General features: G+C 42.2%; 3 protein-coding genes across 8 annotated transcripts; 1 reads left to right on the top strand and 2 right to left on the bottom strand.

The window, feature by feature from the left end:
- Positions 1 to 4857: 4857 nt before the first annotated feature.
- Positions 4858 to 44136, bottom strand: SLC31A1 (solute carrier family 31 member 1). Its single transcript, NM_001132191.1, is given in 5 exon segments — positions 4858 to 6155; positions 7562 to 7730; positions 9250 to 9322; positions 10150 to 10314; positions 44025 to 44136. Coding segments are annotated over 4 exon segments (573 nt in total). The 5' UTR covers positions 10279 to 10314; positions 44025 to 44136; the 3' UTR covers positions 4858 to 5953.
- On the top strand, positions 29803 to 99696 carry FKBP15 (FKBP prolyl isomerase family member 15). Of its 6 annotated transcripts, XM_009244766.4 has the most exons (30): positions 29803 to 29917; positions 42367 to 42473; positions 44307 to 44512; positions 54129 to 54244; positions 58434 to 58518; positions 59150 to 59219; positions 62725 to 62799; positions 63135 to 63233; positions 65804 to 65953; positions 66845 to 66913; positions 68687 to 68833; positions 71301 to 71443; positions 71918 to 71975; positions 74884 to 74991; positions 76979 to 77081; positions 77570 to 77676; positions 79106 to 79220; positions 80666 to 80775; positions 81065 to 81172; positions 81619 to 81713; positions 82595 to 82697; positions 86695 to 86866; positions 88828 to 88964; positions 90626 to 90781; positions 91604 to 91756; positions 93499 to 93624; positions 94576 to 94683; positions 95260 to 95981; positions 96667 to 96763; positions 99061 to 99696. In XM_009244766.4, exons 2-30 carry the CDS (start codon positions 42435 to 42437, stop codon positions 99136 to 99138), a joined length of 3855 nt encoding a protein of 1284 aa, XP_009243041.2. In that variant the 5' UTR covers positions 29803 to 29917; positions 42367 to 42434; the 3' UTR covers positions 99139 to 99696.
- A 2702-nt stretch (positions 99697 to 102398) lies between these two features.
- SLC31A2 (solute carrier family 31 member 2) lies at positions 102399 to 115496 on the bottom strand. The gene is made up of 4 exons (XM_002820117.5): positions 115371 to 115496; positions 108671 to 108737; positions 104832 to 105021; positions 102399 to 103782 (listed from the first exon to the last, which is right to left on the bottom strand). The coding sequence occupies exons 1-4, from the start codon at positions 115374 to 115376 to the stop codon at positions 103614 to 103616; spliced, it is 432 nt and encodes a 143-aa protein (XP_002820163.1). The 5' UTR covers positions 115377 to 115496; the 3' UTR covers positions 102399 to 103613.
- Positions 115497 to 122035: the final 6539 nt, after the last annotated feature.

Genomic DNA, 122035 nt, shown 5'->3' with positions numbered 1-122035 from the left:
GGCCTGTTTTCACTAATTCAACACAGGGAATCACCAGCTGTGATGATAAGAGCCTCTTGAATCATCAGTTCTACAGAGACTCTTAGCAGGACTTTAGCCTTTTTGGGGTAGTTTAAGTCTGAGTAATACGAGTGGGAGAGGGCCAGGTGTGGTGGCTCATGCCTGTAATCCCAGCACTTCGGGAGGCTGAGGCAGGAGGTTTGCTTGAGTCCAGGAGTTAGACCAGCCTGGACAATACAGGGAAACCCTGACTCTATAAAATTTAAAAAAAAAAGAAAAAAAAAAGAAGGGCCGGGCATGGTGGCTCGTGCCTGTAATCCCAGCACTTTGGGAGGCTGAGGTGGGTGGATAACTTGAGGTCCGGAGTTTGAGACCAGCCTGACCAACATGGAGAAACCCTGTCTCTACTAAAAATACAAAATTAGCCGGGCATGGTGGCACATCCCTGCAATCCCAGCTACTCGGGAGGCTGAGGTGGAGGTGCTTGAACCCGGGAGGCAGAGGTTGCAGTGAGCTGAGATTGCACCATTGCACTCGAGTCTGGGCAACAAGGGCAAAACTCCGTCTCAAAAACACAAACAAAAAAACAATACTAACCTATTAACCTTATCAAGAAGAGTATTACTTTTCATTCTCCTGAAAGCTGAAGTAACAACAATTGTAGATAATAAAAAAATATACTAAGGCTTGAATGCCTATTTTGTGCTAGGTGCCTAATTCAAACAGGTATTATGGCCGGGCACAGTGGCTCACACCTTTCCCAATCCCAGCACTTTGGGAGGCGGAGGTGGGCGGATCAGTTGAGCTCAGGAGTTCAAGACCAGCCTGGCCAACATGGCAAAAACTCATCTCTACTAAAAATACAAAAATTAGCCAGACACGATGGTGTGTGCCTGTAGCCTCAGCTACTTGGGAGACTGAGGCAGGAGACTCACTTGAACCCGGGAGATGGAGGTGGCAGTGAGCTGAGACTGCACCATTGCACTCCAGCCTAGGTGACGGAGTGAGACTCCATCTCAATAAGAAAACTAAGGCTTAGGGATCATTAGACTTACTTCCTAAGGTCATACTGCTAGTAAGTGGTGGAACCAGAATCCAAACTCATTGACTCCTCTAAGTCCATGTTCATGACACTACACTAAGAGACTAGGAATGGTGGTGATGGCAAGATGCCCACTGGGGGCCAGTGGGAAGAGCAAGTAATGTCAGCATTTTGGCATTACCAAAGGGACTGGCAGGGTCACTGTGCATCTCAAGGTTTGGCGGTGAACTTCCTATGGGCCCAGCTCAGAGCCTCTTGCCTCACAGCAGAAACAGGGAAGGGATTATGATGTGACAAAAGTTGGCTTTTAAACTGAGGAATCCTCAGTACACTGAAATACTTGTGGGTTCATGAAGACCCTGTCTCCTGTGCAGAAGGTCACGTGGATCTTCTGGCATGTACTAGGCATGTCATTTTAAGTAGAGTAGGAGGAGAGTGAGATGAAAACCTAAAAGGATCATACCACCTAAAATACGGACATCTTTTTTTTTTTTTTTTTTGAGACGGAGTCTTGTTCTGTTGCCCAGGCACAATCTTGGCTCACTGCAACCTCTGACTTCAGGGTTCACACCATTCTCCTGCCTCAGCCTCCCAAGTAGCTGGGACTACAGGTGCCCACCACCAGGCCTGGCTAATTTTTTATATATTTTTTAGTAGAGACGGGGTTTCACCGTGTAAGCCAGGACGGTCTTGATCTCCTGACCTCATGATCCACCCGCCTCGGCCTCCCAAAGTGCTGGGATTACAGACATGAGCCACTGCGCCCGGCCACAATACGGACATCTTAAAAACTGATGGTAATGGCCAGACTCTATGCAGACTATGAAGAGATTAGCTTATTGCATTATCACTCTGGGCAGAAAGACTTGCATAGAATCACAAAATCAAAATATTTATTTTGTTCTTTTTCATATGACACTGTTAAAACATTCCTACTACAGCAATACTGCTCTCCAGGAGCTTACAATCTAAAACAGACAACATTAATTGTAGACCCAGTAATTAAGGCATTATATCAAATGCAGACTTTGTATCTTTTTTTTTTTTGAGACGGAGTTTTGCTTTTGTTGCCCAGGTTGGAGTGCAATGGCGCCATCTTGGCTCACTGCAACCTCCGCCTCCTGGGTTCAAGCGATTCTCCTGCCTCAGCCTCCAGAGTAGCTGGGATTACAGGCATGCACCACCACGCCCGGCTAATTTTTGTATTTTTAGTAGAGATGGGGTTTCACCACATTGGCCAGGCTGGTTTCAAACTCCTGACCTCAGGTGATCCGCGCCCCCCCTTGGCCTCCCAAAGTGTGTGAGCCACTGTGCCCAGCCCAGAGTTTGTATCTTTTGATGTATCTTTTAAAGGAGCAGCTGGAGAGGGCAGGATCAAAATTAAATGACATGAAAGTGTACTCCCCTCCGCCTGCTCCTTATAAGGAACCCCTTATGACTAGAACCCAAGACCAGTACCCACAGCCTGAAAGGGAATTTCAGACAACCCTACCATAGAAGTAGTGAAGAAACCTTAATTTCTAATCTCCTAGTGGATACAGTGAGGATTCCATTTGTGGGCAATGGGGATGCTGGGAGTTCCTCCCTCACAGACTAGAGACAGCACCTAAGATTCTGTAACTCTGGGAAGGGTACCAGCCTTATAGAAATTCCAGTGGGTCAACTGCCTGTTGAAGCATGGTTAAAGTCTCTTAACAAGTTTATAAATGCCAATTTCTGGTTGGTATTATATCCACAGCATAGCACTGTCTACTGCATCTGGAGGGCTATGGAGACAATATACTAGACATGAGATAAAAAAAAAAAAACTGAAAGAAAAGGGAAAGGACAACAGAGTAAGGGGGCCAAAGAAATGGTGATGCAGTCTTCTAACAGATGTGAATGGGGAAGGAAGAAAGGAGAAGTTTAGATCCAAAATGAACAAAGAAGTCAAGCATTAAATTCCAAATGAACAGGTATACAGAAATGAAAAGTTAATGAAATCATTGTATTATCACAATCCAAGAGCTCAAGATGGAATTTAAGCTTTTTCTCCTTCACTAGCTTCATCCTTTGGCAGCCAGTCTAAGAATCTCTGAAATTCAGGTTTTTCAGGAGATTATCTCTATCCTGAATACCTGAAGACCTAATCTAAACTGTTATTTCTTTCTGTGAATTTCAAAGTCATAGCATTTTGTCTTAACTGGCCTTGAATTTTCTTTCTTTTTCTTTTTTTTTTTTTTCTGAGACAGGGTCTTGCTTTGTCACCCGGGCTGAGTGCAGTGGCGCAATCATGGCTCACTGCAGCCTCAACCTCCAGGGCTAAAGCAATCCTCCTGCCTCAGCCTCCCAAGTAGCCAGGACTATAGGTATGCACCACCATGCCTGGCTAATTTTTGATTTTTTATAGAGATAGGATCTCACTATGTTGTCCAGGCTGGTCTCAAACTTCTGGACACAAGCCATCCTCCCACCTTGGCCTCCCAAAGTGTTGGGATTACAGGCGTGGGCTATTGGGTCTAGCTGGCCTTACTGATAAGGTTTTGTTGCTGGGAGGGTATTCTATAGCAGCTCATGCTGAGATTTCTAGAGAGCACCAGTGTCACTACTATTGATTCCTATTTATTTCTCATGGTTTTATGATTCCTTGGCTTGAGACAACAGGCTGTATTATACCTTTGTGTTGGACTTTGTCAGTACCTGTCATTCACCCTGCTCATGTTAAGTATCATCATTACAAGGTGATGGAATGAGAGAAAAGCACAAAGCTCTAAATGTTGGTTCTTGGATTTTAACCTCAATCCAGTAGGCCCATAACCCTCTCTTGGTTCAAAGCCATACAAGTCCACATTCCTTGCTCTCCAATATTTAACTGGCACCCACGGAGAAAGTACAAACTTCAAAACCACAACACAGGCCAACAGGATAGCTGTGTTTTGTTTCCTCTGCCCTGAGGCACAACTGGATCTAGCACCAAGGAGGGCAGGATTTAACAGACCAGCACAAGACAAATCAATTTAAAGAGGTAGTTTGAACCAGGAATAAGACTGCAGTGTAGACTACAACTGAACAGAATAAAAATCCAATGTGGTTCTTCACTGAGAACAGGGGTTTTGGCCACTTGTAATGTAATTAAACCCCCACGAATAACAAAGATGATTATATGGAGGATGAGGATCTGCTTGGTATAAGCACAGTTGTTGGAGCCTGAGGAATACCTGGCCATCAACAAACCACAGCCTGAGTCTTTCCAAAGAGAAAGCTGGGCTTTTGCCCTTCTGGCCCATGACTGGTAGATTTACACTGCAGATCAAAGGTCTCTCTCAACAATCAAACTACTTCCAAGAAACCATAGACCTTTAAAAATAAGGACTAGTGATTTCATACAGGCTAGTAAAAATACTTTGGCTATAGCCCTTCACATATGTGTGCTTGGGTACACATACACACAGGTGGAGCTCAATAAATGTGGAATGATCGGCAGTATTTACTACGTGAGTTAAGTCCAGACACACCATCTACCAATCAGCAATTCAAATTTCCATGCCCAATACCAGGCAGCCAACCCACCAGGCAATATTTCCTTAGCTTAAAGCAGAGATTCTCAAAGTGTGGTCCCTTGTAACATCAGCAGGAACTCAGAAGTGCCACTTTGGGGGCTTTTGGGTTGAGGCCTAGCAATTAGTGTTTTAATCAGCCCTACAGGTGATTCTGATGCACGCTAAACCTTGAAAATCACAGTTTTAGAGGCAGACATGCGAAAACAATAATGGGAAAAATAATTCAAACTCTCTTGCTTCACTTCAGCTGGGACAAACCAAGGTATCAAGCCAAAGTAAACTGCGAATGGTTTTATTTAAAAATATCTATTTCTATTTTCTCAAATTGATTGTCATTTTTTGATTGGCAAGTTCATGCTAATCAAAGTGTTAAGTGGGAATGCAAGTTGATGAGTCAGCCATCCAAAAATACACACTCTGCAAGCTCTAAGCCTGTATTTAGTCTCAAATCACCCCTCTGCACACTACAAAGATTTTGGTATAACGTATCACATATAGAGAAAGGCACAATGTATTTCCCACTCATTGAATCCAAAAGCTGGACCTTCTTTTCTTTTTTTTTGAGATGGAGTTTCACTCTTGTCACCCAGGCTGGAGTGCAATGGCGCCATCTTGGCTCACTGCAACCTCCACCTCCTAGGTTCAAGTGATTCTCCTGCCTCAGCCTTCTGAGTAGCTGGGATTACAGGCGCCCACCACCACGCCCGGCTAATTTTTGTATTTTCAGTAGAGACGGGGTTTCACCATGTTGGCCAGGCTGGTCTCGAACTCCTGTCCTCAGGTGATCCAGCCTGCCTTGGCCCCACCAAAGTGCTAGGATTACAGGCATGGGCCACTGTGTCCAGCCCTGGACCTTATTTTCTAATGTTAAGTTTGAGTTCTGGGTTTAGTTGGGCAAGAATTTCCCTCAGCTGCCATCAATCCTGGCTGAAGTTAACCCCTTTCCATCACTGACCCAGGGAAAAAAACCACCAAATTTACTTACTATCTGTTAAAAATTCAAAAAGGAAGCAGATGATCAAGTCATTGAACAAAAAGCTACATGGATTAGACAAGAACATATAACTTGGCTCTAAGATGATGGAGAAGGAAAAGACATCTCATGGGTGGCTTCTCCTTAAGAGAAATGGGAATCTCAGCTTATTAGAAAAAACAATTTGGGAGGTTACTACTTTAGCTCAGAGACTGTAAACTAAACCTCTGTTGAGCAGGGGTGTGTGTGTGTGTGTGTGTGTGTGTGTGTGTGTGTGTGTGTGTGTGTGTGTACGTGCACAAAGAGGAGCAAGAAGGGATGATTGGAGCAGGAATCACGTCTTCAAGTCTTCAACAACTTCCCACTGCAATCGATAAGGCCACGCCATAGAGTTTGATGTCAATGGCAATGCTCTGTGATGTCCACTACCACTGCCTTCTTCCAGCTGAAAAGGAAGTATCCTGTACCGGCCCCTGCTGCTACTGCAATGCAGAGGTACCCGTTGTAGGTCATGAAGATGAGCATGAGGAAGTAGCTTATGACCACCTGGATGATGTGCAGCACTGTTTGCAGGAGGTGAGGAAAGCTCAGCATCTGCTGCCTGGAGAGTAAACAGGGACACAACAATCAGGGACTCCTAGGAGTTCTGCAGATCAGGAGAAAGAGGGAAGAGTTTTTGCCATGAGCTCAGCTGGAACTGGACAGCCACTCTGGCAACTCATGGGTACTTGAATGTTCTTTGATTGGTCCGTGGAAATGAAACAGCACAGGGCTGTCAGGCTTATAAACATTGGCCAGATATGGCTGTGGTTCCTCCAGTAGAAGGAACCCTTTTCCGGAGGAGGAGAAAAGGACGAGGAGTAATCCCGACTTACCTCCACCTTAGATCCTGAAAGGGAAGCCGTAAACCCTCTCACGCTCATCTGCCCGAATATTTTCAGGCTTCCCACCTTTGCAAAGTTTACATTCTACAAAAATGGAAACAGAGGCTGGGGGTGGTGGCTAATGCCTTTAATCCCAGCACTTTGGGAGGCCGAGGTGGGCGGATTGCTTGAGCTCAGGAGTTTCAGACCAGCCTGGGCAACATGGCGAAACCTTGTCTCTACAAAAAATAAAAAAAATTAGCTGGGTGCAGTGGCTCACGCCTGTAGTTCCAGCTACTTGGGAGGCTGAGGTGGGAGGATCACTTGAGTCTGGAAGGCAGAGGTTGCAGTGAGCCAAGATCGTGCCATGGCATTTCAGCCTGGGCAATAGAGGGAGACCCTGTCTCCAGAAAAAAAAAAGAAGAAAGAAAAAAAGAAAAAAAAATAGAATTGAGGGTTGGGTAGTATAGAAGAAATTACTTAATTAGGGATAAGGAGACCTGGCTACTCATCCCCTGTGCCACCTTAGGTAGGTCACGATCCTTCTGGTCCTCAGTAAGCTCATCAGTACAATAAATAACACTGCTTGTTTGAAAGCAGGATGTCAGTCTATAGGATTTCTTAAGGTCCAATTTGGTTTTAAGACTTATATTTTTATTAAAACAATCTCAAAAAACGTTTGCCAATCTATGGGAAAAACCAAGAATCATCCAAATACTTTCTTAGACAGAACACAGAAATCAAGACAGTCTTATATTGTAAACAAAAAGAGGACAGAGCTGACTAGGTGTAACTCTATAGAATTAACCGCAATCTGCCATTCTTTTATATCTTGATCTGAATTTCTTAACTCTTTCATTATTATTTTGGTAAATATTTTAAAATATGGATTCCTCACTTCCCTTCTTCCAAAGTGGCCAATCCATACAACTCAGAACAAACATTCATATTTGCAGAAGACTTCCTCTCATTCCTCCTTTGGCCTGCTCACGACCTACAAACCCAAACCTCCAAGGACAGTTTTGATCAAGGTCATACAGAACTCCTAACTCAAGAAGAGGACTGCTGCTGATCACATAGCTGCGCTTTGCTGCTTAACTGATCGAGCTCTTTAGGACTTCATCTGGATCTGTTCAGTTCTTACCCAACAGTTTTGTGTGTCTCCATAAGGATGGTTCCATTTGGTCCTGGGACAGGCATGGAATTGTAGCGAATGCTGACTTGTGACTTACGCAGCAGGCTCTCTCGGGCTATCTTGAGTCCTTCATAGAACATTGCTAGTAAAAACACTGCCACAAAAGCTCCAGCCATTTCTAAGTATGGAAGGAAAATATGGTGGTACTGTCAAACATGTGCAAAATCATTAGCTACTGTGCTGTCCAGCTAGAAAGACACATAGAAAAAATGCTACTCTCAGTTTTTGAAGACATTATATTATTACCTCTTCTCTTGCTCAGATAGGAGAATAGCTAAGATGGTGTAACTGAAAACTATTGCCTCTGCCAAGAACATATTTACTTTCTGATTAAGATAAGAAAAATGATCAGAACAACAATAACCTTTTGGTCAGACTGCTTCATGTCATTAAATTAGGTTTGTTACACTGAAACACACAATGTAGAATGTGGAAACAGGGAATAAAACAATTTAGTTTCGTAAGTGGCTGACTACATTTCCTGAATAGGCATTTCAATTCTAAGTCTTTCACACTGTGAAGTGTTGGTAACGATATAAATGTATTCAAACTGCTAATTTAACACATTACCTGAACTAAATGCTCTCCTTCTTCCCAAAACAAATTGATTTTATGGCTCCAAAGAGACATCTGGTACCTAAGGCAGACTAACTGACTACTGAGTTTGCGCAAGTTAAATTTAAAGTATACCATACAACATAATAGACACAAAGAGATGGGTAATCATCTACCTCAAAACTAGGTGTGACTAAGATGGGCCATGCCAAGAATCAGGAAGGATGTGGGCCACAGTTTGGTAGACTAAAAAAAAAAAAAAAAAAAAACACCAGTCTAGGTAGCTCTAGAAGGTCTGGGTCCTTGTCCTAGCTCTGACATATTAACTCTATGATTGAGGGCAAGTCATTTCACAATTTGTGGCACTTAATTTATCGTAAAATTGAAGTATTAGAGCAATAGTTTTAAACTTAGAGTTATTTTGTGGTATTTAACTTGACTTAGTCTTATGTCCAGGACTAATAACTTATCAAATAAGTAAACACTCTGAGGCCGGGCATGGTGGCTCACGCCTGTAATCCCAGCACTTTGGGAGGCCGAGGTGGGTGGATCACTTGAGGTCAGGAGTTCGAGACCAGCCTGGCAAACATGGCGAAACCCCATCTCTACTAAAAATACTAAAATTAGCCGGGCATGGTGGTAGGTGCCTGTAACTCCAGCTACTCAGGAAGCTGAGGCAAGAGAATCACTTGAACCTGGGAGGCAGAGATTGCAGTGAGCCAACATAGCTGCCATTGCATTCCAGCCTGGGTGACAAGAGTGAAACTCTGTCTCAAAAAAAAAAAAAAAAAAAAACTCTGGAAAAGAATGGAAGAAAATGGATTGCAAAAGACTTCTATCTGGTATCTAAATTATTTTTTAGAGCTCCAAAACATACAAGTTAGTTAACAGAGGTTTACCAGAGGACCAAAAAAGTACTGTGTTTCCTACCTTCTAGGTAGGAAATAGGAACCAAGATGGTTATGCATCATTACCATGTTGACTTAGTAATTAGGACAGAAAGAGGTGCTGGACTTCCAAATTATTTGTCACTGTCTCTCATGTGACTATCACCTTCCAACACTACGTAATGCCTTACTCACCTCCAGCTGTATTGATCACCAAACCAGAAAACAGTAGTTCCACATTCTTAAAGCCAAAGTAGAAGGTCATAGGCTGCCAGAAAACCAAAACAAGTCAGTTAGAGATGAATGAAAATTCTAAATGAGAATTTGGGGCAAAGAAGCTTAGAACATTTAAAAGTAGAAGATCTGGATAATAAGAGACATTCACGTGAGTGGGCGGCTTTTGCCCTCATGTTAGCGTTACTACCACAGGCACCGAGCATGAGTACTCTACTAGGCCCCCACCATCAATTTTTCTCCTGGGCCCCCACCATCAACTTTTATCTTTTTTTTTTTTGACACGGATTCTCACTCTGTTGCCCAGGCTAGAATGCAGTGGCGAGATCTTGGCTCACTACAACCTCCACCTCCTGGGTTCAAGCAATTCTCCTGCCTCAGCCTCCCAAGCAGCTGGGACTACAGGCGAATGCCATCATGCCCAGCTAATTTTTTGTAGTAGAGATGGGGTTTCACCGTGTTAGCCAGGATGGTCTCCATCTCCTGACCTTGTGATCCACCTGCCTCGGCCTCCCAAAGTGTTGGGATTATAGGGATATAGCCACTGTGCCCGGCCAACTTTTGTCTTTTTCTCTTTTCCACCCAAGGCATAAAGACCAGAACCCCTAATTCAGAAAAGAGTCGATTTTAGAAGAAGGGACTACCAAAGAAAGAAGCCTAAAATCTTGGTTCTGGTGTGACTCTGTAAGTAGCTTGCCACGTAATCTTGAGCAAATGACTTGACTTGCTTGGGTCTGCTTTAGTTATCCTCACTGGTAAACTGACCTTTAAAGATAATAAGCTTCCAGTACTAAAATTCCATTATTTCTATTACCCAAGTGGGTGGGAAACGGCCTGCATTACCCCTCCTATGGCACTCACCATCATCATCATGCTGCTGTCTCCTCCACCATGGGAGTGTGAGGCTGAAGTGGTTGGGTGATGGTGAGAAGGTTGCATGGTACTGTTGGAGTCCATATAGCTCATCCCCATATGGTGGGAATGATCCATTTTTTTCCAGGAAAAGTTGAGAGTCAGCAGAAGATTCTTTTAAGAGAAAGAATTATATATAATAATTTAAGGATATAAAAATCTTGTTTCTTTTTTTTTTTTTTTTTATTTTTACAGATGGAATCTTGCTATGTTGCCCAGGCTGGAATGCAATAGCTATTCACAGGCATGATCCCACTACTGATCAGTACAGGAGTTTTGACCTACTCCATTTCTGACCTAGTGGTTCACCAGGCAACCTGGTGGTTCCCTGCTCCTGGGCTTGTTTCTTGGTAAATACTTTGTCTATATGGAATTCATCTAATAAATGAATGCTCTCCTAGCATCTTTACTCAGAATTATTTTTCATAATCTACAGATGGAGAGAGAGAGAAGGAACTCGTGCTAATAGGGATCACTTTTGGAGACTGTAGCAGAAAGGGTTTACACGTAGGGCTACAGATGCCTAACCCTTCCTTATTCTGCAGAATTGTTCCTTTTTTTTTTTGAGACAGGGTCTTGCTCCATTACCCAGGCCGGAGTGCAACTCACTGCAGCCTCAACCTCAGCCTCCTGAGTAGGTGGAATCACAGGCCTGCACCACTACCACGTTCAGCTAATTTTTTGTTTTATCATACAGATGAGGTCTCATGTTGCCCAGGCAGGTCTCGAACTCCTGAGCTCAAGCAATCCTCTTGCCTTGGCCTCCCAAAATGTTGAGATTACAGGTGTAAGCCACCGTGCCCCGCCAGTATAGTTCCTTCAATAGGTATGCTTAATATATGTTCAAACTTAAATATTAGATAAGGAGAAGAAAAGCAGCTTCTTTGGGTTGCAGGAAACAGACAATCTGTAATAAGATACAAATGAATGCCATTAATGAAATTTAACTGCTTTAAGGCTTTCTAATCATAAATGTCAGCAGATAAAAAGCAAGGACTTCAGATAATTCACCTAATTGGGATGGCGTGTGCCTAATCAGGATATTTGGATTACATTTTCACATACAGGACAGCCAGCCTTCAGCTAATTTAAATTTGAAGAAAGGTCTACTGTGGCCCTAGGCAAGCAGTGTGCTCAGACTTTAGATACAATTTCAATCCTACCAGGACATTAGAGTGAAGAACATGAAAAACAAGGTATAAATTGGATACTCTATATTAAATTAAGTCTAGACAACTGCAAATTTAGCCCTGTATCTTTACTACCACATCACTGTATTGCTGCAAAAGTCCATCTGGGACATAAACCAAGGAGCAATAATTCCTTTCATTTATTTTTGAGACAGAGTTTTGCATTGTTGCCCAGGCTGGAGTGCAGGGGCGTGATCTCAGCTCACTGCAACCTCTGCCTCCTGGATTCAAGCAATTCTTGTGCCTCAGCTTCTCGAGTAGCTGGGATTACAGGTGCGTGCCACCACACCTGGCTAATTTTTTAATTTTTAGTAGAGATGGGGTTTCACCATGTTGGCCACGCTGGTCTCAAACTCTTGAGCTCAAGTGATCTGCCCGCCTCGGCCTCCCAAAGTGCTGGGATTACAGGCTTGAGCTACCGTGCCCGGCCCAGGAACAATAACTCCTATAGCTAGAGTTGGAGTGGGAGAATGGGAAGCTGGTGTATGTGCAGGGGGAGGTGTTGGTGGATTCTCTTTATGTGTCCCTCAACTCCAGTCTGTGGAAGAAAAAGTGGTTTTAAAAATTCCAAGTAGGTATTCATGTTCATGAAACCAAGTATGCTTTTCATTATTCATTCACTCAATAAATATTTATCAAGCTCCTATTACATACCAAACTCTGAGCTAGGTGCTAATAATTCAACAATGAATAAGACAAACAAGGTTCCCGATAGGGAGAGAAAGAATAAACACAATTTCATGCTGTGAAGGAAATAAGCTGAGAAATAAGACACAACTACTAAGAGGTAAAGAAGAAATTGGCCAGGAGTGGTGGCTCATACCTGTTTTCCCAGCACTTTGGGAGGCTGAGGCAGGCAGATCACTTGAGGCCAGGAGTTTGAGACCAGCCTGGCCAACATGATGAAACCCCATCTCTACTAAAACAAAAAAATTAGCCAGGTGTGGTGGCATGCACCTGTAATCCCAGTTACTCAGGTGGCTGAGGCATGAGAATCACTTGAACCTGGGAGGTGGAGGTTTTAGTGACTCAAGGTTGGACCACTGCATTCCAGCCTAGGTGACAGGAGACTATCTCAAAAAAAAAAAAAAAAAAAAAAAAGACTGTGGGTAGGAAATTTATATAGATTCAGGGAGCCATCTATTTATCTGTTTTCTCCTTGTTAACTCCTACCCCATAGTTCTATGACAGCTGGCTTAAGAAATAGGTTCTTATTTCTAGTGAAGGATAAGGCAAAGCATCAGGTAGGCATAATCAAAGATCCACTTTCATGCCAGACACTACATTATTTTATAATTATAGAGCTCAACAGTGAAACCCCATCTCTACTAAAAATACAAAAATTAGCTGGGCTTGGTGGCACATGCCTGTAATCCCAGCTACTTGGGAGGCTGAGGCAGAGAATTGCTTAAACCTGGGAAGCGGAGGTTGTGGTGAGCAGAGATCATGCCACTGCACTCCAACCTGGTCAGCAGAGCAAGACTCCATTTCAAAAAAAAAAAAAAAAAAAAAAAAAAATTGCAGAGCTCGACAATCTGGTATTATTGATACCATTACCATAAAGAGATTACATCGGAGGTATAAAAAGATATATAACAGGGTCTTTGTCTACAATGTTTTTAGAGTAAACACTAAAAAATACAATACACAATAAAATAAAGACCATGCTCAAAATGTCAGTGATGGGGCAAATGGCAGGTGGGCAGCTGTTTTCAGATAAAGAGGGAATCATGGTAGGATGGAGAGATCACTGGCATCTGAGTGATCATAAATTATGATATTGAACCAAACGAATGCAATAAGAATGAAAAGACTTGGCCAGGCGCGGTGGCTCACGCTTGTAATCCCAGCACTTTGGGAGGCCGAGGTGGGCGGATCACGAGGTCAGGAGATCGAGACCATCCTGGCTAACATGGGTGAAACCCCGTCTCTACTAAAAACACAAAAAAATTAGCCGGGCGTGGTGGTGGGTGCCTGTAGTCCCAGTTACTCTGGAGGCTGAGGCAGGAGAATGGCGTGAACCTGGGAGGCGGAGCTTGCAGTAAGCCGAGACTGTGCCACTGCACTCCAGCTTGGGCAATAGAGCGAGACTCTGTCTCAAAAAAAAAAAAATGAAAAGACTTTTGCTAGCCAGGAAGACTATTGACACATCCTCATAAAGAGCTAGAGGCAGAAGACACAAATACTGTTCTCTTCCAATGAGAGTCTGAAAAATGATTATAGCATAAGAAAACCATCAAGGATTTATTTCATTCCATATTATCAATATGAATCCTGGTCAGGAAGAGGGAATGAATATTTGCAAGAGTGCCTTCTTAAGACCAAAGGAAATAAAGAAATGAAAATCACATGGAGTCTTTCCTCAAGGAGCTTTAAGGCTAAAAACTAGAAAGGGCAACTGAACAGTCATAATCTTCATTTTGAGATATAAGATAACATGTAGAGGACTGTTAAAAAAGCAAGACTAGGCTGGGTGCGGTGGCTCACCCTGTAATCCCAGCACTTTGGGAGGCCGAGGCGGGCAGATCACCTGAGGTCAAGAGTTCAAGACCAGCCTGACTAAAAACCCTGTCTCTACTAAAAATACAAAAATTACCCGGACCTAGTGGCAGGCACCTGTAGTCCCAGCTACTTGGGAGGCTGAGACAGGAGAATCACTTGAACCCGGGAGGTGGAGGTTGCAGTGAGTTGAGATTGTGCCATTGCACTCCAGCCTGGGTGACAGACCGAGACTCCATCTCAAAAAAAAGCAAGACTATAGTACCACAAACTACCTAAAAGTTGTAATCTTGATGATTTCCTTGATGAACCTTTATAACATTAATTATTACCATGAACTAATTTTGAAGACCCACAGGTTCTTAATTATTCACGCCCCTCGTTATCAATTAGAGAAATCTACTCAATGATGCCACATTATCAAATCTCTTCAGACATATCAGTGACCCAGGGCAAGGTATATACAAATCCCAAGAAAACCTTTCAAAGTATGCACCTGTTTTGAAGTGTCATTTGTGCAGGATATATTTCACATCCAAATATACTAGGAGATAGAACAAGAGCAGAATCTACTTGCTCTCATTGTCAGTAGACAATGGATATGTTGTAATGGAATCCTATGCAAGGCTTACCGAATGGTGTATGAATAGGAAGGTACAAAGCCGGTGGAGATTAATACATAAACATACGCTGTAGGCTCAAACACAAACCAATCCTGATAAGTCCTTACGCTCACTAAAAGCTTTATTTTAGGAAAAGATCCCACGGGAATATGCCAAAGCTAAATGACATCAAAAAAGGAAAAACTTACAAATTAATTATTAAAGCATAATAAATAAAAGTGATTATATTTTTTTCTCTTCCCACTTAAATTTTCAGTGATGTGCTGTATGTATTTGGATAAGTTATCTTCTAAAGCAATCAAACACACCTAACCCATTCTCTCTAGAATAGACATTCAACTTACAGGAGGTAAACTAGCATTGGTTCTTTTTAGCCTGTTTCCTTTGGTAGCTTTAATCTGACTCAAGCTCAGCTTCTTCCAAAATAAAAATGGGTACTGATGTAAGAATAAGTTAAAATCCAGGGTCACACAATCTTTGCTCTATTTTTTTTTTTTTTTTTTCCAGATAGAGTCTCACTCTGTCACCCAGGCTAGAGTGCAGTGGTGCGATCTTGGCTCACTGCAACCTCCACCTCTCCGGTTCAAGCGATTCTCCAGCCTCAGCCTCCCTAGTAGCTGGGATTACAGGCATGTGCCACCATGCCCAGCTAATTTTTTATTTTTAGTGGAGATGGGGTTTCACCATGTTGGCAAGGCTGGTGTTGAACTCCTGACCTCAAATGATCTGCCCACCTTGGCCTCCCAAAGTGCTGGGATAACAGGCATGAACCACCATGCCAGGCCAAATTTACAAATTATTTGTAAAGAAGAATACTGTCTAAATCTGTTTTGTGTGGCTATAACAGAATACCTCAGGCTGGGTAATTTATAAAGAAAAGAGGTTTCTTTGCCTCATGATTCTGGTGACTAGACAGTCCAAGAGCATGGTACCAGCATCTGTGGGGCTTCTGGCAGAGAAGCAGAAAGGCAAGTGGGCATGTGCAAAGAGACATGGGCTCACTTTATAGCAACCCAATCTTGCAGGAACGAATCCATTCCTGTGAGAGCAATAACTCACTCACTCCTGAGACTGGACATTAATTTACTCATGAGGGTGGATCCCTAATGACCCAAATGCCTACCAGTTCTCACCACCATTACAAATACTAACCAAAAAAATCTGAATATATAACTCAGGGACAGAACTGAAAAACAAACAATAAAAAAACCTTTAGGATTCCTAACCTTTAATCTATGATAAAATCTACCTAAAATATTTTATTTACCAAGTTGAGCTTATAACTAGGGTGGAAAGATTAGAATTACTGTGGCTGGGTGTGGTGGCTCACGCCTGTAATCTCAGCATTTTGGGAGGCCAAGGTGGATGGATCACCTGAGGTCAAGAGTTCAAGACCAGCCTGACCAACATAGTGAAACCTCATCTCTACTAAAAATATAAAATTAGCTGGGCATGGTGGTGCATGCCTGTAATCCCAGCTACCTGGGAGGCTGAGACAGGATAATCGCTTGAACCCGGGAGGTAGAGGTTGCAGTGTGGGAAGATCCTGCTATTGCACTCCAGCCTGGGCAATAAGAGCAAAATTCCATCTCAAAAAAAATAAAAAAATAAAAAAAAACAAAGAAAGATTAGAATTACTGTACTGACCTTTCATTTATATTTTTTTTTTGAGGTATACTAGTTTTCTTCAACAGAATTCAAAATAGTTCAATACTGGAGAATCACCTTTGCAATACTGGAGAATCACCTTTGCATTAGAATAATGGAGTGACAGGACTTAACTATCTAACTGGAACACATCTGTAAAAAGAATTTGGAAGGTGAAGGTGAATTTTAAAAGAAAAAGAAGGTGATCTGATTGTATGTCCTGGGAAAGTTACTTAGCCTTTCTGGAGATGGTTTCCAGCCTGTACAACTTGGAGGATTCTTGGGAGGATTATATGAAATAACATACATAAAGCATCTACCAAAGTGTCTGATAAATGGCAGCTATTATCATTATGTGGAATATTAGGGGATAAAAGAACTTGAGTAGGGAAAATCCAATGAGTGAACTTCGTGGGAGAAGGCGTTAATCAAAATATTATCTGGGTTTCTCTCCTCACTTGACTTTATTAAGACAACCCTTGACTTGTCTGTTAGCTTCTCTCCTACAAAGTATTTGAGTCAAGACTACTTTCAAGGCTGGGCACAGTGGCTCATGCCTATAATCCCAGCACTTTGGGAGGCCAAGGTGGGAGGATCACTTAAGGTCAGGAGTTTGAGACCAGCCTGGCCAACATGGTGAAACCCCATCTCTACTAAAAAATTACAAAATTACAAAAAATTAGCCGGGCGTGGTGGCGGGCACCTGTAATCCCAGCTACTTGGGAGGCTGAGGCAGGAGAATCACTTGAACCTGGGAGGCCGTGTTGCAGTGAGCTGAGACTGCGCCATTGCACTCCAGCCTGGGCAACAAGAGCAAAACTCTGTCTTAAAAAAAAAAAAGCACTGCTTTCAAGTCTCTTTCTGCCTGTCCTGATTTCCTGAGACCACGAAGTGGCTATGAACACTCATATGAATAGTTCATAAGAGCTCTTCCTTCTAGCACAGAAATCTTCTTGGATTTTTTTTTTTTTTTTTGAGATGGAGTCTCTGTCACCCAGGCTGGAGTGCAGTGGCACAATCTCAGCTCATTGCAACCTCCGCCTCCTGAGTTCAAGTGATTCTCCTGCCTAAGCCTCCCAAGTAGCCGGGACTACAGGTGCACGCCACCACACCTTGCTAATTTTTTTGTATTTTTAGCGACACGGGGTTTCGCCATGTTGGCCAGGCTGCTCTCGAACTCCTGCCCTCAGGTGATCTGCCTGCCTCAGCCTCCCAAAGTGCTGGGATTACAGGCGTGAGCCACCATGCCTGGCCATCTTCTTGGATCATTAAGGGAGATGAGAAATGGTCTAGGAATTGACTATTTAAAAAAATTAAGCAGGAATTTATGTGGAATTTAGTTCACATAAAATAGTTAATAAAAGGAGTTTCTTTCTCAGGAAGGCTTTAAACTATTCAGTTTCTAGGGAACATTTATCTTCAGTTAGGTACCTGAAGTTGGCTATGTGCCAACTTGTTTCTATTGTTCTGAATGCTATTAAATATAGGAAACAGTAAATGCTATATTGACTGTTGAAGAGCTCAGCACTTCTGTTGCTTTCCCCTCTCCCCCATTTAATAAGTATGGTATGATATTTTTCCAAACAGCTTTCAAAACCTCCTTATAGTCAAGGGTCTTTCACAGTCAACCTCTGAAGATTATCAAAAAAGTTTTCCCTATACCTGCCTCATCACCTGCAAGACAGACACAGTCTGTAAAATCTAGTATCTTTAACAAAAATACATATGAATTTATGGTCAGAAGTTAGGAAATTAGCAAGATGGCTAAATTCTGATGCCTATTCTGAGTCTTAGCATTGAGTATTGGCCTTATTTCTATTGTACAATAAGAATAAGATGTAATAATCCATAGGGACTATGGAGATTAGACTGCACAAAAAGACTACACAGAAGTAGTCATACATCTGCACATGGGCTCTTTTCTCTAGCTCAGACAGATATAATCTGGAGCTCCAGACAATTCTTTTGAAGACTGCCTGTCTTTCCTGGCTTCCATGATAAGGAAGAAAGTCTTTTTTCTTAAAACGATTAGGGTCATATTCCTTTTTAGATTTGTAAAAACATTAAACAAAGAGAAATTTATCTAGTTTCTCTTCTGCTTTCTGTAGTCATTACTTATAATTGGTAACTGTAAGTTTCTGGCAAGCACTTATACAGAAAATTCAAGGTCAAAGACAGTACACTACCATAAACAGGGATGCATGCTTACAGACTATGTCCACATGATCAAGCAACCAGTTTAACTGGGCGAATCTTGCCTTTTGACGACCTGTATGGGGTTAGTAGATACTCTGAGAAATGGCTCTGGTTTTATTTTGATTGCCCCTATAGGTGAATTTTAAAATTATCTTGGTCGGGTGCAGTGGCTCATGCCTGTAATCTCAGGTGAATCACTTGAGGCTAGGGGTTTGAGACCAGCCTGGCCAACATGGCAAAACCCCATCTCTACTAAAAATTAGCTGGGTGTGGTGGTGTGTCTGTAGTTCCAGCTACGTGGGAGGCTGAGGCACGATAATCACTTGAACACAGGAAGTGGAGGTTGCAGTGAGCTGAGATCATGCCATTGCACTCCAGCCTGGGATACAGAGCAAGATTCTTTCTCAATAAATAAAATAAAATAAAAATAAAAATTATCGGCCGGGTGCAGTGGCTCACGCCTGTAATCCCAGCACTTTGGGAGGCCAAGGCAGGCAGATCACGAGGTCAGAAGATCAAGACCATCCTGGCTAGCATGGTGAAACCTTGTATCTACTAAAAATACAAAAAATTAGCCGGGCGTGGTGGCACGCGCCTATAGTCCCAGCTACTCAGGAGGCTGAGGCAGGAAAATCGCTTGAACCCGGGAGGCGGAGGTTGCAGTGAGCTGAGATCGTGCCACTGTACTCCAGCCTGGGTGACAGAGCGAGACTCCATCTCAAAAAAAGAAAAAAACAAATCCTAATGGCTGGGCATGGTGGCTCACACATGTAATCCCAGCACTTTGGGAAGCTGAGGCAGGCAGATCACTTGAACCGAGGCTGGGCAACATGGTGAAACCTCGTCTGTACTAAAAATACAAAAATTTGCTGGGCATGCTGGTGTGCACCTGTGGTCCCAGCTTGAGAGGGTGTGGGAGGATCGCTTGTGCCTGGGAAGTCATGTTTGCAGTGAGTGGTGATTGCACCACTGCACTCCAGCGTGGGCGACAGGGTGAGGCCCTGTCTTAAAAAATAAAAACAATTATCTTGATGATGGCTCAATAAATCCCACACACCTTCTGGGGAGGAATGGTGGCAAAGGAGATGTAGGAAAACAAAGGGGAGACCTTGATATAATACTGCAATAAACAGAACTTAGAGCTGGGTACAGTGGCTCACATCTGTAATCCCAACACTTTGGGAGGCTGAGGCAGGCAGATCACTTCAGCCCAGGAGTTTCAGACCCGCCTGGGCAACATGAGGAAACCCCATCTCTACTAAAAATACAAAAAAGTTAGCCAGGTGTGGTGATGTGTGCCTGTAGTCCCAACTACTTGAGAGGCTCAGGTGGGAGAATCGACCTGATCCTGGGAGGTCATGGCTGCAGTGAGCCATGATCGTGCCATGCACTCCAGCCTGGGCAACAGGAATGATACTACCTTGTCTAAAAAAAAAAAAAAAAAAAAAAAGAACTTAGTGGCATTCTAGGCCAAAATACTGCAGTTGCTCGGAAAAAACGTAGTAGCTCCCAGTAAGTGGCAGGGGAAATACAATTTGATAAATATTTAGGGAGAAGACTTCCCTTTGAAGGCTGTAATGTTTCCTACTCATTCCCTGGGTCCTAGCTTCATATTCCTATTCCAAATTAACTGACAGAGGCTGGGTGCCATGGCTCACAAAGTGAGCTGTAATCCCATTACATTATAAAGTGTACAAAATGCAATCCCATTTTACATTACAAAGCGCTGTAATCCCAGCACTTTGGGAGGCTGAGGTGGGTAGATCACTTGAGGTCAGGAGTTTGAGACCCGCCTGGCCAACATGGTGAAACCTTGTCTCTACTAAAAAAAAGAAAAACAAAAAACAAAACAATAACAACAAACAAAACAAAACCCAAATTAACCAACAGAAATGTGACCATAATTGGATGAATATAACCATATAATCCTTTTGATATTCTAGCTGCCTTTCCCTTGCCTATGTCTTTCTTGAGGTGCAGTGATCGTAGGTATACTTAATTTGATCAATTCTTCTTATAAAGGGTAGGCTTGATTAAACTATGGGTCTCGGCCAGAACTGGCAAAAACTTAAAGACTCCTAAAGTTGTGCCATACCAATGTATTAAAAACGGTAAGTAAAACGATGAGTGGAGGTACTAAGAAAATAGGTCAGGTCAACAAGAAAAAAAACAAATGTAAAATACCTTACAATTATATACATACAAACGCATATTGTTCTCCCCAGATTAAGTCTGTCAAGTGACAGTAGCCCATACGCCACTTGCTACAACTGTAGTCTTACAAGGATAGTCTGCACTCAGGAAAGTAATTATCCCAAACCCACCATTATAATTACCTCACACGCCCACACACAAATCTTAGATTTTATCTTTTTAAAACTTCTCCAATAAAACCTGACTACTGTTTTGCCTTTTGCCTTTGTTGATAATAACTCCAAGGGATCATCTATAATAAATTCTCACTTGCTTTTCTTCATAGCAATGTTGGGGCTGAGAAGGATATTAATAGAATTGGCCAAGAATTAATTTAGTGATTATCTGCAGCTTTCAATAATCCTTATATTATTCTCTCTCTCACTCTTGTTTTTTTCTGACCCTGACAGATGGAGATATTTTCTCTTTCTTCACCATATACCTTCCCTGAAGCCCTTCTCATGTAAAAAAGCCAAACTATGCCAGACTCAAGTAATAGCAGAATTTATGTGGATGAATTACTCATCAGACTAATAAGCTGCATAAAAAGTAACCAACTGTCAGAGATATAAAGGAGAAAACTACTTCAAATAATTACACTTAAAACTTTTAAGTGCCTTCATTTATGAGTGGCCAGTGATCTAGGCAAACAAGAAATGCTGCATGGATTGACAAGTTTTTAAAAGAATAAAACAGAAGCTATGAATTAGTAGGAATAGCTTTTTTTTTTTTTTTTTGAGACGGAGTTTTGCTCTTGTCACCCAGGCTGGAGTACAGTGGTACGATCTCGGCTCACTGCAAGCTCCGTCTCCTGGGTTCAAGCGATTCTCCTGCCTCAGCCTCCCGAGTAGCTGGGATTACAGGTGCCCACCACCACACCTGGCTAATTTTTTGTATTTTTAGTAGAGATGAGGTTTCACCATGTTGGCCAGGCTGGTCTCAAACTCCTGACCTCAGGTGATCTGCCTGCCTCAGCCTCCCAAAGTGCTGGGATTACAGGCGTGAGCCACTGCACTTGGCCAGTAGGAATAGCTTCTTTACTCATAAGCTCTTGGCTAAAAATATCTATTTTAGCAAAAAGGGTTGATAACTCAGGAGCTGCCCTGAGAATCTTACTTTAACTGTACTTACGGAAAGATAAAAAACAAAAACAAAAAACCTGTGATTTAATTCTAATCAGAACAAGACAGGAAAAAGCTGGGGGCAGTGGTGCGTGCCTGCAGTCCCAACTACTCAGGGGATCACTGGAGCCTGGGAGTTTGAATCTAGCCTGGGCAACATAGTGAGACCCACCCCCCCCAACCCCCACATCTCTTAAAAAGAAAGAAGACAAAGGAACACTTTATCTCCAGATATCGGTTGAAGGTCATCCCCTTCTATCATAAATTTCATCTTTCTACATCACTCCAGTTTATCAAGCTGTTCAAACTCAGCAAAGGAGATGAGAAACCTGTTGAGGCAAGACAGATCCTGGAAAAAGTGATTACGTGATGAATTATACAGCCATTGAAGGCTATTATTTGCAAGAGAAAACATGCTAAAGTCAAACTCAATTTTGAAAATGCCCAATGTCCAATCCCTAGGTCACCTATGTCTTCTGAGTAAACATGAATGGACCATGTAATTACTATATAAACAACAAAATATAAAGGCAAAGAAGTAGTTTAAATGTGAGAGAGGACACAGGTGACATATACTACATTGGGTAAGTTATTTTATATTTTAGAGCTTCATTTTCCTTAACTATAAGAATACTGAATTATATAATCCATAAAGTTCCACCTAGAGCTAAAACTTAAAAAAAAAAAGCCTAGAGTATAAAAACACAAAGCCCTTGGGAGGCTTAGAAGCCTAGTGTATAAAACACAAAGCTCTTGGGAGATCTGAACGTTTACATTTTCTAGCCAAATTTACCTTCAAATACTTTTGGAAAATATGTGTTTTGTGACAAATATGAGAGAGACTGCAAACAAAACTCATACCTGTTTCTAAGAGCAGAAGAAGGGAAGGGATTATACTGGCTGCTATTGACCTTTAAGTGGTCTGAAATGCTAAACCAAAACTTTTTATGTGAATTAAGTCTCTAAGGCATGAAGCCTTGACAAGTGCCATATAAAATGACATCAGGGGAAATGGAACAAACTATAAGATAAGATCAACTTAAAAATGATTTTAGGCCGGGCATAGTGGCTCATGCCTGTAATCCCAGTGCTTTGGGAGGCCGAGGTGGGAGGATCACTTGAGCCCAGGAGTTTGAGACCAGCCTGGGAAATACAGTGAGACCCCATCTCTACAAAAAAGCAAAAAATTAGCTGGGTGTGGTGTCATGTACTTGTAGTGCCAGCTACTGAGGGAGGTCCTGAAGTGGGAGGATTGCTTTAAGCCTGGGAAGTCAAAGCTGCAGGGTGCCATGATCATACCACTGTACTCCAGCCTGGGCAAGAGTAAGACTCTGTCTCAAAACAAAACAAAACAAAAAGAACCCAACCTACCTTTTCTGCCTATATGTACTTTGTATTCCAGCCAAACAAGTCCAATGGCCGAAAGTTTCTAGCACTCCTAGGAAACACATCCCCCACTTTTCTGTCTGATATCTTAGCCTACATTGTTTCTTAAGTCTGAAATGCCCATCCTTACAATCTCTAGTGCAACAAATCCACGCCATACTCCAACGTCTAGTTTTTTTTTGAGACGGAGTCTCGCTGTGTCACCCAGACTGGAGTGCACTGGCGTGATCTCGGCTCACTGCAAGCTCCGCCTCCCGGGTTCACGCCATTCTCCTGCCTCAGCCTCCCAAGTAGCTGGGACTACAGGCGCCCGCCACCATGCCCGGCTAATTGTTTGTATTTTTAGTAGAGACGGGGTTTCACCGTGTTAGCCAGGATGGTCTCGATCTCCTGACCTCACGATCCTCTAGTTTTAAGAGCTCTGAAGAGCCACAGTATACTGTGCCTTTCCTAATAATGCTAACTGGAACTAGGTCTCACAAAATATTCGAAAATGTTTTTATGATATTTTGAATCAGTGCCCATACATCACACTGATAGAATGGTATTGAGAAATGGTAGGAGAAACAGTTGAATGAAAGTATTCTAAAATTCCTTCTCATCTTTATCAACTGCAGATGCTTAATGAGCCCCTCTTGGATGCTACTCTTTCTTGAGTCAGCTAAGGAGAGAAGTCTGGCTCCAAACAATTCGGTCTGGAAAGAGATGGATGAGCCATTTCTTTAGCTATATGTAGATCACCTGAAATTGAAACCTGAGTGTTCTGTCTCTTAATTTGTGGGTCACAGAATCCCACTAAGAATTGGAAGCACCTTAGCAGTCACTGCATGGTGCTCCTCAGTAATACACAAATTCTATAATAACTGTTCAAATACCTCTGGGGACTTGTCAGGCAAGTGTGTTGCTCGCTTCCAGAAATATAAGGAAGCAAAATTCTCTTTCTAGTCAAGCCAAAACAGAAGATGCCCCATTGGAATCTGAATCTTGCTATTTGACAGTGATGATGCTGATGAACCGGTACTCCAAGCTAAACCAGTATTTGTACTGCAGATACTATTTTCATGTATTTCTCAAGCTATAATTTGCTTCTTAGGCTGCACTCTGAAAAATTAATTTCTGCCTGCAAAAAGAAACCTAAGTATCTTCACCCCCAACTTCTGATATTGATACACTGATTTTTAAGCTCACTATGTGGCATTTAAGTCTGTTACAGACTTATCTTTCCAGCCTTATCTCAATCTACTCCGCTTCACATTCATATGTTCCACTGAAACTGACCTACTCACTTTTCCTCAATAATTTTTTTTTTTTTTTTTTTGAGACAGAGTCTCGCTCTGTCGCCCTGACTGGAGTACAGTGGCACGATCTCGGCTCACTGCAACTTCCACCTCCTGGGTTCAAGCAAGTCTCCTGCCTCAGCCTCCAGAGTAGCTGGGATTACAGCCAAGCACCACCATGCCCAGCTAATTTTTGTATTTTTAGTAGAGACGGGGTTTCACCATGTTGGCCAGGCTGGTCTCAAACTCCTGACCTCAAGTGATTTGCCCGCCTCGGCCTCCCAAAGTGCTAGGATTACAGGTGTGAGCCACCATGCCTGGCCCCTCAATAAAATTCAGCATTTTGACATTTGTATGCGTTTTCAGGCTTTTGTAATTCCCTGGAATTCCTTTTATTTTTTCCCCTCATTTTCTATATATGTACAAATCCTGCCATTATTTATTCAACATTTATCATGCACGAAAATGTGCCAGAAAATATTCTGGGACTCAATAGCATTACAAGTAATAAAATTTTAGTAACAATGATGACTTTGGAGGTTTTTGAAAACAAGTGCTTATTACCAGAATAGATATGTTTTAAGGCTCATGAAAACTTACTGTTGTACATATTAATGTCTATTATACTTATTAAAGGGCTTTTAAGTATACTTGTTGAGCAAAAAAAAAAAAAAAAAAAAAAAAAAAAAAAAAAAAAAAAAAAAAAAAAAAAAAAAAAGAAAATGTGCCAGAATTAAGGATAAAGCTAAAACATGGCCCTTGATCTTTTTGATTTATAATCTAGCTCATTCCAGGAGGTTTTTCTTGAATTCCTAAGAAATCTCTCTTTTTTGAATTTCCCTAGCAATCTTCTCTTACAGAAATTTTGACTTATAGTTTTTAAAATACAAGATAAAAAATGCCATATATACACAGCAAGCTTCTTGAGGGCAAGAAACTTTCTAATTTTTACTTCCTTAAAGCATCTGGAAGAATACTTACCAAATATTCATTCATTCAAAGAGTATTTATTAATTCTTACAAAATCCATGTAGGTTTCAATATCTACCTATAAGGAGTCTGATGCAAAAAGACAAGGTACTTGCCTTTGTGGGGCTACTCAAGAGGAAGAAGGCTCTCTCAGTAAAAATGTAAGCAAATAAATATATATAGGTAGGTATAATTACCATTTGTGTAAGTGGTATGAAGGAAGTACAACAATGAACTGTGGCAGAGAATAACGGTGAAAGAACTAATTTAGATGGAGGACAGGTGAGAAGCGAAAGAGAGGAGCTTTCTTAAAGGAGCTGACTTTAAACAGACTGATAAATTAATTATTGGAGTTTAGTAGAAGGAAAGGGAAGAGCCTTCCTGAGTCGAGAGAAGCAATAAGGGATCAAGGTTAGTATGAACAGAACATACTGAGGGAGCGGAGAAGAGGCTAATGAGGTTGAAGAGGGAAGCATAAAGGATACTCAATTAAGAATGTCTGGGCATGCCGGCTCACGCCTGTAATCCCAACACTTTCGGAGGCCAAGAAGGGTGAATCACTTGAGGTCAGGAGTTCAAGACCAGCCTGGCCAATGTGGTGAAACCCCATCTCTACTAAAAATACAAAAGTTAGCTGGGCGTGGTGGCGCATGCCTGTAGTGCCAGCTACTTGGGAGGCTGAGACAGAAGAATCACTTGAACCCAGGAGGCAGAGGTTGCAGTGAGGCCAAGATCACACCACTGCACCCCAGCCTGGGTGACAGAGCGAAACTGTGTCTCAAAAAAAAATCTTAAAGGTCATTTTAAGGATTCTAAATTTTATTTCCAGGGCAACTGGAAGCTATTTAAAGGTAATATGCAGGGACTCATATTTCCTGCTTAAGTTCTTCTTTGAGGCAGATTTACAGAATGAAAAAAATCTTTATAGATTAAATCCTTATGGCTACAGCTGTTTAATTTGCCAGGATCCAGAATGGCATCTGTTAAAACTTTAGAAAGATGAGAAGAATCATCCAATTTCTGGGCATAAAATGATTTGAGGGGCACAACTTAAGAATATTCTACAAAAACTAGTAAGAAGAATTTATTCCTGGATTTTAAGAGCTTCTAAAAGTCACATGCCACCCTTTGCAGGTGAGATTTGATCTTACAGACTATTGTTAAGAGTCTGGGGGTAGGAGTTAAAAAAAAAAAAAGTCTGGAGTCAGAAGGTATTCAAATCCCAGCTCTACTAATTTCTAGCTGAGTCTCCTGGTGACATTACCTGTAAAAGTCCCATGGGTCTTTAGTTTGGCAACAGGTCCTATGCATAGAGATTGCTACAGGGATCGTGTCCAGATTTCAATAGCATTTTGGTAAAATGACTCAAATCTGGTACTTGCTCAATAAATAAATCAATAGATAAGATGAAGGTAAACTAGCCTCTGGGCGGGACATGGGCAGCAGACTGTGAGACACACAGCAAGTGTTTAATGGACTACACAATCTATACTATACACCTTCAACAATGATCTAAACAAACTCGACTTGTCACTCATACCTCTTCAAAACATTAGTGATTAATCTAAGACTTGTGAACTCCAGATTTTATTTATTTATTTTTTAATTTAAAAAGAATTCTGAGACAGAGTCACACTCTGTCGCCCAGGCTTGAGTGCAGCGTCACGGTCTCTGCAACCTCTGCCTCCCGGGTTCAAGCAATTCTTGTGCCTCAGCCTTCCAAATAGGCGGGGTTACAGGCGTGTGCCACCACACCTGGCTAATTTTTGTATTTTTAGTAGAGACAGGGTTTCATCATGTTGGCCAGGCTGGTCTTGAGCTCCTGACCTCAGGTGATCCACCTGCCTTGGCCTCCCAAAGTGCTGGGATTACAGGTGTGCGCCACCGCGCCTGGCCTGTGAACTCCAGATTTTAATTCCCTGCTTTAGAGATAGTGAAAACACACTAGAGTGAGTCAAAGATGTGGATTCTGGTTCCAACTCTATCACTTTGAGTTCTTTTGGGGAAACACCTATCTCAGGGTTTCAACCTCACCATTAACAACATTTTGGACTGGATAATTCTTTGTGGTCTGAGCTGTCTTGTGTACTGCTGGATGTTTAACAGTATCCCTGACCTCTACTGACTCAATGCCAGTAGCATTGCCCCAGTTGTGACAACCAAAAATGTCTCCAGACATTTCTCAATTTGTCCTACCCGCTTGATAAGCATTTTCATACTCTGAATTTCAATGTCTCATCTGAAACTCATGGAAACATGGAGATAACATCTATTTTGTCCTCCTTCAGGGTTACTATATGATTCAAATAAGATAATGAATGGGGAAAAAGAGGGGAGAAAAGACCATATATGTAAAAGCCTTATTATTACTCTGCGGTAATATTATCATTATGCTCTGTGAGAGCTCGGCAATGAGGTTAATGCATTCATATCTTGTTTACAGAATTCACTATAAGGCTTAGGTAAAGGCTATATGCAGTCTAATATACCGTTTAGGTGGCTATTCAATAAATACTTGTTGATTGATTGATTCTAAGTCTGGGACCGACAGTAAGTTCATTTACTTTTGCTCTCACGCACGCTTTTTCTGAGAATTGCTGAGCCACAACATTGTAGTATGTTTCCAAACTTAACTCCACTTAAAAGAATAGGCCTAGATTAAACAAGAATAGTTATTCACTTTTCAGATGGAAAACTGAGGTATAAAGGTTAAAACACTAGAAAAGGTCACAGGGCAGTTAGTCTAGTGGTCATCATTAGAAGCCTGATTCTGACCTCAAGCCCAGTGTTCTTTTTATTATTCATAGCATGGTCCTTCTATCCAACTATCTCCTGTCTATGTTCCTAGTCTCTTAACATCAAGTAAGCTTTTTTTGCGGTCTAAGGGCAACTCAGAAAAATGGAGGCAAGGAAACAGCTGTTTTTGAGAGAGGTTTGGAAAAAAAATGTAGACCTATTCCTATTGAGGCACAATTGGATATTCTCTACATTCAGGGTAAACCAATGTCAAGCTATCCTAGTGCTCTGACAAGTCTATGAAATCCTTGCCCATTTAGTTGTCCAGGAGGAGCTAAATCTAATCGTTACCCCCCTCCAGAGCAGTTGTGTTCTGCAATGCTTTATACCATGCTTCCGGCATACAGTATGCACTACAACTGTCATCTGCAGTATTCTTGGCTGCTCTACCTCTAAGTGGCTCTAAGTGGGGTGAAAATGGACTTCCATACAGCCCCAAGCGCTCTAGGCCATATTTTGGCATTCTGTGAATAATGCACAAAAGCCCCAAATGCCTTTCTATTATTTGTATTTTCAGGGTCAGAAACAGAAATTTTGAGAATAATTCATAAAAATGTCACCATTTATTCTACTCCTTTAAAATATCAGATCATCTCTAATTATCATGGCTTTGTGTGAACTTTCATATGCTGAATGTTGTCACACGGTTGTCACTCTCAAACACTGACTCAACAGTGTTCTGGATAATTCCCAGGCAAAGGGAATCGGTGGGCTGGAGCCTACCTTAATCTTCATAATGATTACAATTTGAAAAATATAAGACTAGAAATTTTTGTTCTAGCCCTGGTTTTCCATTACATTAGGTAATTCAGCCTTTCTGGTCATAGCTTCCGGAGTCAAGGAACAGACTAATTCATCTTTAGAGCCTATTTCGGTCTGAAAAGTTTAGGTACATATAAGAATAGTTTCAGTGAGGGCTGAGCGCGGTGGCTCATGCCTGTAATCCCAGCACTTTGGGAGGCCGAGGCAGGCGGATCATGACGTCAGGAGATTGAGACCATCCTGGCTAACACGGTGAAACCCCATCTCTACTAAAAATACAAAAATTAGCCGGGCATGGTGGCGGGTGCCTGTAGTCCCAGCTACTTGGGAGGCTGAGGCAGGAGAATGGCGTGAACCCAGGAGGCGGAGCTTGCAGTGAGCCGAGATCGCGCCACTGCACTCCAACCTGGGCGACAGAGCGAGACTCTGTCTCAAAAAAACCAACAAAAAAATAATAGTTTCAGTGAGAAACAAAGGCACACTTGACTTTTCGAAATGCACTCTGAATAATAGGGCTGGGCGCGGTGGCTCACACCTGTAATCCCAGCACTTTGGGAGGCCAAGACGGGCAGATCACTTGAGGCCAGGAGTTTGAGACCAGCCTGGCCAACATGGCAAAACCCTATCTCTACTAAAAATACAAAAACTAGCCAGGTTTGGTGGCATGCACCTGTAATTCCAGCGACTCAGGAAGCTGAGGCACGAGAATTGCTTGAACTTGGGAGGCAGAGGTTGCAGTGAGCCGAGATTGTGCCACTGCACGCTAGCCTGGGCGACACAGCAAGACTGTCTCAAAACAAAACAAAACAAAACAATGAAACGCACTCTGAATAATGATTGATATACTTTAGCCATTCTAACATTTCAGTGGCTTTAACACTGATTAAACACATTCCAGAACATACTGTTCATATTACTTTCCAGAACCAATCTTAAACAATCATCTCCTCGGAGAGGCACCTTGCCAAAGCAGAAACAGCAAGGGCAAGAGCCCACTCTGTTCTCGGAGTCAGGCTGCTCACTGTTGCAGGGCATTGCCGTCTTTTTTCCCCCATAAAGTAAGTATATTTTATTTAATTGTTACCCAGAACAGTAACTATTGCCAGTAACTCCAGGAGCTCCTCTCTCCTGCCTCTCCCAGTCATGCTTCCTCCTCCTCTCCGGAAGGAACTTCTCTCCTGACTTCTAAAATCATACACAGTCTTCTGTGATTTTGAAATTTATATAAATGGAAGCAGAAAGAATGTACTATTGTGTCTGGGTCCTTTGCTCAACATAATTTTTGCGAGGTTCATCCATATTGTGTGTAGCAGCAGTTTGTTATTTTTCATTGCTCTATAGTTTCCTTTGAATGAATATGCAACTTAACTTTTCATTTCTGCTCTTGGCATCTAAACTGTTTTCAGGGTTTTTAATAACACTGCTGTGAACATTTGCAAATACTTCCCCTCCCCAAGACTGGTCACATTCTTCTCAGCACTTATTAGAGTCAGTCTACTTAATTTTAGCCATTCTGGTGGGTATAAATTAAACTTTAATTTGCATCTTCCTAATGACTATTGAAGTGGAAACTTTTTCATACATGTATTGGCTTTTGGATATCCTTTCTTTTGTTAAGTATTTGTTCAAGTTTGTGGCTTATTTTTCTGTGAGGTCTTTTTCTTATTGATTTGTAAAGGTTCTTTACATATTCTGGATGAGTCTTCTATCATCACACACATTGCAAATATCTTCTCCCAGTCTGTGGCTTCCCTTTTCATTTCTTTTATTGTGTCTTTTGATGAACAGAAGTTTTTACTGTTAATGTAGTCTATTTATCACACTTTATTTTTTATCCTAACGGGCACTGCCATCCTTAAAACTCGTAACAAGTTACAAAAACTTTGTGAGGATAATAAGTACACGTAAAACTGGGATAAAAATCTCACAACAGTATGAATATCAAATGTAAAAATACATATTGAAGAGACTGGCATGTTAATAACATATATAGTAAATAATAAATGTTAATTACTTTCCTCCTAACTCAAGTGCTTCTCAAAGTGTGGTCCAAGGACTGCCTGGATCAGAATCATCAGGGAAGTTTGGGTAAAAATAAAAATTATGGACCCTATGCCACACCACTGAATCACCTCTTAGGGAGTAGGGCCTCAAAATTTAGGTGCTTATCAAGTTCCATGGACAATTCTTATGCATGCTAACGCTTGAGAACCGCAGTTCTGAATTACAGAGATGTACAACATAGATACTTAGTACACAGAATCTAAGAACTGGATGTTCAACAAGTGAGAGCTAAAAAAAAAAAAAAAAAAAAAAAAAAAAGATGGCCAGGAGCGGTGGTTCACGCCTGTAATCCCAGCACTTTGGGAGGCTGAGGTGGGTGGATCACTTGAGGTCAGGAGTTTGAGACCAGCCTGGCCAACATGGTGAAACCCCGTCTCTACTACAAATACAAAAATTAGCTGGACGTAGTGGTAGGTGCCTATAATCCCAGCTACTCAGGAACCCGGGAGGCAGAGGTTGCAGTGAGCCGAGATCACACCACTGTACTCCAGCCTGGGTGACAGAGCAAGACTCAGTCTCAAAAACAAAAAAAAACAAAAAAAACAAAAAAGTCAAACAAAAAGACAAATATTGCATGTTCTCAGTCATACGTGGGAGCCAAAAAAGTAGATCCCATGGACGTAGAGAGTAGAACAGTCCCCAGAGGCTGGGAAGGGTGTATATGTGTGTACTCAAGGTGGGGTGAGGGTGGGATTGAAGACAGATGGGTTAACAGAACAAATAGATGCTTAGAAGGAGTAAGTTCTAGTGTTTGATAGCACAGAAGGGAGACTATAGTCAACAACAATACACTGTATATTTCAAAATAATTAGAAGACTTGAAATGTTCCCAATACAAAGAAATGATAAATATTGAAGGTGATGGATATCCTAAATACCCTGATTTGATCATTATACATTGTGCAATTATTAATTATTGTGCCCATAAATATGTGCAATTATTATGTATCAGTAATAAAGAAAAGAAAGCCAAGATTCAACCAGGAACTAAAATAATGCATTTGTTTATTCTGAAATTCCAAAAAGGTCACAGAATTAGCCCAGTCTCACATAAAATTTACACAGACTACCACCTAATAATCAAAGAACCTTGGGGGCTAACACTGAATTTAATACCAAATCACTCGTCTTTGGGATTTGAGAGAGGTTTTCTAACGTGCTGCATAAGTAAAATCTCGAAATCCCAGAGGGAGGGGAAATTAAATATTTTTGTAGTTTTATTTTTGTAGACTAGTTGTGAAATACAGGGATTGAACTACCAGAAAGACAGACCTCAAACAGGAAGTACACAGTTTTGCTGAGACTTTTACATTTGTTCCCAGCTGACCTCTCCAGGGTTTGTCAACTGTCTTTCTGAGACCAGGATTCGATCTGAGATCCTGAATAGCCCACCAAAAACAAAAAAACACAAGGAGGAAGCTGTGGGTAGAAAAGATATTTCCCCTTTCTTTATTATGGCAGCTATTCAAATATGCAAGGAGATCTACTCATTCTCTAACCGGTAAAACTGTACCTACTGGTTGTGGGCCCTTTGGCAAATTACTTAATATCTTTTTGCCTCAGCTCTAAAGTTGGGAAAATAAAAGTAACCTATTTCATAGGATTGTTTTAAAGAATTATTAGCAGGAGTTCACTGAGGCAACAGCACAGTGATTAAGAGGGTAAGTTAGTTTCCTCTAAACTAAGGATGTTTATAGCAACTACCTCTTGACAGTATACACTTAAACACTTACTTAAGCACAGTGTCTAAACACAGGAAGTTCTTGATAAATACTCATTTTTACTTCTCAATCTACTGTTCTCTCTATATATGGTATAAGTACAATTCCCCAAATCCTTGATTTGTCCACCAGCTACCTCATAGCTAACACTTCTTCCTTATGTCTGCTGTTCTCTTTTTTTTTGTTTTTTTTTTTTTGAGACAGAGTTTCTCTCATCACCCAGGCTGGAGTGCAGTGACGCGATCTCGGCTCACTGCAACCTCCGCCTCCCGGGTTCAAGTGATTGTCCTGCCTCAGCCTACCAAGTAGCTGGGATTACGGGTGCCCGCCACCACACCTGGCTAGTTTTTGTTTTTTTTTTTAAATTTTTAGTAGAGATGGGGTTTCACCATGTTGGCCAGACTGGTCTCAAACTCCTGACCTCAGGTGATCCCCACGCCTTAGCCTCCTAAAGTGCTGAGATTACCGGTGTAAGCCACCGCGCCTGACCATCTCTGCTGTTCTTGATTTGGGAGCTTGCAGGAGTGTGTAAATGAATCCTACCCATTTAAATTTACTGACAGAGGTGGCCTTTATCTATGTTGAATCAGGTGGTCAGTCATTTTTTTCAATTTGATTCCCATCTGTATCACATTTTCTTTGAAATGTTTTAAAGTTTCTGGCTTCTGTCTCCCTGTTTTCTGACTATAAATAATGCTTCCTCATATTCCTATGATAATTTCACTAGGATTTTGGGAAGGAAAAGAGATGAGTTCAAAACGCCATCTTGAAATGGAAATAATGATACATTATACTAGGTTTTTGTCCATCTTTTCTATGTTCCAATTTTTTAAGGGTAGTAGCAATTCTAAGCTATAACATAGAACCATGTATTCTGTGGTATTGCTAAAAACATAACGAAGGAACTGTTTTCAGGGCTACTTTCTAGAAAGTTTGTAAGCTTTTACAAGTTGCCCAAATAATAGACAGGAAGAAGTCCAGTGAGGCACCTAGTTTCAACTACCCAGCAGCAATTTTCCCTGGGAATATGGCATTGAAGAAAACATTTGGAAAGGTAGGACTGCCTAAGTGAGCTGCATGTTAGACCATATAATTCTGTTATCTGTAACTTTACAAGAGTTATAGTCCACATGTGGGCCTGGCTATCTCCTATCCCAGAGTTTATCAGAACTCTTCCACAGAGATACTATGAGTACTTAACGTATGGCCCATAGACAAGTTTTTAAAATCTAAAATAAAAAAAAAATCAACACTAATCAAACTCTATCTTCTAAATGTCCAATAAGCTAGAGTTCATATTCATCTAATATTTACTTTGATCTTGATGATTTCATACACATAAAATGAAATTCATGTGAATAAAAAGATACATGTGTATTTTGAATGATATATTCCAATGCTGTTCCTACCAAGTGTGCCTAACTCCACAGCTACCACTAATGCATAACTAAATAAATAATTTCCCCATTTGTTTTTTTTTTTTTTTGGAGAGAAGGTCATATTCTGTTGCCCCGGCTGGAGCGCAGTAGCATGATTACAGCTCACTGCGGCCTACACCTCCTGGGCTCAAGTGATCCTCCCACCTCAGCCTCCCGAGTAGCTGGGACCATAGGTACATACCATATGCCCAGCTAATTTTAAAACTTTTTGTAGAGAGGGGGTCTCCCTACGTTGCCCAGGCTGGTCTTGAACTCCAGCCCTCAAGTGATTCTTCTCCCTCAGTCTCCCAAAATGCTCGGATTACAGGTGTAAGCCACCGTACCCGGCCCCCAATTTTTAAGTGCAACACAAAGAATGGCAGCAGGAGCCAGAAAGATAGGTGTGTGTGCGCATTTACTTAAACATAGGCAGACACAGACTCCTCTTCAAGATAAATAATTTACTTGGTCTCTTGTCCTTTCCTGAACCAAATTAAGCATGCAAAGGGATGGCTTGATAGGTGTGTCAAGGCTGAGCAGGGAAAAGGAAGGATATGGCACTTGAGAGGGGAGCAAAGTAGAGGTCAGATCACTTTGACATCTACCTCAATTCAACTCAACAAGTATTATGAAGTACCCTCTGCCCCAGAGGCTATAGGGAATTCAGAGATGGAAAGAATGGAGGCTCTGGCTTAAACTTGCTACTGAACAGGGAAAATTTCACAAATGGCTTATTGTACTTAGAAAGAGAATGAGGGAGGTGAGATGGGGAGAAAAGAAAAGTTAGTAGGTTATAGTCAAGAAAGTATGAGGGGCTGATACAATTCTGACCTGCTTTATGGTCCCTAGCTTCCCCAAAAGACTAGTGACTATAGTAAACAATGTTATTGTGGCTATTTCAAAATATCTAGAAGAGAGAATTCTGAATGTTCTTACCATAAAGAAATGATAAATGTTTGAGGTGATGTATATGCTAAATACCATTGTTTGATCATTATGCAATTTATATACGTATTAAAATATCACACTGCACCCCATAAATATGTACAATTATTATGTATTAATTAAAAACAAAACAGGCAGCGTATAGTGGCTCATGCCTATAATCCCAGAACTTTGGGAGGCTGAGGTGGAAGGATCTCTTGAGTCCAGGAGTTCAAGACCAGCCCGGGCAACATAGTGAGGCCTTGTCTCCTCAAAAAATCAAGAAAAGTAGCCAGGCGTGGAGATGCATGCCTGTAGTCTCAGCTATAGGCTGAGGCCATAGGATCTACTTTTGTACTACTTTGGTAGGCTGAGGCAGGAGGATAGCCTGAGCCCGGGAGATTGAGGCTGCAGTGAGCTGAGATCGCGCCACCGCACTTCAGCCTGGGCGACAGACCAAGACTCTGTCTCTCAAACAAAAGAACAAACAAATCCCCAAAAGATTAGTAATTGTTACGGTATCATACACTTTGTAAAGTTATCACACACCTCATAACCATCCAAAAATTTGGGAAGACAGTAAAACACAGACAGAGACAGATATTTCTTAGGCTCTCTTTGTTTTATCTTTCCATCTTCACCCCCTAAATAAATTGTAATAAAGAGCAAATCTTCTGAATCCTCTACTTGGTAAATACTAGTAAACATAGTTGGGAGACAGTCTCCTCTTGTTCTGAGTTTATAATATTCACCTTGCAAATTAGCTTGAATAGTATTATACTGAAAAGCACTAGAAAAATCTACAAGACCAAGATGCAGGTGACTTTAGTGAAGTCTGCAATTCAACATAATTTTGGCGAGATTACCTATTCTTGGCTCTTACTTAAGACTTAGTTCTGAATAGTAAGAGATAAAAATTAAGATATTACCAAGAAAATGATACTGTTTCTTTTCCACTAATCATTTTCAGTTAAAGTCTCATAGAAGATCAAAACTAGAACAGTCATCAGTCTGCCCACATTCTTTAACACAGTAATCCCACTTCTAAATATTCATTCTACAGATAAACTGGCACATATGTGAAATGTGTATGTACAAAGTTACTTATAACAGGATTGTCTATAATAGCAAAATATTAAAAATACAACCTAAATGTTCATTGATAGGGCACTGATTAAATGAGTTATCATATTTTCATACAATGGAATACTTTGCAGAATAAGAATGAGAATGATCTTATATATTGATATAGAATGATCTCTAAGACGTATTATGAAATGAAATAAAAGCAGAATATACTGTATGCTATAATTTGCAAAAACTTAAAAAGGAAACAGCGTATGTACATGTTATTTTTATATACCTATACTATCTGCAGGGGAGTTGGGGGGAAACAACAAAGTTGTTGGTTGAGCCTGGGAGGCAAAATAGGACCGTGGTCCCTAAGGAGAACTGGTCAGAAGTGGGTAGGAGTAAATGAAATACTTTTCACTGAATATCCTTGTGTACTTTTTGAATTACAAACCATGTGAATATATTTCCTATTTAAAAAATTAAATTATCAGTCAGGTGCAGTGGATCACGCCTATAATCCCAGCACTTTGGGAGGCCGTGGCGGGTGGATCACCTGAGGTCAGGAGTTCAAGACCAGCCTGACCAACATGGAAAAACCCCGTCTCTACTAAAAATATAAAATTAGCCGGTCATGGTGGCACATGCCTGTAATCCCAGCTACTAGGGAGGCTGAGGCAGGAGAATCGCTTGAACCCGGGAGGCGCAGGTTGCAATGAGCCGAGATCACACTATTGCACTTCAGCCTGGGCAACAAGAGCGAAACTCCAACTCAAAAGAAAAAAAGAGTATCATCAAATCCAACTCCTTTATTTTACAGATGTGGAAACTGAGGCTTATGTTATTAAATGATGACACTAATATTGTTTAGTTAGGTGAATCCATAACATCTGCTTCTGATAGAAGGCTCTGTAACACTAGACTAACCGCTTTCTCCAGCCCCATTTCTCCGGATGGCTTGCTGGGAAGCAGCTAAGCAGGAGGGGTTTCTGAGCTTTACATATCCTGTTCTGGTGACAAATAACATAGAAGCTCCTATTTCTCTTGCCCACTCCCACCCTTCCGTACAAAGAAGATCAAGTGTACAACTATATTCTTCCAAAGGCCTTTACAAAAGCTTTTATTTGCCTGGTTCTAATAGGACAACTCAAATTTGATATGTCAAACAAACAAATTGAAAAGGTCTTTTAGTTATGTAATGATAGCAGGGCCTAAGTCCAATGGGAGTGGATCTCCCAGCTACTTTACTCCATTTCTGTGATACCTTTTGTTGTTGGGTAAGCCACATCCTGGAATAATGTAATCACATGATGCACCCTTTCATGCTCCTCTTACAGGATCCTTTTGTAGCCTTGATGCACTTCCAGTCCGCTAACTGTGCTTTAGTATGATTTATGTGATAATTTCAGTGTTTTCTAGATAGTATCTTAGAGTAGAGAAAGCATGCAGCACTAGGCATCAAAGGTTCTGAGCTCTGGACCCACATTTGCCATATACTAGCCATGTGACATGAAGCAAATCACCAAAATTTGCAAAATTTGCAAAACAGATATTAAAATACCTACACTGCCAATCTCATAGTATTGTAAGGGTCAAATAAAATATGTTAAATACTTTCGAATTTTAAGGTACAGTAAATATGAAATATAATAGCTTGCTTGCTCATTAGATGACAAAATTAATCTCTGAAAGGAGCTAAGTCACACATAAGGCTCACTTTCATGTCTCTTGAAGTATACAGCCTTTCACAGTTTGATTTAAACAAAACTAGCTAGTCAGACAAATATACATTGGCAAAGCATTGCTTTAACTGCTTTATTGTTATAATCAAAGGTAGACAATGGTCCTCCTTGTCTAAACTTTACTTTAGTTATATTATATAGCATTTAAACTGTTTGGATAATAATGTTGTTGGTTTGCCTATGAATAATATTGGAAATTAATATGGTGTAAGACAGAAACTAGAAAACATTTGAACTGTTCCCTTTTTTTTTATTCAGTAGGAAAATGCAATTAAATATGTTACACAAGATAAAAGGAACTTGAATGATTTAATGAAAATGCAGTACGAGAATGAAAATGAGGATGGACATGGTGGCTCACGCCTGTAATCCCAACACTCTAAGAGGCCAAGGTGGGCAAACTGCTTAAGCTCAGGAGTTTGAGACCAGCCTGGGCAACATGGCAAAGCCCCGACTCTATCAAAAATACAAAAAATTAGCTGGGTGTGGTGGTGCATGCCTGTAGTCCCAGCTACTTGAAAGGCTGAGATGGGAAGATTGCTTGAGCCTGGGAGACAGAGGTTGCAGTGAGCTGAGATCGTGCTACTGCACTCCAGCCTGGGCAACAGAGCAAGACCCTGTTTCAAGAAAAAAATAAAGAAAAAAGAAAAAAATTGTTCAATATCTCAGATAGAGGCTGTATGGTGTCGCAGTAAAAGTACTGGGCTAGGAATTGAAAGAGGTTCTAGATCTGCATTCTAGATCTGGCTCTTAGGTCTCATTTGCTATGCAATTCCGAGGAACTCAGACTATTCTTTCACTATTTATTGCATACCTATCGAATGAAGGTACCATGATGAAACTCTAACCTTAAGAAACCCATTCTAGTGAAAGAGGGACACATGTAAATAATTTTAAAATAATGTAAAATGTACTAAGGTATAGATTATGCATAGGGGTTGTGTGAGAACTCATAAAAAGCCATCAGAAAAGGTAGGAGAGAGGATGCGGGTGTATGAGTTACAGCATTTCTCTTTCATTTCATAAATTAAATGACTACATTCTAGATGCTCTAAACTGCTTCAAAATTATATAAACACTCATCATAGTTCTACAATAACTCTTCTATCTAGGGAAATATATCACCTGTTGCTAGAATTTTGCTCTCTTTATATGTTCCCTCCGAATCATTTCTCATATTTACTTTTGAGATTCAGGCTTCCATCTTACCATGCTGTATTTCATAACGTCCTAAGCCTACAAAAGCAGGTTGTATACAAAAGCCTACGGCCATTGTGTAAAGGAAAAGAGGTAGGGTGGACCCTTCTCAACCCTTTCCTTCTCTGCAGGGCTTTGCATTCCTAAGGATGGGCCCCTCCTCTGCTTGGGGATGTTACCTAAATCATAAAATGATATTACTCAAAGCAATGGAACTTCAAAAGCACTTCCTTCCCAGGCCCTACTATAAGATTTCTTTTGGCATAAACTGTTCATTGTAATGTATTAAGTGTCAGACTTTTGATGACTTGTTATACTTAAGTCACAAAACTACAGACAACTTTTAAGTTTTTAAAATGGCTTTAAGAGCTGCATGTGGGAGTACAGGCATCAGGAACCCCCTACCCCTTCCCTCCCTTTTCCCCAGTCAGGCCTGCCCTGTCCACTTTAAAATGCAGTTATTTGGGTGATGCCTTGTTACTAACTTATCTGACAACTGCTAGTTGAAATCAACTTGTCACTGTAAACACTTTGCTTTCTTTCTTTCTTTTTTCTTTTTTGAGATGGAGTCTCGCTCTGTCGCCCAGGTTGGCGCACAGTGGCGTGACCTCAGCTCACCGCAACCTCTGCCTCTCCAGAGCTCAAGCAATTCTCATGCCTCAGTCTCCTGAGTAGCTGGGACTACAGGTGCCCGCCACCATGCCTGACTAATTTTTGTATTTTCAGTAGACACGGGGTTTCACCATTTTGGCCAGGCTGGTCTCGAACTCCTGACCTCAGGTGATGTGCCTGAGCTGGGATTACAGGCAGGAGCCACCACACCTGGCCGAACACTTTGTTTTTCTAGTGATAATTATATCATCTTTCTCTCTTGTAGCACTTCTGGTGGGAAAGGTGCAAAAAGGAGTTAACAGTAGAGATGAGTCTCTGATTCCTAAGTCCTTCTCTACCAAGACTTCTAAGTTGGAAACAAGAGATAGAGAAAGACTTAGGAATCAAAGACTCTTATGAGTATGGTATCTACTTTCAAAACAGTCATTTCATTTTATTCACATTCAGTATGGAAACTTTATTTTTCTCAATTCAAAACTGAGATTATAATCCAAAGGAAAGCTGAATTGAAAATTTTAACAAATTAATACCAGTGCCCCAAGTGGTGTTTACCATGCCGTCACAACAACCTCATGTTCTAGGGGCCATTAGAAAATGAAGTGGCTACTGACATGGAATGGAGCTAGGGAAATGTAACTTTTTACTTCATACACTCCTAAGCCATTTGAACTTTTTTACATCAATCACGCCATTTAGAATAAAAAATTCCACTTCCTACCGATCTAAGTACAAACTTGTCACCTTGACCTTCAAGGTATTTGACAAATATGGTCCTGGATTCCTTTTCAATTTTAATCCATTACTTTCTTTTGTGAACTGTTGCCTTATACTCTTAGCAAACTATCCCACAGAACTCTCTTATTCAATTTAACTGACATCACACCATTAAGCTATTCTCCAATGTGATGGGAACAACACTTCTGGTTCCCCCTCTGTGAAGTGTGCTTATCAATGGTGACGGTGTGTTTATTCACAAACCTATTTATGCCAGTTGTGCTTATTACTGAAAGTATGTAAATACTATGTGAAGCAATGAAGTATAAATGAGAAGAGAAAAATGACAGCAGCAATTAACACTGAGTACTTACTACCTGCCAGGCACTGTTCTAAATGCTTTACATGAATTAACTCCTATAATATTCACAAGAAACCTAGAAATGGATACTACTATTATGCCTGTTTTACAAAGGCAAAAACTGAGTAACTTGCCTATGGCCTATACAACTAATAAGTGGCAAAGCAATTTGGCTCCAGAGCTCAAGTACTTAACTACTGTACTACATAGCCTCTCTAGTAGTTATTTCTAAAACACCACATTGAATGCTTTGGAAAGACTAGATAAAAGTGAGCATACAAGGCCGGGAGTGTTGGCTCACGCCTCTAATCCTAGCACTTTGGGAGGCCAAGGCAGGTGGATCACCTGAGGTCGGGAGTTCCAGACCAGCCTGACCAACATGGAGAAACCCCATCTCTACTAAAAATACAAAATTAGCCTGGCACAGTGGCACATGCCTGTAATCCCAGCTACTCGGGAGGCTGAGGCAAGAGAACTGCTTGAACCTGGGAGGTGGAGGTTGTGGTAAGCCGAGATCGTGCCACTGCATTCAAGCCTGGGCAACAAGAGTGAAACTCTGTCTCAAAAAAAAAAAAGTGAGCATACAGATAACACATAAACTTGCTGTTAGGTGTGGGAGACAACAGAAAAGGCTGGAAGGACATTTCATAAACACCTAGAAAGATTCTGCAGTGAGACTGCTTTGCAAGTGACTTTAAGTATTCATTCCATGTTAAAAATACCATAGATAATGTAGGCCAGGGGCTAGCAAGCTCTTTCTATAAAGGGCCAAAAGTAAACATTTTAGATGTTGCAGGCCATGTGGTTTCTGTTGCAACCACAAATATTCAATTCTGCCTTGTAGGGTAAGAGTAGTCATAGACAATACATAAACAAATGAGCAAGGCTGTGTTCTAATAAAGCTTTACTTATAAAAAACAGGCAACAGGGTCCTACACTCCAAGAAAAGGCTGAGGCCTTATGTTAAAAGAATGGCAAAAGAATGTTCATGTGTTCGTTAAAATGTTATAAATATAACTACTATCTGTATGATTCCCTGCTTTAACTTACTTCTTCAGTTAACCAACTAATGGCCCTAAGTCTGCTTTCAGTGACTGAGTGAATAGAATGTTATAGATCCTCCAGAACCTGCATTTAATTCATATTCCTATCATTATACCTGATATAACTTGGTTATAACTTTAAACTACTAATTTTAAAATGCATGCATCAGTACAGATTAGTATGGGTATACTCGTATATAAAGACTGTCATCTCTGTTGCAAAATTGCTGATAATTTGAAAATAATTATTAAAATTGCTGCTTCCCTGAGGGAGTAAGGGGGGTGGAGGGTGGAGAAAAAAAATTGCTGCTTCCTGGCCAATCTTCACGGGGTTGACAATATATTTTATGAGTATTCTAAAAGCTGTATATTTAAGCAAAACAAATAGACAAAAATGCTTACTTTAAACTTGAGATCAAGGTTGTGCCTTACTTACCTTTGTATCCCCAGCAGTTACTCAGTAGAAGTTCAGGTCTAATCCACTCATTTTACAGTGTTTAGGGAGCCTGGCCCAAACTCAGAGTGAGTTATAAGGGCTGGGACAGGAATTCAGATTTCCTGATTCCTAGTCCAGTATTACCAATCTGAAGATACATGAATTTAGGAAGACAGTGGCTCTCTTTTTTTTTTTTTTTTTTAGGTGCATCCAGTCCTGCAGTTCAAAGCCTGGGAAGACTCACCATCATCTTCCTCCTCCTCATACTGCTAATGAGAATCAGCAGCTGTGTTTCTACAGTGATAATCTGGGTATGCATGTTCGTGATGTTCCAATCACCAAAAAGGCTATTGATTTTAGGATTCCTGAGTACCTACAAAAGCTACTTAAACATTCAGGATAAAATCAGCTCCACCCAAGAATACAAGATAAGAGTTCAAATATTCCCTTGGCCATTTTTTTTTTTTTTTTAAACAAAAAGCTGGAAGGACATTTCATAAACACCTAGAAAGATTCTGCAGTAAGACTGCTTTGCAAGTGACTTTAAGTATTCACTCCATGTTAAAAAAAAATACCATAGATAATGTAGGCCAGGGGCTAGCAAGCTCTTTCTGTCAAACATTTAGATGTTTCAGTGCTGCAATCACAGTGACCAGCGTTGGGGAGAGGGATTAGAAAGTGCCATGGTACTTAATCCAGTTACTCCCCCAACACCTCCAAGAGGTAGCCAAGTTCACACACTAAACAGAGTTACTGCAACAGTTCTAGTGCTAGTCCTTAGATTCTAGTTCCAGTTCCGGTTCTAGTGCTTAGATTCCAGTTGCATCATTCCAACTGTGAGCCTTCGCTGCTTTAACATCTTTGCCAGGAGGTGCAAAGTTCTCTGGGAGGGAGCTACCAATCATTTCATTTCAATTTCATACTGACAGATTGAAACATTCACGTAAGGGACACCTGTAGTAGTACCAACCTGACTGTGAGGGGAAGCCCAAGAACTCCAGTGAGTCCGTGGACGCTACGCTGGGACACTATCTCCTTAGCCACACCTTGGCTAAGCCAGGACTACCCCAGGATTGTTTCGAGAATGATACCAGGTTAACCAAAGAAATACTTATGTAAGATACAGGTAGGGTGGAAACTAGAGGCAGAGGAGTCCGCCACAATTGATGTTGATTTAGGGCTGTCGCAGGAAGACCCAGGGAAACCCACGCCAAGCTTGGGCTGGGGATGTGTCTGCCTCCAAAGTATCCTCCTTTCCATCACCCACCGCCAGAATATCTTAGCTCTTCTGCACCTCATCCGCGTAGAATACAGGTGGACTCTAGAAAGGGGACTTTCCTCGAGGTATATGCTACAGTCTTTCAATAGTCACTCTGTAAGGGCACACAGTGCTTAAGGGCTGATAAGGTTCTTGTTCACCCACTAGCTCACTATGTCCTGAATCAAAGGACGAGGGATCCAGTCTCAGTCTGCCCTTTACTCTTTGTGACCTCGGACTAGTCACCCGGGTGCTTAGTTCCTTCGTCTCCCTATCTGTAAATTCTGAGATTACGAGGAGGCCGGGATTGAAATCGATGGCCTCTGAGCTTTAAAAGCTTCTGGACCAGCCGGCACATGGAAGCACTGGACAAATGACCGGTTGCATACACGGGGAAACTGAGGCACCGAGCACCCCGGCCCAAGGTCACTCTGGCTATGCCACTGCAGGGGCCGGGCCGAAGCCCAAGTCTTTAACCTTCCAGTCCCGAGCTCTTTCTCCTTCCGCGGAGCTGAGGAGAGCGGCGAGGAGGGTCATTGTCCCGCTGGGGAAAGGACGGTACCCATGCACAGGGGTGCGAAAGAGGGGCCGAGAGAAGTCTTACCTTCCCAGGTCAAGTCCAGCCACTAGCGCCTCTCTCTCCGAATCTTAACCCGTCACCCCCTCACGACTCTTCGAACGGCCCCTCCACTTCTACCCGGCTCGACGTGTCCACCACCTCCACCGAGGCCGAAGATTTCCCGCCCCCTCCCGCCCCCTAGCATTACCAACCAATCCCTGCAAGGGGCTGTGAAGCTCCGCCCCGCTGCGGGCTGGAGAGGCCTGACGTCACGCTGCGCGCGTGCCCGCGCGAGTCTCTCATTTGCCTTTGCCCCACCTTCTCCAGAGCCCAGTCTACTTTCGGTCCAGAGACCGTGCGGGAGTTCGCCCTGCCGGAAAGCAGCACGCCGCCGCGACATTTTACGACGTCGGCGGTGACAGGCCCTGGGACTCTGGGAATACCCAGCTTCCTCCCCGCAACCCGGTGAAAGCCAACGCAATGTTCGGTGCGGGGGACGAGGACGACACCGATTTCCTCTCGCCCAGCGGCGGGTGAGTGACTGAGAAGTATGCGCAGGAGGGCGTGGCTGAGAGATACCGGCGGATTGTTGGAGGGGGGTCGATCTCTTCTCAGGCTTTTTCCCAACTTCCGGGGGGAGACCCTTGCCACATTCCGGTGCCCTACACCTCTCAGAATCTGGGCAGAGCTTGCAACTGTGCTGACTCTGCCGATCTGAGGTTCGGGACCCGGCATCTCTCTTGGCGGGAAGATAACCCTGGGTTTGCCTTTTGCATTCTGGGTCACAATTTCTCCGGTGAAATGGGAATGATTGCTAATGAGACTTCCTGCCTCAGAATTTTTGTAGGAGTCCGCTGGGGCTGATATGAGACTTCTTTTCTCCGTGGAGAAGGCGATGACACTTTAGAACCAGGCCTTGGTGGGTCAGCTCTAGCATTCTTCAAGGCCCAGCTCGGATGTCACGTTTTGGATGCTTTTCCTTCTCCTGCAGCCTCAGGCAGAATGAATTGCGTTCTCTTCCTTATTCCTACAGCTAGGTGTGTTTGCCTCTATTCTTGTACCCCGAACCTATTAGATTATGAGTCCTCACCGGACAGGGACTGCTTATGTTGTTCATTTCTGTCTAGCACCCAGCATGGTACCTAGCACATACTGAGTGCTCAGGAAGTGGCTGTTGAATGAATAATAGCTGCGAAATTGCACTTTGTAAAGGTTAAAGCTTAAAACCAACGTAACAGACTTCTGTCATTCTCCAGTTTCCCCAAGCATTATATTAATATATACCAGCCTGGAATAGAAATCTTTAAAGAGAGGAAGGGTTTTGTCTCTTTTAGTAGTCAGTTTAGCCTTTTCCATTGTGTTGTGCCAGTGGACAGCTTGACTTCCTCCAAACTTGTGAGCTACCAAGCTCTGATCATTGCAGAGCTTTTCTTTGAACATATGCTTAACAAATTTTGTGCGTGCTGAAGAATGTACTGGAAAAATGACAAATACACCACATATGCTCCTTATTCTGCTAAATGCTAAGAGGTTACAAAAATGATTAAACTGCTGTGCCTGCCCTTAAGTTGCTTCCAGATCTGTTGGGCCATGTGGTTTCTGTTGCAATCACAAATACTCAATTCTGCCTTGTAGGGTGAGAGTAGTCATAGACAATACATAAACAAATGAGTTAATAGATGAATGACCATAAAATGACACTGGCCTTCTTTTGTCGTTAAATAGGAACTTTTGATTTACACTGAATAGCTCTATATTACCTATCCTTAAGTCTTTTCACTCTCACCACTCTGTTCCCTTCGTACCCCGTCTTTAGATGGCCTGCATTCACTTAGTTCCACTTTGAGTTCTTTCCGTTTCTCAGTTATTTTACAGTTAAGCTGTGCTTTGGTTCCTTTTTTCCCTATTCCACTTTAAATTCACATTCTTCACTATGTGAAAGTATTTGGGAGAAGTCTGTAATGTTAGGGTTCCCAATTTTCATGCAACAATCAGTCCAAGCTGACTGAAAATTATGGGATAGGTAATGACAGTCATGTGCTCTTTTCCAGATTCCTGGCCAGAGATAAATTCTTGGTGGCTCAACTATTCTTTTTTCCTGAGCGGGCTTCTCAAGGATCTGAGACCCTTGAAATCTAGGCATGTGACTGTGCTCCTAGACATAGACAACAGCTAATTTGATGATAAAAGACATACTAAGGAAAGTTATACTTTATTTTTGTTCCCCACGGTTATTAGGAAAACCAAATCAAATTTAACACTGAGAATACAGAAAGTTTCACCAAAATTCTCTGATTTAGCTATTCCTTTTTTGGTTTTCTCTAAGGAAGTAGAACATATGACAGTGAATACTGCAGCTACTTTTCACTTCCTCTTTTATAGCCATATATTACTATAAGTATACTTGCTTAAGTTCCAAGTCTCTTGATTTAAACACATGACTTGCTTGATTTCATTAAGGATAGTCAAGCCTAATAGAAGTGGGAGTATCTGATAATCTGCCTTCTGAGTTTCTAGGCCTCCTAGAGTTTACTATTAATCTAGAAGTAGTAATCAGGAGGCTTGCTTTTGTTTGTTAGTTTGTTTTAGCCCATTCCTCACCGTTGTGGGAAGTAATAGTAATGAAGTAATAGTACTTGGCTTCAGCTAATCCAGATAGGAATAAGGCACAGTTTCTGTCCCTAAGAGACTTTTATTTTAGTCTCTTAGAATAAGATCAATCCAGGAATAATAATCACAAAGCATTTTTAAGGGGCCAATTATGTATATATTTGTTTTAGATTATAAAGGTATGTGTAGGCAGATCTGATTAGCATAGTAATAATAAATCACCAGTCTAAAGATGGTAAAAAGGTAAATTAACTGATCATCAGAAAGCATTTTAAGTTCTGTAAAAGATAGGAAAAAGCCTAGATTCTAATATTGATTCTGTCCCCAGTTAGGAATGTGACTTTGGACAGATTATCTTCCATCCTTGTCCCTCCATACCCCAACCTATTCAATAATGACGTTTAACCTAGATAAACTTTGAGACCTTTCCCAGTTCTATGGTTTTAATGTTAATGATAATACTAGTTTATGGTTGCAGGTCAACTTGCGTGTCAATCAAGCATGCTTCCACCCTTGCAGGGGTATCTGAGTTGAACCACATTTTGAGATAATAGGATGTGTTCACAAGTATATAAATACATACTCTGTGCTTAATTAATGCCATACGCTGTTCTAAGAAATACATAGACATTATTGTATTTATTCCTCCCTTCTACTCTATGAAATAATTTTACCTACTATGCCCATTTTACAAATGAGAAATGTATATATATATAAAATTGTATTTACTCCTCTCTGTGAGGTACTATTAACTATTATATCCATTTTACAAATGGGAAAGGCTCAGAGAGGTAAGTTGCCCAAGATCATGCAGCTAGAAAGTAATAGAGCCTGGATCTGAAATCAGGTAGGCAGATTCCACCAGACCTGCCTATGTGCTATTGTTGTTATTATTGAAATAGATGTTTGATGTCAGTTTGTTTAAAAAAGTATTAATACTTTACCAACAAAAAGAATCTCTGTTTATTAAAATACATTGATACAGTATAAATGCATGTGTTTTTGTTTTTGATGAGAAAGAAAAGTAATATAAAACTGAGGTGAGGTGAGGTCCTTGGCGACTAAATGCATTGTCTAACATTTTTTTTTAATGTAGTTAATTCTGTCATGACTTTCCTATGAATTAAAATATAGACTCAAGTCCAGAGTTAGCAAGCTCATTCTTGCCAACATAGGGAGATTGTGTACATTTGAGAGTTCCTTAGTAGTGGAAAAATCTAATAATTTGTTTATTTTTGTTTATTTATTTATTTTTTTGAGACAGGGTTTTGCTCTGTTGCCCAGGCTGGAATGCACTGGTGCAGTCATGGCTCACTGCAGCTTCGAACTCCTGGGCTCAAGCAATCCACTTGCCTCGGTCTCCCAAGTAGCTGGGACTACAGGCGCATGCCACCATGCCTGGGTAATTTTTAATTTTTTTAAAGATGGGTTCTTGCTATATTGCTCAGGCTAGTCTTGAACTCCTGGCCTCAAGCAGTCCTCCTGTCTCAGCCTCTGAGAGTGAGCCACAATGCCCTGCTAAAAATTTACAAGTAACTTATCTCCCAAGTTGATGTAGAGTCCATTACAGATATTAATAGAAAATGGGGCCATGTGTGGTGGTTCACGCTTGTAATCCCAGCACTTTTAGAGGCCAAGGCAGGCGGATCATGAGGTCAGGCGTTCGAGACCAGCCTGGCCAACACAATGAAACTCCGTCTCTACAAAAATACAAAAATTAACTGTGTGTGGTGGCAGGTGCCTATAATCCCAGCTACTTGGGAGGCTGAGGCAGGAGAATCGCTTGAATCTGGGAGGCAGAGGTTGCAGTGAGCCAAGGTCGTGCCACTGCACTCCAGCCTGGGTGACAAAGCTAGACTCCGTCTCATTAAAAAAAAAAAAAGTCTGGGCATGGTGGCTCACACCTGTAATCCCAGCACTTTGGGAGGCTGAGGCAGGTGGATCACCTGAGGTCAGGAGTTCAAGACCAGCCTGGCCAATGTGGTGAAACCCCATCTCTACTAAAAATACAAAAATTAGCCAGGCATGGTGGTGGGTGCCTGTAATCTCGGGTGCTCAGGAGGCTGAGGCAGGAGAATCGCTTGAACCCTGGAGGTGGAGGTTGCACAGCCGAGATCCTGCCATTGCACTCCAGCCTGGACGCCAAGAGCAAAATTCTGTCTCAAAAAAAAAAAAAGAAAATGGAATTAATCTGAAAACTAATTAGGTTGACCTGGCTTTTGGATTGACTTTGTAGTCTTCAGTTGGCTGGTCTTTAGAACATCTATGGAAACACAGTTCACTTATGACACTCTTGTCTTTCCTTTTTAAAAGGCTATACCTGCAAAATTAAAACAGCAAGCCCAATACCCATGGCTTACTGAAGCTAACAAGGACATTCATTTCTTAGCAGTAATCTGTGCATAAGCTGTGTTATCTTAACTAGGTGCTAAGCTTTGTACATTTTTTACTGTGTTAAAGACAGTGAAACCCAACTCTTCCAGAATCTTATTCCTTTAGGCAATTTGCCTGAATTTTCCTGCCTGAAAGGACAAATCTTGCTCTCTTCTAAATTCCATAAGTATTTGTTGATGTCTTTTTAGGCCAGAGCTGCTCTCACTCAAGCATTGCGTTTACAATCTCATTTAAACCTCTTAGTCCTTTACAGTAGGCATTTCTGGCCTATTTACAGGAAACTTAAACTTACACTAGACTACTTTGAGAAAAGAAGGTAATAGTTTCAAGTCATATCAAATTTATTTTGTAAAATGCTAGTGCATATTTCTCTATACATAAAACTTGTTTTAAAAAAACCTGAAAAGCCAAAATAACTTGTTGGGAAGTTTCAATGTTTACTTCACCTAAACTAAGGATGCCTTTGGAGAAGAGGCGCTCAGAGCCAGACTAGACTTTGAATTCATTTATTGAGCCTGTTACATACCAGACCCTGGGCATACCTCTTTTTTTTTTTTTTTTTTTTTTTTCTGTTTGCTTTATTGTGCCTTGCAGATTTTTTTTTTTTTTTTTAACAAAATAAAGGTTGTGGCCAACCCTGTGTTGAGCGAGTCTATTGGCATCATTTTGCCAACAGCAAAATTGCTCCCTTCGTGTCTCCGTGTCACATTTTGGTAATTCTCTTAATATTCAAAAATATTCTCTTGGTCAGTTGCAGTGGCTCACACCTATAATCCCAGCATTTTAGGAGGCTGAGGCGGGTAGATCACTTGAGGCCAGGAGTTTGCGACCAGCCTGGCCAACATAGCAAAACCCTGTTTCTACTAAAAAATACAGAAATTAGCAGGGCATGGTGGTGCACGCCTGTAATCCTAGCAATTTGGGAGGCTGAGGCATGAGAATCACTTGAACCCAGGAGGCGGAGGTTGTAGTGAGCTGAGATTGTGCCAGTGTACTCCAGCCTGGGCAACAGAGTGAGACTGCATCTCAAAAAAAAAAAAAAATATATATATATATATACACACACACACACACACACACACACACACACACACACACACACACACACACACACACACACACACACATATATATTCACACACATACACATATATATATACACACACACGTATCCTCTGAATATTTCAAACTTTTTCAATGGTATTATATCTGTTATTGTGTGATCTTTGGTGTTGTTGTAATTGTTGTTGCCACAAACCACGCCCATATAAAATAGTGAACTTAATTGATAAATGTTGTGTATGTTCTGACTGCTCCACTGACTGGCAGTTCTCTATTTTTTTTTTTTTTAATCTCTTCTTGAGCCTAGCTATACTCCATGACTCAGCAATATTGGCATTAGGCCAATTAATAACCCTACAATGACCTCAAGTGTTTAAGTGAAAGGAAGAGTTGCACATCTCTTGCTTAAAAAAAGGTAGAAATGATTAAGCTTTGTGAGGAAGGCGTGTAAAACAAAGACAAAAGCTAGGCCAAAAGCTAGGCCTCTTGTGCCAGTTAGCCATATTGTGAATGCAAAGGAAACATTCTTAAAGGAAATTAAAAGTGCTACTCCAGTGAACACACAAATGATGAGAAAGCAAAACAGCCTTATTGCTGACATAGAGAAAGTTTAAGGGAATCTGATAGAACATCAAACCAGTCACAAATTTCCTTAAACCAAAGCCTAATTCAGAGCAAGTCCCTAACTCTTTTCAATTCTGTGAAGGCTGAGAGAGGTGAGGATGCTGCAGAAGAAAAGTTGGAAGTGAGCAGAGGTTGGTTCATGAGGTTGAGGGAAAGAAGCCATCTTCATAGCATGGAAGTGCTAGATGAAGCAGCAAGTGATTGCAAGCTGCAGCAAGTTATCTAGAAGTTGTAGCAAAAAGAACTGGTGATGGTGGCTACACCAAACAACAGATTTTCAATGTAGACAAAACAGCTTTCTATTGGAAGAAGATCTAGGACTTTCATGGCTAGAGAGGAGAAGTCAATGCTTGGCTTCAAAACTTCAAAGGACAGGCTTACTCTTATTAGGGGATGATGCAGCTGGTGACTTTAAGTTGAAGTCGTTGCTCATGTACCATTCCAAAAATCCTAGGGCCCTTAGGCGTTATGCTAAATTTACTCTGCCTGTGCTCTGTAAATGGAACAAAGCCTGGATGACAGCACATCTGTTTATAGCATAGTTTACTGAATATTTTAAATGCACTGTTGAGACCCACCGTTCAGAAAAAAAAGCCTTCTTTCAAATTATTACTGCCCATTGACAGTGTACTTGGTCACTCACAAACTCTGATGGAGATGTATAAGGTTAATGTTGTTTTCATGCCTGCTAACACAACATCCATTCTGCACCTCAGATCAGGTCTTACCATTTAAGAAATATGTTCATGGCTAAGCACAGTGGCTCACACATGTAATCCCAGAATTTTGGGAGGCCAAGGTGGGTGGATCACTTGAGCCCAGGAGTTCAGGAGCAGCCTGGGCAACATGGTGAAACCCTGTCTCTACAAAAAATACACAAATTAGCCAGGTTTCTTGGTGCATGCCTGTAGTCCCAGCTACTTGGTAGACTGAGGTGGGAGAATCCCTAGAGTGTGGTGGTGCATGCCTGTAGTCTCAGCTATTTGGGAGGCTGAGGCGGGAGGATTGGTTGAGCCCTGGATGCAAAAGCTGCAGTGAGCCATGAACGCCCCACTGCACTCTAGCCTGGTGACAGATTGAGACCCTGTCTCTAAAAAAAAATTGTTTTAAAGAGTTAACACAGCAAGCCTGAGACTATTATTCCTAAAAAGCCCTGCTTACAAGGTTGGCTCTTGGCTGATCTCTTAGTCTGTTTTCTTTTGCTTATAACAGAATACCTAAAGTGTGATAAAGAAAAGGAATTTATTTTTTACAGTTATGGAGGCTGAGAAGTTCAAGGTCAGAAGGGCTGTATGTGGTGAAGGTCTTCTTGTTGGTAGGAACTCTCTGCAGGGTCCCGAGATGGCACGTGGCATCACATGGCAAGCATACTAGCTCAGATCTTTCTTCCTCTTCTTATAACGCCACCAGTCTCATTCCTATGACATTTATGATAATCTAGTAATCCTTTTTTTTTTTGGTTTGGGGGAGACAGGGTCTTGCTCTGTCACCTAGGCTGTAATGCAGTGGCATGATCATAGCTCACTGTAGTCTCAAACTCCTGGGCTCAGTTGAGCCTCCTGCCTCAGCCTCTCAAGCAGCTAGGACTCCAGGCGTTTACCACCAAGACTGGATAATTTTTTTTTTTTTTTTGGAGACGGAGTTTCGCTCTCGTTGCCTAGGCTGGAGTGCAGTGGCGCGATCTCAGCCCACTGCAACCTCTGCCTCCTGGGTTCAGGCGATTCTCCTGCCTCAGCCTCCTGAGTAGCTGGGATTACAGGTGTGTGCCACCATGCCCAGCTAATTTTTGTACTTTTAGTAAAGATAGGGTTTCACCATGTTGGTCAGGCTGGTCTCGAACTCCTGACCTCAAGTGATCCTCCCGTCTCAGCCTCCCAAAGTGCTGGGATTACAGGTATGAGCCACTGTGCCCAGCCAACCTGTGCACTTTTTACTTTTGCTGATTTTGCTGTATATTCTTTTGTAATAGATCTTAGCCATGAGTACCACTATATGCTGAGACCATTGAGTCCTTCTCTAGAATCCTTGAACCTGGCAGTGGTCTTGGAGCACAAAAGGAAGAACAGGTTTTGCTGGGGCAGTGGGCATTGGAGGATATGAGTTCTGGTTTGGACATGTTACATTTGTATTGCCTGTGGGGTATCTATGTTTTCTGGCACTCAAGAGCAAGTTCTGGGCTGGGAATACAGATTTGAGCATCATCAGCATTTGGATAGCATTTGATACCAAGGTAAATAAGTAGAGAGAGACAGTATGAAACCCTACCAAGGGAGAGAAAGTATGAAGCCCTGGAGACAGGGACATTTAAAGATTGGGCAAATGAAGAAGAAGAGCCCAAGGGGTTAAAGAGAAGCCAGAGAAATGGGGCAAAACAAGCCAGGGATTGCATTAGTATTTATTGATATCTTATTTGGACCTGTTCCTTCCACAATCCCTGCAGAAGTCAAGAGAAGAATTTGAAGAAGAACAAATTAATTGACAGTATAAAAAGGTGGTATGAGGTGAAATAAGAAGGACTGGTAAACTGGGGTTAGTAACAAAGAAGTTGTTGGTGATCGGACGGGCCTGGTGGCTCACACCTGTAATCCCAGCACTTTGGGAGGCCGAGGTGGGTGGATCACTTGAGGTCAGGAGTTCGAGACCAGCCTGGCCAACATGGTGAAACCCCGTCTCTACTAAAAATACAAAAATTAGCCAGGTGTGGTGGCATGCGCCTGTAGTCCCAGCTACTTGGGAGGCTGAGACAGGAGAATCGCTTGAACCTGGGAAGCGGAGGTTGCAGTGAGCCAGGATCACACCACTGCACTCCAGCCTGGGCAACAGAGTGAAACTCCGTCTAAAAAAAAACAAAAACAAAACAAACAAACAAAAATTGTTAGTGATTTTAGCAAGATGAGTTTCAGTGGAATGGTGGGGGATAAGATTTTTTGCAAGGAATGATGAAAGAATGGTTCTGTTAGATGAAAGGATGGCAGGGACCATGCTTGATGGGTAAGTTTGTATCATAGCTTCATTTCAATTGAATAAACTAGTAAAAAGCAGGAGGGGGAGTAATCATTAAGGGTGACTAGAAACTGATTTGCTAAAAGCAAGAATTTACAGTTTGAAGATACCATAGAGAGCATCTGAACTAATCACTTCAATTTGTAGGTGGAAAAACTGAGGTCCAGAAAAAAGAAATGCCTTGACCAAGGTCCTGGGGATAAACAGGGTCAACTGATGATGTTCAAATCACATACACAATCTTGATTTCAAAGACACTTTGCTATGTCCAATATTTTTATTTCTTTTTTTTTTTTTAATTTTTAATCAGCTTTCCTAGCTTGAAGTGTTTCTAGTATTGAATGGTGGGATGTAGTCAAGGAGGTATTTGTTCAAGGTTGGAGATGAGCAGCTTTTATAATAATTCCAGGTTTGGGGTATATCAGTGAAATTTCATTTTTCATTTTCTACTAACAGTGCCAGATTGGCCTCACTTTTTGGACTGGATCAGGCAGCTGCTGGCCATGGAAATGAATTTTTCCAGTACACAGCCCCAAAACAGCCTAAGAAAGGCCAGGGAACGGCAGCAACAGGTAAGTTAAGAGTGTATTAGCCGGGCGAGGTGGCTCATGCCTGTAATCCCAGCACTTTGGGAGGCCGAGGCCGGTGGATCACGTGAGGTCAGGAGTTTGAGACCATCCTGGTCAACATGGCAAAACCCCATCTCTACGAAAAATACAAAAATTAGCCAGGTGTGGTGGCATGTGCCTGTAATCCCAGCTACTAGCGGGGCTGAGGCCGGAGGATCTCTTGAACCCAGGAGGCAGAGGTTGCAGTGAGCCACTGTACTCCAGCCTGGGCAACAGAGCGAGACTCCGTCTCAAAAAAAAAAAAAAACAAACAAAACTGAAACAAAATAAAAACAAGAGTGTATTAGGGTTCTCTAGAGGGACAGAGCTAATAGGATATACGTATGTATGAAGGGGAGTTTATTGAGGAGAATTGACTCACACGATCACAAGGTAAAGCCCCATAATAGGCTGTCTGCAAGTCGAAGAACAAGGAAGCCAGTAGTGGGTCAGTCCAAGTCTCAAAACCTCAAAAGTAGGGAAGCAGACAGTGCAGCCTTCAGTCTGTGGCTGCAGGCCTGAGAGCCTCTGGCCAACCACTAGTGTAAGTCCAAGAGTCCAAAAGCCAAAGAACTTGGAGTCTGATGTTCGACAGCAGAAAGCATCCAGCACAGGAGAAAGATGAAAGTCGAAGACTCAGCAAGTCAGCCCCTTCCACCTTCTTCTGCCTGCCTTATACTAGCCACGCTGGCAGTTGATTAGATGGTGCCCAACAAGATTGAGGGTGGGTCTGCCTCTCCCAGTCCACTGACTCAGATGTTAATCTCCTTTGGCAACACCCTCACAGACACACCCAGGAACAATACTTTGTGTACTTCAATCCAATCAAGTTGAGACTCAATATTAGCCATCACTTTGGGAGGCCAAGGCGAGCAGATCACAAGGTCAAGAGATCGAGACCATTCTGGCCAACATGGTGAAACCCTGTCTCTACTAAAAGTACAAAAATTAGCTGGGCGTGGTGGTGCTCACCTGTAGTTCCAGCTACTCGGGAGGCTGAGGCAGGAGAATTGCTTGAACCCAGGAGGCGGAGGTTGCAGTGAGCCAAGATCACGCCACTGCACTCTAGCCTGGCGACAGAGCGAGACTCCGTCTCAAAAAAAAAAAATTAGCCATCACAACTGGCACTAGGATTGTGCCTTATCAGGTTAGATGGAAGGGTTAGCAGCCTTCCAAAAGTGACATGCCAGGTTGTGTATCCTTGACCAGTCTGGCTAAGCTCACCCCCAGTGGTGAGTGCTTCGCTAAGATCTGGGATCCTGATTTCTAGCAGCTAGATGGTGTGTGCTTTGTTGGGAACTGATGGAGAGGTTCGAAAGCAAGGCCTTCTGCCCCATATGGACACAGCTCTCCCAAACTCTGCCCAAGGCACTCTTAAGTAGGCACTGTCCAGTGTTTTGGCAAGAAGGAAGACCTACTTTTCACTTGTTTTATCTGGACAGATTAGCTGTAGGCTCCATCCTGAGGCTCCACCCCTCTAGGGCCCCACTCTAAGTCACCTCATTGTCAAAAGATACAGTTATAACACATGTAGTTTTAAGATCTTAATTGGCTTTTATTTGAGATTCTAGAATTGGGCAATACTTCATTCTATAAAATGGAATGTTGTGATGAGCTGAGCAGAGGAGGTTGGCTTTATAGGCAGAAAAGGGCTGAAGAAAGCAGAAACAGAACAAAAAACAGTTGGTCTTTTCAAAGTTACTTTTGTTGTATAGGTTAAAGCAAAGGGGACCTCCTTCCTTATCATGCTGGCTAAAATTGGATTATACAAAAGATATTCCTACCACTCTTATCACTCAGGAAATTAAAAGGGATTTAGGAGCACTGTGTCAGGAACTGAGGACAAAGACCAAACATGTTTCATATTATACCACAGCCTATAGGCCCTTTACAGAAAATGTTTGCTGACCCCTGCCTTAAATATTACCTATTACTTTAGGCAGTTTTGCTGTAGGTGCTTCTCTTATTCTCCAAGTCATAACCTGGCCAGATTTCTAGTAGGCTATGCTTTTATATTTCCTGTGGCACATCTCTTCATCAGCAGTGTGCTTCAGCGTTAAAGTGGTTGAGTTAATGGGAGAAAAAGAAACAACCTTAGTTCCCACCCAATGAAAACACTTGGTTTTTTATTTTTATTGTTTATTGTACTTAATTTTAGAAACAGAGTCTTGCTTTGCTGCCTAGGCTGGAATGTAGTGGTATTCACAGGTGCCATCACAGTGCACTACGGCCTTGAACTCCTGGCCACTGCACCTGGCTAACTTGATTATTTAAATCAGAAGACAGCAACTATGAGTTTGTTAATGCTTTTAGCGGGGAGCTGTAGAAGCAAGATTGCCTATACAGTTTTCTTTAGGCATTTACAAATAAATAAAGTAGCAATACAGAAGACCCTCTCTGTTCAAGGGAATTTTTTTTTTTTTTTTTTTTTTTTGAGATGGAGTCTCGCACTGTCACCCAGGCTGGAGTGCGGTGGCATGATCTCAGCTCATTGCAATCTCTGCCTCCTGTGTTTCAAGCGATTCTCGTGCCTCAGCCTCCCAAGTACCTGGGACTCCAGGTGCACGCCACCATACCTGGCTAATTTTTGTATTTTTAGTAGAGATGGGGTTTCGCCATGTTGGCCAGACTGGTCTCAAACTCCTGACCACAAGTGATCTGCCCACCTCTGCTTCCCAAAGTGCTGGGATTACCTGTGTGAGCCATCTCATCCAGCCTGAGGAACAGTTTGACAGGATGTAACCAAACCTTAAATTTTTTATGCTCCTTTATCCCATAATTCCATTTTAAGGAATTTATTATAAGGAGATAACTGGAAGTACACACAAAAATGTTTCATATTAATTTATGTGTTTCTGTATTTTCTAAGTTTTCTACAATGCACTTGTACTCTATAATCAGAAAAAAAAGTGTTAATACAGAAAAAATTAAACAAGAGTTCTTTCGAAATATAAGTTCTTGCATGTCATGTCCGCATCAGTATTATCTCACTACACTTCCATCACATTCAGATAGTGAGCATAAATGTGATTTACTCTTAACATGGTATTTGAAAATGTTAGTGTTACTCTGTAGTCTCTCTCTCTTTTTTTTTTTTTGTTTTTTTTTTGAGATGGGGTCTCATTCCGTCACCCAGGCTGGAGTGCAGTGGCGTGATCTCGGCTCACTGCAACCTCTGCCTCCCAGGCTCAAGCGATTCTTCCTCTTCAGCCTCATGAGTAGCTGGGACTACAGGTGCACGCCACCACCCCCAGCTAATTTTTGTATTTTTAGTAGAGATAAGGTTTCACCATATTGGCCAGGTTGGTCTCGAACTCCTCGTGATCCACCTGCCTCGGCCTGCCAAAGTGCTGGGATTACAGGCAGAAGCCACTGCGCCCAGCCTACTCTGTTGTACTTTGTGAAATTAATTAATGGGTGTGATTTAAATATCTTACTGAATTTCCCACCTTAGAAGTCAGGGAAGGGGAAATAACTTTATTTTCATATATTATAGCTGTCAAAATACTGGAAGGAGAAAATAAATAAATGGACTATGACCTCACTTTTTAGACAGTACTCCTTGTCTAGCCAAAGACTTATTTGGGGTGTGTGGTTTGGGAGTTGGAGTCATGGGTTTCAGACCTAGGCACTATAATGGTATAATTGTGTGAGGCACTTGGGTGATTAGAACCTCAGTTTCTTCACCCCCAGACTAGATCATAGGGCTGCTTTGTGGATCAAATAAGGATAATCATAAAAACATTACAACACTAACTGTAAAGTATAAAGATCAATTTTGAAGCTAGTTCAATGGTTAAAAATTAGTTTAAAGCCAGGTACGGTAGCTCATGCCTGTAATTCCAGCACTTTGGGAGGCTGAGGCAGGTGGATCACGAGGTCAGGAGTTCAAGACCAGCCTGATCAACATGGTGAAACCTCATCTCTACTAAAAATACAAAAATTAGCTGGGCGTGGTGGCACGAACCTGGAATCCCAGCTACTCACGAGGCTGAGGCAGGATAATTGCTTGAACCCGGGAGGTGGAGGTTGCAGTGAACTGAGATCGCGCCACTGCACTCCAGCCTGGGTAACAGAGTGAAACTCCGTCTTAAAAAAAAATTAGTTTAAAGCAAGAAGTGAATGACAACTTTGTTTTCTTGTTCATCTTCAGGAAATCAGGCAATACCAAAAACAGCACCAGCCACCATGAGCACTCCCACAATACTGGTCGCAACAGCAGTCCATGCATATCGATAGTAAGTCGCTGAGAAGGAACACCCTCTGAAGTTTGGTGGAAGGGCGTGCAGTTAAGCTTCTACTTTTTCTCGAAAAACCTGTTTGTTGCAAAACGGTTATTTAGCCCTTTCACGGACAAAATATCAGTAGAACTTTTAACATCTGAATTGGAGATTTCTGTGGTAAAACTTGAAAAGCCATTATCTTGTCTACTGTCTTTAGGGAGTGCTTATACCCTCAACAGCTGTCAAATGCTCAAAGAAAGCCTCTCCACTGAGATAGCATGAATGATAGATATTTATATTTAAAGAGTAAGGAAGTAGTATGTGAGCTTTAAATTATAAACTGCTGGGCCGGGTGCAGTGGCGCACGCCTGTAATCCCAGCACTTTGGGAGGCCGAGGCAGAAGAATCGCTCGAACCTGGGAGGCAGAGGTTGCAGTGAGCCGAGATCGTGCCACTGCACTCCAGCCTGGCGACAGAGAGAGACTCCGTCTCAAAAAAAAAAAAAAAAAAAAATTTAAACTGCTCACCCATGTCCCTGTCTAGAGGCTGAATGACTGTTGTTCCCACTTCTGTATGACAGAAAAGAAAGCTGGTCCTGCAGAATTTAGGGAAGTATTAATACTTGTTGTTTCTCTTCCTTGTATAGCACAAATGGTCAATATGTAAAGCAGGGCAAATTTGGTGCTGCAGTTCTGGGGAACCACACAGCCAGAGAGGTGAGAGTGCTCCCACATCTCATGTATATTCAGATGTCCCAAATAATACCAGTGAGCTGGCTTTTATCTGGCTTGCCCAATGTCTTGTTTATCAGAAGATAAAGTTGATTGTTTGTATTGAATGTTAATTTATAATATCAAGCATATAGTAAATGATCACATTTTGCTTACTATTGTGCATTAAAACAAATCCAACCATTCAAAATTGTTGAATTTGACCTTTGTGATATGATTCTAGCTTAAGAATTTGGGCATTTTTTTGTTTGTTTGTTGTTTAATTGTGGGGTGCATATGTACACACACCTACACAAACACATACATATGTATGCACATACATATGTATATATAAGATAAATTTTGCCATTTAACCATTTTAAAGTGCATAATCCAGTGCCATTAATTGCATTCACAGTATTCACAGTATTCAATACCGTGAATACTGCATTCACAGTATTGATTGAGCAACCATCACTACTATCCATTTCCCAAACAGAAAGTGTAACCATTAAGCAATAACTCTACTTCTTCCTTTTTTCCAGTTGCCCATAAGGTCAAATCTACTTCTTGTTTTTATGAATTTGCCCTTTCTAGGTACCTAATATAGGTGGAATCATAACAGTATTTGTCTTTGGTGACTGATGTATTTCATTTCGCATAATGTCCTGAAGGTTCACCCATGTTTTAGCATGCATCAGTACTTCATCCCTTTTCATGAATGAAAAATATTTCATTGTGGGTATATACCACATTTTGTTTATTCATTCATCAGTTGATGGACACTGGGTTGTTTATACCTTTTGTCTATTGGGAATAGACAAAAAAATATGTATCGTGAAGACTGACGTAAAAGTATATGGTCAAGTTCCTATTTTGGCTGTATACTAAGAGTGAAAATTGCTGACTCGTATGGTAATTTTATGTACCACTTTTTGAGAAACTGCCAAACTGTTTTCCACAGCAGCCACACCATTTTACGTTACCACAAGCAATGTATGAGGGTTTCAGTTTCTTCACATCCTAGACAGCATTTTGTTATTATTATTATTTTTAAATTCTTGCCATTCTAGTAGGTGTGGAATGGTACTTTATTGTGGTTTTAATGTGCATTTTACCCAATGTCTAATGTTGAGTATCTTTTCATTTGCTTATTGACCATTCATGTATTTTCTGTGGAGAGATGTCTATTCAAGCCCTTTGTCCATTTAAAAAATTGGATTGTTTGTCTTTTTGTTGTGGAGTTGTAGTAGTCTTTTAATATATTCTGAGTATTAAACCCTTATTTACAGATATTTTATAGATTATCTTTTCACTTTCTTGATAATGTCCTTTAATGTACAAAAGTTTTTAATTTTGGTGAAGTCCATATTATCAATTTTTTTCTTTTGTTACTTGTACTTTTGGTGTTTTATCTGAGAATCCATTACCAAAACCAAGGTCATGAAGATTTACCTCTATGTTTTCTTCTAAGAGTTTTATGATTTTATCCCCCATGTTGTTTTATATACGAGTTGGGCCTATGGTAAAAAATTACTTGACATGTGAAGAGGTGGGAAAATGTAACTGATAATCAAGGGAATAAATAAACTAGGAGCAGACTCACAAATAATCTAGACATTGCAGTTAACATACAAAGCACTTAAAACAACTAGGAATAATGTCTTAAAGAAAATAGAGGAAAAGTACAAAAGGGATGAAAAGATGGAGAATTTAAAAAATTAGAATCTATAAGAATAATCACATGGCATTCTAGATTTGAAAAATACAATTTCTGAAATTAAGAACATATTGGATGGGTTTAACAGAGTAAGAATACAGCAGGAGACAGAATTAGTGACTTCGAAGGCAGTTCCATAGAAAATATTCAGACTGAAGCACAGAGAGAAGAAATAATGGAAAGAGACCAGGGCAAAGACTGATGTGGGACATGGTCTAACGTCCATGTAATTGGAATCCAAAGACAGTAGAATTACATCTTTAAAAGTGCTGAAAGGAAAACAAAACCCTGCCTATTACAGAATTCTATAGCAACAAAAATATCCTTCAAATATGAAGGCAAAATAAATTTTCAGCCAAACAAAAGTGAGAGAATTCATTGTAGTAGATTTGCACTACAAGGAACATTAAAGGACATTCTTTAAGTTGAGGGAAATGAATGTCTATGTCTTTCAAAAGACATGGAGAGGCTGGGCGCAGTGGCTCACGCCTGTAATCCCAGCACCTTGGAAGGCCAAGGCTGAGGTCGGGAGTTCGAGACCAGTCTGACCAACATGGAGAAACCCCGTCTCTACTAAAAATACAAAAAAATTAGCCAGGCATGATGGCTCATGCCTGTAATCCCAGCTACTTGGGAGACTGGGGCAGGAGAATTGCTTAAACCTGGGAGGCGGAGGTTGCAGTAAGCCGAGATCATGCCATTGCACTCCAGCCTGGGCAACAAGAGTGAAACTCCGTCTCAAAAAAAATGACATGGAGAATGTTCATAGAAGTATCATTCATAGTAGCCTCTAGCTGGAAACAACTCAAATGTTTATAAACAGGAGAATGAATGAAGAGTTTATGGTATATTCACATAATAGAATAGTACGTGACAATAAAAGAGAACAAAATACTGGAACATGAAGTATCAAGGCTTACTCTTATAGATACGGTGAGTGAAAGAAGCAAGACAAAATAGTATACTCTGTATAATCCTATTTATACAAATTTAAGAATAGCAAAATTGTCTGGGTGTGGTAGCTCACACCTGTAATCTCAGCACTTTGGGAGGCCAAGGTGGGAGGATCACCTGAGGTCAGGAGTTCAAGACCAACCTGGCCAACATGGTGAAACCTGGTCTCTACTAAAAATACAAAATTGGTAGGGTGTGGTGGTGTGCACCTGTAGTCTCAGCTACTTGGGAGGCTGAGGCAGGAGAATTGCTTGAACCTGGGAGGCGGAGGTTGCAGTGAGCCAAGATTGTGCCACTGCACTCCAGCCTGGGCGACAGAGAGACTCTGTCTCAAAAAGAAAAAAAAAAAAAAGCAAAATTAATCAGCAATAGAAGTCAGAATATTGGTTACCTCAGGGTGGGGATTATTGACTAGGGAGGGCATGAGGGAGCTTCCTGTGGTGTGGGAAATGCTCTGCTATTTTTTTAATCTGGTTGATGGTCACGTGGGCACATACACGTATAATGTACATGTATTTTATGTTTTTCATCAATTTAAAAACAATTTGTATTTTCTTTTACACAACCAGCCACTCTCTCTTAGTCACCCCTTGTATAAATGAAAACACCAACAAAATGAAGACATTGCCAATTACAGTTAAACAGTAAGGCCAAAATAAGAAGAGATTAATGTGGACAGTGAGAAGATAAAATTTAAAGTTGAAGCCTTAAAGGATGAATAGATTTTGAGTTTAATAGCTGCATGAAGCACAACCCTTGATACTTATTGCTGATTTTATACTGCCTTTTAACTTCTGTTCTCTCTTTTTTTTTTCTATCTGTCGTTGCTGTCTACAGTATAGGATTCTTCTTTATATCAGTCAGCAACAGCCAGTTACGGTTGCTAGGATTCATGTGAACTTTGAGCTAATGGTAAGACTTCATCATATTGGAATCATTAGCTCCTTCGGGATAGGTTTACAGGAGAGACTGGTCTGATTGTACCTAGTAGAAATTAGATCCACTGGTTCAGCCCTGGATGTCCTTGTGAGTATCTAACAGAACCTTTCAGAAAGGTCTCTTGGCTCCTTCTGGGAATGTGGACTAAAGGGTGAATCGTAGAGGGTGAGAGGGAAGAAGAAAGATCTCTGATACTTCTCTTTGGGTCCACCTGAGTCACGACCCTACTCTATGAGCTTAGGCAGTCATGTTTATCTGGTATAATACTGCTTGTGGATGAATTATCTTAATATTTCTCCTTTCTCCAGGTTCGGCCCAATAACTACAGCACCTTTTATGATGACCAGAGACAGAACTGGTCCATCATGTTTGAGTCGGAAAAGGCTGCTGTGGAGTTCAATAAGCAGGTGATAACATCTTACTCTCCCTGTGAAAAGCCAGAATACTTGTTTGGATTTCCCTTAATTTTAGGGAAACATATAGAAAACCCATAATCTGCTGTGTTTTGTTAGTGACTAGCATAAAAAAACCCACTAAATTTGCCACTTCAACCTATTGTATGATTTCAGGAAAATAATAGGAATACTTACTGAAACTGCTTGACAATTTAGTCTTTTTCTTTTTTAACAGAGAAAGACTAAATGTAATCTTACTATATTAAATAATTTTCTACTACATAAATTATCTTAAGGAATAAATAAAACTATCTTTAAAAAATAGTGTTTTCAAAGAATGTTTTAGGCTGGGTGTGGTGGTTCACACCATGCCTATAATCCCAGCATTTTGGGAGGCCGAGGCAGGTGGATCACTTGAGCCCAGGAGTTCAAGACCAGCCTGGGCAACATAGTGAAACCCCATCTGTACAAGAAAGAAAGAAAGAGGGAGAAAGAGATAGAGCAAGAGAGAGAGTTAAGTTACTACATACTCATTATGGAAAATTTAGAAAAGCATTAAAAAAAATCACTCATAGTCTTACTACTCAAAGTAACCACTATTAACATATTTCCTTTTTTCTATGCATAATATACCTAAGTAGATACAGTCCTTTAATAGTTCTTTATCTTGCTTATTTTATTTAAAAATGTATAATTCATCTTTTCCTACCTCATGAAAAACTATTTGGAAACATTTTTGAAGGCTACATAATATGCATGTTGTCAATTCAAGCTACCGTAACAAATTACCGTAGTCTGGTTAAGCAACAGAAATTTATTTCTCACGGTTCTCGAGGCTGAAAGTCTGAGATCAGGGTGCCAGCACAGTCGGGTTTTAGTGAGACCCTCTTCTGGGTTGCAGACTATCTTCTTCTTGTATCCTCACATAGTAGAAAGAGGGTGAGAGAGTTCTCTGGTATCTCTCTAATAAGGTCCCTAATCCCATTCATGAGGGCTCCACCCTCCTGGCTTACTTACCTCCCAAAGGCCCCACCTCCTAATACTGTCACACTGGGAATTAGGATTTCAGTGTAAGTATTCGGAGGGGACACAAACATTCAGCCCATAACATTTGTTTCTTAATTGATGTAATCATTAACCTTATGTTGTGCATTTAGATTGTTTTCTGTCTCTGCAATAAATGATACCGTGGTGAGCATTTTTTATAGAAGTCTGTCCTTTTTCCCCCCCTACATATTTCCATAAGCTTTATTTCAGTAAGTGAGTGATTGGGTCAAAAGGTCCAGATATTTTTAGGTTCTTAATACACTTTGGCACACTGCTTTTCAGAAAGATTGTACTATTTCACATTTATATCAATTTTCTCATCATACCTTTGCCAGCATTTAGAATGATCCTTTTTTTCTTTTGATCTTCTTCACTTGGTAAAAAAAAAAAAATGATGCCTCATTGTTTTTATTTGATTACAATAATGAAACTTTTTTTTTTTTTTTTTTTTTTTTTGAGACAGAGTCTTGCTCTGTTGCCAGGCTGGAGTGCAGTGGTGCCATCTCGGCTCACTGCAACCTCCATCTCCCGGGTTCAAGCGATTCTTCTGCCCCATCCTCCCAAGTAGCTGGGACTACAGGCGCACACCACCACTCCCAGCTAATTTTTGTATTTTTAGTAGAGACAGGGTTTCACTTTGTTGGCCAGGATGGTCTCAATCTCTTGACCTTGTGATACACCCACCTCAGCCTCCCAAAGTGCTGAGATTACAGGTGTGAACCACCATACCCAGCCTCTGAAACTTTTTAAAAGAAAATGAGCAGCAAGTTCCTAATGGATACTATGTTAAAACACTGATAAAATTGGGTCTCGAATCCACATTTTTCTAAACTCATAAAGATCTTTCATACTATATTGCTTTTGAGGGCTTAATAATATTAAAACACAAGCCCAAGAATAATTATTCATAAATAGAATAGAATAATTATTCACAAAGATGCCCCTGACTCCTTTGTCTAAGGTTTGTCCTAAGATAATATGGCCAAATCTGTAGATGGTATTGATGAGGATTCTGGAAATGCAACATGATTTTGTAAATGCCCTTCTTTCTCCTGCAGTCTTTAGAAGTGCCTTCTGACATTTTTTCAAAGCTCCCCTTTCTTTCCTAGGTTCCCAAACACTGAAACAGTAAATCAGTATGATCATCAATAGCTAATGTTTATTAAGTACTTACTATTATTTGCCAGGTACCTTTTCAAGTACTCTACTTAAGTTAGCTCATTTAATTTTCATAACCATCCTATGAGATTTGTGAAGCATCCTCTCCATCTTGGGTACATAGAGATTATTTGGCCAGGGTCACAAAGTTAATAAGTGGCAGTGCCTGGATCTGTACCCAGACATTCTGACTACAAAGCCATACTCCTAGGCACTTTGGTCCCTGGCAAGATAACTGGCTTTCGTTTGGTTTACTTCTAAACATGTAATCTGTTTTGTTAGTGGATGAAGCTATTTGAGAAAGAGCAGTAGCAATAAAGGAATGAGTACTTATTGAGCTTAAACTACATTTATGCTGCTTTGATTTTGTCTTGCAGGTGTGCATTGCTAAGTGCAACAGTACCTCTTCCCTGGATGCAGTGCTCTCCCAGGACCTCATTGTGGCAGACGGCCCTGCTGTAGAAGTTGGAGATTCTTTGGAAGTGGCCTATACTGGCTGGCTCTTTCAGAATCACGTGCTGGGCCAGGTAAGAAAATGCACCCTGCAAGTTCTTTTGTAAACTTATATAGCATGAGGGCTATTCCCAGGGAAGATACTATTACTGTGAACGGCTGCTGTTGTCAAATAGAAATATTTTAGGAGCCCCACTTTAGACACTGCAATTGCTTTGGGGGCATATTATGAAATGTGAATGTGCAAAAGATCCTCAGTGCCACTCTGTCACTTCTACTTAGGGAAAGTGGGAACCAATTTCCCCAGTACTATTATTTTTGCCAGTTGTTCATGTGTATGTCTTGTCCTCCTATACCGGTTTTACACTTGAATATATTCTTATGGGATTAAGTCTTAAAACTTCTTTTTAGACCCTCCTTATAGTTTTTCTTATAGTAGATACTGTAAATACATTGAACTTACTGTGTTTTAATATTATTGAGCCATTAAAAGCAATATATCATATGAGAGAAAGACCTTTAGACTATGAGTTTAGAAAAATCTGAATTCGAGATCCAATTATATACTAATTTGACTTTGATCAAGTCATTTATACTCTTATTTTTTTCCATTTGTGAATGGAGGCTAATGATCTTGCTCTGCTTACTCGGCAGGGTTAGTGTCAGCATCAAAATGAGATAATTTATTTGAAAGTGTATTGTGGATGAAAAATGCTTGAATACACAGTTGTAGTAATGTGTTTTTTTTTCTAAACCTGGGAAATCACTGTTTCAGAGATATTCATTATAATACCCTTTAGCTATGATGTGGTCTAATATTTCAGGTCCTTTAGAAACTATCTTCCCAGTATATTTGACATTCCCTATTCCAGAAGTACTGTGCTGGTATGTAGTTAGTTGAATATCATAATGGTTATTATTATTTTTGAAATTGGCTGGCCTAATTTCCTTCGATCAAATTGCAGGTTTTTGACTCCACTGCTAACAAAGATAAGTTGCTTCGCTTGAAATTAGGATCAGGAAAAGTCATCAAGGTAAAGGCTTAACTGTGTTTTTTTATGGTTTTATCAGTTGCAGTGGGTTTAACTTAGATTAAATTTTGTAGAATTTCTTTTTTTATTTTATTTTTATTTTTTGAGATGGACTTTCGCTCTTGTTGTTCAAGCTGGAGTGCAATGGCATAATCTTGGCTCATTGCAACCTCCACCTCCCGGGTTCAAGCGATTCTCCTGCCTCGGCCTCCCTAGTAGCTGGGATTACAGGCATGCGCCACCACGCCCAGCTAATTTTGTATTTTTAGTGGAGATGGAGTGTCTCCATGTTGGTCAGGCTGGTCTCGAACTCCCGATGTCAGGTGATCCACCCGCCTCGGCTTCCCAAAGTGCCGGGATTACAGGCGTGAACCACCGTGTCCGGCCTGTGGAATTTCTAATCAGGTTATCTTTTTGACATCTGGAAATGCCTGGATGAAGAATACAAAGGGAAAATGTGTTACATTGCATTTGGGAGATTTTTATCTATGAGACACTATATTGAAGATGGTTACAATTGTTTTCTGTAGTCCTGACCTTTTCTTTTCCATTCTATGACTCTGAGAATATTATTTCATCCTTCCTATAGCCTAACAGGGGAAAAAGTGAGACAGTTTCTTCTCGAAACTTATCATAAAGGGTTGAATCTCATCTGTCTGGGTTGCTTTGAATCAGCACTTTCCAATCACTGTAGGAGGCAACTGTGACAGCAGCGGAGGAGCACTGGGGTTGGAATCCAAGAACTTGGGTTCAAGTTGTGAATTTTTTCTTTATTAACTGTGCAGGTGTTTTATAAAATAAAGAATGTTTTACACGTGGTATATTATGGTGTCAGGACATGGTAGTGATGATGCATTATGCTGTACTCATTCATCTGTGTGGCAAAAAGGTTGTCTCCATCATTTCATGACCGCTTTTCCCAGAATCCTATGGAGACTTTTTCCCATAGATCATAGCAGTTAAGTCATGATCACCGAACCTAGACAGATCTAATGTTGAATCTTAGCTTAACAACTTACTAACTGTGTGATCTTGGGCTAGTTACTTAATCTCCACGAGCTTCAGTTATTGAAGTAAAATGGGGATAATCCTGACAACCTTATGAAGTTTTTGGAGGGGCTTAAACAAGATCATGCATGTAAAGCACTTTCCACACTTCCTAGAAAACATTCTTTTTTGGTGGGGGGAAACTGAGTCTTGCTCTGTCGCCCAGGCTGGAGTGCAGTGGCACAATCCCAGTTCTCTGCAACCTCTGTCTCCTGGGTTCAAGCGATTCTCCTGCCTCAGCCTCCTGAGTAGCTGGGACTACAGGAGCGCACCACCACGTCTGGCTAATTTTTTTGTATTTTTAGTAGAGACGAGGTTTCACCATGTTGGCCAGGCTGGTCTTGAATCCCTGACCTCAGGTGATCCCCCATCTCGGCCTCTCAAAGTGCTGGGATTACAGCCATGAGCCACTGTGCCCAGCCGAAAACATGCTTTTTAATGATAGCTTTTCTTTCTCTCTTACTGCTGTTCTTTTATTCCTCCCATTTTCTCTCATCATCTAAGATAAGTATATTTCATGCAACCCTAGATATGCCTGCTTTTACAAGTAGGTTTAGAGGGTGTATTCTAGATATTCTTATACCAACATGGGGCAGTAGTCAGACCTGACCTCTGGAGGCACTGAGTAAACCTGAAAGTGTGGATAAATGAAACCTGTTGCTGCTGTACTTCACTTTGTCTTCTGAGGAGCTTCTTGTTTAATGAGCTTTTCCTATCTGATTTTTAAAGGGCTGGGAGGATGGAATGCTGGGTATGAAAAAAGGAGGAAAGCGATTGCTTATTATCCCTCCAGCCTGTGCTGTTGGCTCAGAAGGGGTAATAGGCTGGACTCAAGCAACGGACTCGATCCTGGTGTTCGAGGTGGAGGTTAGGCGGGTGAGTGAAACTGTCTGTGTTTTGTTTGATGAGTCCTCTGCCTGTCTCTTTGCTAGTTACATAAAATGAATAAATAAATGAAGATACTTGAAAACCAGGTTCTGAAGGCATTTCTTTTTCTTTGAAAAAGTAGAAATGGAGTAGTCAGAAATAGCAACAGCTTTGAAATCTAAGGACCAAAGTATTATGTCCTTCCTGGCTCTCTATTCAGAGTCTAGAAGTGGTTGTGACTTTAAGAAAGTCACATCTTCGGCCGGGCGCAGTGGCTAACACCTGTAATCCCAGCACTTTGGGAGGCCGAGGTGGGCAGATCACGAAGTGAGGAGATTGAGACCATCCTGGCTAACACGGTGAAACTCCATCTCTACTAAAAATAGAAAAAATTAGCCAGGCGTGGTGACATGCACCTGTAGTCCCAGCTACTTGGGAGGCTGAGGCAGGAGAATTGCTTGAACCTGGGAGGCGGAGACTGCAGTGAGCTGAGATCATGCCGCTGCACACCAGTCTGGGTGACAGAGCAAGACTCTGTCTCAAAAAAAAAAAGTCACATCTTCACACTAAGCTTTTTATTTTGTCTATAAAATAGTGACTACTGCCCAGTGTATATACTTTTTACTTAGTGATTTTATGGCTACAAACTTATTCTCTTGATATCTTTACGTAAGTATGCAAAGATTGTGTGTGTGTATGTTTTACTACGACTACCTCTGTCACATAGTAATAGCAAAAAATTGGCAACAACCTAAATGTCCATCATTAAGATACTGGTTAAATTATGTTTTTTTCATAGACTTTTATGTAGCTCTTAAAGAATATGAAAAATCTATTGTTAAGGAAGCAAGTTGCAGAACGTTGTGGATAGTGTGGTCTCATATGCGTGTGTGTGTGCGTGTGTGTGTGTGTATACGTATATACATATCCATGTACATAGTCATATGTACATATATGTGTATACACACATACGTAATACACACATATATGCTCATATATTCATAGAAAATTCCTGGAAGCTTTAAAAGAAATCATTAAAAGTGATTTTTTTTCTGTAGAATGGAAATGGAGTTCAGAAAGTTTTACTTTTTGTCACTGTACCTTTTGTACCATGTAAAAAATTTAACATGAATATATATAGTTTCTGTGCAACAAATTGTGCTTAGTCAACTTAATATTACCTGTTCCCTGCCCGAAATGATCCTGTTGGCTTTATACTGTTTGTTAGGTTCAAATGTGATAGGGTTTGTTACTATAAACTCTAAAATACAATACAAATAGGGAATATTATGATCATCTTCATTGTGACTGTTATACCTGTCACAGAGAAAGGATGTGCTTCCCTTCTCAGTGATGCTTTCTTAACTGTTCCTAACTGGACACTGTCATCCTGCTGGGCCACTCTAGCCCTCTTTCAATGACATGTGCCCTGCTGCCTTTTTTCTTTTTTACAGCTTTTATATTCTCTGTCAATTTTCCTTTGAGTTTGAAGAAATCATGGCTGGTGATAGATAACAAACCAATTTGAGTCTTATCATGACTGTCATGTGAAACAAAAAATTTTCTGTTTTACCAATAATCAAAGAATGACAAATTGATATGCATATTAAATTCACAAGGCTGGTAGAGAATCATACCCCATGTGGCAAGAGTGTTCAGAAAGATTTATACACTACTGTGGTGTATAAACTAGTTCACTCTTTCTGGTGTGAAATTTAATGGTAACCCATTTATGCTGGAGGTTGCAAATTTTTTTTGTGAAAAATCAGACCTTGGTGATGACCTTGAGCAGTAGGATATAAATAACTCCCACAAGCTTAGTGTTCCAATAATGGAACACTCGGCATAAATGGGTTAAAAGCTTTCAAAATGAGCATACCTTTTATCCAACAATTTTAACTAATTTATAGTTTGGAAATATTTAACTAAAATTTAATTTATAGTTTGGAAATATTTAAGATTATATAAAAAATACACATACAAAGCTGTTCACGGAAGCATTGTTTATGATAGAAATAAGCTGAATGTCTAACAGTGAGGAATTGGTGAAATATACTTTTTAATAGCATAGATATTTATGACTTTAGTTCCTAAAATCCTTTGGAGACTTTTTCCTATAGATCATAGCAGTGAAGGGCTGACCCTTGAAGTTAAATATACTCTTCAGTAGTTAAAAATAATGTTGCAAATTAATATTTAATGATATGGAAATAGGTTAACATGTCAGTGAGTGAACAAAACAAGTTACAAAACAGCATGGCCCATTTTTGTAAAAGGTATATACAGACACAGATAATATAATGGTAGTTGGATTGCAGGTGATTGCTACCTTTGTCTTTTTGGCTGAGTTACATTTTCTGATTTGCCTACAATGAGCAGGTAATGGCTTGTGTAAGGAAGAATAAGTAAAATGAAAGGAGGGTGAAAGGGGAAGGGTATTTGTAGCCTATTCCACCTGCGATGACTCTTTCCCTAGGTGAAGTTTGCCAGAGATTCTGGCTCTGATGGTCACAGTGTTAGTTCCCGTGATTCTGCAGCTCCGTCTCCTATCCCTGGTGCTGACAACCTCTCTGCTGATCCTGTTGTGTCACTACCCACATCAATACCTTTCAAATCAGGGTAAGATACTGCAGTTGTATCAAGCTCTTTTATGGCTCATAAAAATGATTCTTAGAGGGGTTCAGAAATAGAGATATAGTTAAAAACTAAAATAATTTTAAATAACTGGAAAAAATGGGATCAGGGAAATGGGGAAGATACTTGTATCAGATTTTTCTGACAAAGGTTTAATATTCGTAGGCTGCAAAAGCACTAACTCAGAATACTTACAAAATTCTGGAAGAAAACTAAGCAAAGGGCATAAATACAAAATTATATACTCATGGAAAAAATGTAAATATAAGCATTTGGATGGAAAGTTGTTCATCTTTACTAGCATTCAAAGATTATGCAAACGAAAGAAGAGTTAAAATTCTGTTTCACAGTCATTAAATTGGCACAGGTTTAAAAAAACAATTTGCTTATCCAATATAATTTGGACTTGTGATTCTGGATTTTGTTTTCAATCTTGGAATATGGTCTATTTGCTTTCAGGGAGCCAGCTCTTCGTACCAAATCTAACTCCCTCAGTGAACAACTTGCAATAAATACAGTAAGTATAAGAGTCTTGGCCAGCCATGGTGGTTCACACCTGTAATCCTAACACTTTTCGAAGCTGAGGCAGGAGGATCACTACAGTGCAAGAGTTCAAGACCAGCCTAGGCAACATAGTGAGGCCTCGTCTCTCCTTTAAAAAAAAAAAGTTTTTTCCCTCAATCCTAGTGTGCTGAGGTTTTAGGTGCTTAGGATAGGTAGGTTAGAGAAAAAAAAAGTTAAGAGGCTAAAAAGTTTCTAGGCTAAATCAATGGTTACTTTGTTCATTTCCCCTTACTTGGGAGTCAGTGTAAGTTAGCCTCAGCTTCTGCATAGGGATTCAAATCTTGATTCTTATAAGCACGTGGCCTTGAGAAAATTGTCTAACTTCTGTGATCCTCAGCTTCTTCATTAGTTAAAAGGAACTCATAGTCTCTTTTTACAGTTTTTGTGAGGATTAGAGATAATTTGTAAAGTGCTGAGTTCAGAGCCTGTGTTCAGTGTGTCTTTAATAAGTGGTCACCGTGATTATTATTAGGATACTGGTGTTCAACTGAGGGAGGAGCCTCTCTCAGTTAAGGTGCACTTCAATTTTAGAAATATTATTTATTCAGAGGATTGTGTTAGTGGTTAATTCTAGAAGCTCTCTTCTGCTTGCTTTCTGTGACCTTAATTTAGCTTCTCTAAGCTTCATGTTTATTTCCTCATGTGTAAAATGGAGATACTGCCCATCTCAAAGAGATTTTTATGACTTGTAAATAAAATAATGCCTATGGAGTTTTTAGTATTGTGTCTGGCATATTGTAAGCGCTCAGTAAACATTAGCTCTTATTATTATCATAAGTATTGCTAACATTACATATCTTTATACTTTCATTCTCACAGAGGAGCTCTGTACTAATTCACCAGCTGATGGACTTTGAGCAGGTCACTGAGCCTCTGTGTTTCCCCAATTGTAAGATGAGAGTGCCAGCATGCTGTTTTAGTAAAATCCGGATTTGAATGCCTTTAAGAGGGATGCATATGGTAGTTTGCTGCTGGCCTGCGTGGTCTGTGAAGGCTTCTGAGTTTGCTGCCTGTGGACCAGACAGTGGCCGAGGCACTTCAAATTCTGAAGCCCTGTGGCCTTCACCTACTGCACTGGGAAACAGAATAGTTGCATGGAGTGAAATTGGTGCTAATATCTCTGCAACCCTAGTTTACTTGTTTATATTCAATCCAACAGGAATTATTAAGCAAATAATTGTTTTGAAGTGATCTCCTAAACCCGGAAGGTTAAATCAAAGAATCAGAAGAAAATTTAAGAATAATTATTATCTCAGATCTTTGAACAGTCACAAAAATGGTCCAATATTGGTTCCATTGTACTCTGTAGTCATAACAACTCTTGTTACCTATTTCTAAGGCTATAGTAACTTCTAGCAGACTAATGGCCTCCAACTATTTTTCTTCTCTTTTTTTTTTAAACAAATTTGTTTTTTTTAATGGAGGCAAAATTCACATAACATGAAATTAACCACCTTTCTTTTTCTTTTTCTTTTCCATTTTAGTTTTTATCTTTTGTTTTGAATAGGTAATTACATTTATATGGCACAGTTATCAAAACTATATAACAAGATCTACATTGTGAGGACTCACTCCTATTCCTGTCCTTATCTACCCTATTCCATCTCACACCCCTTAGGTAACTGCTTTTATTAGTTTCTTATATATTCTTTCAGTGTTTCTTTATGCAGGTGCACGCAAGTAGAAATGTATATTTTATACCTCCCTCCTTTCACACACACAAAGTAGCATACTCTGTATGTAATGCACCTTGCCTTTTCCATATAACTATATATATATAATTTATATTATATATATATATAATGCAGAATCTTTTCATGTTGGTGTATAGAGAGCTTCCTCATTTTAATCTGCATATCACAATATTCCATTGTGTGCATATGGTTTATATAACTAGTCCTTTCCTGATGTATCCAACTTTTTTTGGATACATCATCAGTTAAGAAAAAATAAGCACACACTCCCAGTATATGTTTATTGACAAATTATGTACATAAAGTACCACCAGTCCCTGTAAGCAAACTCAATGTCTTACATTGATAGCTTAGAAATAATAAAAATGCAGCCTGGGCAACATGGTGAAGCCCTTTCTCGATCAAAAATACAAAAAATTAGCGCCTGTGGTCCCAGCTACTTGGGAGGCTGGGGTGGGAAGACCTCTTAAATCTGGGAAATGGAAGTTGCAGTGAGCCAAGATCACGCCACTGCACTCCAACCTGGGTGATAGAGACCCCATCTCAAAAAAAAAAAAAAAATAATAATAATAATAAAAATGGAGGTTATGATCATTTCCTTCTACACCCAATAGCTCATGTTGTGCACCTTCAGTTGTACTCACTTGCCATTCTGAAATTTTGGATCAGTTAATGGAAGCTTCTAGCACAGGGTCTAGTGGGTAGTTAATGCCAAGTCATAGTTAAATGAACTTGAAGTTAAAACAAAGAGCTCCTGTTTCCTTTTCTCCACAGATCTCTTCTGAATATCTACCAAATTGCTTCAGGCTTTTGAGTGAGGGTACTGTCACCTAAAATGCCTCCCTTTCTTAACATCTCTACTTTAGTTTTTCATCTGTAAAATAAGACTAATTATGCCTGCTGGGGAGACTTGATTGAAATGAGGCAATATATGTGAAACAACTTTGTCCATTCCAAAGATAGAGGGAATGATTTTTACTGCTATTAATTGTGATCCATGTATACTTCTATGCAAGAAATCTTTCTCATTTTCTAGAGGAAATGTTTTTAAATAGATATGGTAGGGGGATTTGTTGAAGGATTTGATACAAGAGCCAAAGGGATAGAGCTGCCTGAAGGTGATGAGCCTTGATCACAGTGATTTTTGTGACTTTCCTCTCTTTTTAGAGTCCCGATGCAGTCAAAGCCAAGTTGATCTCTCGGATGGCTAAAATGGGCCAGCCCATGCTGCCCATCCTTCCACCACAGCTGGATTCCAATGATTCAGAAATCGAAGTATGTCCCCCTGGCTGTATTAGAATGAATAGTACAGATGTTGCCATCATCTTTCTTTTCATTTGGTTGGAGTGATTGTTTTTTCTGCCTCTAAGGCAGAATCACTATTTAGAGGGCTAATATGCAGAATGATACAGATTGGTATTGGTACATGTGTTTCTACTGTGATTAGTACTTCCCTGAGAGATGGAAGCAATTTTGTAGATCTTTTACAAGAACTGAGCAGTTTTCAGTAGTTAATTTAGCCTTCTTTACTGGAATCTCTGTTGTTACTAAAGATCACTCTCTGGGCAGCATGATGCCCAATCCATAGCAGGTGTTCAATTCATATTTATTGAGTGAATGTTTAGATTCTTTTGGGAAATGTTGGTCTTCTCACTGATGTTGCCTATCACTAAAGCTCCAACTAGTATGTCTTTTGACTTTGTATGTGGTATTCTTGTGTTTGTTTTCTATTTAGAAGTTCAATAATTTTATTGAATTCAAGTCTGTCAATTTTCTCCCCTTGTTATTTGCTTTTGACATTATGCTTAGAAAGCCTCTCCACTTTCAGATTATAAATATCACATGTATTTTTAAAGATATTTATCAATATTTTATAATTAGATCTAAATTTTTAATCCATTTGGAATTTGGTGTATGCTTTGAAGTAACTTAATTTTAACTTAATTCTTTTCTAGTGGTTAGTTCTTTATTGAATATAATCGTCCTTTCTCAATTGAAGTGAAATATATAACTTAGATTGATTTTTAGTATTCTTTTACTTTGACAGAAAACAAGGAAAGGGTGATGGTCTTGAAACAATTTTTTCTGGAATATACTTTATATTTTACATTTTTGTTTTATTTCTTCCTGAAAAAGCTCTACATAGATTTAACATCTTAAAGGAAGATAGGATTTCTGAGGCCTATTGTTATAGGATTAATTTTTTTCTGGTCTGGAAATGCAGTGTAAATAAGAATATTTTTATTAAAAATTTTATGTGCTACTTATTCATTTTAGAATAATTTAAAATTATAGAAAAGAAACATATTGAACAAAAAGGGCATTCATCTTTATACATTGCTTTGTAACCTGATTTTTAAACCTAATGTTATATCATAAACATTTACATTAACATAAATAATTTAAGTAAATAAAGTGGTTTAAAGGAAACCCAGTGTTCTATTATATCATTTTATTATAATTCCTTTCACTCTGTTGTTAAACATTTAGGTTGGTTAAGAGCTGTAGAAATCTAAAACTGGGATGTTTTTCTAGAAGAGAATATAAGGGGACAAGGTGAAGTTCTAAAGTAAAAGAATGTCTGAAACTTTGGTCTTTGAACTATAGCATAGCAGATTACAGTCACTGTATATTGTGCCTCAAGATTTTCCGTTTCTTAGATGAAGCAGGAGGTAGAATAACTTTGTTTAGAGTTATAGCTTTGATTTTATGAAAAGCTTTGGTTTTATGAAAAGAAAGAATGTTGGAAAAACATCCTAAAACTATATTATCCAAAAACAGCATGTTAATCAGGTGCAGTGAATCCTACGTTATCTGATTTTCATTGAGTACCTTGAGGCCTATGGGGATGATTTGTAAGAAGCGAAGAGGCTGGATTATTTCTTGCAAAAGACCACCTTTTTTGTGGGAATAGATTAGATTTGTCTTAAGGTAGTTACTGGTTTGGAAAATGATATATTCTGAAGAGTGGTTAGTTTAGCTGCTTCAGAAAATAGAACATCAACCTCTGAGAATATTTGTGGAAATTAACTAGATTTACTCATTCAATATGATTACAGGGAGAAGGACTCTTACTTTATTCCATAGCAGAGTGCTTTTTCTCCACAACCCACACCCTCAACTCTTGGCCTTCTGCTTACCTTTCCTTCCTCTTCTTTGCCTAGAAATCCTGTGTTGGAAGCAGGTTTAGGGCAGACAGTCAGCCTCAGTCTTCAATGAGGGACCCCGTACAGAGTAACCCAAACGCTCGTTCCTGTTTCAGGATGTGAATGCTCTGCGAGGAGGTGGGCAGCCTGTGGTGACTCCGTCCGTCCAGCCCTCTCTTCAGCCGGCCCATCCAGCGTTACCACAGATGACCTCACAGGGTAAGGAACCTCTCGGAGGCTCTGTGGCCTTGAATGGGTCAGCACGAAAATTATTGTCACTGTTCCTTAAACTGTTAGGCTGCATTGTTTCAGTACTGAGGACTAAAGTGTAAATGTAAGAGTGTGACGCTTGTCAGTTTGTCCCTGGGTAAGGCATTTTCACACCCAGAGATGGACCTGGCTGCTGGTTGTGGCTTCTGCTATGTTGCACTGTCAGTTTTGGAAATCTGCACTCAGCTATTAAGACATCTCCCTGGGTGTGTTCTGCACTTCCTGTCGGATGGGATCCTAGGGCTGAGTCAGAAGCATATGAGAGCACCCAGTTTCCTTCCACTGGCTCATTCCTGAGATTGCAGTAGAGCTAAGTGTAGGGAGACTAGGCAAGGAAAATAGTTGAGTCTGAAGCATGATGGTATGTAAGGTGCTAGTCTAGACTCACACCAAGAAGCAAGGGTGGATAACAGTGAAAATGTCTCCCTTTATCTCAGCACCTCAGCCATCTGTTTCTGGGCTCCAGGCACCTTCTGCTGCCTTAATGCAAGTTTCATCTCTCGATTCCCACTCAGCTGTATCTGGAAATGCCCAATCCTTTCAGGTAACGTTTTATAACTGTATTAATTATATCCTATAATTTGCCGTGGTTCTGGTCAGTCTCTTTTCTTCTTCCTGTACATTTCATACAGTAGCAGTTCCCCAGAGTTTGTAATTTTTTTCCCTTCCTTGGTTACCACTTTCTCATCTCTAAACCAGGCAAAGGATTACCTACGTTCCAGTGTCATAAAGATTAAATGCAAGAACAAGTAGAGCCCCTAGTAAAACGTAGTAAAGATCCAATCAATGTTTGTTTCCTTTTCTTTTCACACATATCCAGTTGAAGTGTGTATATTCACGTTCTTCTGTATTCTTTTCTACTAAAAGTTGGCAGGCTAACATTCTGCAGTATATTCAGCAGAATGGTATGGTTTAAAAGTGGAACCATGTGGAAAATGTAGCTGGACTCTGCTATCTAGTAAACTTTTCTCAAAGAAGGCTTTTTTCCTGTTATCACAGAAGACAGTGGCAGCAGCCTGTTTGCCAGGGGTAGCAGACCCTTTCTTCTGCCTCAACACACTTGGTGGATAAGGCATATTGTCACTGATAATAGCTGCTCACTGCTTGGTGATGCTTAATGGAGGTGTGGGAGTGATGGTGGATAGGCTATGCCTCATTAACATGGGGAGTCTCGAAACTGGAAAAAGTCCCACTGTTGCCCTCTTTCTCCCCATCCCTTCTCTCCTCCGTGGAGAATTACTATCCTGTAGACTAAGAATTTTTTTTAAGTGGATGAGTAGTTATATCTATCCCTGGAAATGAGCTAGACTTCCTTATTTCAAGGAAGAATTACCATCCTCATTAAAATAAAAGCTGCTGTTTATTGAGTGCTTACTATCTGTCAGGCCTGTAACTTACTAGCTTTTCAGAACTTTACCTATCTCACTTCATTTAGTCCACACAACAGCCCTATGAAGTGATATTATTATCTTCCTCTTACAGTTAAGGTGACCGAGGCTCAAAGGAACATGAGAACTCTTGGTCTTGCGGATTAGCTTCAGAATCTAGCAGGGGAGAGGCATCCTTGGAAATTGGCAGATTTGGTTTGGAATCTCAGTGAGCACTTCTTCTTTGAACTCAATGGAAGCTAAGCAGAGTTTATTAATCTAAAAACCTCTTAGACAATAGACCTGATAGTGGGGAATGAATCCCTGCTTAATTAAATCATCTCACCAGATGACTCAGTAGTGACCTAAGATACACTTTATTCAGTTCCTGGGTAGAAGTTTAGTGACTGGTTTCCCCTGGGATACATAGATAACTTTTCTGCTGCAGTCCTTACCCGCTGTCAAACCCAGATCTCACCCATCTCTAGCTTCAGTAAGTTTGAGTCTCCTCCCAGCTCATCCACTTTATTCCACCAAAGAAAAATGTGAACAAAAAAGAAAGACATGAATGTTCTATCAACCAGTGGTAACTTGTCAGTTTCTCAGCCCTATGCAGGTATGCAAGCCTACACTTATCCCCAGGCATCTGCCGTCACCTCCCAGCTGCAGCCCGTTCGGCCTTTGTACCCAGCACCGCTCTCTCAGCCTCCCCATTTCCAAGGTAGGGAGTAATTCCCTCAGTTTCTCATCTTCTGCTCTTGCTGTGCTTTCCCTCTTCTTGCTCCTCTTTCATTTTCACGCCAACAACTCTCTACTCATTGTTTCTTCTCTTTTTTAACAGCTTTGTTGAGATATAATATATATTCCATACATTCATTCATTTTAAATGTACAATTCAAAAGTTTTTTAGTAAATTTGCAGAGTTGTGCATTCATCACTACAATCCTATTTTAGAACAGTTCCATCATCCCCCAGTGTTTCCTTGTGTCCACATTCTGTGTTTTGTTCCTTGGATTTTCTCCCCTGGCCCTTTTAATTCCTCTGTTAGAGTAGCTAGAGTTTAGAGAAAATAGTAAAAGAGCAAAACATTGGAGGAAATTGGGAGAAAGTTGAATACTATAGGTGTTTAGTATCTCTAATGAAAGCTACTCTGTTAACATTTTTTAATTATGAAAATAAGAGACTTTTATAAAAAAAGTCAAGCAGTACAAAAGTGTGTAAAGTGAAAAGTTACTGTCCTTCCCCTCCATAAACCCCCTGACCTTGGGAAACTATTGTTGACAGTTACTTGGGTAACTTTTCAGATATTTTGTATGCATGTACAAATGTGAGTATCTAATGTAAAAAAATCAAGCCAAAATAAAGTGTAAACTGCTATGATGAAATCCTGCCTTGTTCTGCTGTTTGTTAGTCTTCTGTTTAGTAATCAGCTTTAGTATTAGGACAGTGGTAGGAAGAGGCCAGTATGTCCTGCAACATAATTTGTGGTTCTGGACTGGTCAGGATTTCCTGGATGCAGCCTTTATCTGGAAGCTCTGCCCTTCTCCATCTGGGATATGCTTTTTCATCCATCAAAACTGTCATCTTCCTCTGAAGCCTTCCCTGACTATTCTCTGTCCTTCTTTCCTCTCTTCCCACAAACACAACTCTGTACGCGTGTCACCAAAGAGTTAATCGTGCTTTTCTCTGTGCTACTTTTATACCTAGTATATGGTCCATTGTTTTGCACTTAATACACTCTCTTGTAATGATTTTTTACATGTCAGTCTCCCAGCCAGACTGAGAGCTCACCAAGGGCAGAAGCTGTGTTTTGTTTACTGCTATATTCCTGGTACCTGGTACAATGCTTGACATACAGTTGGATGAACGGAAAAGCAATCTGAGCTGCCAGTGCTGTGGCAGTGCAAAGTGGGCATATTTGTGCCCTTGGACCAGATGTAGCCCTTGATGCATTTTGCAGGAACATGGCTTAGTTGTTTACTTTGAAGCCCTTTTGCCTCTACTCTCTCCCATATATCTTCTCCTGACAGGGTGGAGTCACCTATAGCATTTCCTAGTGTATGGAAGTATTAATTTCTTTCTTTACTGGAAGAGCTACTGGCTTTTCTTCATACAGTTTCCTCTGCTCCAGTTTCATAAGTTTCTTTTTGGCTTATATCTGTTTAGGATCAGGTGATATGGCTTCATTTCTCATGACTGAAGCCCGGCAACATAACACTGAAATTCGAATGGCAGTCAGCAAAGTGGCTGATAAAATGGATCATCTCATGACTAAGGTGACTGAGTCAGGGTTGGGGTGATGTTGAAAGTGGGGATGTAAACAGGGAGCAGCCAGAGCTATAGGTAAACTCCGGTTTCCTGTATTGGTAGTAGTGAGAGGTTATTTCCCTACAAGGATAGTTATAATTATGTTGGGATCCAGTTAGTAGGAGAAAACTCTAACTTGCAGTTAGAGATTGTCCCAGGAACTCATTAACCCCCTTAACAACAGGGTCAAATCTTAGGTAAATTGTATTTCTTCATTTTATAATTTCTCACAAGGTCTTTCTGGTATCCCTTTTGTAGGTTGAAGAGTTACAGAAACATAGTGCTGGCAATTCCATGCTTATTCCTAGCATGTCAGTTACAATGGAAACAAGCATGATTATGAGCAACATCCAGCGAATCATTCAGGTGAGGGTGATTAAGAACATACCACTCAGGCTGAAGGTCTTACCCATCCTCTCTTCTCAGAGGTACTACTCTTTAACACCTCCACCCCAGAAATAGCCTGTGATAAACGCTACACTGGGTTAGACAATTCTAGAAAATCCATTATGGCTTAATTCTGTCCAAGTGACTTATCACTATATATTCTGAAGGAAACATTGCTTTTTTGACCATACTTCAGAATTTCACTTCTTTTTTTAGCCATTTATTCACTCAATCCATTGGACCCAGTGATTTGTATCCATCAGGTATAATCTGATGTGTTGTTTTAACATACATGTGGACATAAGTTCTAGTGTTTTGTCTCAAAATATGTTAACGATGTCACCTGTCAGTTCAAGTTGATTCTCTTCTATCTGGCACTTTTCTCCCAAGACACTTAAATTGTACATCATATATTTTGAATTTAGGAAAATGAAAGATTGAAGCAAGAGATCCTTGAAAAGAGCAATCGGATAGAAGAACAGAATGACAAGATTAGTGAACTAATTGAACGAAATCAGAGGTAATGACAGGTACGGGGCCTGGCTAGGATGGACAAAAGGGTTTATTGTGTATATGCCCAGCTTAAGTACACGTATTTGTTTAGGGCAGTACGTATGTATTTCTGCCATTTCTGTTTCCTGCCTGTCATGTGAATTATTGCCTGTTTTCTGAGAGGCATTGCAGTAGGAGGAGCTCAGTAGGCTGTGATGTAGGGCAGACCTGTGTTTGATTCCTGCTCTGACCCTCATTCATTTTGTGGCTCTGGGCATGTTATTTATTCCTGTTGGCCCTAGTTTCTTTATCTTTAAAACTGGTATTATTACTTACAGAACTCTGGTGTCAACTCTTCTCTCTTCTGTGTGGGCTAACTCTATTTTATCCATCAGAACTCAGCCAAAACTTCACTGATTCCCATATATGACCTAAGGATTTTGTACTTTTTGTAGATACTTCTGAAGATTTGGAGGGGTGGGTGGGGAGGATGAGTGGAACACATCACAACACAGCATTTCACTTAAAAAAATCATTCTCCCATATTTCTCTTCTCCACTGTCTCTTGTCTCCCACATGACAGAACTGGGGGAGTGGCTTTCTCTTCTTCCCTCTTTCTTATAGCCTCCTTACTCCTGTCTCTTTCCTACTCATTCCCATTATCACACACCCTTCACATTCTTTTCCTCTCCATTATTCAGGGTAGTTCACTGCTGGCCCAGGTTCCTGCTTCCAACCTGATTTCCTTAGATCTCACTACTTCAGATCTAAGGAAAAGAAAATGCTTTCAGATTGCGTTTGACGAAGGTATAGAGCAGCAATGTTGTGAGAACAGAATGGGCACTGGGTTGTGCCTGCCATACACTCAGTGCTTGATAAATGTTTTCTTTTTCCCTATTTCTTTCACAGGTATGTTGAGCAGAGTAACCTGATGATGGAGAAGAGGAACAACTCACTTCAGACAGCCACAGAAAACACACAGGCAAGAGTATTGCATGCTGAACAAGAGAAGGTAAAGCAACTGGGGAGAGAAAAGCCCAGGTCAGGATGGGTAGGGCTAAGGAATGGTCCCGTGTACATACTCACCAGTCAGCTTTTCAACAGAATTTTTGCCATCACTGCAAAAAGAACTGGATATCTCCCAGCAGGTTTTCATGTATCCATCATCTACATTTCTGTTTTATAATATGCTTCACAGTAAGGTGACTCAAAAATAATCACTGATCTTAGTAATTTGATTAGGTAAAAATTACACAGCTTATTAGAAACTAAATTTATTCTGTTGACAGAATCAACAGAAAATTTCTGTTATGCCAGGTAACAGATGTGTAGGTTCTTTTTAGTGGAATTTAAGATTGTTTGCTCCTTTATTTGTGTCTGCCAAAGTATTTTAAAGTACTACCGTTTGACTTCAATCCTTTCAAAACTAGGAATTTTGACCTATTCCTGCAGTAGCAGTAAGTAGTGGATCTTGGGTTGGGACCTGCTGATTCCGAAGCTCGCTTCTCCCCTTGCTCCAGTGACGTTCTTTATCCTGAATGGATTCCTTCTTGTTCGGGCTACCACTCATCAGCTAGGAGATCCTGACTTTTTCATCTGCTGTCTTTCTTCTCAGAGGTTTAGAAATTGTTTATATTTTGTATTTGTGTTTTCCTTGAAAACATGAAAAGTTAGATTGAACACACTTGTAACTTGTGGAGTTTACTCACTTTCTCATATTCTGTAATGAGGATTCCTTACTATGTCTTATGCTAATCTTTGTCTTCTCTTAGCCCTAGAATCCAGGCAAGCAGTGCCTTGTCCTGCACAGCCCTGTCCAATCCTGACCCTGTTCTGTTCCCATTACTTTATACCGTTTCTTATTTATGTGACTGACTCCTAATGCCTAGGTCAAGATCAGCAGCCTGTGACATTGTTATCATTAGGTAGTACTGAAGTCATTTCACCACTCCCCACCCACTAAATGCACTTTTACTATTTCTCCTTCCTCTACTTTTACTTCTTCTCTTCCTTTCCTTTACTCCTTTTGTTTGCTTGTTTGTTTTTTCTTTATAAAGGGCATGTAAATATATTATTTGGCCTCACTGTTACTATTCAGGGCTAAAATGATTACTGTAACTTGTTCCAGATCAGTGGTCCACAAACACTGGCTGCCTCAGAATTTACCTCAAGTAAGTACTTGGGGTGCTTGATTAAAACTAGATATTCTTAAATCCCGAACCTCCAGAGATTCTAATTTAGTATATCTAGCTGGGGCCTGAATCTGCACTTCTAAAAAGATCCTATAGCCAGGTGTAGGAATTACTGCTCTTGTCAGTGATTTCTTTTGTCATAATCTCTGGAGGGGCAGCATTTTTAAGAATCACATTTTAAGCATGTGATTCTCATGTTGAGAAGCACTGTTTTGTGTGTGTATGTATTCCAATAAAACTTTATTTACAAAAATAATAGGTCAGTTTGGCTCATAGGTCATAGTTTGCCAGCCCCTGAATTAGCTCAGTAATCTACCCAAATGTTTTCATGTTGATAAACCCCAGAGATGTCTGATACCATGCATTGAGCCCAGTAGATGCTCTATTTATAATAGCAAAACAGTAGAAGTAATAATAACAAGAGTAATCACAGCTAATACCTGCCACAACCCACTGTGTTATAGATACCATGCTTCACACAAATTTTTTAGGGAATCTCATGATGCATATGACTGGGATGCCAAGTACCGTATGTTTTACTTGATCATCTTTATTTCAGTGAAACTTTTTGAGCCTTGACTCTCCCCTCTTTTTCTTTTGATCCACTTCTCACTTAACAGTTTTCCTGGTGATCTCTCCTTTTAAAGGGAGGTGGGCAAGGTCCTTTCATCCCTGGAGGCAATTTTCTGCCTTCAGACACAGCTCAGAAAGGTATGGTTAAGGGCTCAATGAATATTTGGTAAATGAAATTATTTTTCACTGTGATATAATAGCACCACAAAAAATCGTGGAATAATGGCTAAAACTGGAAGAGCTATTAGAGGTCGCCTTCTTAGTTTAACCTTTTTATTTTACAGGGACAAACCGAGGCTCAGAGAATGAAAGGGTAAAAGATCTGCATAGGACCCCCCTTCCATTCAGCTATATTCCTTTTCCTGTGTCAAATTATTATCTCTCTTGAGTACTATATTCCTGCTTTTACCTTGCATGCTTTTTTTTCACTGTTTTTCTGAACTGTTGGTTCTTGCTGTCATTGCTTTCTTTTTCTCACTCTCCATGTCAGCAGTAGAATTTGATCCAGGGTAGGAACCAGGGAGCCATCCCATCCACTCTGTAGATTTTTTTGTGTTTTCCCTTCTCACTTGATTATACCCTGACCTTACAAAAAAATTATAAATACACCTATACACACACACACACACACACACACACACACACGCACACATACACATTTTTTTCTGATCATAAAAGTTTCATCTGTTCAGTCTGGAAAATTTAGAAATACAGATAAGCAAACATAAAATATAAATCCTTCCACTCAAAAATAATGATTATTAATATCCATTCCCTTATTTTCTGTGTACATGTGCATTTGGGGGACACCATTAATTTTTATGCCTCTGAGAGGCCTTTCTAGCTAAGGACCTGAGATAAAAAGAGCTTTTGGGTGATTTTCCACTCTGCTTAACATTTAGCAGGAGAGTGACCCTCCATTTGATTGGCACGCCTTTGGAATTTGTCCCTTCCAGTGTTTTAGCTGCTGCAAGTCCTTGTGAGAGAGGTGCATGTTCTGTTATTAGTGAACTCTCTGAGCTATGAATAGATGCAAAGCTCTCTGAGCTCTGAGTTAGTTTTGTTTTCATTAGGCCATTTGAAGCAGGACAGTGAGTAGATGAAAGCCACTCCTATATCTGGAAATTCTACATTTCATTGTCATCTGTGTTTAGGAGGTGAAAACCTAAGGCTACTGAATAGCAAAAATAAGTATCTTAAAGCTTAGTCTAAAGGTTACATATGCTCTCAGATACTCATTTATAGCCTATTTATTTTTTAAAGTGAAAGCAAGTTTATTAAGTAAAGGAATAAAAGAATGGTTACCCCACAGGCAGAGCAGTGGCATGTTATTTTTATTTTATATACAATTTTATTTTCTTGTTTTTTTTTTTTTTTTCTTTTGAGACGGAATCTTGCTCTGTTGCCCAGGCAGGAGTGCAGTGGCACGATCTCAGCTCACTGCAACCTCTGCCTCCCGGGTTCAAGTGATTCTGCTGCCTCAGCCTCCAATTAGCTGGGATTACAGGCGCCGGCCACCATGCCTGGCTAATTTTTGTATTTTTAGTAGAGACCGAGTTTCACCATGTTGGCCAGGCTGGTCTCAAACTCCTGACCTCATGATCCGCCTGTTTCTGCCTCCCAAAGTGCTGGGATTACAGGCGCGAGCCACTGCACCCAGCCTTTATTTTCTTTTTTTAGGAGAGTCAAAATATCAGATTTTAAATGCAATCTATAAAACCGATAAAGACTTTGGAATAAGGCAAGGAATAAATATATTTAAAACAAGTGGGTACAGTGAACACAATAAGAAGAGACAAATGATAATAAGGAAATAGACAAATGTAAAAATGTATGTAAGGTATAATAGAGACAGACATAGTAGCTTGCACCTGTAGTCCCAGCTACTCCAGAAGCTGAGGTGGGAGGATTGCTTGAGCCCAGGAGTTCGAGGCTACAGTGAGCTATGATCATGTCATTGCACTCTAGCCTGGATGACTTGAGCGAGACCCCATCTCTGAAAAAAAAAAAATTTAAGTATGCTAGTATAGGTATAATAGTGTAGGAGTCGTAATAGTAGTAGTAATATAATTGTATAGGAGAGATGGTCCACCCCCATAATTTGAATTATGTTTAATGAAGGTTGAAGGCAGCTGTAACTCCCTGTTTACTAGTTCAGTCTACATAGAGTTAGGTGAGGTTGGTTCATCACCTGCATGGAGAACAGCTATGTTTAAAGTGACATCATACTTTGTTATTATTCAGGCCAAGGTGACAGAGGAGTTAGCAGCGGCCACTGCACAGGTCTCTCATCTGCAGCTGAAAATGACTGCTCACCAAAAAAAGGAAACAGAGCTGCAGATGCAGCTGACAGAAAGCCTGAAGGAGACAGATCTTCTCAGGGGCCAGCTCACCAAAGTGCAGGCAAAGCTCTCAGGTATGTGCTAGGTGGGGGATGCTGGGATTGTTGCCATTTAAACTCAAGTAATTAAGCTGTTTTCTTCCTCTCAATCTTTTTGGCACGATGCTCATGAAGTTTTTGAAGGACTGCACCAAAAACTAAAGGAGACTAGTATAAAACCTACATGATTGTTTTACAGAAGGAACAGCAAAAGAACTGACTATTCATGTGGAATTGATCAGTGCCACAGTTACCTTTTGTTTGGGGAGGCGTTGGCTTCAAAATCTTTGGTACTTATGATTGGCTTCAAATGCCTGGAATAGTTGATGTGTTGTTCTAACTCATGACTCAGTGGGAGTTTAAAAAAGAGATGCTTCCTGGTGTGGTTTCTTCTTTCCTAGAAGATGGATTGCAACTCTTCAGCCTCACACTCAAGGCCCATCCTGCTTGGCTTGTCTCCCGTTATATTGTCCAGTTCATCCTGGCCCTGACTATACCAGCAAGCCTGCTGGCTGCTCTTCAGCTCATCCTGTAGTTCTTGTCTTGCTTCTTATCCATGCTATTCTCTGGACTTGACATGCCCACCATTACCAATGTTCGCTTTCAGTCCTCTTCAAAATCTGCCTCTTTCAGAAGCTTTCCTAGTTTTCTCTAGAACATTTGATCTCTTTAAAAAAAAAAAAAATCCTTTATCTCATAGTGTATTATTATAACCCTTATCACAGTTTGATAAGCATGGTGTTTTGCTCATCTTTGTAAAGTCCTCTCCTCCATATTAGTCTTAGTTCAGTGCCTGGCAAGACATGGTGATTGGATAGAAGATTTGTGAAGACCAGCAGGTTGATTAATCTACCTTGGTTTATGGAAACAAATATGGAAGGCAGACATGGGACTAGTGGGCAAGGGGTAGCTGGAGCAGCAGCAGAGTTGGGTGGAAGCAAATTTCATTTGCCTAATAGAGAACTAGAAAACAATGATGTCAATTGGTAAGGTGCTACCTTGAAGATACATCCCTTCCCTTTTATTTTTTTTAAAATTTTTTATATTTTGTAGAGACAGGAGTCTCACTATGTTGACCAGGCTGGTTGTGAACTCTTGACCTCAAACCATCCTTCCACCCTGTTCTCCCAAAGTGTTGGGATTAACAGGCATGGGCCATTGCTCCCAGCCCATCTCTTCTCTTTTAGAGCATGACTGGGCCCACATGAGGCAAATGTGTTAGACAGTCTTAGATTTGAATGTTGTTCAGATGTCTCATTTCTGCTTTTGTGGTGCCTTATGACAATTACCTCAAGAGCCATAAGAGTCTCAAAAGTTTCCCAAACAAATTTTATTTATTTCAAAGAGCTTTATTTGAGAAGGGATGCTTTGAAAGCAAATTCTTGGTAGAATGTCCCAGCTACCAAGAAAGTTGAGACTATCTTACTCAAGCAGTGAGAAAGAACCTGGACTAATACTAAACAATGATTGGTGCAGCGTGTTAAGATGGTGGCCAAAATGGAATTGTGGGAGTTATCTGTTTCAAAGGTCATTTCTGACTGCTGGGAACATGTCTTTTCCATTTCTTATGTGGAGAAGGTGACATGTACACACAGAGATGACTTTCTATGCAATAAATATGGGTTGATGAGGGAGTCAGCTGATGGCTTGACAAATCTTATTGCTGGTCAGTGAGGTGATGTTGAAAGAAGTGAGCAGAGGCTGCTTGTGTGGTAGGATTGGGAAATCAAAGCACGCAGCTTTGAAAGAGCCACTGGGGCCAGGTGCAGGGGCTCACGCCTATAATCCTAGCACTCTGGGAGGCTGAGGCAGGAGGATTGCTTGAGCCCAGGAGATGGAGGCTATAGTGAGCTATGATCACACCACTGCACTCCAGCCTGAGTGATGGAGCAAGACTCTGTCTCCAAAAAATAATTTAAAAAAAGAGCTGCTGGGATAACACATAGCCCATTACAGCTCTGGTTCTGTAGTGAAGTCTCTCTGCTCCTGTATCCCAGAGCTCCAAGAAACCTCTGAGCAAGCACAGTCCAAATTCAAAAGTGAAAAGCAGAGCCGGAAACAACTGGAACTCAAGGTGACATCCCTGGAGGAGGAACTGACTGACCTTCGAGTTGAGAAGGAGTCCTTGGAAAAGGTAAGCTTTTTACAACCCAGTTGGCCCGAATTAGCTGTTTAATAAACATTTTTATTTTCCTTTTACAAATTACAATAGTATGTGCTTATTGTAACAAATACAAATAATATAGAAAAGTATAAAATTAAAAAAAAAATTTTCCCCGCTCTAATCTCATACATTGGGGGTGACAATTATAAAGTGTATGATCCTTCCAGATTGTTTTCTGTATGTAGAAAACATACATTCACACTCTCACACACATACATGTATGTATACTGACAACTTTTTTTACAGTAATTGTATCATGTTTAATGTTTTTTAGGAAAATATCGTGGACTTGTACTACATAAGAAGGAGATCTTTCTCACTTGTATTTAACTGCTGCATAGTAGCCTACTATGAGGCTGTACCACAATTTGTTTAATTATTTGCCTATCGATGGATATTTATGTTTTTATTTTTTCATTATTTTAAGCATTGCTCCTATGGACAGTCTTATATTATATAACCGTTTTTGCAAATTTGTTTGAGCATTCCTACATGATGGATTGCATGAGTAAGAATCATGGGATCAAAGGGAAGTCTACATATTTGAATTTTTATAAATATTACCAGATTATCCTCAAAGAATAGTGCTTTCACTTTCAGCACTATGTGAGTGAGCCCATTTGTCACATTCTTCCCCACTCTACATGTATCACTTTTTCTAATCTTCATTAGTCTGACAGGTGAAATATGTTACCTTGTTTTAATGTGTATTTTTATTAGTAGTAGAGCTTTCATATATTTAATACCTATTTGTATTTCTTATGTAAATTCTCTCTTTAGTGTCCTTTATCCTTTTTCCTATTATTAGTTTGATTTGTAAACCCTTTTAAGGGTATCAGTCCTTTGTCAGTCAAAGATGTTGTAAATATTTTTCTAGCTTGCTGTCTTTTAACTTTATTTGTAGTATCTTTTGTTGATTAAAATTTTAATATCAGGAAATACTAAGTGAACAAAGTGAGAACATTTCTATCTTTTTGTCTGTTCTGGAGTAATTTAAATATGAAAATAATAAACTGCTCCTGAGGCTTCAGTAAATCTCATTAGGTAAAGCTGTTTTGGCCCAGTGCCTTTTAAGAGGGTAAATCTTGGTCTGCAATTGCATTTTTTTCTAGGATTTTTTCCATTTTATTTATTTATTTTTAACCAATTCTTTCTAACCTCTTGGCTGTTTTCAGTTTGTCATTACTTTAGATACTACTACAGTGACCATCCTTGTAACACACTCTTTATGACTATGACTTATTGAATCCTTAATTACAATTTGTGGAATTTCTGGATACGTATGTTTTTAAAGGCTTTTCACAGGGTTACTATCCAAAGAGAGTATATCCATTCATTTTCTTACTATCAGGGTATGAGAATGTCTGATTTCCTGTACCCTTATTAAAGTTAGGATGTTCCCTCGCTCTTAATAGAGGGGTAGATACAGCTCTTCTTGTTTTCCTTCTCCTGTCACCATTTTCCTCACCCAGTAGCCAAGAATGTTGAATATTTAGGGGAAAATTCAACTAAAAAATGGAGTTTTCAGAAATAGAGTAAGGATCCCACAAGGTAATTAACTGCCACCGCCATCATCCCTTTTTATTCTCTGTTAACAAGCTAGAGCTGATAATGGTTCTCTTGTTCCTAAGAACCTCTCAGAAAGGAAAAAGAAGTCAGCTCAAGAGCGTTCTCAGGCCGAGGAGGAGATAGATGAAATTCGCAAGTCATACCAGGAGGAATTGGACAAACTTCGACAGCTCTTGAAAAAGACTCGAGTGTCCACAGACCAAGCAGCTGCAGAGCAGGTAATGGGAAACTGAAGCACTCTGGAAATAGAGGGAAGGTGTGAAGGACTCAGAGAGAAAAGCTTCTGGTTTCTTCCTTACCCTTTAGGATGACATTTCTCATAGCTGATACTCTCACTTTGGAGAAAGGTAATAAAGTAATCCAGATATGTGCAGGAGAGCCAGGAATCGAATGGAGAATCTTCTTTCTTTTTTTAAAGCTTAGTTAATATTTAATTACATAAGTAAAAATGAAAAATAGTTTTCTTACAAAAAGATTCCAAACATGATAAGGCCAAAGCCATCAACCATCGGACACCATCCTTCAGACACATTATCATCCTTGAAAAGAAGGGATTAATATAAGTCATCAGGAAGGGAACCACGGATAGTGGCAGGACACAGCTGGATCTCTAGTCTGTGCAACAGCAACCTTTCTCATTATAAGTTTAAAATTTATATGCATACATATGTTTAGTTAGAGTGCATTGGTGCCCTCAATTTGACCACCTCTGGGAATTTTGGTGAAAAAAAGTTTCTGAACCTATAAAGTTTAGGGTTCAGACCCTGAAAAGCAATGATCACATGGCCCTGCCCTCCAGGGACCTATCTAGATAGGCACACTTTTGTCTGCTTGGAGTACCTTTTGGAGTCCTGACAACCAATGACATCTTAAGAAGAGCATTTACTTTAAAAGTAATGAGAGTCTTTTAAACAGTTTCCCAGTTAAATCTGGGCTGTTAGCTTATTCTTTTGCTTTTTGAAAGATGGGTTTCCCTAGGTGCAATGGAATCTCACTCCCCCACCCCCAAGGATGATATGGTCATTACTTTCTCTTGGCAGCTGTCTTTAGTACAGGCTGAGCTACAGACCCAGTGGGAAGCAAAATGTGAACATTTGTTGGCCTCCGCCAAGGATGAGCACCTGCAGCAGTACCAGGAGGTGTGCGCACAGAGAGACGCCTACCAGCAGAAGCTCGTACAACTTCAGGAAAAGGTACATATTTTTCTTGAGTCAGACAGTTTAGGCAGCCCAGTTAACTTGAGGCAAGCAGGCTGTTTGAGTCCTGTCGATCCTTCTGAGCCTAAGAGTTATTAATATCTAGAAGACAAAACCACACTTGTTTAGCTTGTCAGTTATCTTTCACATACTTATTTGGGGTGATAGGTCAGTGACCTGGAAAACGAGAAAACAGCACTAGTGTTCTGGAACATGTTTCCCATTATTATTGGATCGTTCATTTATTAAGCAAATATTTATTGAGGGTCAGTTGTATTCCATCCAGTGTGTTAAAGGAAGTGCATACAAGGAACCCTTCCTCATGTATCTCACAGTCAAGAAAGGGAGACAAAGAAACAAAGATAGGTGTTAAGTGCTATGGGGCCCAGAAGAGGAAGTACCCAGGAGAGCTGGGAAGGTTTCCCAAAGGCGGTGACATTTGAGCAGAGCCAAGAAGGACAAATAGCTTTGGTAAGGCGGCAAAGGAGGCAGAACATCCTGGGCAAAGGCACTGAGATGGGATGGAGGCTGGGGTGTGGTGGGATCATCAGGTCTGAAAAAGAAAGAGATGGGACATGGCTTAGGGTCATGGTATGAAAGTCCATATTCGAGGTCAGTTTCTTTCCGTAAAGTGTCCAGTTGAAAACTTTTGGCTCAGAGAATGGGTTCTTGCAGACAAATGGGTTGCTGTTAATGCTGAATGTTTATGTCTAAATGACTAGTTATTACCTACCCTCCTGCTCTTTTTTCATTATATTTTTTACCTGATTAGGAACAAGGCAAGCAACCTTCTTGGGAAAGAGAAAGTGAAGTTTTGAGTTGAAATCGAATGATGAGGAGATAGAATTCTCTGAGGCAGGGGGTCTTGGGGGGCGCTGAGGGAGTGGACACCAGCAGACCTAGGTGAGGTTAAGACTTGATGTTTAGAGATTCTGGAGAGGATGTGGAGAAATAGGAACACTTACACTGTTGGTGGGAGTGTAAATTAGTTCAACCATTGTGGAAGACAGTGTGGTGATTCCTGAAGGATCTAGAACTAGAATTACCATTTGACCCAGCAATCCCATTACTGGTTATATACCCAAAGGATTATAAATCATGCTACTATAAAGACACATGCACATGTATGTTTATTGTGGCACTATTCACAATAGCAAAGACTTGGAACCAACCCAAATGTCCATCAATGATAGACTGGATTAAGAAAATGTGGCACATATACACCATGGAATACTATGCAGCCATAAAAAAGGATGAGTTCATGTCCTTTGCAGGGACATGGATGAAGCTGGAAGCCATCATTCCCAGCAAACTGTCACAAGGACAGAAAACCAAACACTGCATGTTCTCACTCATAGGTGGGAACTGATCAATGAGAACACTTGGACACAGGGTGGGGAACATCACACACCAGGGCCTATCAGGGGGTGGGGGGACTGGGGGAGGGATAGCATTAGGAGAAATACCTAATGTAAATGATCAGTTGATGGGTGCAGCAAACCAACATGACACATGTATACCTATGCATCAAACCTGCACGTTGTGCACATGTGCCCTAGAACTGAAAGTATAATAATAATTAAAAAAAAAAAATTTGAAATAAAATTGTCTTTTTATTATATGCAGAAAAAAAAAAAAGAGACTTGATGTTTGGGTGGTTCTCCTCCCCTTGGGTTTTCTGACCTTCACCTGGTAATCCAGGTTCCTGAGGCCACAGCCACAGTCTGTTTGTTTTGCAGTGTTTAGCCCTCCAGGCCCAAATCACAGCTCTCACCAAGCAAAATGAACAGCACGTCAAGGAACTAGAGAAGAACAAGTCCCAGATGTCTGGGATTGAAGCTGCTGCATCTGACCCCTCAGAGAAGGTGAGCTGGTATTTCAAAGAAGAAGCAAGCCATTTATATCAAGCATTCAGAAAGAACGTGGCCAGTATGTTGTGTTAATAGCTCTTTTTCTAACTTTAGTGATGTTTTACTTGTCTCATGACTTTAAAATGAACCAGATTTGGTGTTTGTTTGTTTGAGATGGAGTCTCACTTTGTCACCAGGCTGGAGTGCAGTGGCATGATTTTGGCTCACTGCAACCTCCGCCTCCCAGGTTCAAGCGATCCTCCTGCTGCAGCCTCCTGAGTAGCTGGGACTACAGGCACGCGCCACCACACCTAGCTAATTTTTGTATTTTTAGTAGAGATGGGGTTTCACCATGTTGGCCAGGATGGTCTCGATCTCTTGACCTTGTGATCCACCTGCCTCGGCCTCCCAAAGTGCTGGGATTACAGGCATGAGCCACAATGCCTGGCCCAGATTTGGTTCTTGAGTTTAAGGAGCTTACAGTCTAGTGGGGAAAACAAACAAATACATACTTATATATTAAGTGGCAAACCCAAAGAACCCTATCTTTCTGAGGTTTTGACAGGTATAGGAAGGGCCTCTAACCACAGAAGAGGAATGGGGCTTGGGGAGTGTGCCCAGCATCCACTGGCCTCTGACCCTTAGAGCCTATGGCAGCTCCTAGTGGTGCTCACGGTGGGAGGGGGACATCAAGAAATGGTCTTTAAGCAGTCTTGGGCACACAGACCACAGCTTGCCTGCCCTTGATAGGTAACTCGCATGACTAGCCCTTCTGTCAAAGTGCTGCTCATTATTTAATATCATCCTCTCCACAGTGACAGCCTTCAGTGTCTCTGCTTATGACCAGTGGTATCCCAGTGTAGAGATCTAAGATGGCTTCATTTTGTCCTTCCATACACCTCTCTGGAATTTAATGCATCCTTTAGTGACTGGATTTTGGCAGCATGTGTTTTGACATTCACACAGGTCAAGAAGATCATGAACCAGGTGTTCCAGTCCTTACGGAGAGAGTTTGAGCTGGAGGAATCTTACAATGGCAGGACCATTCTGGGAACCATCATGAATACGATCAAGGTACAGCCAGCCAGCTGTCGTTTGTTTCATTGTATCGGGCATTTTGTTGCTTAAGTACCTTCAAGGGATCATGAATAAAAAATTGTTCAAAGCTGGCACAGTAGCTTATGCTTGTAATCCCAGCACTTTGGGAGGCCAAGGTGGGAGGACTGCTTGAGGCCAGGAGCTCGAGACCAGGTTGGGCAACATAATGAGACTGTCTCTACTAAAATTAAAAACTTAAAAATTAGCCAGGTATGGTGGCATGTGCCTGTAGTCCCAGCTACTTGGGAGGCTGAGGCAGGAGAATCACTTGAGCCCAGGAGTTCAAGACTACAGTGAGCCATGATTGCCCCCGACTGCACTCCAGCCTGGATAACAGAGCAAGACCCTGTCTCCAAAGAAAAAAAAAAGAAAATTATTCAGGACTGTTCCTCAGTAATTAGGATGCCTTGAGTGACTTGACAGATATGGTCAGCCTCTTTTAACAGGAAAGAAGCAAAGTCATTTAAACTAGATGACCAGTAGTGTTAATAAGAATTAGGAGTGGCTACTGTGTTCCTTTCAGTGACCATCTCCTCCTTGGCTTTTGAACAGATGGTGACTCTTCAGCTGTTAAACCAACAGGAGCAAGAGAAGGAAGAGAGCAGCAGTGAAGAAGAAGAAGAAAAAGCAGAAGAGCGGCCACGAAGACCTTCCCAGGAGCAGTCAGCCTCAGCCAGTTCTGGGCAGCCTCAAGCACCCCTGAATAGGCAGAGGCCAGAGTCCCCCATGGTGCCCTCAGAGCAGGTGGTCGAGGAAGCTGTCCTGTTGCCTCTTCAGGCCCTCACCACTTCCCAGGATGATGGACACAGAAGGAAAGGAGACTCAGAAGCTGAGGCACTCTCAGAGATAAAAGATGGTTCCCTTCCACCCGAACTGTCTTGCATCCCATCCCACAGAGTTCTGGGGCCCCCGACTTCAATTCCACCTGAGCCCCCAGGCCCTGTATCCATGGACTCTGAGTGTGAGGAGTCACTTGCTGCCAGCCCAATGGCAGCTAAGCCCGACAACCCACCAGGAAAGGTCTGTGTCAGGGAAGTAGCACCAGATGGCCCACTACAAGAAAGCTCCACAAGACTGTCCCTGACTTCAGACCCCGAGGAGGGGGACCCACTGGCCTTAGGGCCTGAAAGCCCAGGAGACCCTCAGCCTCCACAGCTCAAGAAAGATGATGTCACTAGCTCCACCGGTCCCCACAAGGAGCTGTCAAGCACAGAGGCAGGTTCCACAGTTGCGGGAGCAGCCCTCAGACCCAGCCGTCATTCCCAGCGTTCCAGGTATGTTCCTCTGAGCACTGCTTCAGGGACAGGGTAGCTATCTGTGGTGAGTGTCTCTGTTTTTTCCAGGGCTGGCAACTCATCCTTCAGAGACTAATTTACTCATGTCTTCATTCATTAGTTGATGTATTAATTCAACAACACCTACCGTGTACAAGGCTCTGTGGTAGGCACTGTGATAGTGTGGCGGGCACTGCGATAGTGTGGCGGGCACTGCGGTAGTGTGGCGGGCACTGCGGTAGTGTGGCGGGCACTGTGGTAGTGTGGCGGGCACTGTGATAGTGTGGTAGGCAAGGCAGGTTTGGTTCTTGAGTTTAAGGAGTGACAGTCAAGTGGAGAAAACAAATACATACTTATATATCATAAAGTATAATAAGTCGTTTTGAAAAAGAAACAGTGCTATTCTAAAGGAGTTGTTCCACTTTAGATAGGGTGGCTAGGGAAGGATTCTGAGAAGGTCACATTGAAAAGATGACTCTGGCTGTAGGTTCTGGAGGGGGCCAACTGCACTAGGAGGCCACTGTAGGGTGTGGGAAGAGATGGTGGCAGCGGAGGTGGGAGGAATTCCTGAGCAGTGACCAACGCTGTTGCATTCTTACCCAAGGGCCAGCGACCCTTGTAGGTGGTGGGTACTGTGACCCGGAGCAGGAACAATAACATTTTCTATGACTTGATTTTCCTTCAGTCTCTCTGGGGATGAAGAGGATGAACTGTTTAAAGGGGCAACTCTGAAAGCTCTGAGGCCCAAAGCACAGCCTGAGGAGGAGGATGAAGATGAGGTGGTAAGGAAATCCCAGGCACTGTCAAGTCCTCACACACCCACCTGGGGGCTCTTCCCTACTGGCTCTGAGAAGAGAAATGGAGCCTGTTGGTGGCCCACTCCCTGGACTCTGTGTGCAGGGCCCTGTGGGAGCAGGCTTGGGGCTGGGCTGGGAGGGTACAGTTCTGTAAGCAGAGTAGGGGATGGTCACATAACCACTTTACTTTTGAGAAAGAATCATAGTCTCTGTCCATGCAGGAATTAGTCCCCTCAGAGGAAGAAAGCTGAGCTGCTTAGTCCCACATTGGAATGCTGAAGCCTTAGTTTTCCCCAAATCTGCTAGGATATTATTTATATTTTAGAATTGGAAAGGACTTTGAAGATCATCTTGCCTGGCATCCTTATTCATAGATAAAAAACCTGAGGCTCAAAATGATGATTTACCCAAAGCCACAGAGTGAGTTAATGGCAAAACTGGGACTAATCCCCAGGATCCTGTAAAGACCTCCTGTTCCTGAGCATTTTCCACTTACTCAGCCTGCTTTCCTGCTGCCTTGTTTTGTCATCACAATATCCCTGGGCACAAGATGGGTTCAGTATGAATAGCATAGCTTCATAGAACAAGAGTGAAGGCCACGCGAGGAGGGCACTGATAGGGACTGAATTAGAACCCCGGTTCTCGCATCTGCTGTTCCCCACTGTGCTAGGTTACAACCGTTCTGGCTGTCCCTAGGCCATTTTGACTGCTCTGAAATGCATATGGAGAACACAGGCGGGCTTCAGGCTCAGTCCATCCAAAGGACAGAAATATGAGGGTGAATGGGGCAAATTTTGTCCCCTCATGTATCAGCCAGAGTGGATTTTGCCTTTTGCCAAAACCTTGAGCAGAGAGCTGTGATGGATCTATGCTCCAGCTTGTATGTATCAGAGCCCTTCCCTCTTGCCTGTGTTCCTCTGGGGAATGTACCAGTTCCTTCCATTAGCCTTTCTTCTCAAGAGTTAAATTTTCATTTGAGAATCGAGAATACCAATTCTGCCCTAAAAAAAAGGAAAAAACCCAGTTGAGTATATTCTAAGTGACTGCCCTAAATATAGTTGGAAGCTTTTAATTAGTGAGCATATTATTGGTATTAGTACCAATACTGTCAAGTTAACATATATTTCTTGGGTACTCTGAAAACGACTTCACAAATGTTGTCATTTAATCTACTAATCCAATGAGGTAGGTACTTTTATCCCATTTTATATATCAGAGGGCTGAGGCTCAGGAAGATTAAATAATTTAACTAAGCTTATATAGCTAGTAAATGTAGAGCCAGAACTTTAGTCAGGACAAAACAGAAGCTGTGAGCCACACTTGAAAATCCTGTACTGTCAGAGTTAGAGATCACGTCATTGATGTCCAGAGAGAAGTACGAGGTCTGGTTAATTGGTAGTGACATGGGATTAGCCCAGAGACTTGTATACACATCACGCTGCCTTCCCTTTTGCCTGGCCCTGTGAAGATGGATTCTGGTTGGCAGTTGCTCACCAGAGCAGAGAATGCCTTAGTAGAGACTATTCAGTTTGTGCCTGTCTCTGGCATCAATCCCTGCTAGCCGGGTAGGTGCTGTTCCCTTGCCAATCCAGAGGAGAAAGGCCGGGAGCTCAAGTTGTGAAAAGAGTGGGTCTCTCATGGCCCATCAGTCCCTTTCACTCCCACTACCTTAGCTGGAAGGAGCAAGGGTGGTGCCAGTTAGGCTAGAGGTGTGGGAGGCTGTGGCCCCGTGTTCTTCACCTCTTAGGATTCTCCAGTTGGCCAAGCCTCCAAATTCAACTCTTTTTCAAATGATGGGATCACACCCAGAGCCAGTCAGGCCACCTTAGGCCACAACAACAGTGTTTTTCCATATGTGGTTGTCTTCTTCCCAACCTCCCTTCTTCCCACTTACTCTCGCTCTCTCAGGGCTGCTTTGCTTCTGTTTCTTTCTCCTGCTCCAGTATTTCCTCTTTGACCCTTCTTTCTCCACACAAAATGTGTAAGTTACTGCATGAGAGGAAAATCTGTCAAATCAATACATGTGCATCATAAATAAATGATGAGATTAGCCAAACAAAGTTCGTCTTTTGTCTCTGTTGAAAGATTGCCTCCCTTCTCTGCCTGCTTGTCTCAGCTTTATCTGGAAGCCTAGGTTTGCTGGCCTCAGAGTTGGCCCTGTCAGTACAACCTCCTTTCCGACCCAGAGCTGGGAACAGAAGTTGGATTGCTTCCACTCACAGGTGGAAAGTCCAGTGGTGCAGGCACAAGTGAGGACTGACTGCTCTTTCCTGTTTTATCAGAGCATGAAGGGACGCCCGCCCCCAACACCCCTTTTTGGAGATGATGATGATGACGATGACATTGACTGGCTGGGATGAAGACCCAGGAAACTGGTGCAAAGGTTTCTCTGCAACCCTTCCCTAAGCATGATTTTGCACAGCCAACCCTGGGTCTAGGCGAGCCACAGGGTGAGGTCAAGGTGAGCATTCTGGGAACAATATTTGGGCTCAGAGGGTGGGTTGGCCACCTTCTGAGCCCCACCCCCGCCAGACCTGGTGAAGAGGATCATAACCCTGTCTTAAAGAACACTGGGTTTTCAGCAGCAAGTTGGAAGAAGGACTGGTAGGTTCCCCTCCAGCCAGTCACCTGTAAGAGTCCTGTCCTTTGCCAGACTTTTTAATCTCTTCATTAACTCTCAGACTGACCTGGGAGCCCTCCTCTACCTGAATCCAGTGCTCAACTGTGCCCCGGCAACAAGACCTGGGCTGAGGTCTCCCTGGTAGAACTAAGGGAGATCATACCATCTAAATCCCGGTGCAGTTAACAGCCTGGCCTGTAGTCCTGGGACATGTATCTTCTTCTCTGCCTTAAATCTGATACAAGAGGTCAATGACTTTGAAAATAAAACTAAAATAAATGTCTATAATGAAACTTGACTCAAGCCCTTGGAGAAAAATTGAGTTTGGTTCCAAGGGCTGTCTGTGCTCCTTTTTGGGAATCTAAGGGTAGGAGTCTTACAGATCTGGGTCAGTTAACGTGCACAAAACGTTGTGGCATATTTACTCCCTTTGGTACCTAACCCTGGAACTTTTAGGCTTTCAAAGAAAGTCACCACTGTAGTCCTAGCCCATCCCTGGGGCATGATGGTTCTGTGAGGACTAGTCCAGTCATCCTCTTGCTCCTGCAGGCTTAGTCCTGCAGTCTAGGAAGCCATGCAAAGAAGGTGAGAGGGTCCCTTCTTTCCATTGTTCATGGCACCTGAGGGATTCTTCACTTTGAGAGCAGCTTCCATTCCCTTAGAACTCACGGGACCAGGACTAAGGCAGAGAACAGTAGTGAGAAAATACTTGTCATTTTCTTGATTCCAGGATCTTCCAAAGATTATGCAATCAGTCTTTAAAAAAACAGAATAATTTTAATAAAAATGTTTCTTGATTTTAAATGTTTTAAAAGCTAGGACTCAAAATTCCACTTCATCTGGCCTGGCATCATCCTTGCAGGCTTTGGATATGTCTCCAGTGTGCGGGCCTGGGAGGCAGTGAGAACTAATTATTTCTTTGTTGCTTAACAAAAGGCAGTGCTGTTTGGCACTTTACACAGACTGGCTTATCTCTAGCAACCACTGCAGGAGACAGTGTTATCACCGTTTTATAGAGGAGAAAATTGAGACTTAGAGAGGTAAAGTAATTTGCCCAAAGTTACATATCTAGGAAGCCTCAGCACAAGAATTCAAATCCTGGCCATCTGATTCCAGAGCCTGGGCTCTTGGCCAGCACAGCCTGACTGTCACTGGTTGGGGGAAGGGGCGGTGATGCTTTTAGAAACAGGCTTCTGGGCTCCACCTTAGATCTTCTGAAACAGAATTTCCACCATTAATGGTAAAATAGAAAGAGCATGATCTGCGTTCACATCCCTGTTCCACTCGGTGCTGTGTGGTGTTAGCCAAGTTACTTACCTTTTCAGCCTTGGCCCCCTCATCTGACTTGATGAAGAAATGGACTTGGGGTCAGGCTGCCTGGCTCTGAATCCTGGCTCTGCCACTTATTAACTAGTGACTTAACTTCTCTGTGCCTGAGCTTCTCATTTCTAAGATGAGGACAGAAATAGTTTCTGCCTTGTCATGAAGATTAAATGAGTTAATTTTTGCAAGTGCTTAGAAGACTGCCTGATACAGAATAAGCACTATATATTTGTTTGTTTGTTTTTGAGTCGGAGTCTTGCTCTGTCGCCCAGGCTGGAGTGCAGTGGCACCATCTCGGCTCCCTGCAAGCTCCGCCCCGCTGGGTTCACGCCATTCTCCTGCTTCAGCCTCCTGAGTAGCTGGGATTACAGGTGCCCACCCCTATGCCCGGCTAATTTTTTGTATTTTTAGTAGAGATGGGGTTTCACCGTGTTAGCCAGGATGGTCTCGATCTCCTGACCTCATGATCCGCCCGCCTCCGCCTCCCAAAGTGCTGGGATTACAGGCGTGAGCCACCGCGCCCAGCCAGATATTTGTTAAATTAAAAAAAAATTTTTAATTAGGAATTTAGGAAAAACATCACCTTTTGTGACTGGGCTCTGAAGAGTGAAGCAATGGATTGCCTACTAGGTCTACCCATATAATCACTGTTTCTAAAGCATAGATTTTTTTTTTTTTTTTTTGAGATGGAGTCTTGGTCTGTTACCCAGGCTGGAGTGCAGTGGCACGATCTCGGCTCACTGCTGCAATCTCCAGCTCCCAGGTTCAAGTGATTCTCCTGCCTCAGCCTCCTGAGTAGCTGGGATTACAGGTGCCTGCCATCACGCCTAGCTAACGTTTGTGTTTCTGATTGATAGAGATGGGGTTTCACCGTGTTGGCCAGGCTGGTCTTGAACTCCTGGCCTCAAGTGATCCTCCTGCCTCGCCCTCCCAAGTGTTGGGATTACAGGTGTAAGCCACCACACCCAGCCTCTAAAGCATAGATTCTTTAAAAAAAAAAAAAAAAGAAAAAAATTAAGTCCTCTACACAAGTGTCTAACCACATTTAAAGAGACTGTCAAACTGAAGAGTTTGCCAATTATCCATGGAGATGCCCATCTCCGCATACCACAGGGGAGCGAGCATTAGCTGGTCAGGACTTAAGAGATGGACAGTTGACGCTCCATCAGCGAGAACACACCTGCTCTACAAAATCTTAAACTTATTGAGACACCAGGCAGCTTTCCAGTTCCCTACAAACATGGGGGAATGCCCTGATCAGTCCTAAAGGTGTGACATACTCTACTCTCTAGGGCAGTTATTTCTTATTATAAATTAACTAGTGGCTATTATATTTGCTTCTGCCCGCAGGGAGAGAAGATGCTAAATAATTGTGCCAACACAGGTGCTTAAAGTCCGTGTGACAGTTACTTTTCTTATAGCATGTACTCAATTAATACTTGTTTTATGAATGAAGAATGACTTGCCTCAGTTGGCATTCTGGGGTGTCTACCTGGGTGCAGAATTTCAGGGATGGGTTTCCCTGAGCAGAGTTGTCTTTGTAGCAGATGGATGGACTCTGTCCTCAGGCTTATAAAGGGCACTACCAGCTCTATTAGCCCCACTCAGCCCTTGTAGTTGTTATAAGGGTTCATGTGCTTTCTGTTGCAATTAGGAGAAAAGAACAGTCATAGACTATTTAAAAATATATATTTACTAAAATGTATTTGTTTTTAATTCCCAAAGCTTACAACCATCTTTTCATCTAGTCTGTGAGGTATTTAGTATACAGCAGTGATTTTCTCTCTTTCCTTTTTTATAAAGTGAAGAGGTTCAACTATCCAGAGAGTCCCATCTAACTTAAAAAATGTAATGGCTTTGGTTGGATTGCATCTTCAGTCAGTACCTGCCATGGCTTAATCAGTATTTTAAGTGAATGAATCATGTTTCCCCACCAGATCATTACAAGTAAGCAGTAAGTAATAAATAGAGAACATTAAGTATTGAACATTATTAGATGCAGTTTTTTGTTTTGCATAGAAGAAAGATGAGGATAAAGGAGGCCATTAAGGCCATGAAGAGCTTCCCAGACACCCACGGCCATCAGATGATCTTCTTCCTGCAGGCAATGCCTTCTGCTAGAAGGAGCTCAGTCTATCAGAGAATAAACCAGGAGCCTGAAAGCAGTCCTGTGTCTCTGCCTTTAATCAGCTGTCACTTATTCTCCCCCCAAAAAAGGGAAATAGGTCTCAGCAGTTGCTGCCATCCATCATGAATAAAATGAAATCATTTCATTAAAAAATTTTTTGTATGAATGTGCAAAATTGCCAACTAGGGGTTCAATGGGAAAAATAAAAAAAATCTTAGTTTGTCAACATGATCCATAGAAGAGATGATCTTCATGTGTTCCAAAGGCAGAAAGGTGAGAAAAAGGATCTAGCTTGGTCTCTGTCCCTCAAAGACAGAAGAGGTCAGAAAGTCCAATGGGTGATGCTCCTGTAGATAAGGCACAAAGCAGGAGAGCTGAGGGTGTCCAGGTTCCATGCCCCGCATCACCAAGAACCCTTCTCCCTGGCTTGAAATCTTTGGAAATTCCTGGTTTGAGTCACAGAGATGCATTGTCATGGGCTCAGTAACCCTGCCATCCCTGTTCTCTCCATTCTCCCTTTGGTCACAGCAGCCGTCTTAAGACACAAGACCATGCCTGGGCCTTATGCAGGCTGGCTGAGAAGGAAGGTTGCTGCAATGGCCTCCGAACTCCAGGGAGCAAGTGCTGGCTTCAGCTCAAAGTTTCCAGGGGCTGGGAATAAGGTGGAGGAATAGCCATCAGAAGAAAGGGCAGTTGGAAGTATAGTGTCTGGAAGAGGGGGCCCCGTGTCCCTCCAGCTTCAGTGCCTGCACATTCCTCACCAGCTAAGCTGTGCTGAGAAGTGGGTAAGCTAGGTAGTAGCCCACAGCAGAGCCCAAGACCACACCAAGGAAAATCCAGGTGTTGTAGGACATTACGGCCAGCATGATGAAGTAGCCGATGACCACCTGGATGACATGGATTAGAGACTGGCCAAAGTGACACAAATACCACCTAGATAAAAAGGAGAAGCAAGTTAATCCTGGTAATGAGCTGGTAATGAGGAAGCTGGGAGTTGATATCAGGGAGTAGAAAGCTGTTGAGTTACGTGACCCGATTATTTATAACTTGTATGCTTAACCCAGGAGAGATTTCTTTCTGTCCCTCCTACCCCTACCCCCAGAAAAAACTCAAGAGATTTCTTTTTAAAGAGACATATCTTCACTACATTTGGTTCCGAGCTTCTTGGCATCTTAGGCAAGGGGGAAAATGAGAGTATCTATAATCTGTCTTTCTGATAAGGAATAAGAGAAAATCATCAGTAAGGCATATTTCCCCCCTGAATCTACTTTGGGAGGCAGTATGACAATGGAAAGAAAAAGCATGGTCTTAGGTGACATTATCAGTTCCTAGACCTGCCACTAACTAAAAGTGGCCTAGACAAATGTCTTAACCTCTCTGAATGTAAGATTCCTTATCAGTAAAATAGGAATGAGAATACTTCCCTTGCAGTGCAGTTGTGAAGATCTAAGACACCCATGTAGGGTGGCTAGTGATGGAGCGGGCAGGCTTATTAAGCACAGGTGAGGCTGGGGCTGGACAGAGGGCAGAATAGGGACCCTAAATGGTTGCCTGATTTGAGTGGGAAGGGAGGAGAGGAGAGCTTGTCATCCTCCTCCCACCACATGGGATACATTGCTTCAAGACAGCTGCAGATCCCCTCCTGGATATGGGAGCCTAGTGACCCATGGAACTGGTGAGATTTGGGGGAGGGTGGGTGGCCACCCCAGTTGCTAGATAGGGGCCTGCATCTGAAGATCACAGTTCCCTAAAGAAAGCCTTCTGAGCCTCTCAAATGGCTGTTCACAGAGAGTGCTTTGGCCTGGGCATCAGGAGACATGAGCTCTAGTTCACCTGGCTATGTGTAGCCACTTTGGCAAGTCCTGGTCCTTCCCTGGGCCTTGCTGTCCTCTCTGTGAAGTGGGGCTAATGCTGTCTGGGCCAGCCTGTCTCTCAGGGTGAATGTGAGGCCTCTGCCCCTTTCCCATACCCACTGCCTGTACCTGTGGTGGGTTCTGCCAACAGGGAATGAATCTGAACCTGCAGAGTCCCCGTCTGTCTCTGCGATGGTCTGCTGGCTGATGGAGGTGGGCAGGTTCACCAGCACCTGGTTGAGCAGCTTGGCTTTGCCAACCTTGATGCCTTCATACAGTACAGCCAGAAGCAGGAGCACCAACACCGAAAGGGCCATGCCTGTCAAAGGAGGCAGAGTTGTGGAGACCTGGCCAGGCCAGCACTGTTTCCCTTCCAGCACCTCCACCTGTTCATGGAATCCACTCCATCCACCTCTCTCCTGCATCTTCTTCCCCACCCTTGCTGAGCTCCAAACTTCTTCACTGTCTTCACCAGACCTTTCTTAGCCGGAGTGTGGCTTTGAGATCAGGAAGAGAAGCCACCTGAAAAATCCAGGGGCTGAGGGTGAAGGAGCCATGTACCATCACCCCACCCTCTCCCCTGGCAGGCTGCACAAATCTGTCGTGACTTCTTGTTCAGTGATGAGTACTGCAAGGTCCTGTTTATATGTAAGTATGCAAAAAATGTCTGGAAGGAAAGATAAACAGCACAAGAGTAATAGTTATCTCAGCAAAGTAGGATACAGGTGGTTTTTATGTTCTTGCCTAACTTTCTAAGGTTTCTTTTATATATATTACTTTTATAATAGGGGAAAAACCCAATAAATTATTTTACACAAACTATCAAGTGCTTATTAGAGCTGCTGTGTAAAATTAACTGTTAATTACTACTTTTGTTTCACTAAGAGGGATAATAAGTGGTCCAGCTAAAGTATTTTACTGGACTCTGTGACATAATAAGAGATATATATCCTGTTTCTGCCCTGGTTTCCTGGCACACGACTTCTAGAACCCTTGGAAACTCTGAAGTGGTGTCTTTTTATATGCTAATGAGATGATTGATGCCTGAGGCTCCTGGATGGGGGCTGGTTGCCAGGGGAGCCAACCTTGTGCTTGGAGGTTGGCACTTTCAGCCCCACTCCCTACCTCTGGAAGGAGACAGGGACTGAAGGTTGAATTGATCACCAGTGGCCAATGAGGTCATCAATCATGCCTCTATATGAAGACGCCATAGAAACCCAAAAGAATGTGGTTTACATAGAAGGAATAAGTTGTTGTATTCGACAGTACAGTAGGGAAATTATAGTTAACCATAATTTATTGTATATTTCAAAATAGAATTGTAATGTTCCCAACACAAAGATAAATGTTTGAGGTGATAAACACCCCAGTTACCCTGATTTGATCATTACATATTGTATATAGGTATCAAAATATCACATGTACCCCAAAACATGTACAACTATTATATATGAATAATTTTTTTAAAAGGACAGGATTTGGAAAGCTTCCAGCTGCTGAACACATGAGGGTACCTGGAAGGTGGCAAGCCCAGGAAGGGCCTGGAGGCTCTGAACCCCTTCCTACATGCTTTGCCCCATGCATCTTTTCCACCTAGCTACTCATTGTACTTTTTTTTTAGATGGAGTCTCGCTCTGTTGCCCAGGCTGGAGTGCAGTGGCGCAGTCTTGGCTCACTGCAACCTCCACCTCCTGGGTTCAAGCAATTCTCTTGCCTCAGCCTCCCAAGTAGCTGGGATTACAGGCACCCCCCCACCATGCCTGGCTAATTTTTTTGTATTTTTAGTAGAGACGGGGTTTCACCATGTTGGTCAGGCTGGTCTTGAACTCCTAACCTCAGGTGATCCACTCGCTTCAGCCTCCCAAAGTGATGGGATTACAGGCATGAGCCACCGCACCTGGCCCATTTGTACTCTTTTTAAGTGTTTCCTTGAATGTTGTGAACCATTCTATCAAATAATTGACCCCAAAGTTGGCCAGAAGTACAGGAGACAAGCTGTGACTTGTGATTGGTGCCTGAAGCAGGGCGCAGCCTTGTGGGACTGTGCCCTTAACCTGTGGGATCTGCACTAACTGGTTAGTGTCAGATTTGAACTGAGTTGTAGGACACCCAGCTGGTATCAGAAAAGTTGTCACTGAGGGAAAGCCTACACATCTGGTCACAGAAGTGTGATGAGCGTAAGAAAAGGAAAAACAGTTGGGTTTTTTTCCCACAGGCTCCCAGGAGGAAATCATCTGACAGACGCAGGTTTTTAAAACATAAAATTATAGGTAATTTCATGTACATGGTGAAACTTCAAACAGTGCAAAAAAGAATACAATGAAAATTCAGGCCAGGTGTGGTAGCTCATGCCTGTAATCCCAGCACTTTGGGAGGTCGAGACGGGTGGATCGCTTGAGGTCAGGAGTTTGAGACCAGCCTGGCCAACATGGTGAAACCCTGTCTGTACTAAAAATACAGAAAAATTAGCTGGGCATTGTGGTGCCTGCCTGTAGTCCCAGCTACTCGGAAGGCTGAGGCAAGAGAATTGCTTGAACCTGGGAGGTGGAGGTTGCAGTGAGCCAAGATCGCGCCACTGCATTCCAGCATGGGCGACAGAGACTCCATTTCAAAAAAAGAGAAAAATCAGTTTTCTTCCCACCCCAATCTCCCTTCACCCCAATTCTCCTCCCCAGAGCAACCTCTGTTACTCAATGTATATATCAGCCTCTGTTTGTCCAAATGACAGCATCCTATCTACACATACTGTTTTGCATTTGACTTTATCATCCAGTTTTACCTCAGTTCACACAGATTTACCTTTTCCCCAGTGGCTTCATCGTATCTGTGATAGATTATATTTTCCAAAGACAGCCACTCCCATATATTCCACCCCACATCCCCTTCTTATGATGTCAGCACTCCTGCCATCAAGCGGTGGGGTCCATGTTTGTTCCATCTCCTTTAGCCTAGGAAGAACTTCGTGACTGCTTCAGCCAATAAAGGTGGAAGTAATGCTATCTGATTTCCAAGGCTAGGTCTTGAAAATCCCACATACTTCTACCTTGTTCTCTTGCGACACTCAATCTTGGATCTAGCCACTCTGCCACGAGGCAGCCCAGGCCATAGGAGATGCCACATGTAGGTGTTCAGCCAACAACTCCAGCTGAGGTCCTAGCTAACAACCAGTATCAGCCACTTGGCATGAGAGTGAGGAACTCTTCCAAATGACCCTACTTCCAGCCACTGTCTGACTATACTGCATGAGAGACCTTCAGTGAGGACCACTCACCTGGGTCCAGTCAACTCATAGAGCCTTGACAGAGAATGATAAAATGACTTGTTTTAAGCCACTGTTTATTCAGCAATAGATAACAAGAAATGGTAACCTATTGTAGGGATGACCATAATTTATTTAATCTGCATCCACAATAATGGGCATTTGGGCTGTTTCCAGTCTCTTTTTAAGATGCAGTTATTTAAGTTGAAAAATAACTTCTTCATGAATTAGTGACAAACTCTGCCTTTTCAAATCAAAGGAATATTCTTCCCTTTCAAATTGGTGTCTCATCTCCAGCAGCTGCTGTGGGCTTCTGAACTGGTGCAGAACAATGAACGCTGGATAAGGGAGGTGCCAGGTGGCACCCGGAGGCCTTGATCTAGTTGTGGCTCTGATGCGTACTTACTGTGTGACCCTGCATGAGTCTCTCTTCCTGTCTCTGAGCTTTAGTTTCTTGCCCTGTAACAGAGGGAAAAGCTGCCTCCCTGCCTCTCGGCCTTTGTGAGGATCAGTAAGATAATGGAGCCCTTTGCGATCTGAAGGGGAGTGGTTACAAATGGAATTATAAATGTGAAGTTCCTGCTCAGTGTTTATGCCAGAGGAATCAGCCTCACTTAAATGCCCACAGAGAATCAAGAGAACCCAGATTCTCCCTTGCCTAGTGCTACAAGGCCTTCCAAGCTACAAGTTTGAGGTCCCCAATTCTTACCAGCAGGACTGTGGACACTCCAGAAATCAAACAGAAGCACTGCCGTATCTGAGAAGATGAAATGCATCTGAAAGAGAAGGGAATCTGCATCATAGGGGCGCAGGGCAGTGGAAGTTACGGTCCTTAATGCTCTCCAGCACCTCCTCTGGGAGCCCCCAAAAATGGGGTCACTGGAAGTGCTGGAAGGGCCATCAGAAGTCATCAGGGCCAATTGAGGCCATAAAGAGCTGAGACTTGCCCAAGAGGGTCAGCAGCAGAGCTATAATTGAGCTGGCCCTGCTCCATATGAGAATAGAGGTGTGGGAGTGCCCATCCTCACTGGACCAACTGGCTCAGGATGTGACAGTGTCCTCAGACTATGTGGGGATGTCCCCTCCATGCCTTCCCAGTGCAACTGCCTCTTCTTACCCCCCGGGACCCCAGCCATTCTGCTGTAGCTCCAGAACAGGCTCCCGTGTGATGGGAGCCTGGAGTCCTCTTTGTCCTGTTCAGTCTAGACAGATCCCACAGTGTTTATCATGGAGGGGCCCAGAGGCAGCTGTCTTCACTGTACTCCACATCTGTCCACTCATTCCCTATACATTTGCTGAGCCCAGTTTGTGTGCCTAGCATTATGGAAGTAGGTTAATGTCTCTGACCTGACCTTGGTGAGTTCACAGCCTTACAGGAAAGACTGCAAGTAAAACCAGTGACCATGCAGTGCCTGTCAGATGCCTTTTCAGAGGCTGCTTGCTCCACCTCGTGTTCAGGGTGGCATCAAGGGCTTTTTCTACATCATCTCATTTCATTGTCACAACAGTCCTCTGTGTGACAGGGACAATTAGGTCCATTTTACAGGAAGGAAAGTTAGGGAAACTAGACTTAGAGATGGTGGTCACAAAGCTAGTAAGTTGCCAGAGCTGGGATTCAAACCTGAGTCTAGGTGGATTCCAAAGCCCTGGACATTCCAGGACACGGTGCTTCCTCCCCGTCTCCAAGAAAGGAGGGTACGGTGGGAGCTGGATGGTGAGTTTAGATGCCCACACCAGGCTTAATGACTGGAAAGATGAGGGCCCAACAGATCTATCAGTTAGTTCACCCTCTCAGGGAAGTGAAGGCCCCCTCTGGTCCCCAGGTAAGCCCTCAGCTAGCACAAGCAGTTCTGCAAACTCTTGTCAGTGTTACCCAGCTAAGGAGATCCTGGCTGAGTTGTAATCAGCTAGTGGAAGCCTTAGCCTTCTAAGACAATGGCCAAATATTAGAATCCTTGAATCTCAGCACTAGAGGTATCCTCAGAGTTTTTAGTCCCATGGCTTTCAGCTTTCTTCGCCAGGGAACACTAGCCAATTTAAATCTTTCTTCTAATTCCCTTATATAAAACACGGGGCTCAGGATGGAGAGGGGAGAGAAATCTGAGCTCTGCTGAAACTCAGTTTGAAAAATGCTGATCTGGCCCAACTTGAGTCCCTCTCCACCACATCTCATTTCCAGGTGAGGAAAATGAGTACGAAGAGGGAAAAGGATTTGCCTGACTTCCTTAGAAGCGGGTTACTGTCAGTTTGTGTTCAAGGGAGGAAGATACAGAGTGAGACTGTGGGTTCTTGTGAAGGCTGTGGGGGCCATCAGTTCTTACAGAAAAGGAGTTCCGGCGGAGGCAAACATCAGTGTGGGGGTGGAAGGGTAGGCAGATTTGATTAGCTGCCATTTTGTTAGGAAGCTGTGCCACGTGGGTGTCCCGTAGCCTCCCGGAAACCAGAGCCACAAACTTCTGCTTGCAGATGACAGCCCTAAACCACAGGCCTTGCGTGTTCTAGTCGTCTCCAGTCCTCCCCCTCTCAATAGTTAGGACCAAAGGAGATAGTAAAGAATAGTAGACTGAGTCCAGGATTTGGAACAAAACAGATTTGTTAATCAGGGCCTCTCTCTGGCCTCAGTTTCCTCTGAGGGGAGCTGGGGGAAAACTCTGCAAAGCCATCCACACAAAGTGACACACAGTAAGGGCTCAATAACCCCAGTGCCTTTTCTCCCATACATGTCAAAGCTAGAGGGGTGTTTCTCAGAAGTGTTCCATGGGAGAAGCACAGGATGCTAGGAGGTACTGGAAAAAATGGATTCTATGGTCAAGGGAGTTTGGGAGAGACTGGAATTGGACAAAATAAGGTTTAACAGCTTTCTGCACTGCCAGAAGCCTGTACCTAGAACTCTCTCCTCCCCTTTTTCTCTTGTTGAGTGCCCTGTGGGAAAGAATCGCATAGACTATACTCTAGGAAGTGCTAATTTAGAGCAACCCTCTTTTTTCATACTGGGAGGGAAATGACACTTACTGATTATTCTGTGCCAGACACTCTTCTAAAAACGTTATATGTCTTAACTCACTTAATTCAAGAGGGGAATTATTATTCTTAGCTCCATTTCATAGATGAGACTACTAAGGCAGACAGAATTTAAGTAACTTGCCAAGTTGCTAGCTAGAATTTTGCCTGGGTGGGCTGGCTTCAGATTCTGTGCTCCTAACTGCTCTCAATGCACCTTCTCAGGGCAGCACCGGAAGTCCAAGGGGCAGTTGTGACATGCCCAGGGTCACACTGTGAGTTGGTGGCAGCATCAGGACTGGATCCTGGGTCTTCTTACCAGGCCCTCATTTGGCAAGAGGAAAACAGATGCTACAGCACAGAGAAGAGCCCACTTTCTTGTGCAATACTAGACAGAGATGAGGGCTGTGCTGTCTTTCGGTTGTTTTAACATTTCAGGAAGATACGCAAACAGCAGAAGAAGCTGATATGGCCACTTTGGAACAAAATATGGGAAGAAATTGGGGAGAGGAAGGAATGTATGAGAAAAAGCCTCTGTGCAATTAGGGTAGTCATGCTTAGCCCCCAAAGGATGTTCAGCCAGTAGCTGGCCCATATTTCCTGAGAAAGATAAACAGTGCACCTTAAATAAAGGAAACAAACAAGGACCAATCTGGGGATGAGAGAGTAAGACCAGAGCCCAGGGACGACAGCAGACAACAGGATGAAAAGGCAAAGAGGATAGGGTGGGAGGGAGGACACTGGAGCAGATCACAGGTGTGGATGACAATGCTGTTATAGCCGGATCCACAGAGGCAGAGTCAGTCCTGGGTGAATCACTGGGAAACCACAGGCCAATCATGAGCTCCACACTGGCAAGCGGCTTAGTGTAGAGGGACAGCAGCAGCTGCTTAGACTCCAGGGCCTTATTAAAAGTACAGATTCCTGGGCCTCCTCAGGCCCCTAAATCAGAGTCCAGGGTCAGAGCCACAGGAGACAAGGACAACAGATTTTAACCAGCCCCCTTCAGGAGATTCTGAGGCTCAGTTCACTTTGTTGCAGTTTGAAGAGAGGCAGCAAGGCTAGTGGTTAGGGACACCGTCTCTAAAGCTGCACTACCTGGATCTGCCTCCCAGCTCTGCCAGGAACCAGCTGCGTGGCCTTGAGCTGCTGACACACAGAAAGCCCCCTGTGGACCTCAGTCTCCTCGTCTGTAAGATGAGGACAGGACTCTAGGAACCCTTTCCCTTGGTTTGGCCTCACTTTCACAGGCTCCCATCTTGAGCTCTATCTACTCTTTTCCTGAAACCTTGTAAAAGAAAAAAGTGCTAGCCTAGGCAACATGGCAAAACCCTGTCTCTACAAAAAAATACAAAAATTAGTTGGGCGTGGTGGCATGTGCCTGTAGTCCCAGCTACTTGGGAGGTGCTGAGGTGGGAGGATCACTTGAGCCCGGGAGGTGGAGGCTGCAGTGAGCCAAGATCATGCCACTGCACTCCAGCCTGAGTAATAGAATAAGACTCTGTCTCAAAACAACAACAACAGCAACAGTGAGTGTTCCTCTGTTTCCGGGTTGGATGGGGCACCACATCTATGCATCTCCTCTCAGATTTGGACGCTGCAGCCTGGGGTTTGGTACAGACATGGGACTAACCTGGCTGTTCTACTCCCTGCACTCAGCTAACATGCCTTTCAGTGCCAAAAGGGGTCTGACTTGTGTCACCAACCCCTGCCTGCGCCTACCCAGGGACTGGGCTCACTGGAGACCGTGGAGCTGCAGGACAGAGAAAGAAATGTTAAAGCATCTGATTGGACAGAACAGCCACATAGCTCTGTGTCTTCTGAGGGCCTGCATGTGCCTGTACCATGTTCACCTTCCATTTATTATGTGTCACTCCCTGTGACATCTCCGCAGGTGCCAACTATTATTAACCTCTTTAAATTAACAAGGAAGGTACATAAAAGCCCATTTATCTCCCCATGGTCACTCAGCAATCAGGTACCCAGAGCCAGAGATCTTTCTGGAAAGCCTGTACTGGTTCTCAAACCTTAGTGTACTGGGTGTTTCTGGGACAGGTGTTTGTTGGGGGTCACACTTTGAGAAATCATAGGAACCATGATGGTCTCCTGTCAACCAATAGGGACTGGTCAAGTAAATTATATGAGATCCTCAAAATGGAAATCTAGGCGGTCACATCACAACATGATAAAAATCATGTTGAAGACTTTAAAAAATGTTGAAGAGTTTAAAAATAAGAATAGGTTTTGCCCCCCACCCCCAGTGGCACTAGCTCAATGTAAAAAGCTGACACAGTACCGAAAAGAAAGTAAAAAATCATTTTGAGTCCTACTACTCAGAGATCTCTCCTGTTAGGCTTTCAAAAGGAACATTTGTTCACACAGCAAAATGTTTACACAAGATTGATATACAAAACCAAACAGGTACAAACAATACTGTGAAACTCCATTTACACCGGAGATGGCCTCATCCTCAGCAGAAGCCTCTAGCACCATCTCTGCCAGGTGGAGGTAGGGGTGACGCCCATCACCCCTTCTCTGAGTCCATTTGGTAAAGCAGATGGTATGAATGGAATGTCCCTAGTGGCTAATTAATCAGTCAGGGAGTTGCCATAACTGGTTTCCTTCTATCATCCTTGGGCCTGGGCCAGTTATCTTAGGAGCCCAAAACAGCCCAAACATGTTTTGCCATAGACCTGAACACCCACAGAACAGTAAGAGTAATTTGAAAGATTTCTTTTTGTTGTGCTAGGTCTGTGCAGACCCTGGCGATACAGAGATGAATGGGACAAGTCTTTGGCCCTTAGGGAGCTACCTGTCTATGAGGGGGAGACATTTAAGTGAGCAAATAATTACAACAGGTTGTAGGTCAGAGAAAGGGAGGTACAGTGGAGGCTCCCTGGGGGTGCTAGGGACCAAGCCGCCTGAGAGACACCTGCCCTGGCCAGAGAGCAGTTGGCTAGGATGGTTCTGAAGCCAGAGAAGCAGGAGACAGCTGGGAAGATGAACTGTACGGTGTGTTCAGAGCTGGAAATACCCACGGAGTCCGAAGCCCCGGAGGGACGAAGACTCACCTGTCACTCAACCCTTTCTACTTTTGCCTTTTTGCTAGAGGAAAAGATGGAAATCAGCACGCCCTGACTTGAGAGAAGCGATCTGGGCTACAGTTTTCAATTAAAGGGCTTTGTGGTCAGATAGGCAAGGGGCAGGGCCCCAATCTTGTTTTCCTACTTGGGATGAATCTTGGCCTCTGACAGTTTAACTGATTTGTGCTTTTTTCAGGGTGGGGCTGTGGTGAAGGAGGGAGCAATCCCTGGAACTTGTTTTCTTCTATATTTTTTCATTTGGGGTTACTTACACTTTGAGAAAAGCTTCCTTATTTGTAAACAAGGGTTGGGAAGGAGATGAAGGTCCCAGTTGCTAGGCTGACTGGCTGGGGAACTTTTGCAAGTGCTTTCCATCTATTTCCCTTTTTAAAGGACGGCTGATCATTTCACTAAATGGCCTATATACACTTCCTATATCTTTTTTGCTTTTTGTTTGTTTGAGGACGCCTTGTTCTGTTGCCCAGGCCGAAGGTCATGGCTCACTGCAGCCTGGAACTTCTGGGCCCAAGCAATCCTCCTCATCCTCCTGCCTCAGCCTCCCGAGTAGCTAGGATTACAGGCACCTGCCACCACTTGTGGCTAATTTTTGTAGAGACGGGGTCTAGCTATGTTGCTCAGGCTGAGCTTCCTGTATCTTAAATTCTATGACATTCTTCATGGGTTGAAGAAAATGACATGACTTCTTCAAAGACGAACGAGTCTTGCAAGCTGTCGTTCTCTCCAGCCCAGGTGAACCCTACCAAGAAAAACAGCTTGTCCGAAACGCTGTTTTCTGACTGAAAGTGTAGGGAAGCTGGAAAGTAGCTGGTTCTGTTTTATTCCCCGAAGAATCAGGCTACAAACTTGACAAGAGCAGGGCCGGGGATGCCCTCGGTGTGCGCGCGGGGCTGCCGGCTGAAATGCGCCGGGGGTTTCCCTTTCGTGGAAGCCTTCCTGGAATCTCCCAAGGCGCTGCCCTCCGCCCTGGGGCGCCGGCCAGAGGTCCGGGGCTGGGGACCCCGGACCCAGCTGTCTTCAGCCACCGCGCCCCGACTCTCAAGCCGCGCCACCGCGGGCGCTCAGTAACTGCTCGCCTAGCCGGACTGCCTCCCAGCAGGACGGACAAATAAAGAGGAAAACCACAGAGCCACCGCAACCTGTACCTGCCGCGTCCCCCCAACCCTGTTCCGGCTGTTGGCAATGCTGCCAACACACCCCTCACTAGCCCCGGGACAGCGGCAGCGAGGATTCGGGGTGCCGAGATGGCAGCTCCAGGAGACCCCGCCCCAGCCGCCCACCCTCCTCACCGTGGCGCCCGGCACTTACCGCCATGGTGAGTGCGCGGGGCGGGCGCCAGGGCCGCGTCTGCTCGCTCGGGTCTCCTCGCTCCGAGTCAGTTCAGCCGCCGCGATAGCGACCCTGACCGCACGGATCACGTGGTCCGGGCGAGGCGGCGCGCGGGCGCCTGGGAGTTGTGGTCCCCACACGCGCCCTACTTCGGCGTCCTCGGGCGCGCCCCCTGGCCGGGACCCAGGCGCCGCGCCCCAGGTTCCCAAGGGCTGAGGCTTGGCGTTCCCGGAGTCTCGAGCGAGAGGGACCACCTGCTGCCCTCTGTCTTCGCACTTCCTGTTTTGCACTTGGCTTGTCTTGGCGATTATGAGAATGTTTATTGCTCATTGTAATAAACTACCCCAAGCGTAACATATATTGAGTTGAAAATGGAAAAGTCCGTGCTATGGACACAATAGCAACAAATTTGGAGTAAATTAAGTCAATTATGCCCTAGATTTTTAGTGTAGTCATTACAAGATAATTACATTTTTCTTTTTAAAAAAATCTTTTCCAATCTGATAAGCCAAAAGGAATACACTCATGTAATTTTGTTTTTCTTTGATTACTAGGGTAGTAAACTATTTTTCTTACTGGTACTTCAATTTCTGTGTATTGCCTATTCATTTCACTGATCCAGTTTTTTGGTGGGGAGTTTCTTGCAGGATGAGGGATTTTTAACGGTTATTGATTCTTAAGCATATTTAGGAACCTTTTGCCAATCAGCCTATGAGTAAAGAGGCTCTTCAGAGAAACCTTACTAAGGGCAGTATTAGCAGAGACCTTGAGCCTGGAGCTGACCTCAGTTCACATCTATGCGCATCAACTATTGGCTTTGGGACCGTAGGCAGATAGCTTACATCTCTGAACCTCAGTTTTCTGGTCAGTAAAATGAAAATAATAATAAAATCTATGTCATAGGGATTAAATGAAAACATACATGTTAAATTATCATGTAACCTGGCAGTGGGAGCTTGTTCAGTAAATGGTGGAATCCTCAGGGTCACACAGCTTTTTTTCTTTTCTTTGAAATAGAGTCTCACTCTGTCGCCCAGGCTGGAGTGCAGTGGCGCGATCTTGGCTCACTGCAACCTCCATCTCCCGGGTTCAAGCCTCAGGCTCCCGAGTAGCTGGGACTATAGGCGCGCAACACCACACCCATCTAATTTTTGTATTTTTAGTAGAGATGGGGTTTCACCATATTGGTCAGGCTGGTCTTGAAATCCTGACCTCGTAATCTGCCTGCCTCGGCCTCCCAAAGTGCTGAGATTACAGACGTGAGCCACCTCGCCAGGCCCACATAGCTTTTAAGATTCTCAGTCTGAAAGCTAATGGGGGCTGGGAGCAGTCAGGGATTGGAGCAGATTCAGGGAGAGAACATGGGCCGTGGCACTGTGATGGGGCTGGAGAGGGAGAGCTGCTATTGTCATGGTTTACTGGGCCATGGGGAAGCACTGGGGAGAAGGGCTAAGGGTATCTCTGAAGCATCTGGGTTCCAAGAACTGGGGAGGGTGTATAGCTTTTCACCTCTCTGGGCCTTACATGGGAAGCAGGAGTAAGATAATCTGACCTTCACATAAGTGGGCTCCGGTGCACCCCACTCCCCCCACCTGCATTGAAGAATCTGCAACACAGCTTTATTCATTTGACTGTTTTTGTTGGCTTTGTCACAAGCTGATGACCTTTACACTTACTTCTAACTTCCTCATGGATGTTTTGGTTACAACACTTAGCCAGGGAGTCCTAAAATGCCCCATTTCTTTCTGTACCACCAGAGGCACTCCTTCCCTGTCCCCCAGGCAGAGAGCTTGTTGCAAACCATGGGATCCTAGATCATAAGATCACAACACAGCCACCCAAGCCTGGGTCCATGGCAAGAGATTCTTTCCGGATTCTGTGTTTTGACAGCCCATGACTCCCCTCCTTCACGGAACAATAGTCTGTTGTTGTCTTTCCATCGCACACCTAGACCCCCTGAGACAGAATCCCCACTCAGGGAAGATGGCGCTGCCTTGAGTGTCACAAAGATTATTGAGAGACCCTTTAACCTGGGCTCATTTGTAGTCAGTTGGTAGAGCGGAAATCCAACCAGTCATTTCTACTTCTGAGGTTCAATAGAGGAACTTGAGGCTCATGAAAAGACCACATGCACAACATGTAATTCCTGCAGAATGTTGGGTCTTTATGTGCAGGTAAGGCTGTGTGATCCCCAAGGATGCCACTACCCGTCTCTGGGACCCTGATGTCCCCATCCGTACAGTGAGGGGTGGAATGGATGACCTGCAACTGCCCTCCACATGCTGATCTGCAGTTGTAAGTGAGCCTGAGGGTGGAGTTGAACACGTTATGGCCAGGACCTTTGCATATTTTCCCTGTAACTCCATCAACTAGCCTTCCATCTTCTCTCCAACGATACCTCTATTACTTTATATTTATGCCATGAGCAGTATTGTGGATCTGATGTGTGTGACACAGGGGGAGCGTGCACATTCAAGGTTGGCCTGTGTGGAGACAGTGGGTGTGTGTGTCGTGAGGGCAAGTGTTTACTGGATCTTGTGCTGGTAAGGCTGGAGGAAGCAGGAGCCAGGCCACCAACAACCCGGAGGCTGTGTTTAAAGTCAGGAATTTACTGTGGGACAAGAAGGAACTACCAATGGGTTTTTAATATGTATGTTTTCTCACTGCATTTTGTTCTTTTTTTTTTTTTTCCTCAAATGTCACTCTCTTAGTGAGGCCATTCTGACTACCCGATATATTTATTTATTTTAGAGACAGGGTCTTACTCTGTCACTCAGGCTGAAGTGCATTATTGCAATGATAGTTCACTGCAGTCTAGACTCCTGGCCTCAAGTGATCCTCCTGCCTTAGCGTCCTGAGTAGCTGGGACTACAGCATGCCCAGCTAATTTTTAACAATTTTTTTTTGTTTATTTTTGAGACAGAGTCTCGCTCTGTCTCCCAGGCTGGAGTGCAGTGGCATGATCTCGGCTCACTGCAAGTTCCGCCTCCTGCGTTCATGCCATTCTCCTGCCTCAGCCTCCCGAGTAGCTGGGACTACAGGCACCTGCCACCATGCCCGGCTAATTTTTTGTATTTTCTTTTGTTTTTTAGTAGAGACGGGGTTTCTCCATGTTAGCCAGGATGGTCTCGATCTCCTGACCTCGTGATCCGCCCACCTGGCCCTCCCAAAGTGCTGGGATTACAGATATGAGCCACCACGCCTGGCTGCCTCTCTCTTTTAAGGATCCTTATGATTACATCTAGGACCCACCAGATAATTCAGGGTTATCTCCCCATTTCAAGATCCTTAATTTAATCACGTGTGCAAAGTCTCTTTTGCCAGATAACATTCACAGGTTCCAGGCATCAGGACCTGGATAATTTTTAGGGCCATTATTCAGCCTATTGTAGGGGGCATCCACATTTATAACTTTCCTGACTGTCTGAAAGGGCTTTGAGCCAAACCAGAGCGAACAGCAGGACTCTGGAGAGCTGAGAAAGAAAGCAATGGTTTGTTTTAGCTTTGCAGGGAAGGTAAGTGCTGTGTGGATCCCTTCATTGTTGAAGCCAGGGCTGTGAGAATTCACAGGTATAGGCTCTTTGCCTCAGTTGTCTTGACAGGTTCCTTTCACAGCTGCTGCAAGGTTGTCCACTCCAGCTGCCCGGGACTCCCAGGCCCTGCATGCCTGCCTCCTGCAGGAAGACTGAGGGGCCTTGGTGTCTCCAAGAATGCCACACTGAGCTCGGAAGGCCAGTGCTCAGACTGCCCCACATTTGCAGGGTAAACAGGTTTGAAAAACAGCCATCCATGTCCCATCCAGCTGATGACAGCAGATTTACAAATACTTTTTAAGGAAACTTGTGACAAAACACATATAACATAGGCCAGACATGTTGGCTCATGCCTGTAATCCCAGCACTTTGGGAGGCTGAGGCAGGCAGATCGCTTGAGGTCAGGAGTTTGAGACCAGCCTGGCCAATGTAGTGAAACCCCATCTCTACTAAAAATACAGAAATTAGCTGGGCGTAGTAATGGGTGCCTGTAATCCCAGCTACTTGGGAGGTTGAGGCAGAAGAATCACTTGAACCTGGGAGGCAGAGGCGGCAGTAAGCGGAGATCACACCACTGCATTCCAGCCTGAGCAACAGAGCGAGACTCCATCTCAAAACGAAACAAAATAAAACAACAACAACAACACACACACACACACACACACACACACACACACACAACATAAAATTTGCTCCCTTAACCATTTTAAGTGTACAGTTCAGTATCGTTAATTATATTCATTAATTATACATTGTGTAACCCATATCCAAGATGCTTTTCATCTTGTAAAACTGAAATTCTATGAACATTTAACAATTCCCTATTCCCTTCTCCCCCTGCCCCCTGACAACCACCATTCTACTTTGTATCTCTATGACTTGAATGTCTCTGGATACCTCTTAAGTGGAATCACATAGTATTTGTCCTTCTGTGACTGACATATTTCACTTAACATAATGTCCTTAAAGTTTGTCTGTAGTGTGATGTGTATCAGAATTTTCTTCCTTTTTAAGGCTGAATAACGTTTCATTGTGAGTATATATGATATTTTGTTTATTCATTCATCCATTGATGGACACTTGGGTTGCTTTCACCTTTTGGCTATTGTAAATAATGCTGCAGTGAACATGGATCTATAAACACAATGTTTTAAAAAAGTGAGTGCTTATCCAGAAGCTTGGCCCTGTACTTCTTTTCAGTCTCATGAAAAGAAGATAGGAATGGAACCCCTCTCTCTGTCCCTGTGTAACGGCTTCCTGCTGCATTCAGAGTTCTGAATGTATCCCCAAAAATCTCTACCTGATCTGGACTGTATGCCATTTCCTAATCTTAGGGAGATTTGGCAAAGCAGGTTTCAGCTTGTGTATGGTAAATTTCCTCCACAGCAGGTTTTCCTCATCTTGAAGAAATAAACCGATTTTCACCCCCAGGAACGCTAAAACAGTTCAAACAGGAGCATCTTGTTGATATCCCCTTGTTGATCTACTATGTATATTTTGACTCCCAATGTATCATAAATCAAATGATCATTTGGTGCTGGAGGAAGGAGCCAACTGGAAAAATGTTCTGACTTGTCTTTTGGAGTAGGATAAAGTATTCATTTGACCAGATGAAATGGCTGACATTTGACCATTTTTAACCTGAAAAAAAAAAGGCAATTCCATATATCGTTCAACCAATAGCTGAGGCCACTGTAGGTAGACTCCCCACCCACTGTGCCTGAGTCTGAGAAGGAAGAATGCCTAGCAGATGTAAACCACCTGGCTCTGACGCATTGCCCTGGGGGAGACAGCTTAGGGAGAAGCTGGTTCTGCTCTGATAACAAAAGGTGTTTTTCTGGTGGTGGGGAGGGGTCAGGGAGGCACTTGAATGCATCTTAGCTCTGGTCACAGTCTGAGGCTGGTGGTTAGTATTATGTGTACCCACCAGGACAATACCTTTGAGACACAGCCCTGTCCCTTCTGTTCTCTCTGGATGGGGAGGATGGTACTCCAGTAGCTAATCAGTGTCCTGGGAGGAATCCATTTGTATCGTGTCTGTTTTGAGCAACCTCCATTCTAAGAGGCAACGTTCCCAGATCTCAACTCTGCAGCCACCAATTAGGGATTGGGGTGGAGGGGCTGGATAGTTAGTACCATTTCTATCTTTTTCTTTTTGGTCGAGACTCCCCATATATAAGCTGTTCTTATTAAAGCAGTTAGTATTGAGAAATATTTAATTTAGCCGAACAAAGAAGGTGTGTAAATTTGGCAGTAAGTTGTTAACACATCCATGTCACACTACTACCACGGTGATTCAGAGGCAAATCTGAAGAATAAGATGATAAGTAGTTGATACTTCGTTCACTCAGCAAACACCTTGCACTGTTTGGGGTCCGGGTTTTGCAGGACAGAGAACCAACCACCTGATAGTTGACAGGTCAGGGAGGCTTTTTTGGGGGGAAACTCAGTGGTCCAGGCATCTCTCCGAAACATGCTTAAACAGCCCCTTTGGAGATATCATAAGTGATTGGTCAGCAAAGCATTGTGGATGAGGGGTCACCTGTGTGTGTATGGGGATGTGAATTGTGTGCACAGTGTGTGTGCAGATGTTACGGTATGTGTGAATGAGTGTGTGTGTGACTGCATGGGAGTGTCTGCATGTGTGTTTGGTGGATTTATGATTCTGTGCCTGGGAGTCAGAGTGAGTGCTAAGCCTCAGTTTATATGAGCAGATGTATGAGCTAAGAATGTGGGTAAGTGCTGGAATGATGTGTGAGTGAACATGAGGGTCTGAGAGTGTGGCACTTGAAATAAAGAAGAAAAGGCCAGGCCGGGCGCGGTGGCACATGCCTGTAATCCCAGCACTTTGGGAGGCCAAGGCAAGTAGATCACGAGGTCAGGAGTTCATGACCAGCCTAGCCAAGATGGTGAAACCTTGTCTCTACTAAAAATACAAAAATTAGCCAGGCATGGTGGCGGGCGCCTGTAATCCCAGCTACTCAGGAGGCTGAGGCAGAGAATTGCTTGACCCCGGGAGGCGGAGTTTGCAGTAAGCCGAGATCACGCCACTGCACTCCAGCCTGTGTGACAGACAGAGACAGACTTTCGAGATGTCTCAAAAAAAAAAAA

This window comes from Pongo abelii, chromosome 13, assembly GCF_028885655.2.
Source record: "Pongo abelii isolate AG06213 chromosome 13, NHGRI_mPonAbe1-v2.0_pri, whole genome shotgun sequence".
Lineage (NCBI taxonomy): Eukaryota > Metazoa > Chordata > Mammalia > Primates > Hominidae > Pongo > Pongo abelii.
This window is presented reverse-complemented; position numbering and strand designations above follow the sequence as displayed.

What these genes read in the sequence shown, in the direction of transcription:
- FKBP15 (XM_009244766.4), top strand. Translation starts at nt 42,435, where the DNA reads ATGAGAATCAGCAGCTGTGTTTCTACAGTGATAATCTGG. An exon ending in TCAATACCTTTCAAATCAGG is followed by an intron (nt 71,444 to 71,917) that starts GTAAGATACTGC and finishes ATTTGCTTTCAG; the next exon opens with GGAGCCAGCTCTTCGTACCA. An exon ending in ACCAAGCAGCTGCAGAGCAG is followed by an intron (nt 90,782 to 91,603) that starts GTAATGGGAAAC and finishes TTCTCTTGGCAG; the next exon opens with CTGTCTTTAGTACAGGCTGA.
- SLC31A2 (XM_002820117.5), bottom strand. An exon ending in GAGTGTCCACAGTCCTGCTG is followed by an intron (nt 105,022 to 108,670) that starts GTAAGAATTGGG and finishes CTCCTTTGACAG; the next exon opens with GCATGGCCCTTTCGGTGTTG. An exon ending in GTTGGCAGAACCCACCACAG is followed by an intron (nt 103,783 to 104,831) that starts GTACAGGCAGTG and finishes CTTTTTATCTAG; the next exon opens with GTGGTATTTGTGTCACTTTG.